This window comes from Haematobia irritans, chromosome 3 (assembly GCF_050003625.1).
Source record: "Haematobia irritans isolate KBUSLIRL chromosome 3, ASM5000362v1, whole genome shotgun sequence".
NCBI lineage: Eukaryota > Metazoa > Arthropoda > Insecta > Diptera > Muscidae > Haematobia > Haematobia irritans.
The window spans coordinates 154,026,787-154,170,965 of NC_134399.1; the positions used below are offsets into that span (position 1 = coordinate 154,026,787).

The window sequence follows — 144,179 nt, forward strand, 5'->3', positions numbered from 1 at the left end:
TAGCAAAAAATTGGCCTCTGTGGTCATATGAGTGTAAATCGGGCGAAAGCTATATATGGGAGCTATATCTAAATCTTAACCGATTTCAACCAAATTTGGCACACATAGCTACAATGCTAATTCTACTCCCTGTGCAAAATTTCAACTAAATCGGAGCAAAAAATTTGCCCCTGTGGTCATTTGAGTGTAAATCGGGCGAAAGCTTTATATGGGAGCTATATCTAAATCTGAACCGATTTCAACCAAATTTGACACGCATAGCTATAATGCTAACTTTACTCCCTGTGCAAAATTTCAACTAAATCGGAGTAAAAAATTGGCCTCTGTGGGCAAATGAGTGTAAATCGGGCTAAAGACATATATGTGAGCTATATCTAAATCTGAACCGATTTGGCTGATATTTTTTTTCGGATGTACGGAATTTGAGGAAGATCGGTTGATATACACGCCAATTATGACCAGATCGGTGAAAAATATATATGGCAGCTATATCTAAATCTGAACCGATTTTTTCCAAAATCAATAGGGATCGTCTTTGAGCCGAAACAGGACCCTATACCAAATTTTAGGACAATCGGACTAAAACTGCCAGCTGTACTTTGCACACAAAAATACACCAACAGACAGACAGACAGACAGACGGACAGACAGACAGACGGACATCGCTAAATCGACTCAGAATTCAATTCTAAGACGATCGGTATACTAAACGATGGGTCTCAGACTTTTCCTTCTTGGCGTTGCATACAAATGCACAAACTTATTATACCCTGTACCACAGTAGCGGTGAAGGGTATAAAAAGGAGGTCCCTTGTCATTTAGCTTAACATGGAATCGGGCAGCACTCAGTGATAAGAGAGAAGTTCCCCAATGTGGTATCACAATGGACTGAATAGTCTAAGTGAGCCTGATACATCGGGCTGCCACCTAACCTAACCTTCCTAGAAACAAGTACACAAAACCCAAATTTAAAAGAGAATTGTGTCTTAAAAGTATTCTTACTTTTATTCTCCTTATCTTTGGCTCGGAATTAATACCAAAATGTTTGAAGTAAAGACAAATTCTTTGGAACCGAAAATCTTTTTTTTTCAGTGTAACTTCGGTGACAGATATTCCCATTTGCTACGGAGAATATCTGTCATCAAATCCACTAGAGATTCTATATAGGTTCAATTAACTAGCTACGATGATGAGTTTTCAAAGCAAACTATTATATTTGATTCATGATGGTGGATATATACTTGCTTTTATTTCTAACCACTGCCAACATTAAGACAGGCTAATATGCCAACCTGTTAATGAACGCGGCTATAACAAAATAAAGTAATACCAATAAACGTAAACAAAAAGCAAACATCAAGAAGTCAGAAACTCGTTATGTACTGCATTGGAAAAGTCTCCAAAAAATTTGTTCGCTCCCTCCAGACTGAGTGTGCGTGTGAGTATCTAAGCATAAAAGTATCTGCAAGCAGTGTTCGTTGAGATAGATAGATAAATTTTGAAGCCAAGACTTGAATGGGGTGCTCATGCAGGCATACAACTATCAAAATAAACCTTAAAGTAGTTCATAAAAAGCTTGTATTATTTGCTCGTTATGTTGTTGTTGCCGTTGTCTCTTCTTGTTCGTTGTGGAATTACCTCAATGCGTCTGACTGTTTGGCGGTCGTTAGAGCGCATGCGCACTTACTATACCATTTAGCATGGTATGACTTTATTTTTAAGCAGCAGCTTACTTTAGTTCTGTTTCGGAGTTAGAAGTGAACGTGCGCGTTTAGTTTAAAACAAAGTACTCGTCCCCTGTATGTGGAAATTTTTGTGTTGTGGATAAGTTTAAAGAAGTATGTCAAAAAAAAAAAAAAAATAAAAATAAATAAAAAAATAATTACAATACAACAAATATGAATAATTAATATTTTCCATGAATATTATACCAAAATATTCATGTTCATTCATTAAATGCTATTGATTTCCCATGAGCAATTGTTATACGTACAAGTTTTTGTGTTGTACCCCATAAAATGAAAAATACCAAAAAAATTGAATAATTAAAATTGTGCAGTGATTGCAAATGTACACATGTGTCTATGTTTTCTTGCACTGCTTTCGTGTTTCTTTTAAGCAGATGTGTTTTGTTTCCTCTTCTGTGTGAATAACTACATTAAATTAAGTGAAATACAATATAAGTTAAAAAATTTTCCTAGTTAAATATTTACAAATACATGTTGTAACATCAGTACATTGAGTAAAAAAAATTAAACCGTATAAACGTACATATGTGACAAAATGGGTTTATATTTCAATGTTAAGGTTTGGAAAATTATAAAAATAAATTCCTCGAAATGTAATGTTTTAATGTTAAATGTAATGTTTGGAATGTACAAAAATTGTTTTTTGTACATAGCAATTTGCATCGGAGTTTTCCGGAAAATGTTATATTGGGTATGAAAAATTACGCAAAGATTTCAATGAATTTTTAAATTCAAAAAAGTTTTTGCAAATTAATTGTGCACAAAAGTTTCCCAAAAAAAAAAAAAGTTTTGGAAAATTCGTGATTTTTAGCTCAGTACGTTTGCCCCAACGATGCTTCCAGCTTTTTAAATCCATCGTAAAACATATTTTCTTGAGAACTAACTTCCGAGAGGCATTGTGAAAGAGTTTTTTTTTACCGCCAAGTGGGGTGGTGGGATCGGGCCAATTATTCGACATAGTGCTGACATGTGACAGTTTACCTTTCTCGGTATAATCGATACCCAACTTGTAAATCCCAGAAAATGTTTCTGATTACCTTTCCAGTTGGGACCTCTTGATTCTTATAATCAAATGCGTGCTACTCGGAAAATTCTCACTGCTGGTCATAAATCACGGTTTCCGAATTTATATCTTAACTTAACTGGGTTATTAATTTCTTATGCCCATATTTAAAATAATTAATTGGCAATTAATTATTATTCGAGCTTTATGGACAAAGAAAATTAAGGAACTTTGATCAACAGTGTTATTGAGAAGAAAACGCAAAATACAAATTTGTACACGCCTGAATGTATATTTCTGTTGGTACATACATATTTTCCGCAGTCGTTAGTACAGATTTGGCTGGGAAAGCTAATTCAATTTGGGTTAATTCTTAATGGAGAAACCATGTAGGAATTAAACCCCTTTAAATCGAATCATTATACCCACCACCATAGAATGGTGATGGGGTATAATAATTTTGTCATTCCGTGTGTAACACATCGAGATATCGATTTCGGACTATATATATATTATAAGTATATATATTCTTGATCAGCGAGAAATTCTAAGACGATATAAGCATGTCCGTCTGTCGGACTGCCCGTCTGCTGTCTGTTGTAATCACGCTACAATCCTGGTGCTATCGTCCTGAAATTTGGCACAGATTCGTTTTTTGTTTGCAAGTTCGAAGATGGGATATATCGGTCCAAGTTTTGATATAGTCCCCATATAAACCGATTTCCCGATTTGGGGTCTTGGGCTTATAAAAACCGTAGTTTTTCTCCAATTTGCCTGAAATTGAAAATCTAGATGTATTTGAGGACCATAAAAAGGTGTGCCGAAAATGGTGCCCATCGGCCCATGTTTTGGTATAACCCCCATATAGACCGATCTCCCGATTTGGCTTCTTGGACGTCTAGAAACTGTATTTTCAATCCGATTTGCCTGAAATTGAAAATCTGGAGGTATTTTAGGACCATAAAGAGGTGTGTCGAAAATGGTCCGTAGCGGTCCATGTTTTGGTATAGACCCCATATAGACCGATATCCCGATTTTGCTTCTTGGGCTTCTAGAAACTGTATTTACTATCCGATTTGCCTGAAATTGAAAATCTATAGGTATTTTGGGACCATAAAGAGGTGTGTCGAAAATGGCTCGTATCGGTCAATGGTTTGGTATAGCCCCCTTATAGACCGATCTCCCGATTTTGCATCTTGGGCGTCTAGAAACTGTATTTTCTATCCGATTTGCCTGAAATTGAAAATCTAGAGGTATTTTAGGACCATAAAGAGGTTTGTTGAAAATGGTCCGTAGCGGTCCATGTTTTGGTATAGCCCCCATATAGACGGATCTCTCGATTTTGCTTCTTGGGCTTCTAGAAACTGTATTTTCAATCGGATTTTCCTGAAATTGGAAATCTATAGGTATTTTAGGACGAAAAATAGGTGTGTCGAAAATGAGGTGTATTGGTCCATGTTTTGGTATAACCCCCATATAGATCGATCTCCCGATTTTAATTCTTGGGCTTCTAGAACCTTATTTTGAATCTGATTTTCCTGAAATTAGAAAGCTAAAGGTATGTTAGGACCATCAACAGGTGAGCCGAATATGGTGTGTATCGGTATATGGTTTGCTAAAGCCCCCATATAGCCCGATCTGCAGATTTTACGTCTTGAGCTTCTAGAAACAGTAGTATTTATACAATTTGCTTGAAATTGAGAAATCTTGAGGTTTTGGAGGACCATAAATTGTGTATCAGTATAGATTTTGATATATCCCCCTTATAAACCCACCCTCCCATTTGGGGTATGAATTCTGTAGGTTTTTCGGAACCACAACTAGGTGTGCTGAATTTTGTGTATCTGTGCATATTTTTGGCATAGCACCCATATAGACTGTTTTCCTGATTTATCTACTTGGGCTTATATAAACCGTGGGTTTTAGCCGAAATTGTAATGGATTTATCGCTCCATTTGGTGAGGCCTCAATAGAGACCGATTTCACTTCTTGAGGGTATAGAAGGCGCACTGATCATGAAAGTTTGTATACCCTCCACCATAGGATGGGTGTATATTAACTTTGTCATTCCGTTTGTAACACATCGAAATATTACTCTAAGACCCCATAAAGTATATATATTCTGGGTCGTGGTGAAATTCTGAGTCGATCTGAAACTTGGCGCAAGTAGTTGTTATTGATGTAGGTCGGATGGTATTGCAAATGGCCCATATCGGTCCACTTTTACGTATAGCCCCCATATAAACGGACCCCCAAATTTGGCTTGCGATTGCTCTAAGAGAAGCAAATTTCATCCGATCCGGCTGAAATTTGGTACATTGTGTTAGTATATGGTCTCTAACAACCATGCAGAAATTGGTCCACATCGGTCCATAATTATATATAGCCCCCATATAAACCAATCCCCCGATTTGCCTTGCGGAGCCTCTAAGTGAAGCAAATTTCATCCGATCTGGCTGCAATTTGGTACATGGTATTGGTATATGTTCTCAAATGATCATGTAAAAATTGGTCCACATCGGTCCATAATTATATAAAACCCCCATATAAACCGATCCCCCGATTTGGCTTGCGGAGCCTCTAAGAAACGAACATTTCATCCGATCCGGCTGAAATTTGGTACATGGTGTTGGTGTATGTTCTCTAATGACCATGCAATAATTGGTCCATATCTGTCCATAATTATATATAGCCCCCATATAAATCGATTCCCAGATTTGTCCTCCGGAGCCTATTGGAGGAGCAAAATTCATCCGATCCGGTTGAAATTTGGAACATGGTGTTAGAATGTGGTCTCTAACAAACACGCAAGAATTGGTCCATATCGGTCCATAATTATATATAGCCCCCATATCTCCGAAGCCTCTTGGAGGAGCAAAATTTATCCGATCCGGTTGAAGTTTGCAACGTGGTGTTAGTATAAGGCCGCTAATATCCATGCCAAAATTGGTCCATATCGGACTATAGTTATATATAGCCGATCCCCATCACACAAAAATTGGTCCATATCGGTTCATATTCATGGTTGCCACTCGAGCCAAAAATCTATTTTTTTTATTTTTTTTTATGGAAAATATTGTCAAAATGTTATTTCTACAGAAAATTTTGTCAAAATTTTATTTCTATGGAACATTTTGTCAAAATTTTATTTCTATAGACAATTTTGTAAAAATTTTATTTCTATAGAAAATTTTGTCAAAATTTTATTTGTATAGAAAATTTTGTAAAAATTTTATTTCTATAGAAAATTTTTTTCCAAATTTTATTTCTATAGAAAAATTTTTCCAAATTTTACTTCTATAGAAAATGTTGTCAAAATTTTATTTCTATGGAAACTTTAAACTTAATTATATACGTATTTAATCGGCCTTTTTTAGTTTAATATATACTACGTATGGATTACCTTGTAATTTAGAAGACGGTGTTAGGAAGTTTTAAGATACCTTGCCATCGGCAAGTGTTACCTCAACCCATGTAATTCGATTGTGGATGACAGTCTTCAGTAGAAGTTTCTACGCAATCCATAGTGGAGGATACATAAGCTTCGGCCTGGCCGAACTTACGGCCGTATATACTTGTTTGAAACTGAAAGTAAAATTTCCTATTCTATAGATTTTAGCTATGAAATCAAGGCGTTACTTTATAATTTCTATATATTATCATTTTATACATTATCAAGTAACCCGCTATATATTATCAAGTAACACGCTACGACGAAGATTTTTCAGCTGTTATATTTGATTGATGGTGGTGGGTATTTAATATTCGGCCTGGCCGAACTTACTGCTGTATATACTTGTTTTATGTTAAAGAAATGTTATCTCGAAATCAACATCAAAAATGTTATGTGAAAAAAAGTCTTGGTGTGTATTTTCCTCAGGTCACGTAGCATAAATTGGTAATTTAATATAATCGAGAGAATAATTACGGCAACGATTAATTTTGCAATGCTCGCAGGTGCTAAAAAATTAGATCAAATTCAACAATCGCATGTGTGGTACATGCGATTTTTGAATTCTAATTTAACATGAAAATTATTTCTCCTCAAATATCTACACTCAATCCATACATAATATGGACTTCAAGTTTTGCAATTATCATGTTTAAAACATCTCCGTATGCTCATATCAATCATAAAACTTGACCAAACGAGTTTCATTTCATTTCGTTCAAAATCCAAGAACATTACACGAATAGTTTTGTGAAGTTAATACAACGAAAACAATTTAAACTTCTACATAGTTGGCAACCCTGACCTACATTAAAAAAAAAAAATTAACTGAAAGGGAAAAACCTACTAAAATCACTATGGAACTTTGTTCATCAACAATTTTATGGTTTAACAACTTTAAGGCAAGGGTTAAAGATTTGTTTTTTTTTTTATAGTAAACCATTTAAGAAGCAAAAACCAAACCAACAACAACAAACTATGTATAATGAGTTACGTAACAAAAGTAGCACAACTTCAAAAATATTCCACCAACAGACGGACACTTAAAGAGTCAATGATTCAGTGCGAGTACTTGAAAAACTTTTAACAATTACTTTCATATTACCAATATATGAGAGTGTGTGTGTGTGCGAGCCCATTGCATTATGATCAAATTCCAAAATAATTTCCCAAGATATTTATATTAAAAATTTGAGCATTTCTGCTTTAGTGGATATATTCCAGCAAAAACTCTCATTTGGTAATCTTGGAGGTAACTTAGTTAAAAAACAAGTAAGGAAAGTCTAAAGTCGGGCGGGGCCGGCTATATTATACCCTGCACCACTTTGTATATCTAAATTTTCGATACCATATCACATCCGTCAAATGTGTTGGGGGGCTATATATAAAGGTTTGTCCCAAATACATACGTTTAAATAAAATTCGATCTGGACAGAATTTAATAGACTTCTACAAAATCTATAGACTCCAAATTTAAGACGGCTAATGTTCTAGGGCGGAACACAATGTTAGTAAAAAACAAGTATATACAGCAGTAAGTTCGGCCGGGCCGTATCTTAAATACCCACCACCATGAACCAAATATTAGGGTTTCCTTTGAAATTTCAGGAGGGCTTGAGGACTTGAGGACACTACAAGAAGATCAATTTAAAGATTTCACCTATGAGGACTATATCAGATTCTGGATTTATAAGAACCATTTTTGTTTGAGGTTTAGAGGAATCATTAACATCTCTTGTAAGTGTGCAAGAAAATTATAAAATAACGTCTTGATTTGAAATCTTAAATCTGTAGAAGTAAAATCTGGAAATTTTACATTGAGTTTCAAGCAATTATCATGATCAGTGCGCCTTCTACACCCTCAAGAAGTGAAGTCGGTCTATATGGAGGCATTACCAAATGGACCGATAAAAACTTAATCCGATACACGTTTTTGTGAGCCTAAAATACCAGAATATTTACAATTTCAGGCATATCAGATAAAAACTACGGTTTCTAGAAACCTAAGGAGTTAAATCGGGAGATCGTTCTTATGGGGGCTATACTAAAATATGGACCGATACTCACAATTTTCGGCAGACCTCTTTGTGACCCGAAAATACCTCTAGATTTCCAATTTCAGGCAAATAGGATAAAAACTTCGGATTCTATAAGCCCAAGAAGTAAAATCGGGAAATCGGTCTATATGGGGGCTATACCAAAATATGGACCGATACTCACCATTTTCGGCACACCTCTTTATGGTCCTAAAATACCTCCAGATTTCCAATTTCAGACAAATTGGATAAAAACTACTGTTTCTATAAGCCCAAGACCCCAAATCGGGAGATCGGTCTATATGGGGGCTATACCAAAATATGGACCGATACTCACAATTTTTGGCACACGTATTTGTGGTCCTACAATACCTCTAGATTTCCAATTTCAGGTAAATTGAATAAAAACTGCGGTTTCTATAAGCCCAAGAAGTAAAATCGGGAGATCGGTCTATATGGGGGCTATACCAAAACGTGGACCGATACTCACCATTTTTGGCACACCTCTTTATGGTCATAAAATACCTCCAGATTTCAAATTTCAGGCAAATTGGATAAAAACTACGATTTCTATAAGCCCAAGACCCCAAATCGGGAGGTCGGTTTATATGGGGACTATATCAAAACCTGGACCGATATAGCCCATCTACGAACTTGACCTGCCTGCAGACAAAAGACAAGCTTGTGCAAAATTTCAGCACGATTGCTTCATTATTGAAGACTGTAGCGTGATTACAACAGACAGACAGACAGACGGACAGACGGACATCGTTATATCGTCTTAGAATTTCTCCCTGATCAAGAATATATATACTTTATGTAGTCGGAAATCGATATTTCGATGTGTTACAAACGGAATGACCCCCGTCACCATTCTATGGTGTTGGGTATAACAAGTAAGGAAAGTCTAAAGTCGGGCGGGGCCGACTATATTATACCCTGCGCCACTTTGTATATCTAATTTTTCGATACCATATCACATCCGTCAAATGTGTTGGGGGCTATATATAAAAGTTTGTCCCAAATACATACATTTAAATAACACTCGATTTGGACAGAATTTGATAGACTTCTACAAAATCTATAGACTCAAAATTTAAGTCGGCTAATACACTAGGGTGGAACACAATGTTAGTAAAAAAATATGGGAAACATTTAAATCTGAAGCAATTTTAAGGAAACTTCGCAAAAGTTTATTTACGATTTATCGCTCGATATATATGTATTACAAGTTTAGGAAAATTAGATTCATTTTTAAAACTTTTCGACTAAGCAGTGGCGATTTTACAAGGAAAATGTTGGTATTTTGACCATTTTTGTCGAAATCAGAAAAACATATATATGGGAGCTATATCTAAATCTGAACCGATTTCAATAAAATTAACCAAAATTGACTCTACTAATTGTACTCCTACCGAAAAATTTCAACCAAAGTGGACTACAACTCTGGCTTCTGGGGCTATATAAGTCCATATCGGTCGAAAGATATATATGGGAGCTATACCTCAGTCTGAACCGATTTTATTCAAATTTGTCACACGTGACTATAGTACTAATTGTTCTCCTTGTGCAAAATTTCAAGCAAATTAGGGTAAGACTGTGGTTTCTGGGGCCATATAAATCCATATCGGGCGAAAGATATATATGGCAGCTAAACCAAATTTTGCACACTTGACTGTACGACCAAGTGTTATAAAATTTCAAGCAAATCAGGGTAAAACTCTGGCTTCTGACCCACCCTGAGCATTATGGCCAAAGACACCATATGTCTATTTCGTCTCCTTCTGGCGCAAGGTATAAAAAAAACCAAACTATGACGGATACTTCGAAGTAAAAAATGTTTTTTTAATTCCAAAAAACTTTAAACCAAAGATGCTAAATCCTCAAAATAAGTCTTAGACTAATTTGAAGCGTTTTTATCTTATATCTAAATATTCAATATTTTATCGAATTTAAGGACGATTTCTTTAAATCAAAAATGTGTTTCTTTGCTCTAAAGAAAATTAGCCTTAGACAAGCGACTTTAACGGAGGGACGCAAATTTCCAAAATTTGTGTCCTAAATTTAATGAAAAAAAACTTTTTTTTGAAGCAAATATTATAAAATTTCTTTTAATTAAAATTTCATTATTTTAAAGAAATTTGTCCTTAATAGTGTGTAAAGTGCGTATCCTAAAATTGAGGTTGTGTAATCTTTAATATCACGTAAATATTTTTTTCAGTGTACCATCCACCATGAATTGCAGAATAAGTACCTATATATGCTTCTTTCGTTCTTTGCCCTTCTAAGAGCGTCCACAACACAGTGGACAGTGGTCCATTATTTGTATAGCTTGTGTCGTTCGGCAGTTAGCGTGATTTCCACAGACTAAATTTTTTAAATATTAAGGACAAATTCCTTTAAAATAATGAAATTTTAATTAAAATAAAGTTTCTAATGTTTGCTTCAATTTTTTTTTCATTAAATTTAGGACACAAATTTTGTAAATTTGCATCCCTCCGTTAAAGTCGAATGTCTTTGAACTAAGGCAAATTTTCCTTAAAGTAAAGAAACAAATTTTTGATTTAAAGAAAGTGTCCTTAAATTAACTGAAATATTGAAACTTTAGATTTAAGATAAAAAAGCTTCAACTAAAGGCTAAGATTTATTTTACGGATTTAGCAGCTTTGGTTTAAAGTTTTTTTTTTTTTTTTTTTTTTTAATTAAGAAAACATTTAGATATGTATCCTAATTTTAATTTTATTTGTCGTAGATTTAAAGGATAGGTCGCTAAAAAATTTCTTTATTTTAAAGAAGCCGTATCTTTGACACGGAATCAATACCAAAATCCTTAAGGGAAGTTCAAAAACTTTGGATCCAAGTAAACTTTTTTTTGAGTGTAACTACGCTCTTACGCTGGAGGGTATAAAAATGACAATCGAAGTAAAATTTTTAGAAATTTTCTGAAAGCGAAATAAAATTTTTACAAAATTTTCTATAGAAATAAAATTTTGACAACATTTTCTATAGAAAAAAATTTTGACAAAATTTTCTATAGAAATAAAATATTTAACAAAAATGTCAACGCGAAAAGCGAACATAGTACTGACCTTTTGCTGAAATAATTTTGTATATTCGGCGTCGGTAAATTATTCATTATACAATCAAAATTAAGTTTACGGAATGAAATACAATTATACAAAAATCTCATTCAAATAAATATGAATATGGTTAAATTGATTCAGAATTTAATTCTAAGACGGTCGGTATACTAAACGACTACTCCTTCGTAGCGTTACATACAAATTCACACATTTTTTTATACCCTGTACCATAGTAGTGGTGAAGGGTATAAAAAACTTTTTGATTTGGTACACACCAAAAAAAAAAAAATATTGTCGTCATGACAATACCACGGTGTGTCAGATAATTTAAGGAACCAAGCAACGGATTCAGAATTTCTATACTTTAAACTGCTTTCTCAAACTTAATTAATCCATTTCAATATATAGCTTTTTACATCCTTATGCATTTTAATTTATGATTTCCTCATTTACTTCTATCTAAAATATGAATTTACCTACCCGTCTGGTGGGTTGCCTCTTTAATAATTCTTTAGATTGTTGTCAATGTGAACTGTGATTCAAGCGTTCCCATCGGCGTCAAGGTAAACGAGATGCTTTATTTATTAACTCTTGTACTGACTGAATTTGGGTTAATACCACATAGAGCTACATGCTAGTAGTCTGTTTGCTGTCTTTACGATAAACATGAAATATCTACCTATCCATCCATCCATTCATCTGTCCGTCCGTCCAAGTATCTGCATATGGTACTTATTTTAACCACCTGACGAATGAAATACTTATTTTGTGCTGATCTTTGTTTTGGGCTTAAATGAAAAATGTAAATAAAAAACTGAGAGAATATGGAAAAACGACGATGAAGAAGTTGTTGCAAAAACCAAATTAAAAACAAACAAGTATAAACGGCCGTAAGTTCGGCCAGGCCGAAGCTTATGTACCCTCCATCATGGATTGCGTAGAAACTTCTTCTAAACACTGCCACCCACAATCGAATTACTTATGTTGCGGTAACGCTTGCCGACGGCAAGGTATCTTAAAACCTCCTAACACCATCTTCTGAATTGTATGTAAGTCCATACGTGGTATATATTAAATCAAAAAAGATCGATCCAATACGTATATAATTCAGTTTGACAAAGTAGACATAAAATTTTGACAAAATTTTCTACAGAAATAAAATTTTAACAAAATTTTCGATAGAAATAAAATTTTCACAAAATTTTCTATAGAAATAAACATTTTCACAAAATTTTCTATAGAAAGAAAATTTTGACAAAAATGTCTACAGAAATAAAATTTTAACAAAATTTTTTATAGAAACAAACTTTTGACAAAATTTTCTATAGAAATAAAATCTTGGTAGATTATTTTTGGCTCGAGTGGCAACCATGATTATGAACCGAATAAAATTTGAACAAAATTTTCTATAGAAATAAAATTTTGACAATGATGAAAATTTTATTATGAACCGAATAAAATTTTAACAAAATTGTCTCTAGAAATAAAATATTGACAAAATTTTCTATAGAAATAAAATTTGTACAAAATTTTCTATAGAAATAAACTTTTGGTAGATTATTTTTGGCTCTAGTGGCAACCATGATTATGAACCGATATGGACCAATTTTTGTGTGATGGGACCAATTTTGGACCAAGAGGCTCCGGGGGTCAAATCTGGAGAACGTTTTATATGGGGGCTATATATAATTATGGACCGATATGAACCAATTTTTGCACGGTTGCTAGAGACCATATACCAATACCATGTACCAAATTTCAGCCGGATCGGATGCAATTTGCTTCTCTTTGAGGCTTCGCAAGCCAAATCTGGAGATCGGTTTATATGGGGGCTATATATAATTAAGGACCGATATGGACCAATTTTTGCATGGTTGTTAGAGACCATATACCAACACCATGTACAAAATTTCAGCCGGAGCGGATGAAATATGTTTCTCTTAGAGGCTCCACAAGCCAAATCTGGGGATCGGTTTATATGGGGGCTATATATAATTATGGACCGATATGGACCAATTTTTGCATGGTTGTAAGAGACCATATACCAACATCATGTACCAAATTTCAGCCGGATCGGATGAAATTTGCTTCTCTTTGAGGCTCCGCAAGCCAAATCTGGGGATCGGTTTATATGGGGGCTATATATAATTATGGACCGATGTCGACCAATTTTTGCATGATTGTTAGAGACCATATACCAACACCATGTACCAAATTTCAGTCGGATCAGATGAAATATGTTTCTCTTAGAGCCTCCACAAGCCAAATCTGGGGATCGGTTTATATGGGGGCTATATATAATTATGGACCGATATGGACCAATTTTTGCATGGTTGTTAGAGACCATATACCAACACCATGTACCAAATTTCAGCCGGATCGGATGAAATATTCTTCTGTTAGAGGCTCCACAAGCCAAATCTGAGGGTCCCTTTATATGGGGGCTATACGTAAAAGTGGACCGATATGGCCCATTTTCAATACCGTCCGACCTACATCGATAACAACTACTTGTGCCAAGTTTCAAGTCGATAGCTTGTTTCGTTCGGAAGTTAGCGTGATTTCAACAGACGGACGGACGGACATGCTTAGATCAACTCAGAATTTCACCACGACCCAGAATATATATACTTTATGGGGTCTTAGAGCAATATTTCGATGTGTTACAAACGGAATGACAAAGTTAATATACCCCCATCCTATGATGGAGGGTATAAAAAAAACAATATCCAAAACAAACATTTCAAATTTTTGTGAAGGTCGTTGTCATGTATGGCAAAAAGGTACATATATGGGTACCACAAAGGTGGTAACAAAATGACGTAGTCTTCTTCATTCAACCATGCTAGTAGGTACACTTTGAATAAAATGTAGAGACTTTTAGAATAGGGGTGGAATCATACTCTAATAAAATTTAGAAACTTATAAAATTTAATTTTTCAATTTGTTACAAAATAATCGTTTAATATTTGCTTAGGTGGACTTGGTTAATTTTTGGAAAATTCTTATTATTGATTCTGTAATATAAAATATACAGAAATATTATATTTTTTAAGCACAGATTCTTTTGTGACGTTCGAAAATGTGCCATATCCGTCCAGGTTTTCATATAATCCCCATACAAATCGATCCCCGGTTTGACTTCTGACTGAAACCATAGTTTTTTTTTTGCCAGATATTGGAGGTCTAACGGTATTTTAGTAACACAAATATAAACGCAGAATATGATGTGTATGGGTGCATCTTTTGGTATGGCCCACATATAGACCGATTTCCTGATTATGTTTTGTGGACTTTTTGGAATCTAATTTTTATTAGTTTTCTTGAAAACAAATATCAAGAGATATTTTAAATCCAAAAATGGGTCTGCCGAATATGGTGTGTATCGGAACCATAGTTGTAGAATTCTACCAATAAAGGTAGATTTTTTGTTGCTTGGTAGATTAGTAGAATTTTTAATGTTTTGGTAGATATTGCAAAACATTCTACTCCAACTAAAAGATACTTAAATTTTTATAGAAATAAACATTTGACAAAATTTTCTATAGAACTAAAATTTTGACAAAATTTTCTATAGAAATAAAACTTTGACAAAATTTTCTATAGAAATAAAATTTTGAAAAAATTTTCTATAGAAATAAACATTTGACAAAATTTTCTATAGAAATAAAATTTTGACAAAATTTTCTATAGAAATAAAATATAGACCAAATTTTTTAAAGAATTAAAATTTTGACAAAAATTTCTGCAGAAACAAAATTTTGATAAAAATTTCTTAGAAATAAAATTTTGACATAGTTTTCTACAGAAATAAAATCCTGACAAAATTTTCTGTAAAAGTAAATTTTTGACAAAATTTTCTATAGAAGTAAAATTATGACAAAATTTTCTATAAAAATAAAATTTTGACAAAATTTTCTATAGAAATAAAATTTTGACAAAATTTTCTATAGAAATAAAATTTTGACAAAGTTTTCTACAGAAATAAAATCTTGACAAATTTTCTGTTAAAGTAAATTTTTGACAAAATTTTCTAGAGAATTAAAATTTTGACAAAATTTTCTATAGAAATATTATTGTGACAAAAAATTCTACAGAAATATAACTTCGACAAAATTTTCTATAGACATAAAATGTTGACAAAATTTTCTATAGAAATAAAATTTTTCCAAAATGTTCTATAGAAAAAAAAATTTGACAAAATTTCCTATCGAAATAAAATTTTGACAACATTTTCAATAGAAATGAAAATTTGACAAAATTTTCTATAGAAATAAAATTTTGAGAAAATTTTACATAGAAATAAGATTTTGAGAAAATTTTCTATAGAAATAAAATTTTGACAAAAATTTTGACACAGTTTTCTGTAGAAGTAAATTTTTGACAAAATTTTCTATATAAGTAAAATATTAACCAAATTTTCTAAAGGATTGAAATTTTGACAAAATTTTCTACAGAAACGAAATAAAATTTTGTCAAAATTTCTATAAAAATAAAATTTTGAGAAAATTTTCTATAGATATAAAAAATTTTCATACCCTCCATAGGATGGAGGGTATATTAACTTTGTCATTCCGTTTGTAACACATCGAAATATTGCTCTAAGACCCCATAAAGTATATATATTCTGGGTAGTGGTGAAATTCTGAGTCGATCTGAGCATGTCCGTCCGTCCGTCCGTCTGTTGAAATCACGCTAACTTCCGAACGAAACAAGCTATCGACTTGAAACTTGGCACAAGTAGTTGTTATTGATGTAGGTCGGATGGTATTGCAAATGGGCCATATCGGTCCACTTTTACGTATAGCCCCCGTATAAACGGACCCCCAAATTTGGCTTGCGAGGCCTCTAAGAGAAGCAAATTTCATCCGATCCGGCTGAAATTTGGTACATGGTGATAGTATATGGTCTCTAACAACCATGCAAAAATTGGTCCACATCGGTCCATAATTATATATAGCCCCCATATAAACCGATCCCCCGATGTGGCTTGCGGGGCCTCTAAGAGAAGCAAATTTCATCCGATCCGGCTGACATTCGGTACATGGTGTTAGTATATGGTCTCTAACAACCATGCAAAAATTGGTCCAGATCGGTCCATAATTATATATAGCCCCCATATAAACCGGAACCCCGATTTGGCTTGCGAAGCTTCTAAGAGAAGCAAATTTCATCCGATCCGGCTGAAATTTGGTACATGGTGTTAGTATGTGGTCTCTAACAACCATGCAAAAATTGGTCCTCATCGGTCTATAATTATATATAGCCCTCATATAAACCGATCCCCCGATTTGGCTTGTGGAGCCTCTAAGAGAAGCAAATTTCATCCGATCCGGCTGAAATTTGGTACATGGTGTTAGTATATGGTCTCTAACAACCATGCAAAAATTGGTCCACATCGGTCCATAATTATATATAGCCCCCATATAAACCGGAACCCCGATTTGGCTTGCGAAGCTTCTAAGAGAAGCAAATTTCATCCGATCCGGCTGAAATTTGGTACATGGTGTTAGTATATGGTCTCTAACAACCATGCAAAAATTGGTCCACATCGGTCCATAATTATATATAGGCCCCATATAAACCGATCCCCAGATTTGGCCTCCGGAGACCCTTGGAAGAGCAAAATTCTTCCCCTTCGGTTGAACTTTGGTACGTGATGTTAGTATATGGTATCCAACATCCATGCAGGAATTGGTTCCTATTAATCCATAATTATATATAGCTCCCATATAAACCGATCCCCAGATTTGACCTCCGGTGCCTTTTGGAGAAGCAAAATTCATCCAATCTGGTTGAAATTTGGTACGTGGTGGTAGTATATGATATTTAACAACCATGCCAACAGTGGTCCATATCAGTTCATAATCATATATAGCCCCCATATAAACCGATCCCGAGATTTGGTTTTGGAGCCTCTTGGAGGAGCAAATTTCATCAAGTGAGTTGAAATTTGGTACATAGTGCTAGTATATGGCCGTTAACAACCATGCCTAACTAGGTCCATATCAGTCTATAGTTATATATAGAGCCTCAGATAAAACGATCACCAATCACACAAAAATTTGTCCATATCAAGTTCATAATTGTATATATCCCCCATAAAAGCGACCCCCATATTTCAATTATGGCTCTCTACGTACCGTGCAAAAAGTCCATATCGATTCGTAATTATTTGTAGACTTAACTATACATAACTTTTTGTCTAATATATACCACGTATGGACTAACTCACAATTTAGAATACGATGTTAGGAAGGTTTAAGATACCACAACCCAAGTAATTCGATTGTGAATGACAGTCTTTCGTAGAAGTTTCTACGCAATCCATGGTGGAGGGTACACAAGATTCGGCCTGGCCGAACTTACGGCCGTATATACTTGTTATTAGTTGTGTTTTCTTTTTTATTTAGTTTTATTCATTTTGAAAACGGATACAAGTATTTACAGGTATTTTAGGCCCAGATTACCCTATGTCGAATTTAGTTTTCATCGACCTACTTTTAAGGCCTTCATATAAAACAATCGGACGATTTCACTTCTTGAGGGCATAGAATGCGCCCTGGTCATCAAAATCGCCGGAAACTAAAATAATAAGTCTAAAACTTACATTTTCTATTTGACCAATAATATATAGCACAAACCTCATTTTGTTGAATATATCTTGGACAAAGTTAAAATATTGTACTTAATTTTTTTTGTGTGTAATTGGATAAAAGTGTATTTCTCTTTATTTCACCTGGTCGTTTACATATAGATTTCGTGATGTGAGCAATAAACTTTGTATTCACTTGTGTCAAATTGCTACATGATGGTGTTTTCCGGCAACAAATTTTAAATGAAAATGATTAACGATGATAAAATTTGATTACACCAAGCACCATTATGACACATAATTTTCATTTTGGCTTAAACTCAATGAATAATACAGTTTAGTCATAGTAGACACTAAAAACAAAACCGTATTTTATTTAATTATTTTTTTATGGCTTAGTTTTTTAGTATGTTGGAAAAATTGCCACAATACTTAATAATTTATTACCCGAAGAAAAACCCTATTTGTTCAAGGTGTAATATTTTGGAAATGTGTCTATAAAAAATAATGAATTTTGACGCCATTTTTATTCGAATTGAATTAGAATCACCCATTGGCTAAAACTGCTATCAGGTATCTGTGTACAAATATATGGTCGCAAAATCGGTACTCAAAACAAGTGACCCGTTTAATATTACTTTAGTTCATCGAAATTATTAGGTTTCAGTTACAATTTCCATAATATGAGAACTTTTTTTTAATTTATTTAGCGAAATGAAACAAAACAAAAATATTTATACATAAATCAAGCACCAAATTTTTACTAAATTTGAATTTCCCACAAAATTGTTGAGAATTTCCCACAAAATTGTTGAGCATTTCTCAAAGCTATGTATATTTCAACAAAACAATACGGTTATCTGGCACTTTAGGCCGAAAGCTTCTAGTTGCTAGTGCCCGTATAAATAATTTTATTATAAGTTTATATAATAAATTAAGTAATAAATAATATATGGCACTTTGTATGCACTGAAAGAAAAGCATACCCGGTTCCAAAGATTTTGTCTTTATACTATTTTATATACATTTATTGAATTTTCATTCTTTTTTCGCGGTATATTAATAAATCTATTCACGTACGAACAAATGCCAATTTAACAAGAAAGGAAAGTCTAAATTCGGGCGGGGCCCCTACACCACTTTGTAGATCTAAATTTCCGATACCATATCACATCCGTCAAATCTGTTGGGGGCTATATATAAAGGTTTGTCCCAAATACATACATTTAAATATCACTCGATCTGGAAGAATTTGATAGACTTCTACAAAATCTGTAGACTCAAAATTTAAGTCGGCTAATGCACTAGGGTGGAACATAATGTTAGTAAAAAAAATATGGGAAACGTTTAAATCTGAAGCAATTTTAAGGAAACTTCGAAAAAGTTTATTTATGATTTATCGCTCGATATATATGTATTAGAAGTTTAAGAAAATTAGAGTCATTTTTACAACTTTTCGACTAAGCAGTGGCGATTTTACAAGGAAAATGTTGGTATTTTGACCATTTTTGTCGAAATCAGAAAAACATATATATGGGAGCTATATCTAAATCTGAACCGATTTCAACCAAATTTGGCACGCATAGCTACAATGCTAATTCTACTCCCTGTGCAAAATTTCAACTAAATCGGAGTTAAAAATTGGCCTCTGTGGTCATATGAGTGTAAATCGGGCGAAAGCTTTATATGGGAGATATATCCAAATCTGAACCGATTTCAAGCAAATTTGGCACGCGTAGTTACAACGCTAATTCTACTCCCTATGCAAAATTTCAACTAAATCGGAGCAAAAAATTGGCCTCTGTGGGCAAATGAGTGTAAATCGGGCGAAAGCTATACATGGGAGCTATATCTAAATCTGAACCGATTTTGCTGATATTTTGCAAGTTTTTCGAGACTCATAAAATATTCGGATGTACGGAATTTGAGGAAGATCGGTTGATATACACGCCAATTATGACCAGATCGGTGAAAAATATATATGGCAGCTATATCTAAATCTGAACCGATTTTTTCCAAAATCAATAGGGATCGTCTTTGAGCCGAAACAGGACCCTATACCAAATTTTAGGACAATCGGACTAAAACTGCGAGCTGTACTTTGCACACAAAAATACATCAACAGACAGGCAGACAGACAGACAGACAGACAGACGGACAGACAGACGGACAGACAGACAGACGGACATCGCTAAATCGACTCAGAATTTAATTCTAAGCCGATCCGTATACTAAAAGGTTGGTCTATGATTACTCCTTCTTGGCGTTACATACAAATGCACAAACTTATTATACCCTGTACCACAGTAGTGGTGAAGGGTATAAAAATTTAAAATTACCCATTAAAAGTATGAAAAAACCAAGTTATAAAAAATTGAATTAAAAGATCTTCCTGCACCCAGAAAAAAGGGGCTCTAATGCCAACTGAACTTTATTTTAGTTCATGAAGATTAGTTGATTTTAGTTAAATTTTGCACAATATGCACCCACAAAAAAGGGGCTCTAATGCCAACTGAACTTTATTTTAGTTCATGAAGATTAGTTGATTTTAGTTAAATTTTGCACAATATTTTTTGCTAACTTTAATGACTTGAACTAAAAATAAGAAAAAAAGTTGTATACAAATATAGCGCACAATTTTACTAAAAAATAAAATAGTTCATATTTTCCTAAAATGGCAGAAGTTTGCTTAAATTGAGTTCATAAGTCTCTCAAATGAGTAAATTTTACTAAAATTGTACCTGTCATGAACTTCGTATAGCGCTAAAGACATTTTAACAATTTTTAAATCCAACTTTTTCTTCCAACATATGAAATTTTTTTAAACAAGAGAAAAAAATAAATTATTTTTAATAAATTTTCTTCAATTTGACAAAAAGTATTAACTTATTTGTAATATGTTGCAATTAGAAAACTATTTTAGTTAAAATTTTGTAAAATAAACCTACATTTTCTTCCACGGTGGGTTCACTTTTTTCTGGGTGTGGGTAGTTAAAATAAAGAACATCATTAGAAGTACATCTTCTGGAAGTGCTTTTAAAGTTGTGTCTTTGGAAGAACTTCCAAATTTTTTTGCTGGGATGTTATAAAGGTTTGTCCCAAATACATACATTTAAATATCACTCGATCTGGACAGAATTTGATAGACTTCTATAAAAACTATAGACTCAAAATTTAAGTCGGCTAATGCACTAGGGTGGAACACAATGTTTGTAAAAAAATATGGGAAACATTTAAATCTGAAGCAATTTTAAGGAAACTTCGCAAAAGTTTATTTATGATTTATCGCTCGATATATATGTATTAGAAGTTTAGGAAAATTAGAGTCATTTTTACAACTTTTTGACTAAGCAGTGGCGATTTTACAAGGAAAATGTTGGTATTAAAACCATTTTTGTCGAAATCGGAAAAACATATATATGGGAGCTATATCTAAATCTGAACCGATTTCAACCAAATTTGGCACGCATTGCAACAATGCTAATTCTACTCCCTGTGCAAAATTTCAACTAAATCGGAGCAAAGAATTGGCCTCTGTTGTCATATGAGTGTAAATCGGGCAAAAGCTAATCTAAATCTGGGAGCTATATCTAAATCTGAACCGATTTCAACCAAATTTTGCACCCATAGCTACAATGCTAATTCTACTCCCTGTGCAAAATTTCAACCAAATTGGGGTAAAACTCTGGCTTCTGGGACCGTATTAGTCCATATCGGTCGAAAGATATATATGGGAGCTATATCTAAATCAAAACCGATTTCAATAAAATTTAACACTTGACTATAGTACCAGTTGTTCTTCTTGTACAAAATTTTAAGCAAATTAGGGTAAAACTCTGGCTACTGGGGCCATATAAGTCCATATCGGCGAAATATATATATGGGAGCTATATCTAAATCTTAACCGATTTCTTCCAAATTCAATAGGGTTCTATTCTGAGCCAAAACACATACTTGTGCCAAATTTGAAGTTGATTGGACTAAAACTGCGACCTAGACTTTGATTACAAAAATGTGTTCACGGACAGACGGACAGACGGACATCGCTATATCGACTCAGGAGCCCACCCTGAGCATTTTTGCCAAAGACACCATGTGTCTATCTTGTCTCCTTCTGGGTGTTGCAAACATATGCACTAACTTATAATACCCTGTTCCACAGTGTGGCGCAGAGTATAAAAATCCTAGTTATAACGGCTACTTCAAAGTTAAAAATGTTTTCTTAATACCAAAAATACTTTAAACCAAAGACGCTAATCCTCAAAATAAATATAAGCCTATATTTGAAGAGTTTTTATCTTAAATCTAATGATTCTCTATTTCAGTTAATTTAAGGGTGAAATCTTTAAATCAAAAATGTGTTTCTTTACTTTAAAGAAAATTTGCCTTATTTCAAAGGCATAACGGGTGGACGTAAAATTCCAAAATTTGTGTCCTAAATTTAATTAAAAATGTTTTGAAGCAAAAGTTATAAAATTTATTTTAATTTAAATTTCATTATTTTAAAGAAATTTGTCCTTAATATTTTGTATATTGCGCGTCCTAAAGTTTAGGTTGCGTAACTTTTAATATCACGTAGGTATTTTTTTCAGTGAGTATGCTCTCTGTGACATCCTTATAAAAGTTGGTTCATATCGGTCCACAATTATATATAGCTCCCATATAAACCGATTATATACACACAAAAAATTATTACCAAAATTTTAACTGAATTCTAAACCATTTTCAATTAAAGATTTTATTGGTTAATTGAAATAAAAATCAATCGCAGACATTAACAGTACCAATTAAACTTTTAATTGGATCAATAATTTTTTTAATTGACGTTGGTGATTGATTCTGAGATTGAAGAAATTTAAATTGAAAGTTAATTGTATCAATTAATTTCGTGATTGAAAACGAAAAATATTTTTCTGTGTAGGTATTTAATCTGTCTTCATATGGACTAGGACAGTTTTGAGACACTTTATCACCATCAAAACCTAACACTGAAAAAAAATATTTTCGTGAAGCCGAAGATTTCTTATTAATAAAATACCAATGCGCTTTAGCATAGAAGACGCAGATCTTTGATATGTTATAAAGTTTTTTTGACCAAATTTCTTATCCTTCCATAAGAAACATTGTTTTGCATTTTCTTCTCAATAGGCTGAAATAAACTCTTCTTTGATAAACTATGACGCAAAAGCTTTGGGTGACTTGTAAAGCATATAACAACAAGTATGAACTTGGCAACATTCGGTAACACCCTGTTATTGTAATTTTTATATTTCTACCGACATTTTTTCTATTCTTCAGTATTATTGTAGTTTTAGTTACTGACATATTATTGGTTCATATCAGAAGTCAGGTTGTATTCATTCATTGCTTCAGCATTGTGCCACTATTCAAAACAATTCAGTAAACTTTTGAGTATTATTTTTTACTTCTTTTCCATAAAAAATAATAATGCATAATAGGTATTGTATTAACACTTACGACAGGTCCACTCAACATTTCAATATATTTCTTAATTGCGAATCAAATTGATTTTAATGGTATTTGTGTGTCAGTAGACAGTACACTCTATTATGTTATCGAAGCAAAAAATTTTTGATTACAAATTCCAGCATCTTTCCGCAAATACATTGTCAGACAAATTTTTTGCTTCAATTATGAAATAAGGCAAAAGTGGGGTTTAATGTGTCAATTTATGTAACTCATGCGTTTATAGTTGAGAGTAGAAGTAACTTAACTGGAGATTATTTTTTTTAATGATCATATAGTTGGGAGCAGTTAGACCGTTGGGACTTTCAAGGGATTACATTCGATTGTTATAAGATTAGACTACTTTGGCCGTTATATACTTATTTTGCTTTTACCGGTGTTGCCAGTATTTTACTGGCTCTTATCCCCAAATTTAAACGCTTTTGTCCCCAACTTAAATAAAAATTCCCCATAAAAATCCGCAATACATTTTTGACAACTTTTTTGAAAATAAATGAAGGAATAGACACCGTAATAATTTAAAAATTGTAAAAATATGCAATTTTTTATGACAGTTTGTAAGTTATAATAATATGAAGATTTCAAAGGACAAAACCAGGAGACGGATGTTAAAAATATCATCCGATACAATCACTCATAAGAATTAATTATGGATATAAAGAGTCATTAAAATTTTTTCTTATGGAAATCGTCTTCTAAATGCTCGAGAATTGAAAATCGGAGTTCGGTAACTATGTGTATATATGAATCAAAATTTTGTTCTAAAGTGAAGAACTAAAATTGAGTTATCGATTAATATGAAGGCGTTGTTGGTCCAATATGAATTGTATTCTATATGTATGGAATATAGTTTCCAAATCAGTGATGTACACAGATGAGGGAAAATCACTTTAACCCGAGTAGTACAAATAATTTCACAATAATAGAGTAAATTATAAATTAGCTCTTGACAACGAAATAAATGCCATGGGATAAAAAGGAGGAATGTTTTTTAAAATTCACCACAAAAATCCCCACATTTTTGGAAATTACACGCTCACAAAAAATCGCTTCTGTAACATATATTCCCAAACATATTTTGCTTCAAGCATGTACATTTTTGGCTATTGCCCAAACATTTATATGTTTGATCTCTTCCAATATATAATATGTTGGAAAGCATATTGTTCTAAACAATATATGTTTGGGTAGTCAATTTCCAAACATTTTGTAGTCTTGCATCCAAATTCAATAATATTGTCTTCCAAAAAACAATATGTTATTATGTGAACATATAATATGTTTGGAAGCATTTTGCACCCAAAAATATTATATGCTTAAAAAAATTCTCCCAAACAATATTGTGCTCAAAATTTTATTTATTTATTTATATATTTACAATCATAATGAATTATGAAAATAAACAGGTAATATAGGTGCTAACAACATAGGTTTTCGACCTGAATGCTCAAAATTTTGTTTCTGCCCAATTGTATATTCCCCCACATCTTTCTCACTTCCACGAGATTTTTTAGTTCTTAGCACCTTTTTCTGTAATACAAACATTGTAGAAGAAATTATTCAATTGTATAATTTTTTTATTTTAATTTTACCTCTTGCCGGACGGGGATTCGAACAGCGGACCACACAGTTTGTAAGGATCAAAGAAGTAGCTGATCATTTGCCCAAGGAAAAATAAAATGTTAATTTTGTAATAACAAGCAACAACCACCAACTTAATTCAATATCGCTCCCTGTTAAATAGCGCTCCAAGCTACTAAACACATATATGTTTATAGGCTATTTCTAAATTAATATATGTTTGCATCCAAGCATATTATATTTACAAACATTTTATGTCCCAAACATAATATGTTCTAACATATTAACATATATGTCCCAAACATGTTATGCTAGTTTATGAACATTATATGCTTGTACTCAAAAATATTGTGTTTAAAAATTTGTTTTCCAAACATATAATGTTTATAGCCAAACATATGAAAAACAGTCTTTTTCATCCGTGTACCCACCAAATCCACAACTCAAAAATTTCGGCCCCATCTACGAAAAAATATCCCCAATTTGGGGAAAAATCCCCAATACTGCAACACTGCCATCTACTATGATCTTCGGATTAGACCCTTCGAAAACGCGCTGAATGAATTTTCGTTGTTATATAATATCGCACATATTATGGCCTACAGTTTTTGGAATATTTTGTGCTAAAAAAATCAACCACACACATTACTATCGGACACGATATTAACTATAACTTTTAAGAACAACGTGGACTACGTTTTCCGAAATTCAAATTATTGATGGAATATTAGTCGATAAAGGTAAAGAAAAAATTAATTATCACAATATTGATTGAATAATTGTGGAAATTGAGTTATAAGATGTAGTTCCTACCTCGCTTGTAAGAAGCAGATCACCAAAAGTGGTTTATTTTCTTTAAATAAAGTTTCTTTAAATCGGCTTGTGTGTGCCCAACAATCTGGTCTATAAAAGGAATTGCTTTACTATATGCGATGCTTGTGCGTTGATGGCGATATGTATTTTTTGTCGACACTGAGAGCAACATGGCGTCAGAACGAAGGGTAAAATTAAAAAATTAAAAAAGTATAAAATCGAACATTTGTACATTGTTTGTTACAGAAAAAAATCTGAGAACTTATAAATTACGTAGAAGTGAGAAATATACGAAGGGCCGATTTTAAATGCTAAGTTAATTATTACCAATGCTAAAAGGGTCATACTGGTTATTATACCTACCACCATAGAATGTATAATAAGTTTGTCATTCCGTTTGTAACACATCGAAATATTGATTTCCGACTATATATATTCTTGATCAGGGAGAAATTCTAAGACGATATAATGATGTCCGCTTGTCTGTCTGGCTGGCTGGCTGTCTGTTGTCATCACGCTACATTCTTAAACAAGTATATACGGCCGTAAGTTCGGCCAGGCCGAATCTTATGTACCCTCCACCATGGATTGCGTAGAAACTTCTACGAAAGACTGTCATTCACAATCGAATCACTTGGTTAAGAATTACTTCTTAACATCGTTTTCTAAATTGTGAGTTAGTCCATACGTGGTCTACAGTCTACAAATAATTACGAATCGATATGGACCTTTTGCACGGTATTTTACGTAGAGAGCCAGAATTGAAATATGGGGGCTATATACAATTATGAACTTGATATGGACCAATTTTTGTGTGATTGGGGATCGATTTAGGCATGGTCGGATGAAATTTGCTCCTCCAAGAGGCTCCAAAACCAAATCTCGGGATCGGTTTATATGGGGGCTCTATATGATTATGGACTGATATGGACCACTTTTGTCATGGTTGTTAAATATCTTATACTACCACCACGTACCAAATTTCAACCAGATCGGATGAATTTTGCTTCTCCAAAAGGCACCGGAGGTCAAATCTGGGGATCGGTTTATATGGGGGCTATATATAATTATGGACTGATATGAACCAATTCCTGCATGGTTGTTGGATACCATATACTAACATCACGTACCAAATTTCAACCGAATGGGAAAAATTTTGCTCTTCCAAGGGGCTCCGGAGGTCAAATCTGGGGATCGGTTTATATGGGGCCTATATAATTATGGACCGAAATATCGACCAATTTTTGCATGGGAGTTTGAGGCCATATATTAACACCACGTACCAAATTCCAACCGAATCGGGTGAATTTTGCTCTTCCAAGGGGCTCCGAAGGTCAAATCTTTGGATCGGTTTATATGGGGGCTATACATACTTATGGACCGATGTGGACCAATTTTTGCATGGTCATTAGAGACCATGTACTAACAACATGTACCAAATTTCAACCGGATCGGATGAAATTTGCTTCTCTTAGAGGCTCCGCAAGCGAAATCGGGGGATCGGTTTATATGGGGGCTATATATAATTATGGACCGATGTGGACCAATTTTCGCATAGTTGTTAGAGACCATATACTAACACTATGTACTAAATTTCAGCCGCATCGGATGAAATTTGCTTCTCATAGAGGATCTGGAAGCCAAATTTGGGGGTCCGTTTATATGGGGGCTATACGTAAAAGTGGACCGATATGGCCCATTTGCAATACCAACCGACCTACATCAATAACAACTACTTGTACCAAGTTTCAAGTCGATAGCTTGTTTCGTTCGGAAGTTAGCGTGATTTCAACAGACGGACGGACGGACGGACGGACGGACATGCTCAGATCGACTCAGAATTTCACCACGACCCAGAATATATACTTTATGGGGTCTTAGAGCAATATTTCGATGTGTTACTTATTATTTACGTAGAAGTGAGAAATATACGAAGGACCGATTTTAAATGCTAAATTAATTATTACCAATGCTAAAGGAAGCTATCGTGCTGCAATGGTTAGCATGCCCGCTTTCCATACACAAGATCGTGGGTTCGATTCCTGCTTCGACCGAACACCAACATGTTTTTCAGCGGTGGATTATCCCACCTCAGTAATGTTGGTGACATTTCTGCAATGTGGAACTCCGTTCGGACTCGGTTATAAAAAGGAGGTTCTTTGTCATTGAGCTTAACATGGCATCGGGCTGCAGTCAGTGATAAGAGAGAAGTTCACCAATGTGGTATCACAATGGACTGAATAACTGTTAGTCTAAGTGAGTCTGATACATCGCGCTGCCACCTAACCTAACCTAACCTACCAATGCTAAAACCGTCATACAGGTTATTTTTCAGTAAATATTGGCACAAATATATACTCAAGCAGATAATTTGCATTGAATTCGTTGGATTCAGTTTTCCTTCATTAGAAAAAGTTTGGGGAAAACCGCAAATCTCAATTTAAAATTTTATGAATTTACTAACAGGTTGGCTAATAAATAAGTCCCCGGTCTAACAACACAAAAACACATTTTTTTTGTAAAAATTCGTTTTTATTATTCAACATAGTTCCCTTCAAGAGCGATACAACGATTATAACGACCTTCCAATTTTTTGATACCATTTTGGTAGTACTCCTTCGGTTTTGCCTCAAAATACGTTAGGCCTCAGTTACGGCGATGACCTCTTCATTGCAGCCAAATTTTTTCCCTGCGAGCATCCTTTTGAGGTCTGAGAACAAGAAAAATTCGCTGGGGCCAGATCTGGAGAATACGGTGGGTGGGGAAGCAATTCGAAGCCCAATTCATGAATTTTTGCCATCGTTCTCAATGACTTGTAGCACGTTGCGTTGTCTTGGTGGAACAACACTTTTGTCTTCTTCATATGGGGCCGTTTTGCCGCGATTTCGACCTTCAAACGCTTCAATAACGCCATATAAGAGTCACTGTTGATGGTTTTTCCCTTCTCAAGATAGTCGATAAAAATTATTCCATGCGCATCCCAAAAAACAGAGGCCATTACTTTGTCAGCGGACTTTTGAGTCTTTTCACGCTTATATTTACAAACATTTTATGTCCCAAAAATAATATGTTCTAACATATTAACATATATGTCCCAAACATGTTATGCTAGTTTATGAACATTATATGCTTGCACTTAAAAATATTGTGTTAAAAAATTAGAGTTCCAAACATATAATTTTTACACCCAAATATATGAAAAACAGTCTTATTATACATTACGCTAAAAATTTCTTTTTCAACACTTTTCATAAAGCAAATAACAGTTGAAATCTAGTTAAATTGCTTGTTTGAATATTATCTCATCAAAAATGCATTTCCGAGTGAATATGTTCTTTTTGGATCCGGAAGTGGTACAAAATGTGAATCTCAAAATTGACGAATTTAACATGGGCTTGTCATAGGACGGCAGTGTTGACAGGTGATTTTTGATTCCTCCCCCCAAATTCGAAGAAAAAACCCTAAATTGGTCTAAACTTTTTCAAAAACCCCCCAAAAATTTAAGAATGTAAATAGTACAAAAAGGGATTCCAAATTTCGTGAAAAATCCTTAAAATTAAATTTAACACAAATATATATACTGAAAGAAGAGTTTACTTTGCCTATATTTAGGAGCTTGGGTTGACTTCCCGCATCTTTCTTTCTTTTAATTCATGCCAGAATTGTTACGAATTTGGTTGAGAATTGCTCCACTATATAAGGTCTAAGATATTTTTTACCCCCAAAAATCACCACAAATAAATGTTACCCCTAAAAATCGCCATAAAACGTTAAAAACCCCTACAACGTGATAATAACCCTAAATTTTTGCTGGGACATAAAGTCTTAGCTTAGTCAGCCCCATATATAATACCGTGTACAGACCTAAAAAATATATTAATAACGTAAATAGGTCCCCTTCAGTAGTAAAAAAAAACCTGTCAAATGATGTCAAAGATAACTAAATTTGTTTAAAAATATCTACAATCCATATTTACAAAAATGTTAAAAATCTTTATACCCTCAAAATATCAGACATTTTCATTCAAAACAAAAAAAAAAAAATACAATGACACCTACACATCAACAATCACCTGTCAATTTCAATTTCGAATTTTGGTCGAAGCCTTTGTCAATTAACCGGTCTACCACGACATCAGCAACCCTAAACCAATTACAAAAACCTTCGGAAACTTACTACAAAACAATGTGCGACAATTATTATCTGCTTTAAATGTTGCTGATATAGGACGGACAAACTGCGTTACTATTCACCAGCGTTGCCAGAATTGTTTCACCAAAAACCGCTAGATTTGTCCAAAAAACTAGCCAAAAAAAGCTAAAAAATGTAAAAAAATAGCTAGAAAAAAAGCTAAATTTTTTTGTATCAAAAGTCACATTTTTGATTGAAATTTATCAAACATAAAGGCTTTGTTTCACTTAAAACGCATATTATTTTAATTGTATTCATTCATTATTTCCATTTCTGTGAGACTGTAAGAAAATGTAAGTCATGTTAGCTATGTTTGCATTTACATTTTGATTACTATCACAAATTTTTACTGGAAGTCCTTCGTTTATATTTCCTAGTAAAAACATTTTTCCCAGTAAACTTGCAATTATCAGCTGGTTAATCATCAACAACAATTGCATTAGAAAATATCAATATATTTCGTTTTAACTGAATTAATGATAAATTCTCCTAACTTCTCCTAATATTACCCAAGAGAATAAAACCCATTCTAACTGTCTTGCACGTTTATACTGAATAAATCCATTCCATTAATAAATAGCAGATTTGTTTTGATCCTATCACAACGAATTTTTTTATTGATTTTTTTTTTGGTTTTAAAAAAAAATAATACCTTATTCAAAACTTTATTATTATTATTAAATTATTTCTATGTTCGATTCCAAAGATTTTGTACACTAATGATTTTGGTATTGATTCCGAGTCAAATTTGAATTTATTCGTTTTTTCAGCTTTTTCTTCATGAGCTATCACATTGCTTTAAAACGTGCTAACGACAACTTAAAGTTCCAAATTCAGACTCGACTTTAAGTAGAAATTATTCAATGTATACGATTTTAAAATAAAATGTTGAAACCCCTCTTCTATTTTTGAACGCAATTTGGTTTGTGGTCAAGATACAAAAACCCCACAAATTTAAAGACTATTTCATTAATTTTGAGAATTTTTTGGAATTGACCCTAGCCTTCTTTCATGAAAAGATACCCATTTTTAAGTTGAATCACTTAACTATAAGGACAAAACGACTTTATCGCCTTTTGGACAAGGGAAACAGTTTATATAAGAGAAATTCACAAATGCTATTATAACCAAAATTCGCGTTTATATTTTAAGGACATGAAATCTTTGGCCTCCAACAATATTTTATCAGTGTACAAAGCAATTCACATCTACTATTTTAATTTAGAAATATCATAATAACTTTAGAATATTATAATAACATAAAAAGATAAACGAGTCAAATGCTAATATTCCTAATAATTTACTGACAGTTTATATAAGGATGGTAATAGTAGATTTATTGTTTACGATAACTTTTATGAATACGAGGAAAAAACTTTACAACAAGGTGTATTTGCTGCAAAAATGCCCGCATAATGGCTGGAATAATTATTAATGTTTCAATTGAGCTTTGAAATATGTGGAAAACCTTATTCTGGCAGCAAGGCTTAGGTTAAAGCGAAGTTTTATCCATACTTCAATAGGAACATGCCGAAAATAAAAAAGCCAAAAATAGCTAACAGGGTCATGAAAAAAAGCCAGAAAAAAAGCTAAAAGCTAAATGCATTTTTTCCCCGCTAAACGTCTTCAAAAAAAAGCCAAATCTAGCGGGAAAAAAGCTAAATTGGCAACGCTGCTATTCACATGCAATCGCTTTGATTGTCGTATGCTTCGTATTTGGTGAAAAAGAAATTCAAAATTGGTCATTTGCCTGTCAGCACGCATATTCATCACCCATGTTACATCGTTGGTATGTCATTCATTCGCTTTGGACTTAAAGAAATTTCAATGCATTGTACTTTGAGTACAAAACAATTTCAATACTAACATTGTGGGTTTTGAATAAATGTATGGGTCGGGTGCCAACGATGATTGTAAATTGGAAATTTTGAAAATACTCATTATTGTAAAAAATGTATAACATCCAAAAGCCAACAATACAATATCCAAAGAAATGAGTAAGCACACTGACAAAAAATATTGTAGTGAGGTCAAAGATTTCATGTCTTTAAAATACGAATGCAAATATTGCTTAGCATAGAAGACGCATTTCTCTAATATAACGTTTTTTTCCTTGTCCAAAAGTCGATAAACTTTTTAATGAACTCGTATTGCCCTTGCAATTAAGTGATTTCACTTAAAAATGGGTATCATAACATGAAAAAACAATGTTTGGGCTAAGGTCAACTTGACTTTAATAATTCAGAAAAAGTCTTTAAATTTAATGAAATTGTCTTTAAATTTGTTGTCTTTTTGCATCTTGACTACAAAGCAAAAAATCGTTTTTCAACACTTTATATTAAATAGCTTTTTTTATTCGAAACATAGCAACATTTCTACTGGAAGTCGAGTCTGAATTTGGAAAATAAAGTTGTCGTTAACTCGTTTTTAAAGGACTTTGATAGCATATGAAGAAACAAGTATATACGGCGTAAGTTCGGCCAGGCCGAAGCATATGCACCCTCCACCATGGATAGCGTAGAAACTTCTACTGAAGACTGTCATCCACAATCGAATTACTTGGGTTGCGGTAACACTTGCCGATGGCAAGGTATCTTGAAACTTCTACTGGAGACTGTCATCCACAATCGAATTACTTGGGTTGCGGTAACACTTGCCGATGCAAGGTATCTTAAAACTTCCTAACACAGTAATATATACCACATAGTCCATACGTGGTATATATTAAACTAAAAAAGGCAGATTAAATACGTATATAATTAAGTTTAAAGTTTCTATAGAAATAAAATTTTGACAAAATAAAATTTTGACAACATTTTCTATAGAAATAAAATTTGGAAAAAATTTCTATAGAAATAAAATTTGGAAAAAATTTTCTATAGAAATAAAATTTTGACAAAATTTTCTATAGAAATAACATTTTGACAAAATTTTCTATAGAAATAAAATTTAAAAAAAAATTCTATAGACATAAAATTTTGACAAAATTTTCTATAGAAATAAAATTTTGGTAGATTATTTTTGGCTCGAGTAATAACCATGATTATGAACCGAATAAAATTTTAACAAAATTTTCTATAGAAATAAAATTTTGACAAAATTTTCTATAGAAATAAAATTTTCTGTAGAAATAAAATTTTGAAAAAATTTTCTATAGAAATAAAATTTTAGTAGATTATTTTTGGCTCGAGTGGCAACCATGATTATGAACCGATATGGACCAATTTTTGTGTGATTGGGGATCGGCTGTATATAACTATAGACCGATATGGACCAATTTTGGTATGGTTATTAGAGGCCTTATACTAACACCACGTTGCAAATTTCAACCGGATCGGATGAATTTTGCTCCTCCAAGAGGCTCCGGAGGACAAATCAGGGGATCGATTTATATGGGGGCTATATATATTTATAGACCGATACGGACCAATTCTTGCATGGTTGTTCGAGACCATAAACTAACACCACGTACCAAATTTCAAACGTATCGGTTGAATTTTGCTCCTCTAAGAGGCTCCGGAGGTCAAATCTGGGGATCGGCTTATATGGTGGCTATATATAATTATGGACCGATATGGACCAATTTTGGCATGGTTGTTAGAGACAATATACTAACACCACGTACCAAATTTCAATCGGATCGGATAACTTTTGCTCATCTAAGAGGCTCCACAAGTCAAATCTGGGGATCGGTTTATATGGGGGCTATATACTAACACCATGTACAAAATTTCAGACGGATCGGATGAAATTGGCTTCTCTTAGAGGCTCCGCAAGCCAAATCGGTGGATCGGTTTATATGGGGGCTTTATATCATTATAGACCGATATGAACCAATTTTTGGATGGTTGTTAGAGACCATATACTTACACATGTACCAAATTTCAGCCGGATCGGATGAAATTTGCTTCTCTTATAGCAATCGCAAGCCAAATTTGGGGGTCCGTTTATATGGGGCTATACGTAAAAGTGGATCGATATGGCCCATTTGCAATACCATCCGACCTACATCAATAACAACTACTTGTGCCAAGTTTCAAGTCGATAGCTTGTTTCGTTCGGAAGTTAGCGTGATTTCAATAGACGGACGGACACGCTCAGAACGACTCAGAATTTCACCACGACCCAGAATATATATACTTTATGGTGTCTTAGAGCAATGTTTCGATGTGTTACAAACGGAATGACAAAGTTAATATACCCCCATCCTATGGTGGAGGGTATAAAAAAGCTGAAAAAGCGAAAAATTAAAATTTGCTTCCTATAAGCAAGTACACAAAACCCAAATTTAAAATAGAATTATATCATAAAAGTATCCATATTTACTTGTATTCTCCGCTTCTTTGGCTCCGAATCAATACCAAAATTTTTAAAGTAAAGACAAAATCTTTGGAACCGGGCATGCTTGTCGAAATGTTTGTCTGTCCAGGGATTCCATACACTGAAAAAAAATGTTTACGTGATATTAAACATTACGCAACATACATTTTAGGATGTACAATTTACAAAAATATTAAGGACAAATTTCTTTAGATTTTTATACCCTCCACCATTGGATGGGTGGTATATTAACTTTGTCATTCCGTTTGTAACACATCGAAATATTGCTCTCAGACCCCATAAAGTATATATATTCTGGGTCGTGGTGAAATTCTGAGTCGATCTGAGCATGTGCGTCTGTCCGTCCGTCTGTTGAAATCACGCTAACTTCCGAACGAAACAAGCTATCGACTTGAAACTTTGAACAAGTAGTTGTTATTGATGTAGGTCGGATGGTATTGGAAATGGGCCATATCGGTCCACTTTTACGTATAGCCCCCATATAAACCGATCCCCAAATTTGGCTTGCGAGGCCTCTAAGAGAAGCAAATTTCATCCGATCCGCCTGAAATTTGGTAAATGGTGTTAGTATATGGTCTCTAACAAGCATGCAAAAATTGGGTGACATCGGTCCATAATTATATATAGCCCCATATAAACCGATCCCCCGATTTGGCTTGTGGATCCACTAAGAGAAGCAAATTTCATCCGATCCGGCTGAAATTTGGTACATGGTGTTAGTATATGGTCTCTAACAACAATGCAAAAATTGGTCCACATCGGTCCATAATTATATATAGCCCCCAAATAAACCGTTCCCCCGATTTGGCTTGTGGATCCTCTAAGAGAAGCAAATTTCATCCGATCCGGCTGAAATTTGGTACATGGTGTTAGTATATGGTCTCTAACAACCATGCAAAAATTGATCGAAATTTGTCCATAATTATATATAGCCCCATATAAACCGATCACCAGATTTGACCTCCCGAGCCTCTTGGAAGACCGCAATTCATTCGATTCAGTTGAAATTAGGTACGTGGTGTTAATATATGGCCTCAAACTCCCATGCAAAAATTGGTCGATATCGGTCCATAATTATATATAGGCCCCATATAAACCGATCGCCAGATTTGACCTCCGGAGCCTCTTGGAAGAGCAAAATTCTTCCCATTCGGTTGAAATTTGGTACGTGATGTTAGTATATGGTATCCAAGAACCACGCAGGAATTGGGTCATATCAGTCCATAATTATGTATAGCTCCCATATTAACCGATCCCCAGATTTGACTTCCGGTGCCTTTTGGAGAAGAAAAATTCATCCGATGTGGTTGAAATTTGGTACGTGGTGGTAGTATATGATATTTAACAACCATGCCAAAAGTGGTCCATATCAGTCCATAATCATATATAGCCCCCATATAACCGATCCCAAGATTTGGTTTTGGAGCCTCTTGGAGGAGCAAATTTCATCCAAGTCAGTTGAAATTTGGTACATTGTATATGGCCGTTAACAATCATGCCTAACTAGGTCCATATCGGTCTATAGTTATATATAGCCCTCAGATAAATCGATCCCCAATCACACAAAAATTGGTCCATATCAAGTTCATAATTGTATATAGCCCCCATATAAGCGACCCCCATATTTCAATTCTGGCTCTCTACGTAACATACCGTGCAAAAAGTCCATATCGATTCGTAATTATTTGTAGACTTAACTATACACAACTTTTTTGTCTAATATATACCACGTATGGACTAACTCACAATTTAGAAAACGATGTTAGGAAGGTTTAAGATACCACAACCCAAGTAATTCGATTGTGAATGACAGTCTTTCGTAGAAGTTTCTACGCAATCCATGGTGGAGGGTACATAAGATTCGGCCTGGCCGAACTTACGGCCACATATATACTTGTTTTTTGTTAAATTCACGACACAAATCTTGCGTACCTCCGTTATAACCGTAAGTCTATAAGCTACGGTAAATTTTCCTTGAAGTAAACACAATTTCGATTTAAAGAAATCGTCCTTAAATTAACGGAAATATTAAATCTTTAGAGTTAAGACAAAAACGCTTCAAATGTAGGCTAAGGCTTATTTTGAGGATTTAGCATTTAATTTAAAGTTTTTTTGGAATAAAGAAAACAATTGTTGCTTCGAAGTAAGCTTTATAATTTGGATAATTAAAAATAATAAATAAGGCTATTATGACAAAAATCAGGCAATGCATATATACACTGAAAAAAGCATACTCGGTTTCAAAGATTTTGTCTTTACTTTAAAAAAATTGGTATTGATTCCGAGCCAAAGAAGCGGAGAATACAAGTAAGGATACTTTTAAGACACAATTCACTTTTAAATTTAAGTTTTGTGTACTTGCTTCTAGGAAGCAAATTTTAATTTTTCGCTTTCTCAGCTTTTTTTCTTCATATGCTATGAAAGTCCTTTAAAAAAGAGTTAACTGCAACTTTTTTTCCAAATTAGGACTCGACTTCCAGTAGAAATTATGCTATGTTTGAAGTAAAAAACTTCTTTAAAATAAAGTTATGAAAAAAATGTCCTATATTTGAACGATTTTTTGCTTTGTAGTCAAGATGCAAAAAGACAACAAATTTAAAGACAATTTCATTAAATTTAAAGAATTTTTCTGAATTATTAAAGTCAAGTTGACCTTAGCCTATAAATTTTTTCTTTCATGTTAAGACACCCATTTTTAAGTCAAATCACTTAATTATAAGGACAATACGACTTCATTGAAAAGTTTATCGACTTTTGGACAAGGAAAATAACTTTATTTTAGGGAGATGCGTCTCCTATGCTAAGCAAAGTTTGTATTCGTATTTTAAAGACATGAAATCTTTGACCTCACGAAAATATTTTTTTCAGTGTATGGGAGCAATATTTAAATCTGAACCTATTTTGACCAAATTTGACATGCATAGTTAAAATAATAATTCCCGCTATCTCTGCAAAATTTCACATAAATGGGAGAATAACTTTGGCCTCCTCGGGCGAAAGATATATATTTCTAAAGTTGAAGCGATATCAAATTTGGCACATTTAATAATACTACTAAACGTACTCCTTGTGCAAAATTTAAAGCAAATCAGGGCCAAAGTCTGGCTTTTGAGGCCATATGAGTGCAAATCGGACAAAAAATATATATGGGAGCTCCATCTAAATCTGAACCGATTTTAACCAAATTTGACACATTTAATTATGCTATTAATTGTATTCCTTTTGCAAAATTTGAAGCAAATTAGGGCAAAAATCTGGCTTTTGAGACCATATAGTCCAAATCGGACGGAAGATATGTATGGGAGCTATATCTAAATTTGGCTGATATTTTGCATATTTTACACTGAAAAAACAGTGAACCCACCAGGAAGAAAACTTTCGGTTAATTTTAGAAAATTTTGAATATTTGTAGAAAATTTTAACTAAACAGTATTACAAACGTTGGCATCACGCCGATGTCATAAAAATAAGTAAATATTTTTCGACAAATACAAGAAAATTTATGAGACATAACTACGTTTTTTCACTTGTTAAAGAAAATTTTGGAGTTTGAAGAAAAAACTTGGAGTTCAAAATTGCAAGAATGTCTTTAGTGACATACGAAGTTCACGATGGACGCATTTTTGGACGCATTTACAAATTTAAAGAAATTCTGAACTATTTTGTGGAAGACACGAATTTAGTTAATCTTTATGCTTCATTTGAGTAAATTTTTTTCCTCGGGTTTAGTTAATTTAAATAACGTACACAAAAAAGTATTAGAGTAAAGAAAACTTTCTCCAAACATAATATTTCTATGAACTAAAATAAAGTTAAATTGGCTTTAGTGAAATAGAGAGTTCACTTTTTTTTTGAGTGTACGAGAGCCCTACAACATTTGGCTGTGCGAAATTTTAAGAGAATACGTTGATAAATACGTCAATTATGACCAGAATCACCTAGAATATATACCCAGCAAAAAAATTTGGAAGCTCTTCCAAAAGCACAACTTTAAAGGCACTTCCAAAAGATGCACTCCCAATGATGTTCTTTATTTTAACTAGCCAGGAAGTTCTTTTAATTCAATTTTTTATGACGTGTTTTTTTTATACATTTAATGAATAATTTTAACTTTTTTATTTCAAATAGGTTAAAAACAGAGTAAGAATTCATAAAATGTTACAAATCATTTAAATTTTGTCGACAAAAATGCTAAATCCAGTCTGAAAAAATTGTGAACTTTTGAAAATATTTGAGATCAAACGTTTCCGACAAGCGTTAGAATCCATTAAAAATTATAAAAAAATATAAAAATTATTTATTTGACAAAACATCACAGAATTTTTTAATTTACATCCAAAACATTGAATTCGGATCACACCTAAAGAAGTGATGCAAATTCAGTGTAACGGCTGTTGAAATGGAGGACTTGCGACCTATGACAAGCCCATGTTAAATTCATCGCTTCTGCGCCAATTTTGCACCACTTCCGGATCCAAAAAGAACATTTTCATTACTTTTTTTGGCGACGCTTTTTTTGCTGGGTATGGCAGCTATATCGAAATGAGTACCGATTTTTCAATAGCGATTGTCTTTGAGCCAAAGCAACACACAAAATTACATATACAGACAGACAGACGGACATCGCTAAATTGACTCAGAATTTAATTCTAAGAAGATCGATATACTAAACGATGGGTCTCAGACTTTTCCTTCTTGGCGTTATGTTACATACAAATGCACAAACTGTACCACAGTAGTAGTACAGGGTATAATAAAAACGCCATCCACTGGTATTGTCAATATAGTTAGAATTTTTAAAACCGAGGAAACCAGACCTTAAAGAGCGGTTTTTGATCACTCTACTCAAGAAATTGTCCCAAGCATATTTTGATAAAATCTGGTTGATGTTAAAATACCTGTACCGAAAACTGATAAAGTTTTTAATGTGATTTATTATGGGCAACATAATAAATCACATTAAAGATATTCCCATCAAACTTTGTCTAAATGCCCAATACGAATGTGGCCCACAAAATATAACACAAAAATATATTCACACGTACGTAGTCATACGCTTATAAAAGCAAAATTTAAATGCTTCTTAGACGTCATAATACTCGTCTTCAAATGTATGACGTATACGTTGCTGGCATTGTGAGTGATTGTCTTTTGGCCAAAAAACAATAGGAATGTTTTGAAGTATTTAAGGCACTTTAAGCCATGATGTTTTGTTTTGCTCTGGTGCTTCTTTGGTATGTTACGGATCGTAGTCAATCCCATTTGACTTTGAAACGCTTAAAGAAATTTACATTTCTTGGTTAAATGAATGCACGTCCAGTATACTTTTGATGGTGTTGATGATATTTTTCAAGATTGAATTTTTTTGATTTTTATTATAAATTTTTATGCCATCTGTCCGTCCATTTGTGATTTGCGGTGACCGTGTAAAAAATGTTGGGTGTGCGTGTTCTTTTTTTGTGTGTTTGTCGATTTTATTCACTGTTAAGGTTAAATGCCCAAATTAAAACTCTATTTGGGTTTATTAACATTTTGTATGTTGTGGAGGGCAAGGTTATATTTATACAAATGGAATTATAATTAAAATCAAAAAACCAGTGAATCAGTTTTTTTTTTTGGTTTGTGGGTGATCTTATGTATTTTAGCTAATTTGCAAAAATTGATTTATGGATATAGGAAACAAATTTGTGAATGAAAATATGTTACTGTGTGGGAGTATTATAGGGATGCAATAATTTTTGACTAATTTTTGCTGAATATATCCTAAAGGTACCATCAAAAAAAGAGAATCTAACAAAGATTTCTAGGCACTTAGTTGAGAATTGATATTGAATCTTCGGATTAAAAATAAAAAGACTCAAATATAGGCTAAGACTTATTTTGAATACTTTGCATCTTTAGTTTAATGTTTTTTTTTCAGTTAATTAATCCTCTAATGCCCAAGCCCGCCTTTAGGCGGTCTTTATTTAATAAGAAATCTTTTAGTAAAACACACAAAATGGGTAAAATAAAAAGAAAAAGCATATACTGAATTTTACCGTATAAATTTTTCTTGTTTAGTTTTCTTGCTTTCGTGTCCTTAACATTGAAAATTTAATCAGCAGGCAAAAAAAAATGGTGCATTAGAGGGTTAAGCATCTGTTATAAATAAGATTTTTAAACTGACTTATAATATTTTGCCATTTTCCGTAAGTTTCATCTAACATCGTTACGTTCCATACTTATATAAACTGATCCCCTAATTTGAATTTTCGAGCCTCCTAGGCTCCAGTTGAAGTTCGGTATCTAATATGCTAACACTGAAAAAATATTGTCGTGAGGCTAAATATTGCATGTCCTTAAAATACGAATGCGGATTTTGAATTTGGAAATTTAAATTGTCGTTAACACGTTTTTACAGGTCTTTGAAAACATATGAAGAAAACAGTAACCTTACACTAATAGAAAAAATTGCGTTTCACAATCGTGAACGGACGTTGTCAAAATGAAACGGAAAAGTTCACAGAAAATCAAAACGGAATGTTCACGATTTCTTCCACGGGCGTTCACGATTTCATGAACGGCATTCGTTTTTCTTTGGTCGTGAAATGTCTTAAAATAATCGTTAGACGTTGTTATGTCAACTCCGCCGTTGGTGCAATGTGCTAAGGCGACTGTTAACGTGTATCGTGCAGGCAACACAGGTTCGAGTCACGGTAGGGGAAATCTTTTTTTAATTTTGTTTATAAATTCGTAACCATTACGTTTTCAGATCATGAACGCTGGTTGTTGTTTTGAAAACTTATGGTGTCATTTTTACGTTGTCAGATTGTCCCCATCTGTTCTCAGTTTGACAACACATGTGTGTTGATTCACTTTCATGAACGGATCGTTTCAAAATGACCACACCGTTCATGATTTTTTCTATGGGTGTACATCAATTCTCCGCTTCTTTAGCTTGGAATCAATACGAAAATCATTAGTGTAAAGACAAAATCTTTGGAACCGAGCATACTTTTTTTCGGTGTAATTATAAATAAATGGATCCTCAGTATTGATCCCATGAGCCTCATGGGCTGCAGTTTGTATTCGATTAGCGATTGAAATGAGAATCAGAAAGTCAACATTTAGAAAATTTTAAACTTTCGAATAGTCGACTTTCGACTATTTGTCATTTGCAAGTATTGACCAAGTTTTGACTTTTTTACCCAATTTGAAAAAAAATTGATTTTTCGTCCGTGACTCTAACATGGACTCAGGCTATAGCCAGCCAGACAGACTGGTTTCATTATATAGTCCTAGAATTTCACCCTGATCAAGAATGGTTATACGAGGCCTGCTTTTTATATATCGCGAATAGAAAACAAATATTAATAATTCAATATCGCTTTATTGTTCTTTATTGTTTTAACCAATTGTCGCAGCAATTTTGAGGTATCTCCAAAATATGCATTCTGAACGCATCAACCTCTTCTTCCGGTGTCGAAAAAAGTTGGCTCCTCATTTTATTTCTACGTACGGGAATACAAGGAAGTAATTCGAGCCAAGTCAGGACTATAGGGCGGATGGCCCATCAAATCGATGTCGTGACTGCTACAAAATGCAATTGTTTGGTGAAGTGTGATCCGTCTCCGGCAGTTGGTTTTCCTGATTTCTTGAAAGACAACTGGCAAACAAATAGATTTGTACCACTCACTGTTCTGCGATGTTGTAGTGGTAAGATTGTGACATGTACGCGATCAGTGTTTCGAAGTGCTTTATTTGTTAGTTTTGACTCATTTAGAAACATTTCTAAAATTTTCTATAAAATTAAAATTTTGACAAAATTTTCTATAAAAATAACATTTTGACAAAATTTTCTATAGGACAAAAATTGACAAAATCTTCTATGGAATTAAAATTTCGGCAAAATTTTCTATGGAAATAAAATTTTGACAATATTTTTTAAAGAAATATAATTTTGACAAAGTCTTCTATAGAAATAAAAACTTGACAAAATTTTCTATAGAAATAAAATGTTGACAAAATTTTATATAGAAATAAAATTTTGACAAACTTTTCTACGAAATAAAATGCCGACAAAATTTTGATAGAAATAAAATTTTAACAAAATGTTCTATAGAAATAAAACTTTAACAAATTTTTCTATAGAAAAAAAATTTTAACAAAACTTTCTATAGAAATAAAATTTAGACAAAAGTTTGGATGCAAATAAAATTTTAACAAAATGTTCTGTAGAAATAAAATTTTAACAAAATTTTCTATAGAAAAAAAATTTTGAAACAAATTACTATAGACATAAAACTTTGACAAAATTTTCTATAGTAGTAAAATTTTAACAAAATTTTCTAAAGAAATAAAACTTTGACAAATATTTCTATAGAAATAAAATTTTGAAAAATTTTTATATAGAAATAACACTTTGTCAAAAGTTTAGATAGAAATAAAATGTTGACAAAATTTCCTACGAAATAAAATGTTGATAAAATTTTCTATAGAAATAAAATCTTAACAAAATATTTTATAGAAATAAAATTTCGACAAAATTTTCTATGGAAATCAAATTTTCACAAAATGTTCTAAATAAATAAGATTTGACAAAATTTTCTATATAAATAAATAGAAATAAAACTTTGACAAAATTGTCTATAGAAATAAAATTTTGACAAAATTTTCGATAGAAATAAAATGTTGACAAAATTTCGATAGAAATAAAATTTTGACAAAATTTTCTACGAAATAAAATGCTGACAAAATTTCGATAGAAATAAAATTTTAACAAAATGTTCTATAGAAACACCCACCACCGTGGTGCAATGGTTAGCATGCCCGCCTTGCATATACAAGGTCGTGGGTTCGATTCCTGCTACGACCGAACACCAAAAAGTTTTTCAGCGGAGGATTATCCCACCTCAGTAATGCTGGTGACATTTCTAAGAGAGAAGTTCACCACTGTGGTATCACAATGGACTGAATAGTCTAAGTGAGCCTGATACATCGGGCTGCCACATAACCTAACCTAACCTTCTATAGAAATAAAACTTTAACAAATTTTTCTATAGAAATAAAATTTTAACAAAACTTTCTATAGAAATACAATTTTGACAAAAGTTTGGATGCAAATAAAATTTTAACAAAATGTTCTGTAGAAATAAAATTTTAACACAATTTTCTACAGAAAATTTTTTTTTTTTTTGAAAAAAATCTCTATACACATAAAACTTTGACAAAATTTGGTTAAAGTGGCAGCCCGATTAAGATTCAGGCTCACTTAGACAATTCAGTCAATTTTGATACCACATAAATTGTAATAAAATTTTAACAAAATTATCTATAGAAATAAAATTTTGACAAATATTTCTATAGTAATAAAGTTTTGAAAAAAATTTATATAGAAATAAATTTTGTCAAAAGTTTAGATAGAAATAAAATGTTGACAAAATTTCCTACGAAATAAAATGTTGATAAAATTTTCTATAGAAATAAAATTTTAACAAAATATTTTATAGAAATAAAATTTCGACAAAATTTTCACAAAATGTTCTATATAAATAAATAGAAATAAAACAATAAAACAAAATTTTCAATAGAAATAAAACTTTGACAAAATTTTCTATAGAAATACAATTTTGACAAAATTTTCGATAGAAATAAAATGTTGACAAAATTTTCGATAGAAATAAAATTTTAACAAAATTTTCTATAGAAATAAAAGAAATTTTAACAGATTTTTTAATAAAAATAAAATTTTAGAAAAACCTCTATAGAAATAAAATTTTGACAAAATTTTCTATAGAAATAAAATGTTTACAAAAATTTCTATACAAATAAGACTTTGACAAAGTTTTCTATAGAAATAAAATTTTGGCAAAATTTTCGATAGAAACAAAATGTTGACACAATTTTCTATAGAAATAAAATTTGAGCATTTATTTCTATAGAAAATTTTGTTAAAATTTTATTTCTATAGAAAATTTTGTCAAAATTGTATTTCTATACAAAAGTGTGTCATAATTTTATTTCTATAGAAAATTTTGTCAAAATGTTATTTTTATAGAAAATTTTATCAAAATTTTATTATACCCTGCGCCACACTGTAATCAAAGTCTTGGTCGCAGTTTTAGTCCAATCAACCTCAAATTTGGCACAAGTATGTGTTTTGGCTCAGAATAGATCCCTATTGATTTTGGAAGAAATCGGCCAAGTTTTGGATATAGGTCCCATATATATATTTCGCCCGATATGGACTTATATGGCCCCAGAAGCCAGAGTTTTACACTCATTTGCTTAACATTTTGCACAAGAAGAACAATTAGTACTAGAGTTAAGTGTGCCAAATTTTATTGAAATCGGTTCAGATTTAGATATAGCTCACATATATAGCTTTCGCCCGATTTACACTCATATGACCACAGAGGCCAATTTTTTGCTCCAATTTAGTTGAAATTTTGCACAGGGAGTAGAATTAGCATTGTAGCTATGCGTACCAAATTTGGTTGAAAGCGGTTCAGATTTAGATATATCTCCCATACATAGCTTTCGCCCGATATGGACTTATATGGCCCCAGAAGCCAGATTTTTCGCCGAATTTGGTAGCAATTTTGCACTATGAGTACAATTAGTAGTATAGTCAAGTGTGAAAAATTTGATTGAAATCGGTTCAGATTTAGATATAGGTCCCATATATATCTTTCGCCCGATATGGACTAATATGGTTCCAAAAGGCAGATTTTTTCCTAATTTGGTTGAAATTTTGCACAGGGAGTAGATTTAGCATTATAGCTATGCGTGCCAAATTTGGTTGAAATCGATTCAGATTTAGATATAGCTCCCATATATATCTTTCGCCCTATATGGACTTATATGGACCCAGAAGCCAGAGTTTTATCCCGATTAGCTTGAAATTTTGCACAAGGAGTACAATTGGTAGTATAGTCGTGTGTGTCAAATTTGATTGAAATCGGTTAGATATAGCTTCCATATATATTTTTCGCCCGATATGGACTTATATGGCCCCAGAAGCCAGAATTTTGGCCCAATTTGGTTGAAATTTTGCACTAGGAGTACAATTAGTAATATAGTCATGTGTGCCAAATTTGAATGAAATCGGTTCAGATTTAGATATAGCTCCCATATATATGTTTTTCTGATTTCGACAAAAATGGTCAAAATACCAACATTTTCCTTGTGAAATCGCCACTGCTTAGTCGAAAAGTTGTAAAAATGACTCTAATTTTCCTAAACTTCTAATACATATATATCGAGCGAGAAATCATAAATTAATTTGTGCGAAGTTTCCTTAAAATTGCTTCAGATTTAAATGTTTCCCATATTTTTGTTTTACTAAAATTGTGTTCCACCCTAGTGCATTAGCCAACTTAAATTTTGAGTCTATAGATTTTGTAAAAGTCTATCAAATTCTGTCCAAATCGAGTGCTATTTAAATGTATGCATTTGGGACAAACCTTTGTATATAGCACCCAACACATTTGACGGATGTGATATGGTATCGAAAATTTAGATCTACAAAGTGGTGCAGGGTATAATATAGTCGGCCCCGTCCGACTTTAGACTTTCCTTACTTGTTTTTACTAACATTGTGTTCCACCCTAGTGCATTAGCCGACTTAAATTTTGAGTCTATAGATTTTGTAGAAGTCTATCAAATTCTTCCAGATCGAGTGATATTTAAATGTATGTATTTGGGACAAACCTTTATATATAGCTCCCAACACATTTGACGGATGTGGTATGGTATCGGGTATTTAGATCTAGAAAGTGGTGCAGGGTATAATATAGTCGGCCCCGCCCGACTTTAGACTTTCCTTACTTGTTTTGAGATGAATCTTTTAAGTTGCTATAAAAAACACAAAAAGCGCTCGTATGTCGAATCGTTCTGAGTACGCATAACCTCAAAAATGTCTGCTGACAGTTGGCAGATTGCAACACTAGGGTTGCTCACTCCCACCAAATAAAAGGCATTTATGCGGTCGAAAATCGATTCTTTAATGAAAAACCGATCCGTAACTGAAATGGTAATCGACATAGAGGTGTAACATAAAAAAAACCAAAACACCACTAAAAAGTCGAGAAGACGAAAGTTGACTTTTTCAAATTTTAAACATACTCAAATGTTGAAAAGTATACTTTTTGATTTTCTTTACAATCTTTAATAAAGTCGTCCCACTTAACTCTTTTCGAATTCTTTGCATTACATCTGTAATGGTCCTTCGAAGTTTGAAGGAAAATTTGGAGTTGACAATTGCAAAAATATTTTAAGTACCGTACGAAGTTCATGATGGGCGTATTAGTAGTAAAATTTACAATTTTTAAGAAATTCTGAACTATTTTATAGGACACACGAATATAGTAAATCTTTATGCTTCATTTGTGTAATAATTCCCTGAACTATAATGGAATTAAATTAGCTTTAGTACCCTATAGGGTTCTCTTTTTTTGAGTGTATGCCTGATAAGATACATGGAAAGTTTCCTAACGCAAATCGCATTTTAATTTTATTTTTAATTTTAGCAAAAATCAACTAGACTCAACCATAGACCAAAAATAATTCTCATTCCATTGGCTTCAAAAGTCAACAAACCCTTTATTTAATTTACGATAAGGTCATTAGACGGAAAATATTTCAAGCATTTGCCACCCATCATGCTCCCCATTTCATGGAAAATGTTTTGGCAAGAACATAACCACACGCTGATGTTATACATGGTGTAATTATTATGTATTTGAGTTAATAAATTTTAAGCTTCTTCAACATTGGCTAAATTAAATATTTACCTGTGAAAATCCCATCACATCTTCAGCTACCAACATTTCCTTTGCCCTAGCTGTCTAGATACACCTGTGAATAGCTTAGTAGTATTGCATAGCTTTCCCCCAGCTTACAATGATGTAAGGGTCTCCTGAATTTGATTTCATTCCCTTATGCTACCTTTTTCTAGCTGAGGGTTTCTTTGTTCCCATTGATATTTATTAAATTGTTAATATTAACCTTATTATACTCAAGACATAGGGTAGGTGGAAGGAAAATGAGAGACAAGTACATTATGTTTCCAGTACGTGATCTGTCGTTAGGGATAATAATTCATAAACGTTCAAGATTTTAAGTTAATAGACGTTGGGTATGAAGAAAATTTTATCAAATAAGTTGGGAAAAAGGTAAAAACGAAATTTATGAAGAGAGCATGAGAGGGGTTTCAAAGGGGTGCAAATTGCCATATCTATAATGAAAGAAGGTGTTAATTTAGCTTCCATATACATATGCTAGCCTTTTTTTTACACAGAAACATTAAATATCCCAAATTTAATTTAAAATACCTTATGATGGGACTCAAATGGCACAATAGAATTAGGTTTTTGCTGTAAATATTATAAAGAATAATAATAATTATGATAAAAGTTATATGATTAGTTAAGTGGCTGTACATTTTGCATTTAATTATATATACAGGGTGGCTGATATCTATTGTAACCAACTTCAGGTTGCTATCATTTTAACGCCGCTCGACCTGCAGCTGATAGATTTGCTCCAGTGATAGGCCAGATTTGTTCAAAATCAACTACAGAAAACTTGCTCGTTAGCTGAACATAACGTGAGAATGAGAATCTTATAACTTCACTGTACACAACTTTTTGTCTAATATATACCACGTATGGACTAACTCACTGTACATAACTTTTTGTCTAATATATACCACGTATGGACTAACTCATAATTTAGAAAACGATGTTAAGAAGGTTTAAGGTACCATAACCCAAGTAATTCGATTGTGGATGACAGTCTTTCGTAGAAGTTTCTACGCAATCCATGGTGGAGGGTACATAAGATTCGGCCTGGCCGAACTTACGGCCGTATATACTTGTTTTTTTTTACGTTGTCTTCAAAAGTTAGTCCAAAAGGCGTCTATGTTAAATAAAAATCAAAGCTCACCTATATAAGCCTATTTAGAGGAATCTATAAAAAAATTATGGAACGATATGAACCATTTTCCACGTGATAATTAGAGGGTCAAAATTCTCGAAAAGGCTTCCGAAAACAACTCTTTGGTTCGGTTTATATGAGGGCTATATATATTTAAGAACCCATATGAACCAATTTTTGTACGATTGTAAAGGGGAATATACTTCCATGTGGTACCAAGTTACAACAGCATTGGATGAAATTTACTCCTTCGAGACTCTAATTTGACCGCTATTCATGTCATTGAATTTTCATTTTCTCATTAGCTAAAATTTTTTCGACATTTTCGATTATTACCCATTCGCTATGACAAAAGGAAAGTTTGATATTCCCATTGAAAAGATTTAATTGATACCATTCACTCATCCACAAAATAAAAATTAAAACCTACAAAAGGAAATATTCAACTAAATACAAAAGATTCTCTGAATAAGAAATCGACTAAGAAATTAGCTAATAACAACTCTACCATTGAACTGAAAGTAGCAATCCTTTGATTGTTATTTGAAAATTGCAATGACCAGAGGAGTGAAAACTAAAAGAAGTCACAGCACAGACAAAAAAAGTTTTGCCTCCAAACTTCAAGACAAAGTAAAATAGGACGGCACAAAAATGTAGCTATAAAATATTCAAACTCATCTCTTCTTACATTGCTCGAAATACACCCACTAAATAGTAAGAAGCAAGCGCTTCCTTTCTTCTCTTATCATAGTGGCCGCATGAAGGCAAAGTTCGATTGCAGTTTTATAAAGATTTTTTTTCTCGTCGTTATTTTTTGTACGATACTTTGAAAATTATAATGAAACCAAAGGCAATGAAGCGAATGTAGCCAAAGTTTTTTTGTGGCGTAGGTGAAATACCCGTTGATAGTTAGTTCGAATAGCCAGCCCATTCGAAGCTAATATGCCCTTTAATGTGGATATGAATTACTATGATTACCCCTTGGAAATGAAGCGCTACAGGACCAGTCCCAGGGGTATATGGACCTGACCCAGTTCTCCAGCCTTATATACTCGGGAGCAACAGACAGAAGGACATCAGGAAATCGTCTTAAATTTCCATCCTCATCATGAACATTAATACTTTGTATGTTTCGAAATCTTTATCTCGAAGTGTTACCAATGAGATGACAAAGTCTCTCTACTACCATTTTATGGTAGAGTGTTTAAAACGATAGCCATTTTCGAAGACGAAACGATCTCCTTCCGCACAAAGGAATACAAAAAGAGGATTGCCAAAATAAACACTAAAAACTTGTTAGACAACATCAAAGCAGCCAAAAACCCAACATTGCCAATGGAATACCGATGAAAAGGACATTCACAAGGCAAATACTAATAAAAAGTCAAAGTGCAGTAGAGCAATGTTGTTGTTGTGGTTGTGGTTGGTGGTGCATTTGTGGCCACCAAGTGTTATACGCCATTAGGGTATAATTAAAATTCTCGGGTACTCTATCACAAAAAAAAAAAAACAAGTATATACGGCCGTAAGTTCGGCCAGGCCGAATCTTATGTACCCTTTACCATGAATTGCATAGAAACTTTTACTAAAGACTGTCATCCACAATCGAATTACTTGGATTGCGGTAACACGTGCCGATGGCAAGGTATCGTATCTTAACACCGTGTTCTCAATTGTAAGTTAGTCAATACGGGGTATATATTAGAGGTCTGCATCGAATAACTTTTCACTGCATGTATGCAATTCGCTGTCGAATATAGTACATACTCTGTCTTTCTCTCAGAGCGCAAGTAGTGAAGTGAAGAGAACACTTGCTTGTCAAATACCACCAAGTACTTATCCGAAACAATATGTGTTCCGAAAAAAAGGAACAATAAAAATGTAAGTACTTGAGAAAAAGTACAACATGGATTCTCTTCACTTCACGTGGTACCACAAGTATTTCTCAGTATGTGCGAAGCAAAACTTTCCATTATTATTAATCATAGATATGTATGTACATCACATATTTCATATATTTATGTATGTCACACACTTACCTTAACGTTTGCCCCTCTTTATAACAAACCAAAACATATATTATGGAGACTAACTGTTTTTTTGTATTTCTGAAACTGCATGTGGTACATGTAGTACTCTATGAAGTTTTGTTCTCGCAACATACTCGACGTGATCACTCTGAGTACACTTCAATAAGAGAGAAAGAGGAATATGTGTTTGTTGGTAGTGAAGTCATCAGAGTAGCAACAAGAAGTTACTCGTGGCTTTTGGTGTTCATCAAAATGTGTACCAATTGTTTTGCGAATCTCTCAAATAGATGTACTCATGTAGCAAGTACACGTGTACTCTGCATTTACAAATAGAATTGTGCAGACCTCTAGTATATATTAAACAAAACAAGACCTATTAAATACGTAAATAATTCAGTTTGACAAAATTTTCTATAGAAATAAAATTTTGACTAAATTTTCTATAGAAATAAAATTTTGACAAAATTTTCTATAGCAATAAAATTTTACAAAATTTTCTATTGAAATAAAATTTTGACAAAATTTTCTATAGAAATAAAATCTTGACACAATTTAGTATAGTAATAAAATTTTGAGATAATTTTCTATAGAAATAAAATCTTGACAAAATTTTGTATGGTAATAAAATTTTGACAACATTTTGTATGGTAATAAAATTTTGACAAAATTTTCTAAAGTAATAAAATTTTGGCAAAATTTTCTATAGTAATAAAATTTTGACAAAATTTTGTATGGTAATAACATTTTGACAAAATTTTCTAAAGTAATAAAATTTTGACAAAATTTTCTATAGTAATAAAATTTTGACAAAATTTTGTATAGAAATAAAATTTGGTAGATTATTTTTGGGGATCGGCTATAACTATAGACCGATATGGGCCAATTTTGGCATGGTTGTTACCGGCCATATACTAGCGCAATGTACTAAATTTCACCACGAACTAAATTTCAACTGGGTCGGATGAATTTTGCTCCCCCAATAGATCCGGAGGTAAAATCTGGGGATCGGTTTAAATGGGGGCTATATATAATTAAGAGCGGTATCGACGAATTTTTGCATGATTATTAGAGACCATATACTAACACCACGTACTAAATTTCAACCGGATCGGGTTAATTTTGCTCTTCCAAGGGGCTCCGGAGGTCAAATCTGGTGATCGGTTTATATGGGGGCTACATATAATTATGGACCGATATGGGCCAATTGCCGCATGGTTGTCAGAGATCATATACAAACACCACGTACCAAATTTCAACCGCATCGGATGAATTTTGCTCATCAATGAGGCTTTGGAGGTCAAATCTGGGGATCGGTTTATATGAGGGCTATATATAATTATGGACCGATGTGAACCAATTTTTACGTGGTTGTTAGAGATCATATACCAAAACTATGTACCAAATTTCAGCCGGATAGGATGAATTTTGCTTCTCTTTGAGGCTGCGCAAACCAAATCTGGGGATCGGTTTATATGGGGGTTATATATAATTATGGACCGATGAGGACCAATTTTTACATGGTTGTTAGAGACCATATATCAAACCCATGTACCAAATTTCAGCCAGATAGGGTGAAATTTGCTTCTCTTTGAGGCTCCGTAAACCAAATTTGGAGATCAGTTTATATGGGGGCTAAATATAGTTATGAAACGATGTGGACCAATTTTTGCATGGTTATTAGAGACCATATACCTAAACACTGTACCAAATTTCAGCCGGATAGGGAGAAATTTGCTTCTCTTTGAGGCTCAGCAAAACCAAATCTGGGGATCGGTTTATATGGGAGCTATATATAGTTATGAAACGATGTGGACCAATTTTTGCATGGTTATTAGAGACCATATACTAACATCATGTACCAAATTTCAGCCGGATCGGATGAAATTAGCTTTTCTTAGAGACTACGCAAGCCAAATCTGGGGATCGGTTTATATGGGGGCTACATATATATATGGACAGATTTGAACCATGGTTGTGAGAGACCATATACTAACACCATGTACCAAATTTCAACCGGATCGGATGAATTTTGCTCCTCCAAGTGTCTGCGCAAGCCATATCTGAGCGTCGGTTTATATGGGGGCTTTAAGTAAAAGTGGTCCGCTATGGCCCATTTGCAATACCATCCGACCTACATCAATAACAACTACTTGTGCCAAGTTTCAAGTCGATAGCTTGTTTCGTTCGGAAGTTAGCATGATTTCAACAGACGGACGGACATGCTTAGATCGACTCAGAATTTCAACACGACCCAGAATATATATACTTTATGGGGTCTTGGTGGAATATTTCGATGTGTTACAAACGGAATGACAAAGTTAATATACCCCCCATCCTATGGTGGAGGGTATAAAAACTAACGCAACTATCCCCGCACAATCATGTGGAATGCGGCAGCAAAAATTATAAGGTATCGGTACATGGGGCCTTATTGAAACCTTTACCACATTGGTGAACTTCTCTCTTATCACTGAGTGCTGATCGATTCCAAGTTATGCTCAATGACAAGGGACCTCCATTTTATAGGCGAGTCCGAACGGCGTTCCACATTGCAGTGAAACCACTTAGAGAAGCTTTGTAACCCTTAGAGACCATATACTTACACCATGTACCAAATTTCAGCCGGATCGGATGAAATTTACTTTTCTTAGTGGCTCCGCAAGCCAAATCTGGAGATCGGTTTATATGGGGCCTATATACGAATATGGGCCAATTTTTGCATAGTTGTTAGAGACCATATAATAACACAACATAGAAAATTTCTGCCGAATCGGATGAAATTCGCTACTCCAAGAGGCTCCAAAACAAAATCTGGGGATCGGTTTATATGGGGGCTATATACGATTATGGACCAATTTTAGACAATTTTTGCATGTTTGTTAGAGACCACATACTAACACCACGTACCAAATTTAAGATGGATCGAACGAAATTTGCTCCGCAAAGAGGCCCCAAAATAAAATCTGGCGATCGGTTTATATGGGGGCTATATGTGATTATGGACCAATATGGGCCAATTTTTGCATAGTTGTTAGAGACCATATACTGACATCGATATATAGTTGTACCTATAGTTAGGTTAGGTTATGTGGCAGCCCGATGTATCAGGATCACTTAGACTATTCAGTCCATTGTGATACTACATTGGTGAACTTCTCTCCTAACACTGCGTCCTGCCCGAATTCATGTTAAGCTCAATGACAAGGGACCTCCTTTTTATAGCCGAGTCCGAACGACGTTCCACATTGCAGTGAAACCACTTAGAGAAGCTTTGAAACCCTCAGAAATGCCACCAGCATTACTGAGGTGGGATAATCCATCGCTGAAAAACTTTTTGGTGTTCGGTCGAAGCAGGAATCGAACCCACGAGCTTGTGTATGCAAGGCGGGCATGCTAACCATTGCACAACGGTAGCTCCCATCGTGGATCATTAAATAAACGGCGATGCTACGTATTAATATAGGTAAAACTGGAAATATTCCAATTTATATTAATGTCTATAGACTTGTTCCGTAAAAACAAGATTGTTGACTGAAGATGGCTATTTTGCACGCCAAATAATACAACAGATACCAGGAAACTCCAGTTGAACTACACAACTTTAGAAACTTATGAAACAAACTCAGAACATAATAATACCCTGTTCCACAGTGTGGCGCAGGGTATAAAAATATTTTGGTCTGATGTTAATTGTTCATACCAGCAAGCATGGAATCTGAAAGGATGGTCATTAAATATCGGCTGGTGTGACCATCGATAGTTTTACAGTTTTAACTTATTGGTGGATTTTATCACGGCGTTTTTTTAGGTTATGGACGAACATACAATGTTTATGGGCGAACAAAACATTTTTCTTTCTGCTGTGGCTTATTTCTCTTCAAGTGGTGTCACCCATAGCATTATTGGCACTGACGAAAGAGTTGCATGTATTGTGTACTTTAATTTCTCCAACCGAATTTTAATAAAATTTTGATCTAAAGTTCAATAAAATAGAATAAATTTTAAATTCAGAAATTCGATTATTTCGACCAGGTTTTTCGCCTTCAATGAAAATTAAAAAAAGTCAGTATTAAAATGGGCCACTCGTGAAGTTAACAAACCAAAACAAAATCCGGAGAACTCATTTAAAGAGTAGGGCCTGAGGAAGTCCTCTTACCGGCACAAAAAATGAAGCACAACATTGTCATCTTTCTTTGAGGAATTCATGGGAAATATTCTATTTCAACTACATAAAAACACTATGTTTCCTGTCAAATTAGAAGGAATATGGAAATATTAACTACTTACTTCGAATCCCTATAGCCATGATGTGGATCTAGTAGTCAGGGCAAAATTAGAGAAATGCACGGAGAAATGGACGAAAAAGAATCGTCTTGGGGTAAATCCTGCAATGACAGAACTAGTCTGCAAAGAACGCAAAATTCCCACCGTTAAGCCCATATACTTAGGGGGTATTGAAATTCCCTTTGATGGGTGTGCAAAATACCTTGGGGTTATTTCGATCAGAAAACTAAACTTTAAGCTTAATATTGAAGAAAGGGCGAGAAAAGTCACGGTAGTTTTGTACTCGTGCAAAAAGGCAATGGAAAAACAACCGATAATTGTGCATTGTGCAAATATGGACCCATTTAAATTTAAACCGCACACTAGATATGCAAGTGTTCTCTAGACGTCAGATATCACTTCTGATATATGCTATAATGGGTCGCTGCCTGACAGGCGAGTTTGCAAAAACTCTTGAAGTTTAGATTTTACACAATTAACTTCGTAGCCTTCTAAATTTCAAGTAAATCAAATTTCCCTGCAAATTTTAAGCAAATCTGGGCCCTCTTTATAAAAAATTCCCAACTTCAATCCGCCTAATAATATGAGTTTGGGAGTAATATTTGTAATGCGATGAGATTGCTTCTTGGGTCTGCTTAAGTTTTGGTTACTTAAGGAAAAATTTCTTGATGATTGCGGAAGTCATTGAGGTAGTGCTTCTGGTGGTGGTCATCAAAGTGTTTGTGTTGGCTATCTTTTACCATATACTGGTCAATTTTTTCAAATTTTCCTGATGTAGTTTAAATGTTTTTTGCTTTTTTTAATGTGAGAAAACAAAACCCCAAACAAGAACGAATGGCTTATGGTGATATATTTTGGAAAACCTATTACATTCATGGGACGAAATTGTTCACTTATATGTACTTTTACATTGGTGTCATTAAAACAAGAATCAAAGTGGAATGTTTGAAGAGTTTTACAAATAAAGGTGTTGAAAATTTTCAATTTTTTTAAATTGATCTTATGAGAGAAGAAATAAAGAAGACAGAATGAATTAGTTGTATGGATCGGAAATGATTGGGGTTTCTATGACATTGCTTTCACCGTTCGCAGCAATTGGGTCCCTGTTACTCAAAAACGTGCAAACTTTTGCGGAAGGGTTTAGTTGTGAGGCATTTCAAAATGCAGATGGTGAAAGAATTGAAGCCGAACGACCTACCGCAAGTAGATTTTTTGATGAATGGACACTTTGAAGGATGACCGAAAATCCACTTTTATATCGAAAATTGTGTTCAGCGATGAAACTCAATAATTGTCTTAGGGACGCAGAGAAGGCAAATAATCACCTCAAACTTTTTCCAAGAGCAAAATGTTATTTTCGAGTGGGAATCGTAGAAATTTTTTTCCGCATAAATGTGGTTTAGATCGTAAGATTTTCAGCCTTTAGAATATGGGGCTAAGTTAAATTTCATGTGGATATAGACAAGCCCGCTTCAATTGAAGCATTGGATATATGGTACATTTTTTTACTGTTTGGCAGATTGGTAGAATTCTTGATGATTTTGCAGAATATTCCTCCCTAACTAAGAGAAATAAAAAAATTGAAAAAATTTTATATAGAAATAAAATGCAAAATATAGAAAAAATTTCAACATTTGTATACAATTTTGACAAAATTTTCTATAGAAGTAAAATTTTGACGAAATAAAATTCTATAGAAATAAAATTCTGACAAAATTTTCTGTAGAAATCTAAAATTGAAAAAAAAAATCAATAGAAATAAAATGTTGACAAAGTTTTCCATAGAAAAAATTTTTGACAACGTTTTCTCTAGAAATAAAATTTTAACAAAATTTTCTATAGAATTAAAATTTTTACAATATGTGCTATAGAAACTAAATTTTGCCAACATTTTTTTATGAAAATCAAAAAATTGTAAAAATTTTTTCTATAGAAATAAAATTTTGACAAAGTTTTCCATAGAAAAAAAAATTTTGACAAAATTTTTTCTAGAAATAAAATTTTAACAAAATTTTCTATAGAAACAAAATTTTGCCAAAATTTTCTATTGAAATAAAATGTTAACAACATTTTCTATAGATTTAAAATTTTGACTAAATTTTCGATAGAAAAAAAATTGACATAATTTTCGATAGAAAAAAATTTTGACAAAATTTTCGATAGGAAGAAATGTGACAAAATTATCTGTAGAAATAAAATTTTGTCAAAATTAATTTTTGTAAAATTATCTATACAACTAAAATTTTGACAAAATTTTCTATAGAAAAAAAATTTTCACAAAATTTTCGATAGAAAAAAGGATGATATAAGTTTCGATAGAAAAAAAATTTGACAAAGTTTTCTATAGAAATAAAATTTTAACAAAATTTTCTATATAAATAAAATTTTGAAAAATTTTCGATAGAAAAAAAGTTGATATAAGTTTTGATAGAAAAAAATTTTGACAAAATTTTCCATAGAAAAAAAAATTGACAAAATTTTTTCTAGAAATAAAATTTTAACACAATTTTCTATAGAAATAAAATTTTGCCAAAATTTTCTATTGAAATAAAATGTTGACAACATTTTCTGTAGATTTAAAATTTTGACAAAATTTTCGATAGAAAAAAAAAATTTACATAATTTTCGATAGAAAAAAATTTTGACAAAATTTTCGATAGAAAAAACTGTGACAAAATTATCTGTAGAAATCAAATTTTGTCAAAATTAATTTTTGTAAAATTATCTATACAACTAAAATTCTGACAAAATTTTCTATAGAAAAAAATTTTCACAAAATTTTCTATAGAAATAAAATTTTGAAAAACAATTCTATAGAAATAGAATTTTAACAAAATTTTCTATAGAAATACATTTGTGCGAAATTTTTCTACAGAAATAAAATTTTGACATCATTTTCTTTAGAATTAAAACTTTGACACAATTTTCTAAAGAAATAAAAAAGTGGGAACATTTTCTATAGAAATAAAATTTTAAGAAAATTTTCTATAGAAATCTTGAGAAAATTTTTAATAATTTTTTTTTAATAAAATCCATCAAAATAACGTTTTAAAAAAATGTTTCTATAGAAATAAAATTTTGACAAAATTTTCTATTGAAAAAAAATTTTGACAAAAATTTTCTATAGAAATAAAATTTTGACAAAATTTTCTATAGAAATAAAATTTTGACAAAATTTTCTATAGAAATAAAATTTTGACAAAATTTTATATACAAATAAAATTTTCACAAAATTTTCGATAGACAAAAAAAGATGATATAAGTTTCGATAGAAAAAAATTTTGACAAAGTTTTCTATAGAAATAAAATTTTAAGAAAATTTTCTATATAAATAAAATTTTGAAAAATTTTCGATAGAAAAAAAGAAAAAAAGGATATAAGTTTCGATAGAAAAAAATGTTGACAAAATTTTCTATAGAAATAAAATTTTGTTGTTTTTTTATTTCAGCTTAAAACCATGCATTGACTAAACTAAAGCACGCTCAAAATAAATCCAGCCAACTGTACTCAAATCGATGATTTGATGGTGGCAAAGCAAAAGAGAAATGTTTGTATGAATTTATTTCAAATGTGGTTCACCTTGGCTTTATTGAACTGCATGAATTTATTCTGATAATTGGTTGGTAGTTTTGCTGCAAGTAGAGGATACTGATGAGGAATTCCGAAACGTGCGTTCATTCAACTATCTTGCAGTCTACACCCTCAAAAAAAATCGCTTCTGTAACATATACTCCCAAACATATTTTGTTTCAAGCATATACATTTTTGGGTATTACCCAAACATTTATATGTTTGATTTCTTCCAATATATAATATGTTTGAAAGCATATTGGTCTAAACAATATAATATGTTTGGGTAGTCTAAGTTCCAAACATTTTGTATTTTTCCATCCAAATACAATAATGTTGTCTTCCAAAAAACTATATGTTCTTATGTGAACATATAATATGTTTGGAAACATTTTGAACCCAAAAATATTATATGCTTAAAAGAATTTTCTCCCAAAGAAGATTGTGCTCAAATTTTTTTCTGCCTAATTGTATATTCCCTCACATTTTTCTCACTTTTTCTGTAATACAAACATTTTAGAAGAAATTATTATATTTTATAATTTTTTTTTAATTTTACCTTTTGCCGGACGGGGATTCGAACAGCGGACCACACAGTTTGTAAGCCAGCACACTAACCACTGGCCTACATAGCTGTTATGGTCATCAAGAGATAATTATGGTTATAAGTTATATTTATATAGCATAGCTTGCGGCGCCCACGAGCCGACGCAAACATAACATTGTTTAACAACATAACATTGTTAAACATACATTTGTTGGCAGCGTGGAGCAGTGGTTGGTCGTCCGCCTTGCGTAACAGGGGACCTGGGTTCGATCCCTGCTTCGACCAACACTATTTTTTTTTAATATATTTTTTAACATATATTCCAGATACGTTCGGAAGTTTCCGAAAAGGTGTTCAGCATTACATACTATTATATTAAATTTTTACTACGAAATTGTAAAGTGTGTTTTATAAAAGACTTAAAGTCAGAAAAGAAAATTGCTTGATATAAACGAAATGGACTGAGTTCAAATCAAATATTATTTTTTTTATTGCAACAATAAAAATAGTGTAACAAATAAAGGTTTTTGTATACAAGTTTAAAATTTTCGAAGAAATTCAAAAACTCTTACAAAAGAAGAACGTGAAGTCGAGTATATATAAATAATTTGCCATCGAATCCTAAGGTTAACGATAACCATTCAAAAGCACATTATATTTAAATTCTAAACAGTAATTTTAAAACAGCACATAAATTTTCTCTCCGAATACTCATTTTAATATTTTACTTAAGCATATACAATTTTTGGCGAAGTCTTATATCACAACATATATATTTTTACTCATAATATGTAAATTTATACTTGTTTATATTCACATATCACACATAGTATTTTTCCTATATATAATGAAATTTTCTTTGTGTATATATATATATTTGTAATGCGCCAATTGGTTACTTTTATTATTTTGCTTCCAGCTTACACTTTGTCTCTCTTTGTAAACACATATATGTTTATGGGCTATTTCTAAATTAATATATGTTTGCATCCAAGCATATTATATTTAGAAACATTTTATGTCCCAAACATAATATGTTCTAACATATTAACATATATGTCCCAAACATATTATGCTAGTTTATGAACATCATATGTTTGCACTCAAAAATATTGTGTTTAAAAATTTGAGTTCCAAACATATAATGTTTATACCCAAACATATGTCTTTTTCGTCCATGTATAGGGCTTTGCCCAAATAAATTTGACAAACATTCTTTTCCTCTGCTGGTTAAGCTACACTTGTAGTTTAGTCAATGCATGGTTTTAAGCTGAAATAAAAAAAAAACAAGTATATACGGCCGCAAGTTCGGCCAGGCCGAATCTTATGTACCCACCACCATGGATTGCGTAGAAACTTCTACGAAAGACTGTCATCCACAATCGAATTACTTGGGTTGTGGTATCTTAAAACTTCTTATTCCTGCATGGTTGTTGGATACCATATACTAACATCACGTACCAAATTTCAACCGAATGGGAAGTATTTTGCTCTTCCAAGGGGCTCTGGAGGTCAAATCTGGGGATCGGTTTATATGGGGCCTATATATAATTATGGACCGATATCGACCAATTTTTGCATGGGAGTTTGAGGCCATATATTAACACCACGTACCAAATTTCAACTGAATCAGATGAATTTTGGTCTTCCAAGAGGTTCCGGAGGTCAAATATGGTGATCGGTTTATATGGGGGCTATATATAATTATGGACCGATGTGGACCAATTTTTGCATGGTTGTTCGAGACCATATTCTAACACCATGCACCAAATTTCAGCCGGATCGGATGAAATTTGCTTCTCTTAGAGGCCTCGCAAGCCAAATCGGGGGATCGGTTTATATGGGGGCTATATATAATTATGGACCGATGTGGACCAATTTTTGCATGGTTGTTAGAGACCATATACTGACACCATGTACCAAATTTCAGCCGGATCGGATGAAATTTGCTTCTCTTAGGGGCCTCGCAAGCCAAATCGGGGGATCGGTTTATATGGGGGCTATATATAATTATGGACCGATGTGGACCAATTTTTGCATGGTTGTTAGAGACCATATACTAACATCACGTACCAAATTTCAGCCGGATCGGATGAAATTTGCTTCTCTTAGAGGCCTCGCAAGCCAAATCGGAGGATCGGTTTATATGGGGGCTATATATAATTATGGACCGATGTGGACCAATTTTTGCATGGTTGTTAGAGACCATATAGTAACACCATGTACCAAATTTCAGCCGGATCGGATGAAATTTGCTTCTCTTAGAGGCCTCGCAAGCCAAATCGGGGGATCGGTTTATATGGGGGCTATATATAATTATGGACCGATGTGGACCAATTTTTGCATGGTCATTAGATACCATATACTAACACCATGTACCAAATTTCAGCCGGATCGGATGAAATTTGCTTCTCTTAGGGGCCTCGCAAACCAAATCGGGGGATCGGTTTATATGGGGGCTATATATAATTATGGACCGATGTGGACCAATTTTTGCATGGTTATTAGAGACTATATACTAACACCATGTACCAAAATTCAGCCGGATCGAATGAAATTTGCTGCTCTTAGAGGCCTCGCAAGCCAAATTTTGGGGTACGTTTATATGGGGGCTATACGTAAAAGTGGACCGATATGGCCCATTTGCAATACCATCCGACCTACATCAATAACAACTACTTGTACCAAGTTTCAAGTCGATAGCTTGTTTCGTTCGGAAGTTAGCGTGATTTCAACAGACGGACGGACGGACGGACATGCTCAGATCGACTCAGAATTTCACCACGACCCAGAATATATATACTTTATGGGGTCTTAGAGCAATATTTCGATGTGTTACAAACGGAATGACAAAGTTAATATACCCCCCATCCTATGATGGTGGGTATAAAAAAACAACAACAATGCTTAAAGAACAAAACCAACAATAACAAAACAAAACGAATGAAATAAAATTTAACCAAATTTTCTATAGAAATAAAATTTTAACAAAATTTTCTATAGAAATGCATTTGTGCGAAATGTTTCTATAGAAATAAAATTTTGACATAATTTTCTTTAGAATTTAAATTTTAACATAATTTCCTAAAGAAATCAAATATTGGGAACATTTTCTATAGAAATAAAAATTTGAGAAAATTTCCTATAGAAGTCTTTAAAAAATTTCTTATAGAAAGAAATGTTTAATAAAATCTATGAAAATAACATTTTGAAAAAAAAAATGTCTATAGAAATAAAATTTTGACAACAATTTCTCTAGAAAAGGCAGTTTTCTTAACAAACAAAATTTTAGCCAATTTTTCTATAAAAAAAAAACTTAAAATTTTAATTTTTGTTTTATGCCATACTATCAAAGTTTCCCTTTTTATGACTTTTTTGGAGGAGTAATAGCCTTTTCATGTTTATGCAATCTAAAAATATATAAAACTTCGAGATATTTACAATTAAAGGGATAAACAAAAATAATAAATAAATTTCGAAAATAAAATAATAAAACATTTCCTTTCAAGAAACATTCTTGTTATCACAACAAACAAAAAAATTATCAAACAAGGGAAAAATAATATTTTTATATTTGGTGGTTTTATTTTGCAAATTTTTCTTTAAATTTCGGTACATTATTTTTGGCTCGAGTGACATCCGTGATTGGAATATTATATACCGGCCGAAATGTTGTAAAGAGTACGTCAAAATTGGACAAAATTTATGGATAGTTTAAGGCGCAGTCGCTGCCAAAATATCATGAAATAATCTTCAAGCATTAAGATTAAGTTGTTTTTTTAGGCTGGAATCTTCTTTATAATTTTTAAAAATAAACTAAATACTAATAATTTTATTTTGCAATAAACAAAAGTTAATTTTAGCATACCTTTAAGCACATATATTTTTATGTAGCTGCTCATTTTCATATTAATTAAGAAAATTGGTATAAATATTAGAACCATTGGCTGGTTCTGCTTGTTTACAAAATTCCATACACACTAATAAGGTATATTTCGCAAAAGTACTGAAAATCAATTTTAATTAACGAAATTATTCTCACCTACACATCGAATGGCTAGTATGTGTTTTGAATTCTATATGAATGCACTAGCTAATAACATATATACAAATAATATATAATCTGGCTAAATACTTCTTGCCATAGCTGTTACATAGACTGACAACTCTGTAACAGACACTCCATCACATTATGCCTCCAGGATATACAGCGGCAGCACCAACCATAGTCGAATCTGACACAGAAAACTAAACCCATTCAGGTCAGCCCTGACATTAAAATGTACTCAGATTAGTATACACGAATAGCCTGATAAAATACCTAATATTTAAGTTAACATAACCCCATGATATCAAATTCTATATAGGGTAGTGGTAATTATGCCTTTGGCCTTATGCATTTACACACACACACAGTCACACACGCGCAGGACCAACGATACGTTTACAATCACCGCCAACGCATATGTATGCAAATACCACAATATCCTGCAGTAATATATTTCAATTGAATGGAAACATGTGCGTGTCATGAATGTGTGTGTGTGTGCGAAATAGAACGACTAAGAGCGGCTAATAACACTGAGTCCTTTGTAAGGATAATGTTTGTTTTACCAACGGCTTGGCACTGTTAGTATGTGTAACCTCATGTGGGTGTAGATAGTGTTCCCTATAATTTTTCCGGGGCTGAATCCCCATTGTAAAGGTGGCAACAGCTGGAGTTTGTGTTTGATGGCCACAGTAGGTGCTATTATGGTACGGCACTGTTAGTAGGAGAATTCATTTAGCAAATCATTTAAATTACGATAAAATGCAATGCAATCCTTTTGAACTGAATGAATTCAATGTAGTGCCTATTCGCAAACACACACACACACTCATGCGCTCAATCAAATATAAGGAGGTACATTGTTGTAATGATGGGATCGTTAGAACAAGAGTGCGAAACCAGATATTACGGGGATTCTGTAGGGTCGATTGTGACCCTAAACTATACACAAACAATTTCCACAAAAATATTTCCAATTAAAATTTTAATTGAATTTACTAAATAATAGTATCAACGATTTTTATACCCTCCACCATAGGATGGGGGTATATTAACTTTGTCATTCCGTTTGTAACACATCGAAATATTGCTCTAAGACCCCATAAAGTATATATATTCTGGATCGTGGTGAAATTCTGAGTCGATCTGAGCATGTCCGTCCGTCCGTCCGTCTGTTGAAATCACGCTAACTTCCGAACGAAACAAGCTATCGACTTGAAACTTGGCACAAGTAGTTGTTATTGATGTAGGTCGGATGTTATTGCAAATGGGCCATATCGGTCCAATTTTACGTATAGCCCCCATATAAACGGACCCCCAAATTTGGCTTGCGATTGCTCTAAGAGCAGCGAATTTCATCCGATCCGGCTGAAATTTGGTACATGGTGTAATTATATGGTCTACAACAACCATGCAAAAATTGGTCCATATCGGTCCACTTTTACGTATAGCCCCCATATATACGGACCCCCAAATTTGGCTTGCGATCTCTCTAAGAGAAGCAAATTTCATCCGATCCGCCTAAAATTTGGTACATGGTGTTTGTATATGGTCTCTAACAACCGTGCAAAAATTGGTCCATATCGGTCCATAATTACATATAGCCCCCATATAAACCGGTCCCCCGATTTGGCTTGCGGAGCCTCTAAGAGAACCAAATTTCATCCGATCCGGCTTAAATTTGGTACATGGTATTGGTATATGTTCTCTAATGACCATGCAAAAATTAGTCTACATCGGTCCATAATTATATATAGCTCCCATATAAACCGATCCCCCGATTTGGCTTGCGGAGCCTCTAAAAAACGAAAATTTCTACCGATCCGGCTGAAATTTGGTACATGACCATGCAAAAATTGGTCCATATCGGTCCATAATTATATATAGCCCCCATATAAATCGATTCCCAGATTTGTCCTCCGGAGCCTCTTGGAGGAGCAAAATTCATCCGATCCGGTTGAAATTTGGAACATGGTGTTAGAATGTCGTCTCTAACAAACACGCAAGAATTGGTCCATATCGGTCCATAATTATATATAGCCCCCATATAAACCGTTCCCCAGATTTGATCTCCGGAGAAATTTGCAACGTGGTGTTAGTCTATAGTTATATATAGCCGATCCCCAATCACACACAAATTGGTCCATATCGGTTCATATTCATGGTTGCCACTCGAGCCAAAAATAATCTACCAAAATTTTATTTTTATGGAAAATAACTTTTTTTATTTCTATAGAAAATTTTGTCAAAATTTTATTTCTATAGAAAATTTTTTCTAAATTTTATATCTATAGAAAATTTTGTACAAATTTTATTTCTACAGAAAATTTTGTAAAAATTTTATTTCTATAGAAAATTTTGTCAAAATTTTATTTTTATAGAAAATTTTGTCAAAATTTTATTTCTATAGAAAATTTTTTCCAAATTTTATTTCTATAGAAAATTTTTCCCAAATTTTACTTCTATAGAAAATGGTGTCAAAATTTTATTTTGTCAAAATTTTATTTCTATAGAAACTTTAAACTTAATTATATACGTGTTTAATCGGCCTTTTTTAGTTTAATATATACAACGTATGGACTACCTTGTAATTTAGAAGACGGTCTTAGGAAGTTTTAAGATACCTTGCCATCGGCAAGTGTTACCGCAACCCAAGTAATTCGATTGTGGATGACAGTCTTCAGTAGAAGTTTCTACGCAATCCATGGTGGAGGGTACATAAGCTTCGGCCTGGCCGAACATACGTCAGTATATACTTGTTTAAATTGACTTTGGTGATTGATACTATCATTTCTGGGATTTTAGACGTTTCAATTAAAAATTAATTGGATCTATTAATTTCGCGATTGAATCCAATTTTTTTTTGTGCACCCTAATGAATTAGTAAACATAAGTTTTTGTCGAGTATCAGGTAGACAACTATCATTGAGTCTACTATTAATATACAGGAAATCGCTGTAGCGGGGGCTAATGTAGACGAATTTGTGAAAATCGGGTCATATACTCGTAGTTATGTAACAGTTATATTTAAGTCTGAATAAGATAAGCTAATACATCTAAATTTTAAATTTGAGTAACATTGGTTAATACATAAGATTATTATGTCCATATGTGTGAAAACCGGGCGATACTTATATGTGGGAGCTATATCTAAATCGAATGTACCTCTCGTACCTCGAATGTACTTCTCTTAACCTTGTGCAGCTCCATGAGGATATCAGCCTGGTCAACCGCACCCAGGCCATTATTATGAGAGCAACAACAGCAGGTCGTAAGCTTTATGTTTTGGGACCATGCAAGTTGTTTACCACTGCGGTGTGGATTTCGATCAAATCAGGCCTTCAATATTCGAATCATTCGAATCGTTTTGGATCATTGATGAGATGCAATTGCGGTTGCCACCCGTGCCATAGATAACTTATAAAAATTGTAAGAAAATTTTACCAAAAATCTACGAAATTAAAAAAAATCTTATTATATTATATTGACCAACGAAAATCGAATTATTTAATAATATTGAATTTATAAAAATTATTTTCCTAATTTTAGTTCCCTTGTCATTGAGCTTAACATGGAATCGGGAAGCACTCAGTGATAAGAGAGAAGTTCACCAATGTGAACTTACGTGAGCCTGATAAATCGGGCTGCCACCTAGCCTAACCTATTTCTACACTCAAAAAAAAAAGTTTACTTGGATCCAAAGCTTTTGACCATCCCTTAGGGATTTTGGTATTGATTCCGAGCCAAAGATGCGGCTTCTTTAAAATAAAGACTTTGTTAAAAAAATTAAACCAAAGATGCTAAATCCTCAAAATAAGCATATATTTGAACAGTTTTTATTATACCCTAAACCACATAGTGGTCAGGGTATAATAAGTTTGATCGGCAAAAAAAATTTGCCTACCAGAAATATTGATTTTAGACCCCATAAAATATATACCGATCGACTCAGAATCACCTCCTGAGTCGATCTAGCGCTTGGTGTCCGTCCGTCCGTCTGTCCATGTATTTGTTGTTCACAGGATTTCGGTCGCAATTATTAACCGATTTGGATGAAATTTAGTACAGGGTGTTTTTTGGACACAAGGACGCTATTGAATTTGGAAGAAATCGGATCAAATTTAGATATAGCTCCCATATATATGTATCGCCCGATTTCGACAAATGGAATCACGTTGCGCTCTTTTACAAACCGATCGTCATCAAATTTTGCACATAGTAAACTTTTTCATCACCCTTTAAGTCTGCAAAATTTCATCGAAATCGGTTCAGATTTAGATATAGCTCCCATATATATGTATCGTTCGATTTTCCCAAATTTGGCCATAAAAACTTTATTTATTAAGCGATCTTACTCAAACTTGGCTTACTCTAATCTTTTATGGTACTGACAATATGTGCCAAAAATAATCGAAATCGATTCAGATTTAGATATAGAATAGCTCCCATATATATGTATCGCCCGATTTGGCCGTAAAACCCTTATTTATCAACCGATAGTACTCAAAGTTGGCTAAATATAATCTTCTATACCTCTAACTGTATGTGCGCAATTTCATCGAAATCGGTTCAGATTTAGATATAGCTCCCATATATATGTATCGCCCGATTTGGTCAAATTTGGCCGTAAAACCCTTATTTATAAACCGATCGTACTCAAAGTTGGCTAAATGTAATCTTCTGTAGCTCTAACTGTATGTGCGAAATTTCATCGAAATCGGTTCAGATTTAGATATAGCTCCCTTATATATGTATCGCCCCTTATTTATCAAAAGATCGTAACCAAGGTTCGCTACATGTAATCTTCAATAGCACTAACTGTATGTGCAAAATTTCATCGAAATCAGTTCAAATTTAGATATAGCTCCCATATATATGTATCGCCCGATTTGGAAAAATTTGCGCCTAATAACCTTATTTATTAACTGATCGTACTCAAATTTTACACAAAGTGACCTTCTGTGGTATCAATCATACCTGCAAAATATTATACAAATTGGTTCAGATTTAGATATAGGTCCCATATATATGCATCGCTCGATTTTGTCATATTTGGTCATAATACTCTTATTTATTAATCTATGTTATTCAAATTTCAAATTTTGATGTACCAACTGATCGTATTTAGACTTACATGTAGCTCTTACATAAATCTATTGCCCTATTTGCAGAAATTTGAATTTATTACACACAACTAATTGACCGATTTCCTCTTTTTATTTAATAATGGACTCAATATTAGTGGCATACTAACTCTTTTGGTGCAAAATAAACTATAGTTCCTAATATTAGACATTTCTGCTCATATTGTGACAAGACACCCATAAACATGTACCTCCTTTACTTTAAGGAACATTTCCTAAATCCAACCTAAAATTTAGTTTGCATAATTTTTAATATCACGAAAATATTTTCTTCAGTGTAAACAAAATTTTGTTAAAATTGTATTTCTACAAAAAATTTTTGAAAATTTTATTTCTATAGAAAATTTTTTTAAATTTGTATTTCTATACAAAAATTTTTGTAAAAATTTTATTTCTATATAAAATTGTAGTAACTACTTATATATTTTGACAAAATCTACAAAAAACGTCAAGAATTCTACCAAACGGTAAAAAATCTATAATTTTTGGTAGAATTCTGCCAACTGTGGCAACTGTGGATGCAACACTGTCAGTACGGCAAACAATTGTACGACAAATAAAAGATTTTTCAGTTCAGGATGATCCTTCACCTGAAATTTGTTGCTTGTATATTTTTTTTTTTTTTGAGATTGACAGATATAACAATATGATAACATTTAATTTTACCTAATCTACATACATTTCTCAAACTTATTACACTAGACCTCAAAATACCAGTCTGACGAACAATCAATGAGATGGAGTTCAATGAATGAATGTGAGTTCGCATTTCTGCATTTAATTAATACGCATACATCTGTAATATTGAATTTCACATACAATCGCAAATACACAACATCAAATACATTTACATGCTAATAATGGGGTTGTATGTGTATTACCATAGAATTTAGTTTATTTAGAAAATGCAACAACAAAGCAATAACATCAACAACATTAAAATGCCAATCATTTCAATACGAAATTTTTATAAACAAATGCAACAGATTTGCCGATTTACTTACTTCAATATTGGTTGGCCTGGTAACTGCACCAGACCACCACTATCAATGATTGACGATGTAACAGTGGGCTAAGGGGCAAATAATTGATTTTGTGTAAAAGGATACTATTGATGGGGTGGGTTGCTAGTATAGGAGATTTTGGGATTTTACGGAACTGTAGCTATTTTTATTGCAAATTCCTGTGAGTGTGTGTGTGTGTATAAGCCTCAATCATGGTATGCTGTTAATTAAAAAATAATTTCAATTTGTAAGCATTGTATGTATTTTTGTTTGTGTTCTGCGCAATCTGATTCGCTTTTTGATTTGATTTCTATGGAAATTAAAATGTAGACGTTTTAATTGTATGTCCTTTTTTTCAAATTTTTAATTATAAATTAATCTAAATGTAAATAAATACATTATTAGTCCAAAGCAGGAAAACTTTCAAATATGGTATTAAAACAAAAATTCGAATATTTTCCGATGTAAATATTTCATATCACGTACAGTGTGGCCGATATGTAATGCAACATAACATATTAATTTTTTACTTACCAGCAAAAAAAGCCCGCCAAAAAAGTAGTGAACAAGTTTTTGATCCGGAAAAATTGGCGCAGAAACGAAGAATTTAACATGGTCTCCTCATATGACGGACGCCCACCATTTCAACCGTCGTTGCACTAAATTTGAATCACTTCTTAAGATGTATACCGTGTTTTGTATGTGAATTAAAAATTTTTGTAATATTTTGCCAAATTAATAATTTTTATATTTTTTTTTGTGATTTTTAATGCAATCTAATGCTTGTTTGAAACGTTTGACCTAAAATATTTCAAAAAATTTGCAAATTTTTCCCAGAATGAATTTAGCACTTTTTTCGACAAAATTTATATAATTTCTATCACTTGATTAATACATACTCTGTTTTTAACCTATTTGAAACAAAAAAATTAATTTTAACTTTAAATTATTTTAACTCATTAAAAATATAAAAAAGCGAGTTATAACAAGTATATACGGCCGTAAGTTCGGCCAGGCCGAATCTTATGTACCCTCCACCATGGATTGCGTAGGAACTTCTACTAAAGGCTGTCATCCACAATCGAATTACTTGGGTTGCGATAACACTTGCCGATGGCAAGGTATCGTAAAATTTTTTAACACTGTCTTCTAAATTGTAAGTTAGTCCATAAGGGGTATATATTAAACAAAAAAAAGGCCGATTAAGTACGTATATAATTCAGTTTGACAAAATTTTCTATAGAAATAAAATTTTGACAAAATTTTCTATAGAAATAAAAACTTGACAAAATTTTCTATAGAAATAAAATGTTGACAAAATTTTCTATGGAAGTAAAATGTTGACAAAATTTTCTATAGCAATAAAATTTTGACAAAATTTTCTATAGAAATAAAATGTTGACAAAATTTTCTATAGAAATAAAATGTTGACAAAATTTTCTATAGAAATAAAATGTTGACAAAATGTTCTATAGAAATAAAATGTTGACAAAATTGTCTATAGAAATAAAATGTTGACAAAATTTTCTACAGAAATAAATTTTTTACAAAATTTTCTATAGAAATAAAATTTTGACAAAATTTTCTATGGTAATAAAATGTTGACAAACATTGCTATAGAAATAAACTTTTTACAAAACTTTCTATAGAAATGAAATTTTGACAAAACTTTCTATAGTAATAAAATTTGACAATTTTTACATGGCTGTTAGAGGCCATATACTAACGAAATGTACCAAATTTCAACCGCATCGGATGACTTTTGCTCCTCCAAGAGGCTCCGGAGGTTAAATCTGGGGATCGGTTTATATGGGAGCTATATATAATTATGGACCGATATGGACCAATTTTTGCATGCTTGTTAGAGACCGTATACTTACATCAGGTACCCAATTTCAAACGGATCGGATGAATTTTGCCCCTCCCAGAGGCTCCGGAGGTCAAATCTGGGGATCGGTTTATATGGGAGCTATATATAATTATGGACCGATATGGACCAGTTTTTGCATGGTTGTTAGAGACCATATACTAACACCGCGTACTAAATTTCAATTGGATCGGATGAATTTTGCTCATCCAAGAGGCTCCAGAGTTCAAATCTGGGGATCGGTTTATATGGGAGCTATATATAATTATGGACCGATATGGACCAATTTTTGCATGCTTGTTAGAGACCGTATACTAACATCAGGTACCCAATTTCAAACGGATCGCATGAATTTTGCCCCTCCAAGAGGCTCCGGAGGTCAAATCTGGGGATCGGTTTATATGCGAGCTATATATAATTATGGACCGATATGGACCAGTTTTTGCATGGTTGTTGGAGACCATATACTAACACCACGTACCAAATTTCAATCGGGTAGGATGAAGTTTGCTCCTCCAAGATGCTCCGGAGGTCAAATCTGGGGATCGGTTTATATGGGAGCTATATATATTTATGGACCGATATGGACCAATTTTTGCACGGTTGTTAGAGACCGCATACTAACATCAGGTACCAAATTTCAACCGGATCGGATGAATTTTGCCCCTCCAAGAGGCTCCGGAGGTCAAATCTGGGAATCGGTTTATATGGGGGCTATATATAATTATGGACCGATATGGACCAATTTTTGCATGGTTGTTAGAGACCGTATACTTAGACCACGTACCAAATTTCAACCGGATCGGATGAATTTTGCTGCTCCGGAAGGCTCCGCAAGCCAAATTTGGGGATCGGTTTATATGGGGGCTATACGTAAACGTGGGCCGATATGGCCCATTTTCAATACCATCCGACCTACATCAATAACAACTACTTGTGCCAAGTTTCAAGTCGATAGCTAGTTTCGTTCGGAAGTTAGCGTGATTTCCACAGACGGACGGACAGCCGGACAGACGGACAGACGGACGGACGGACGGACATGCTTAGATCGACTCAGAATTTCACCACGACCCAGAATATATATACTTTATGGGGTCTTAGAGCAATATTTCGATGTGTTACAAACGGAATGACAAAGTTAATATACCCCCATCCTATGGTGGAGGGTATAAAAAATTGTATTAAACAGTGTAATTAAAATAGAGAACATCTTTGAGGGGACATTTTTGGAAGTGCTTTTAAAGTTGTGCCTTTGCAACAACTTCCAAAATTTTTTGCTGGGTTTTTCAAAGACAAAAACAAGTAAGTAAAGTAGAAAGTCGAATTAGTAAACATAAGTATTTGTGGGGGTAACATTGATGTAGGTATGGGAGATAAACCGCTTTTGCATATTTAATAAATTAAGGATATATATAAATAATTAAGGGCTATATGTTTATGGGCGCTTAATCTGACTATAGCTGATAGTCAGTGTTGCCAGGGAAAATGTTCGATTTACCCTACAAGGACAAAAAAAATGTTCCCTACTTTTCCATACATTCCCAAACAATTTTCCCTACAATATTTTTCGTTAAATTTAAACAAATTTTACAAAACAAAAATGGTTCTAAGTATTTTATTATCTTAAAACATGAATACTCAACGTATATAAACTTAGAATATAAATTTGTATTACCACCACGCTTGGCACAGTTGGTAGAATTCTACCCAAAATAGTAATTTTTTATTATTAAATCTCTATAAAAATAAAATTTTGGAAAAAGTTTCTATAAACAAATTTTTGTGAGAAATTTTTCTATAGAAATAAAATTTTGACAATAAATTCCAAAGAAATAAAATATTGAGAAAAAATTCCATAGAAATAAAATTTTGAGAAAATTTTTTATAGAAATAATATTTTGAAAAAAAAAAAAATTGTACACTGATAAAAATATTGTCGTGTGGTCAAAGATGTCATGTCTTTAAAATACGAATGCAAATTTTGCTTAGCATAGAAGACGCATTTCTCTAGTATAAAGTTTTTTTCCTTGACCAAAGGTCGATAAACTTTTCAATGAAGTCGTATTGTCCTTATAATTAAGCGATTTGATTTAAAAATGGATATCATAACATGAAAGAAAAAATGTTTGGGCTAAGGTCAACTTGACTTTAATAATTTAGAAAAAATCTTTAAATTTAATGAAATTGTCTTTAAATTTGTTGTCTTTTTGCATCTTGACTATAAAGCAAAAAATCGTTCAAATATAGGACATGTTTTTCAACATTTTATTTTAAAGACGTTTTTTACTTGAAACACAGCAAAATTTCTACTAGAAGTCGAGTCTAAATTTAGAAAATACAGTCGTCGTTAACTTGGACTTTTGATAGCATATGAAAAAAAAGCTGAAAAAGCGAAAAATTAAAATTTGCTTCCTAGAAGCAACTACACAAAACCCGATTTTAAAAGAAAATTGTGTCTTAAAAGTGTCCTTACTTGTATTCTCCGCTTCTTTGGCTCGGAATCAATACCAAATTTTTTAAAGTAAAGACAAAATCATTGGAACCGGGTATGCTTTTTTTCAGTGTATAGAAATGCAATTTTGACAAAATTTTCTATAGAAATAAAATGTTGACAAAATTTTCTACAGGAATAAAGTTTTGACAAAAATTTCTATAGAAATATTTGTTTGGTAGATTTGTGCTTATGTAAGAGCTACAAGTACGTATAAATACGATCAGCTAGTACATCAAAAATTTAAATTTGAGTAACATTGGTTAATAAACAAGAGTATTATGGCCAAATTTGGGAATATCGAGCGATGCATATATGTTATATGGAAGCTATATGTAAATCTGAACCAATTTGCATAATATTTTGCGGGTTTGATTAATACCACAAAAGGTTACCTTGTGCAAGATTTGAGTAAGATCAGTTAAGAAATGAGGCCTGTATGGTCAAAAATAAGGTTATTAGGGCGATACATATATGAGAGCTATATCTACATCTGAACCGATTTCGATGAAATTGTGCACATATAGAGGACTCTATCTAGCCAACTTTGAGTAAGATCTGTTAACAAATAAGGGTTCTATGGCCAAATTTGGGAATATCGGGCTATACATATATATGGGAGCTATATTTAAATCTGAACAGATTTCGATGATTTTTTGCACATATAGTTAGTGCTATAGAAGATTACATTTAGCCAACATTGAGTAAGATCGGTCGATAAATAACGGTTTTATGGCCAAATTTAGAAAAATCGGGCGGTACATATATATAGGAGCTATAGCTAAATCTGAACAGATTTCGTTGATTTTTTGCACATGTAGTTTGTGCTGTAGAAGATTACATTTAGCCAACATTGAGTAAGATTGGTTGATAAATAAGGGTTTTGTGGCCAAATTTGGGAAAATCGGGTGATACATATATATGAGAGCTATATCTAAATATGAACCGATTTGGATAAAATTTTCCAGACTTGAAGGGCGATGAAAAATACAACTTTTTTTCCAAATTTGGTGACGATCTGTTTGAAAATTTGCAACGTGACCCCATTTATCGAAATCGGGCGATACATATATATGGGAGCTATATCTAAATTTGATCCGATTTCTTCTAAATTCAATAGCGTTCGTCCTTGTGCCCAAAAAACTCCCTGTACAAATTTCATCAAAATCGGTTAATAATTGCGACCGGAATCCTGTGAACAAGAAATACATGGACAGACGGACGGACACCAAGCGCTAGATTGACTCAGGAGATGATTCTGAGTCGATCGGTATATATTTTATGGGGCCTAAAATCAATATTTCTATTGATTTTTAGCACATTTTTTGGCAGATCAAACTTATTATACTCTGACCACTATGTGGTTTAGGGTATAAAAAAAAGGCTGAAATAACATCTAATATTAGATTCAGTTAAGATTTGTTAGAAATCATAATGCTTTTGTTTAAGTTTGAAAACAATAAAATGAAATGTCGCTAAAATAAATCTGTCCGATATCAGACGAGCGGTTTAGATGTAATAGCAACTCAGCAAAAAAGTGTCACCAAAAAGGTAGTGATAATGTTCTTTATGGATCCGGAAGTGGTGAAAAATTGGCGCAGAAGCGATGAATTTAATATGGGCTTGTCATAGGACGGATGTCCACCATTTCAAAAGCCGTTGCACTGAATTTGCATCACTTCGTAAGGTGTGATTCGAATTCAGTGTTTTGGATGTGGATTAAATACTTTTGTCATATTTTGCCAAATAAATATTTTTTTACAATTTTTAATGCATTCTAATGCTTGTCTGAAACGTTTGACCCTAAATATTTTCAAAAATTCGCAATTTATCTAGAATTGTTTTAGCATTTTTTTTTTGGTTTTTCAACAACGTTTAAATCAGTTGTACCTTCTTATTAATTCTTAATCTGTTTTTAAATTATTTAAAACAAACAAAGTTAAAATAACCCATTAAAAGTATAAAAATTGCGAGTTATAAAAAAATGAATTAAAATAACTTCCTGTGTAGTTAAAATAAAGAACAGCTTTTGGAAGGATATTTTTGAAAGTGCTTTTAAAATTGTGCCTTTAGTACAACTTACAAATTTTAGTGCTGGGAATTTGGTTGCAATACATATCAATCACCCTGTAATTATTAGATACTCCAATGAAATTTGTTGGAATATATCGCAAAGTGTTTAATGTCTATCATTCGAAATGATATCAGTTATAATTTTTTAATTAGAAATGGAACAAATGTAATTATTGTATTTATTATCAGAATTTAATTTTAAAATGTGTGAAAATTTATACAAATGTAATTATTGTATTTATTATCAGAATTTAATTTTAAAATGTGTGAAAATGTATACCTGCAAAATGGAAAGTTTCAATTAAATGTAAAATACTTATTAATATTAATAATCATAATTTGTTTACCATTTGTAGGTTTTAGGCACTAGATAATGATAGTAACGATTACATTCGTTGTAGTTTAGGTGATGCAATAAGGCACACTGACAAAAACATTATCTTTGGGCCAAAGATTTCATGTCCTTATATAACGAAAGCTTAGAATATAAGACACATTTGTCTATATATCATTTTTTCCTTGTCCAAACGTCGATAAAAACGCCATTAAAATAAAGTAATAACAAACGTATCTGATTTTTCAACTCTTTTAGCTTTCTAATCAAGATACAAAAAGTCTACGAATTTAAAGACGACTTCATTAATTTTCAAGAAATTATCAGAATTATTAAAGGCAAGGTTACCTTAGTCAAACAAAATTTTCTTTCATGTTAGGATACCCAATTTTTAATTGAATCACTGAAACCATAAAGATAAAACTGTTTTACTGAAAAGTTTGTCTACGTTTGGACAAGGAAAAAAATTAAAATTTTGACAAAATTTTAGATAGACATAAAATTTTGACAAAATTTTCTATAGAAATAAAATTTTGACAAAATTTTCTACGGAAATAAAGTTTTGACTACATTAAAAAAATTTTTTTAAATTTTTTTTTTAAAGAAATAAAATTTTTAAAAAAATTTTTTATAGAAATAAAATTTTAATACAATTTTCTACAGAAATAAAATTTTGACAAAATTTTCTATAGAAATAAAATTAAATAATATTCTATATTATTTAAACAAAACAAGTATATACGGCCGTAAGTTCGACCAGGCCGAATCTTATGTACCCTCCACCATGGATTGCGTAGAAACTTCTACGAAAGACTGTCATCCACAATCGAATTAATTGGGTTGTGGTATCTTAAAACTTCTTAACATCGTTTTGTAAATTGTGAGTTAGTCCATACGTGGTATATACTTGACAAAAAAAGGTGTGTATAGGTAAGTTTACAAATAATTACGAATCGATATGGACTTTTGCACGGTACGTAGAGAGCCAGAATTGAAATATGGGGTCGCTTATATGTGGGCTATATACAATTATGAACTTGATATGGACCAATTTTTGTGTGATTGGGGATCTATTTATCTGAGGGCTATATATAACTATAGACCGATATGGACCTAGTTAGGCATGGTTGTTAACGGGCATATACTAGCACAATGTACCAAATTTCAATTGACTCGAATGAAATTTGCTCCTCCAAGAGGCTCCAAAACCAAATCTCGTGATCTGTTTATATGGGGGCTATACATGATTATGGACTGATGTAGAGCACTTTTGGCATTGTTGTTAAATATCATATACTACCACCACGTACCAAATTTCAACCAGATCGGATGAATTTTGCTTCTCCAAAAGACACCAGAGGTCAAATCTGGGGGTCGGTTTATATGGGAGCTATATATACTTATGGACTGATATTAACCAATTCCTGCATGGTTGTTGGATACCATATACTAACATCACGTACCAAATTTCAACCGAATCGGATGAATTTTGCTCTTCCAAGGGGCTCCAGAGGTCAAATCTGGGGATCGGTTTATATGGGGCCTATATATAATTATGTACCGATTTTGACCAATTTTTGCATGGGTGTTTGAGGCCAAATATTAAAACTACGTACCAAATTTTAACTGAATCAGATGTATTTTGGTCTTCCAAGAGGCTCCGGAGGTCAAATCTGGTGATCGGTTTATATGGGGGCTATATATAATTATGGACCGATGTGGACCAATTTTAGCATGGTTGTTAGAGACCATAAACCAACACCGTGTACCAAATTTCAGCTGGATCGGATGAAATTTGTTTCTCTTAGAGGCTCGGCAAGCCAAATCGGGGGATCGGTTTATATGGGGCACGGCTGTTAGCGGCCATATCCTTCCACAACGTACGAAATTTCAACCGAATCGGATGAAATGTATTCCTCCAAGAGGCTCCGGAGTTCAAATCTGGGAATCGGTTTATATGGAAGCTATATATAATTATGGACCGATATGAAGCAATTTTTGCACGATTGTTAGATACCTTACACCACGTACCAAATTTCAACCGATGTGGACCAATTTTTGCATGAATGTTAGAGACCATATACTAACACCACGTACCAAATTTCAGCCGGAGCGGATGAAATTTGCTTCTCTTAGAGGATGGGCAATCCAAATTTGGGGGTCCGTTTATATGGGGGCTATACGTAAAAGTGGACAGATATGGCCCATTTGCAATCCCATCCGACCTACATCAATAACAACTACTTGTGCCAAGTTTCAAGTCGATAGCTTGTTTCGTTTCGCTCAGATCGACTCAGAATTTCACCACGACCCAGAATATATATACTTTATGGGTTCTTAGAGCAATATTTCGATGTGTTACAAACGGAATGACAAAGTTAATATACCCCCATCCTATGGTGGAGGGTATAACAAGTTGCTCACAGGCAACTTTAGGGTCGAAAGGGTTAAGTTTGGTAGATTTTTGGTAAAATTTTGTTCAAATTTGGTAGATTTTTTTTTTTTTAGCACGAGTGGCAGCCGTCGTTCTAAGACCAATACATCAATACCTTATAAATGGAAAGAAAATGTTGTAGAAGACAGTTGAATAGCCCAGCAAAATACCTCTCTATTTATTCAAATTACTATTTTTGAATTTGTTGCCCATCACAGTTTTTCAATCATTCCTATTATTCCTAATAGAAATCGTAACGCTTCATTAAAGATTCTAATTACAATCAGCAAAGAAATTAACTTTTCAAGGGTGATTAATCAATTTTCATGGCATGCCAAAGTGATGTGAATAAATTCTTTTCACATCATATGTGTAAGTAGTGTGTAAATATTTTAAGTGTCGTGGAATTAATTGCCATTGCATACTCTTACCACTATGGGAACAGATTTCCATTAAATTCTCAAGTTATGTAATCATTTTAGAAGCGTAAACATTCACTCCACTGCACAATTAAAATCCGTTTAGTTTCAACGCTCATATAAAGATATTATTAAAAAATTTATGTATACCACAACCGTTGCTTTGTAAGCACGTCAAGAATCCTCTATCCATTTTTTTTACACTTCCGATGCACAGAAGACATATCACCACCATATCTTCAAATAAAATATTTATTGAAGCTGAAAATGTTGTCAAAAAATGTCTGATATTTTAGTAAAATTAACAAGTTATTCAGAAAAGAAATTGATTGAAAGTTTTTATCTTTGTAATTAATATAAAAAAACTAGTCCCAAGCAACATTTTCGAATTAAAATTGTAATCGAAAATTATATAAAAAGAACTATATCATATACTTAATCGTATACATACACTGAAAAAAATATTGTCGTGAGACAAAAGATTTCATGTCCTTAAAATACGAATGCGTTTTTTGCTTAGCATAGAAGACGCATTTGTCTGAAATAAAGATTTTTTCTTTGTCCGAAAGACGATGAACTTTTCTTTAAAGTCGTTTTTCCTTATAATTGTGTGATTCAAATTAAAAATGGGTTTCTTAAAATGAAAGAAAATTCTGTTTGACAAAGGTCAACTTTGTGAAAAATTCTTCAAAATTAAAGAAATTGTCTTTAAATTTGTTGTCTTTTTGCATCTTTACAACAAAGCAAAAAAGGGTTTAAAAAGAGGAGACGTTTTTATACACTTTATTTTAAAAAGGATTTTTACTAGAGACATATAATAATTTCTACTTGAAGTCGGGTCTGAATTTGAAAATGTAAGTTGTCGTTAACACGTTTTTAAAGGACTATAATTGTATAATTGTAATTACATGAAGAAAAAAAGATAAAATAAAATTTGCTTCCTATAATCAAGTACGCAAAACTTAAATTTAAAAGACAATTCTGTCTTAGAAGTATCCTTACTTCAATTCTCCACTTCTTTGGCTCGGAATCAATGCCAAAATCATTAGTGTAAAGACAAAATGTTTGGAATCGGACAGCTTTTTTTCTGTGTACGAGGTTTGCCATTTATATTTCGGAATAAGAGAACAACAAGTATATTCCGTAAGTTCGGCCAGGCCGAATCTTATGTACCCTTCACCATGGATTGCGTAGAAACTTCTACTACATACTGAGTTATCTTACAACTTCTTAACATCATCTTCTAAATTGTCAATTAGTCCATATATACCGATCTTGATCGGTATATATAGGCGAGTCTATAAATAATTACGAACCGACATGAACTGTTGCGTGCTAATTAGTGAGAAGTGAAATATGTTATAGGGGGTCGCTTTATATGGCGGCTATATACAATTATGAACTGATATGGACAAATTTTTGTTTGATAGGGGGTCGGTTTATCTGGGGGCTATATATATAACTATAGACCGATATGGAACAATTTTGGCATGGTTGTTAGCGGCCATATCCTTCTACAACGTACCAAATTTTAACCAAATCGGATGAAATTTATGCCTCCAAGAGGCTCCGGACGTCAAATCTGGGAATCGGTTTATGCGGATGCTAACAGGTTGGCTGATAAGTCCCCGGTCTGACACATAGATGGCGTCGCTAGTATTAAATGCATATTATTTTTGTATAGTACCAACCTTCACATGATTCGTGTCAAAATTTGACGTCCGTAAGTCAATTAGTTTGTGAGATAGAGCGTCTTTTGTGAAGCAACTTTTGTTATTGTGAATATAATGGAAAAAAAAGGAATTTCGTGTATTGATAAAATACTGTTTGCTGAAGGGAAAAAAACCGGTGCAAGCAAACTTGGCAAAAACTTGGCTTGATAATGGGTTTCCGGACTCTGCCCCAGGGAAATCAAAAATAATTGATTGGTATGCAAAATTCAAGCGTGGTGAAATGAGCACGGAGGACGGTGAACGCAGTGGACGCCCGAAAGAGGTGGTTACCGAAAAACATCAAAAAAAATCCACAAAATGATTTTTAATGACCGTAAAATGAAGTTGATCCAGATAGCAGAGGCCTTAAAGATATCAAAGGAACGTGTTGGTCATATCATTCATCAATATTTGGATATGCGGAAGCTCTATGCAAATTGGTTGCCGCGCGAGCTCACATTTGACCAAAAACAACAATGTGTTGATGATTCTGAGCGGTGTTTGCAGCTGTTAACTCGTAATACACCCGATTTTTTCCGTCGATATGTGACAATGGATGAAACATGGCTCCATCACTACACTCCTGAGTCCAATCGACAGTCGACTGAGTGGACAGCGACCGGTGAACCGTCTCCGAAGCGTGGAAAGACTCAAAAGTCCGCTGGTAAAGTAATGGCCTCTGTTTTTTGGGATGCACATGGAATAATTTTTATCGATTATCTTGAGAAGGGAAAAACCATCAACAGTGACTATTATATGGCATTATTGGAGCGTTTGAAGGTCAAAATCGCGTTAAAACTGCCCCGTATGAAGAAGTAAAAAGTGTTGTTCTTCCAAGACAACGCACCGTGCCACAAGTCATTGAGAACGATGGCAAAAATTCATGAATTGGGCTTCGAATTGCTTCCCCACCCACCGTATTCACCAGATCTGGCCCCCAGCGACTTTTCTTGTTCTCAGACCTCAAAAGGATGCTCACAGGGAAAAAATTTGGCTGCAATGAAGAGGTTATCGCCGAAACTGAGGCCTATTTTGAGGCAAAACCGAAGGAGTACTACCAAAATGGTATCAAAAAATTGGAAGGTCGTTGTAATCGTTGTATCGCTCTTGAAGGGAACTATGTTGAATAATAAAAAGGAATTTCGACAAAAAAATGTGTTTTTCGTTGTTAGACTTATCAGCCAACCTGTTATATATAATTATGAAGCAATTTTTGCACGGTTGCTGGATACCATATACTTACACCACGTACCAAATTTAAACACGATCGAATGAAATTTGCTCCTCTAAGAGGCTCCGGAGGTCAAATCTGGGATCGGTGTATATGGGGGCTATATATATTTATGGACCGATTTAGACCAATTTTTGCATGGATGTTAGAGGCCATATATAAATACCACGTACCGGATTTCATGAAATAAGATGAAATTTGCTCCTCCAAGAGGATCTGCAAGCAAAATCTGGGGAACGGTTTATATGGGGGCTATATATATTTTTGGTCCTATATGGACCAATTTTAACGTGAATATTAGAAACCATATACTAACACCATGTACCAAATTTCAACCGGATCGGAGGAAATTTGGTTCTCCTAGAGCCTCCGCAAGCCAAATCGGGGGGGTCCGTTTATATGGGGGCTATACGTAAAAGTGAACCGTTATGGCCCATTTGCAATACCATCCGACCTACATAAGTAACAACTACTTGTGCCAAGTTTCAAGTGGATAGCCTGTTTCGTTCGGAAGTTAGCGTGATTTCCACCGACGGACGGACGGACATCTCTACATCGACTCAGAATTTCACCGCAACCCAGAATATATATACTTTATGGGGTCTTAGACCAATATTTCGATGTGTTAAAAACGGAATGACAAAGTTAATACACCTATGGTGGAGGGTATAAAAATCATCGAATATTGTTTTATTCCTTTTCAAATTATTCCCCATTAAAATCCATACACATTTGCATTCGTTTGAACCAATTGTCGATACACTTTTGCCACTCTGATTGAAATATAGCTTCTTCTGGTGTTGAAAAACGTACGGGAATAAAAAGAAATCATTAGGTTCCAAGTCGGGACTATACGGTGGTATTCTGAGTACTTAAAAATGTTTAAGACGATGTGTGAGAACTCGCATTGTCGTGGTGAGGAGTTATCCGTCTTTGGCGGTTGGTACCAATCAGAATTAACTGTTCTGCGTTGTTCTAGTGGTACGATTGAGGCATGTCCACTTTTTCCGAGACACAGGTATAGATTTGCCTGAAGTACTTCGTGCACGAGCAACTGGATCCACAATCGAATTATACTTGTCGATGACAATGTATCTTAAATCTTCTTGACATTATATTCTCTATTATAACTTAGACTATATGGAGTATATTTCGTTCTCGATCGGATTATATGAAGGAGTCTATTAATGGTTATGAACCGATATGGACCAATTTAGGCATGGTTGGTAGAGGGCATATTCTAAGTAAACTCTGGGGATTGGTTTATATGGGCACTGAAATTTAAATAAAATCCATGCCAAATTATGAAATGGCAAAAATAAATTTATTTGGTAGATAATTTCTTGTCATTTAACATTTAAATATAATTTCGGGCATATGGCCATCAGGACTATTTTGCACAAAGGTCATTCTGGATGTCTAATTTTCGTCCACCTTTTGAAATATTTGAGGGCATATCTCAGCAATGACACGTTGAATTTAAAGTTCCAAAACGTCAATCATTGCTGGTTTATCCACGTAAACCAATGACTTAAGGTATCCCTACAAAAACTAATCGAGTGGTGACAAATCACACGAACGCGGAGACAAATTCACAAGATTTGGAAGCGTTCTGTGTTCTGGAGTTAACATATTCATGGTGATTTGTCAAAGACTACTGCTTAGTGACGTCACGTTAAACTGGCAAAGCAGCTGTCAGACAAAAAAAAAAATCTCATAAATTTCCCAGTTGTCGGTGGAGACAAAATCCATGCACTCAGTGAATATCATTAACTAAGTACATGGATTTTGTCTCGACCGAAATTTGCATATTTTTATTTTTTTAAACAAATATATGTAATTGACTAAATAATTATTTAATTAATTTTTAAATGAAATTAAAATTTTATATTTATTAATATTTATATATTTATTGCCTTGTTTACAGAATCGAGGAAGGATGAAGTTTATTCTATTTTCTATCTTACTTGCCATCAGTATCTCTCAATCATTGCATTTGGAAACAAATGACAATATCATGGAATTGGAGAAGGACAATATCAATACGCCGTTTGATGATACACCAAAACATCGAACGAAACGAGGCATATGGGATATCTTTCAAAAAATGGTCATAACAAAAAATTTAATTGTTGATGTAAGTACAACTGAATTGAAGAAGTATTTTAGGTGAGAAAACATGCCAACAAATATTATTTTGCCATTTTTCAATAAAATTTTTAATCGGATTATTTTATAAATAAAAATAAAAATTCCTCAACTAGAAAACGAAATTTTCGACAAATAAAGATAACGATTTTCTTTTCTAAACCATCATTTTTCGGTGGGGGAAATAAGTATAAATGCTGTCTTTTTGTTATTCTCTACCGGAATAAATGATGAGGACAAATGAAAAAATGTTAGCCTGCAGGCTGATTTTATGCCCAATCTAAATATTCTGCATACACAACAAAAAAATTCTACAATTATTTTCGTCAACACAATTCAAATTTTATTTAAAGTTTAGCTAAAAGTTTACTTGGATTCAAAGATTTTGACCTTCCCTTAAGGATTTTGGTATTGATTCAGAGCCAAAGATGCGGCTTCTTAAAAATAAAGAAATTTTTAGCGACCCATCTGGCTTTAAATCTAGGACCAATAAAATTAAAATTAGGATACAGATCTCATTTATCAAATTTTCATTCCCTTTTTGCGGTTTATAAATAAAGGTACTCACGTACAAACAAATGCCAGTTTAAAAATCCAAATTATAACGGAAACTTCAAAGTAACAAATGTTTTCTTAATTCCAAAACAACTTTAAACGCTAAATCCCCAAAATAAATCTTAACCTATATTTGATGCGTTTTTATCTAAAATCTAAAGTTTAAATATTTCAGTTAATTTAATGACAATTTCTTTAAATCAAAAATGTGTTTCTTTACTTTAAGAAAAATTTGCCTTAGTTTAAAGACATACAACTTTAACGAAGGGACGCAAATTTACAAAATTTTGTGTCCTAAATTTAATAAAAAAAAATGAAACAAAGATTATAAACTTTATTTTAATTAAAATTTCATTATTTTAAAGAAATTTGTCCTTAATAGTGTGTAAATTGCTAATCCTAATTTTAAGGTTGCGTAATCTTTAATACCACGTACATATTTTTTCAGTGTAAGCTCTAAAAGAATATTATAAGACTGAGTAGCTTTTATTGTTGTTTTTATGACTTTCCAAATTTTTAATTAGAACTTTTAGGAAAATAATCGACCGAAGTCGGTTTTTTATATCGACTTCGGCCAGCTCTGCAATCTACACAAGCCTAGCTATACTTTTATCGCAGGCTAAATCTAATTTTTCCTTCAGGGAAATATCATACATTTTGGGAAACCTTATGGAAATTACATACCCGAATTATTCTTCCCAAATTGAACCATTTCCACAAACCATTGTTCATTATTAAAATTCTTTTATTTTCTTTTTAAGATTTTTTTTCTTAATTTTTGTTAATAATGTATTTTTATTATTTATTAACTTTGTCATTCCGTTTGTAAAACATCTAAATATTGCTCTAAGACCCCATAAAGTATATATATTCTGGGTCGTGGTGAAATTCTGAGTCGATCTGAGCATGCCCGTCCGTCCGTCTGTTGAAATCACGCTGGGCCATATCGGTCCACTTTTACGTATAGCCCCCATATAAACGGACCCCCAAATTTGGCTTGCGATCGCTCTAAGAGAAACAAATTTCATCCGATCCGGCTGAAATTTGGTACATAGTGTTAGTATATGGTCTCTAACAACCGTGCAAAAATTGGTCCATATCGGTCCATAATTACATATAGCCCCCATATAAACCGATCTCCCCCGATTTGGCTTGCGGAGCCCCTAAGAGAAGCAAATTTCATCCGATCCGGCTGAAATTTGGTGCATGATGTTGGTATATGGTCTCTAACAACCATGCGAAAATTGGTCCACATCGGTCCATAATTATATATAGCCCCCATATAAACCCTTCTCCAGATTTGACCTCCGGAGCCTCTTGGAGGAGCAACATTCATCCGATCCGGTTCAAATGTGGAACGTGCTGTTTGTATATGGTCTCTAACATCCATGCAAAAATTGGCCCACGTAGGTTCATAATTATATATAGCCCCCATATAAACCGATCCCCAAATTTGGCTTGCGGAGCCTCTTGGAGGAGCAAAATTCATCCGATCCGGATCAAATGTGGAACGTGGTGCTTGTATATGGTCTCTAACATCCATGCAAAAATTAGTCCACATAGGTTCATAATTATATATAGCCCCATATAAACCGATCCCCAGATTTGGCTTGCGGAGCTTCTAAGAGAAGCAAATTTCGTCCAATCCGGTTGAAATTTGGAAGATGGTGTTAGTATATGGTCTCTAACAACCATGTCAGAATTGGTCCATATCGGTCCATAATTATATATAGCCTCCATATTAAACGTTCTCCAGATTTGACCTCCGGAGCCTCTTGGAGGAGCAAAATTCATCCGATCCGGTTCCGCCGCTAAAAACCATGCCAAAATTGGAACATATCGGTCTATAGTTATATATAGCCGATCCCCAATCCCACAAAAATTGGTCCATATCGGTTCATAATCATAGTTGCCACTCAAGCCAAAAATAATCTACCAAAATTTTATTTTTATAGAAAATTTTGTCAAAATTTTATTGCTATAGAAAATTTGGTCAAAATTTTATTTCTATAGGAAATTTTGTTAAAATTGTATTGCTACAGAAAATTTTGTCAAAATTTTATTTCTATAGAAAATTTTGTTAAAATTTTATTTCTATAGATAATTTTGTTAAAATTTCATTTCTATAGAACATTTTGTCAAAACTTTATTTCTATAGAAAATTTTGTCAAAATTTTATTTCTATAGAAAATTTTGTCAAAAGTTTATTTCTATAGAAAAATTTGTGAAAATTATGTTTCTATAGAAAATGTTGTTTAAATTTCATTTCTATAGAAAATTTTGTGAAAATTTAATTTAGAAAAGTTTGTCAAACTGTATTGTATACGTATTTAATCACGTATGGACTTACTTATAATTTAGAAGACGGTGTTAGGAGGTTTTAAGATACATTGTCATCGGCAAGCGTTACCGCAACCAAAGTAATTCGATTGTGGATGACAGTCTCCAGTAGAAGTTGCTACGCAATCCATGGTGGGGGGAACATAAACTTATTAAAAATTTGTTTATTTTTTTTTTTTTTTGATATTTTTTTAAAGATTTTTTTAATAATGTATTTTTTGTTTTGTTTTATTGTTTTAGCAATATACAGATACCAGAGATACGCTAAATGATGTATTCAATATGTTCAATAGCCAGTTTGCGGATCCTGCCGATTCAAGGTCTACACAACAAAAAACAACTACTGAAGCTCCGGTTTGTACAACGTAGAAAATATTTTCAAATATGTTAGGGCTCCTTAATTGAAAAAGCCGAGTCTGAGATAAGATTTAGTTTATTAATTTTAATTCTCGTGAAGCCTTTCATTTTCATATCATTAATTTCAATCAATAATCAAAAAGCCCAAATTGATCTATACAATTATAAAGTTCACTAATTTTTAACACTATACTTAATAATACATAAACACAATGACATCTTATTAACTAATAATTCATTTTTATTCCAAATACGTAAAACTAACAACTGAAGCGAATGTGGATGTGATAGCATTTAAGGTATGGTTTACTATTATATAATTTTTCAAATTAACTGTAACATGATGTTACGAAATTGATTACAAGTCAGTGCAAAATATCTTCTCTCGTAAGGAACGTATTCCACAGTTGTATAGCGCGGATACGGACAACGGTCGCATTTGTAGAACCTGCAGTGACTATGTTCGGGCTGAATTTTGAATTTTGAAGATAAATAAGTTAGTCTATTTACTTAATACTTAACGATCCTTTACATGAGGAGAAGCATATAAGTTTCACTAGATTCTCCAAACAACATACTATAAACTGATAGACATATGAACTTATATGGTCACTCTGACGAAGGCTATATTCAAACCAAATTATTCTGTGGAAACACAATTTCAATCAGCCACGACTACCAATACAATCTCTTGAGTAGACCTCTAAGCCATGTAATATATGCGATAATATCATAGACAATTTTTCGTACATCAGGTGGAAGAGATACACCAGTATTGTAGAGTAAAAACAATCGTGTCTGTTCTGGTACACACATGTACAAGTTACGTATGGTGTCACACTTAAAAGGTGTTCTGGCCAACACTATACACCGTCATAGACCTGAAAAATGTACACGAACATTTCTTTTGTGTAGGCTTAGTGTACAGCCATCGTATGCAAAGTTGGAAGTTTTTATAACAAATAAATAACAGATTCTGAAACTTTAATGTGTTTTTTATAAATATTTGCAAATTTTATTGGGAAAGTCACTTATATATGTCAGAAACCACGCTTTTAAAAATCCATCTAAAATTTGAACCGAAATTTACTCTGATTGATGTATAAATTTTGGGATTGTTTTAATCAGCTGATTTTGCAGTGTGTTCGAAAGTATAATGTTGCCATAATTTTTAAAAGTTAACACAAAAAAGTTTTAAGCAAATTATCTTTGATTTTTGTGAATACTATCCGCTTTCTTAAACAAATCAAAGGTCTTTTTTAAAATATAAGGTAATTAAATTTTAACTTTTACAAAATCAATCGGCTAAGAAAAGTGAATTTTACCAAATTTATTGCATGAAAAATATGGCATCTTCAATTCTGCAAAGTGTTCTTGGTGCACAAATCACTGAGCAAATTAAAAAAAAAACTAACGCCGCCAATATCTTTCTGCACATGGAGGCCGCCACGATAGAAAATTTGTTTGCAATATTATTGTAAATATTTAAGCAATACAAATGAGAAAAACCTTAACAGAATAGTTAATTATGCCCACTATAATTAAATTTCCTTTAATGTATGGATGTTAAAAACTGTTTGACCAAAACCAAAATAAAAACTTCTCCGCCGTCAAAAACAAAAACGAGAACGACACGGCGATCGTTTGTTCATGAGTAACATTGAGGAGATAGAAAAAAAAAAACAAATAAAAACAGATTTGAAGCATCACGCAATTGTCTCCTTTTTCTTGATAAATTGCTCTTGTCCTTACAATATTCACTGCTAACAAAAATCCGGCAGGCATTTTATGGCTTTGAGTTACGCACTTACTTTTAATTTTTTATGTTTATACCGGCAAAATATGTTTTGTTTATAATTTCTGTCTGCAAATAATATGGCTTGCAGAAAAAATCAGCTGTCACATTTGTCGATTAAAAGCCCGAAAAAAGTTTCACACGTGTGACTCAGAACAACTAACTTTGTGTGTGGTGTGTCGAAAGTGTATAGTGTGGTGCACAATGCGGTGTGACCCAGAACAGACATGAATATTTTCGATACTAATCTATTTATGTGTACTTCAAACTTGAGATGGTTATCAATGTAAAACCCTAAGACCCCCAATGATGCTACATTGTCAATAACCAAATTATTCACCGAGAACAGCTATGACGAGTCCGTTGATCCAAAAAAACATGGACCGCGACTGTGATACATTGAAATCAATAAAGTCTGCTCGACATCAGTCCACTATAGCTGCCAAATATCTATTACCGCTATCCTTAAAAGTTTGATCGTCTGTGCGGATGTTGTGGGCAAACAATTGCAGATCGTCTGCTTGCAAGTACCCCCTCGTAACAGTCAGGACGTCAACTAAATCATTCACATAATACGAAATGAATATAGAAGCCATAATTGAGCCTTTCGGCACTCCCCGGAATAACTGATGCTCCTTAAAGTCAACTCCATTATGGCCTTCTTCCTCCAAGAAAATATTTGACTAAACGATATGCTGATGAGGAGAATCCACATACTTCATATAACTTATTAATCAAAACGTTATGACTAAATCAGTCAAAAGACTTAAGTCCAAGCTCAATAACGGTACGGTCCTCTTTTCATCTACCGACCTTCTTAATTGGATGTAGTTAATAGTGTATTGAAGTGTAAACAAGGTTCCTTATCATTGGGAAGACTGCTTTCAAAATCCTCAACGGTATTTCACCGCAACCACATGCGTCAGATTTAATGCAACACAACACATTTCAAACTTCGTCTAAACGTTTCTAAATTCAAAACAGCCATCATCTCTGCCGGTAATAGATTCAAAAACTAATTTTGGTTGACCATTTAATTGCTGTAAGACAAATGAGTCATTACAATCATTGACATATAGATCAGCTGAACTTTGATAATTTTGAACATACCCCTTTTTAACTCATTCCACTCCACTGCCTTCGATGATGTAAAAAAAAGAAACTACTGTAGTGGGCAGCCTTTCTTTAAAATTAATTCACTCCATATAACAGGTTGGCTGATAAGTTCCCGGGAGAATACGGTGGGTGGGGAAACAATTCGAAGCCCAATTCATTAATTTTTGCCATCGCTCTCAACGACTTGTGGCACGGTGCGTTGTCTTGGTGGAACAAAACTTTTTTCTTCTTCATATGGGGCCGTTTTGCCACGATTTCGACCTTCAAACGTTCCAATAACGCCATATAATAGTCACTGTTGTTGGTTTTTCCCTTCTCAAGATAATCGATAAAAATTATTCCATGCGCATCCCAAAAAACAGATGCCATTACTTTGCCGGCGGACTTTTGAGTCTTTCCACGCTTCGGAGACGGTTCACCGGTCGCTGTCCACTCAGCCGACTGTCGATTGGACTCAGGAGTGTAGTGATGGAGCCATATTTCATCCATTGTCACATATCGACGGAAAAACTCGGGTGTATTACGAGTTAACAGCTGCAAACACCGCTCAGAATCATCAACACGTTGTTGTTTTTGGTCAAATGTGAACTCGCGCGGCACCCATTTTGCACAGAGCTTCCGCATATCCAAATATTGATGAATAATAGGACCAACACGTTCCCTTGATATCTTTAAGGCCTTTGCTATCTCGATCAACTTCATTTTACGGTCATTCAAAATCATTTTGTGAATTTTTTTGATGTTTTCGTCGGTAACCACCTCTTTCGGGCGTCCACTGCGTTCACCGTCCTCCGTGCTCATTTCACCACGCTTGAATTTTGCATACCAATCAATTATTGTTGATTTCCCTGGGCAGGGTCCGGAAACTCATTATCAAGCCAAGTATTTGCTTCCACCTTTTCTTTCCTTCAGAAAACAGTATTTTATCAAAAAACGAAATTCCTTTTTTTCCATTTTTTTCACAATAACAAAAGTTGCTTCACAAAAGACGCTCTATCTCACAAACTAATTGACTTACGGACGTCAAATTTTGACACGAATCATTTGAAGGTTGGTACCATATAAAAATAATATGCATTTAATACTAGCGACGCCATCGATGTGTCAAACCGGGGACCTATCAGCCAACCTGTTATGAGATCTTAAGCCATTGAAATATAAAATATGACTAAGGACGATTTCATTAAGTTTTTTTTTAAGACAAAAACACAAAACCAAATTTTAACTGATTGCTCCATTTGAGGCGCAGTCTCGGTCAACATTTGCATAAAGTAAACTTCACAACATTAAATTATAAATGTACCGTACTGTGAATTCTGATAAAGATTTCATGCATTTTTCTGAATTTGATTTTTATACCCTCCACCATAGGATGGGGGTATAGTAACTTTGTCATTCCGTTTGTAACACATCGAAATATTGCTCTAAGATTCCATAAAGTATATATATTCTGGGTCGTGGTGAAATTCTGAGTCGATCTGAGCATGTCCGTCCGTCTGTTGAAATCACGCTTACTTCCGAACGAAACAAGCTATCGACTTGAAATTTGGCACAAGTAGTTGTTATTGATGTAGGTCAGATGGTATTGTAAATGGGCCATATCGGTCTACTTTTACGTATATCCCCCATATAAACGGACCCCCCAATTTGATCATCTGATCATTTGCGGATCATCTACGAGAAGCAAATTTCATCCGAAATTTGGTAAATGGTGTTGGTATATGGTCTCTAACAACCACGCAAAAATTGGTCCACATTGGTCCATAATTATATATAGCCCCCATATAAACCGATCCCCCGATTTGGCTTGCGGAGCCTATAAGAGAAGCAAATTTCATCCGATCCGGCCGAAATTTGGTAAATAGTGTTGGTATATGGTCTCTAACAACCATCAAAAAATTGGTTCACATTGGTCCATAATTATATATAGCCCCCATATAAACCGATCCCCCGATTTGGCTTGCAGAGCCTCTAAGAGAAGCAAATTTCATCCGATACGGCTGAAATTGGTCTCTAACAAGAATGGTCTCTAACAAGAATGCAAAAATTGGTCCACTTCGATCCATAATTATATATAGCCCCCATATAAACCGATCCCCAGATTGGGCTTGCGGATCAACTAAGAGATGAAAATTTCATCCGATCCGGCCGAAATTTGGTACATGGTGTTAGTATATGGTCTCTAACAACCATGCAAAAATTGGTCCACATCGGTCCTTAATTATATATAGTCCCCATATAAACCGATCCCCAGATTTGGCTTGCGGATCAACTAAGAGAAGCAAATTTCATGCGATCGGGCTGAAATTTGGTACATGGTGTAAGTATATGGTCTCTAATAACTATGTAAAAATTGGTCCACACCGGCCAATAATTATATATAGCACCCATATAAACCGATCCCCCGATTTGGCTTGCAGAGCCTCTGAGAGAAGTAAATTTCATCCGATCCGGCTGAAATTTGGTACATGGTGTTAGTATATGGTCTCTAATGACCATGCAAAAATTGCATGGTCATCGGTCAATAATTATATATAGTCCCCATATAAACCCATCACAAGATTTGATCTCCGGAGCCTCTTGGAAGACCAAAATTCATCTGATTCAGTTCGAATTTGGTACGTGGTGTTAATATATGGCCTCAAACACCCATGCAAAAATTGGTCGAAATCGGTCCATAATTATATATATAGCACCCATATAAACCGATCCCCAGATTTGTCCATGTCAACAATTTCGCCCGAGTCAGTGGAAATTTGGTACATTGTGCTAGTATATGGCCGTTAACAACCATGCCTAACTAGGACCATATCGGTCTATAGTTATATATAGCCCTCAGATAAATCGATTCCCAATCACACAAAATTGTATATAGCCCCTATATAAGCGACCCCCACATTTCACTTCTGGCTCTCTACTTACCGAGCAAAAGTCCATATCGATTCGTAATTATTTGTAGACTTACCTATACATATCTTTTTTGTCTAATATAGACTAACTCACAATTTAGAAAACGATGTTAAGAAGTATTAAGATACCACAAGCCAAGTAATTCGATTGTGGATGACAGTCTTTCGTAGAAGTTTCTACGCAATCCATGGTGGAGGGTAAATAAAATTCGGTCTGGCCGAACTTATGGTCGTATATACTTGTTTTTTTTATACCCACCACCATAGAATGGTGACGGGGGTATAATAAGTTTATCATTTCGTTTGTAACTGTAGGGTCGCTTGTAGCACTTGGATTCATTTTGTTACACTTTCATGTAATTCGAATAATTTGGTTATAATATTGGTTTTATGATTTCATAAATAAAGCTTGGATTTGAATAGTACTTAAAACTTAGTCTACGATATGGTAGACGCAGGTTGAAGGTAGTGTTACAGAATGAGATAAATGTAAATTAAGTATATTTTCGGGGAAATAAAGTAAAATAAAATAAAATAAAATAAAATAAAATAAAATAAAAAAATAGTATCCTAAAATGAGTTTTTGCCAGGATCCGAACCTGGGCGTGTGTGACCATAGTCGAAGGTGTTGTCCACTGGGCTATCGAAAGCTTGAAGGACGACTTGACTATTTTCATTGTGATTCCCTCTATTGATAACGCTAGAATTGCTAGCTTGATTTATTGATCGCGTTTCTTGAATATGTTTTTCTTTTTTTTGGGTTTGTGAGTGTTCATGCCATTTTCGAAATAGCAGGAATTTTCCAACATTTTTTTTGGAAAAATCCAGCCTACTAACGCTGGCTTTCCATTGCGTTCTCTTGCTATAAATAGGAGTTCTTTTGCCCAAATTCTCAGTTTATCTCGTCAATTGTTCAATTTGAAATCGGACAGCGCCGCGAACATTTAAACTTTTTGTATCCTGAACTAAAAATTTGTCTTTTCATTTTGTAAGTATGAAAATAAAAGAATTGACTGTGCTTTGTTCTTTGGATTGAAAACTTGTATGTTATTAATTAGGACGAGATAAATTGGATTTGGACGAAATTTCTTCTATTTGTGGTCATTCCTTGGTTTTTTGGATTTTTCCCAGAGGATATTCGGTGGCATTTCTCCTGTATTTTGGCCTCCAATAGTCATTTCACCCGCCTGTGATTTGGGCCAGGACAAAATTATCCTGATTTTACCGGGTTTACCATTTTTCCATACCAGGAGCGCAGGAAAACCATAAGCTGTTTTATTTCGCTAAAAGGTAATATACATGTATTGGTTTCGTCCCATCCAAGCATCGATGCTTATTTTTGGAAACCTTGTTTGTGTTTTAGGCATCCTATTTTTTGAATTTTCCTTGGGCATATCCGACTTGGAAGCACTCTGCATGGGTACGGGCAACCCTCAGCGAAAAACCCGCAACATTTTCCGAATTGACCCCTATATGATCTTTATTATTTTCTCCTGAGGATACCATAGATTTTTTGGCTGGTCCAGATCGAACCACGAATATTGTGGAGTGATTGTGTGAAAAGAAAAGTGTTCGCTACAGTTTTTATAGTTTTTGCTGTCCGGTTTAAAGTAAAACAAAGACATTAAATTTGAATTGAATCCGGAAAAGTTCTTAGTTTAAAAGTAGTTAGTTTTTAATTTTTTTTAGTTAAAGTTTTGTAAATATGCAGATATCGTGTTGTTAAATCGTTTCGGTTTCGTATGTATGCGAGTGAAAATCGGTCGTAAATTGATTATTTAAATCAACCAAAAACCACAAAGACAATTAAATACAATTATATTTCAACATTTACGACACCAACAACACCAATATAAACCAAATTCAAAAATTTAGTGATTTACCGGATATCCCATGAAGGATCCTTCATCGTTGGAACCAATAAGTAGTAAGTCATTTATTTCCTTTTCCTATACTTATTCCCGGCATTACCAACCATCAAAACACTGGTTTTAGTTTTGCAACAAAAATCATTATTTTGCAAAGTCACCAAGAAGGGGAATTTTCTCCTAATATTGATGTTTGGTGTGTAGGTGAATATCTTTTTACATGTAACCACGATCAAAAGTCACCCCAATGCTGACATAGTTAGTTTGGCAAAGAACAAAAAATCCGTTGATAGCCCAGTGAGAGCACTCACGACTTCCAACCATAAGGTTGGGGGATCGAGCCCGCTTTCGGTCATTTAATTTTTTTTTATTTTCAATTTCCTTATTTTTAATTTCCTCTTGGTTTTATTTTTTTTTATTATGTTTTTTTTGTTAATTAATAAAATTAATACTTTTTTGTTATTTTTATAAAATCAAATATTATTTATTATTGACTTTTATGATGGTGTGGTGAATATATATTTTAGTGTAATTAAAAACAGTATTTGCCACTCATTATAATTGTGCATTTGGCCAACCACCCATAAGTCATTAGTTAGCCTAGTGGTAAGACTCGCGGCTTGCAATCGTGAGGTCGTAGGTTCGAGCCCGGTTTGGGTGATGTGATTTTTTTCCTTTTGTGCAAAGAACGCATTTTTATCTTATTAAAAATTGTTTTATATGATTTTTAAAGTAAAAATAGCAGTGATTGATATAAGATCTCGATAATGGTGACAAAGTTTTGATTTTGATTATATGTAAAGTGTATCTTGTATTGTTGTTGTTGTATGGACGTATAAAGCCACACTATCGAATCCCGGCTCAGTTGAGTGAAAATTAATTTTCTTTAATTTTCGGATTTTCTCGTTTTTTTATGATTCGAAAATTTAAAAGAACGCGTATCTTGAAAATTGAGATTCAATATCTTGATCCTAAGCCCTAGTGTGTGAGAGAGGGTTTTGCTATCGAATCCTATCGGGTTGGAAAAAAAAATAATTTTATATTTTGCTTAAACTTGATTTTTTCGTTTTTTTATTATTTTAAATTTCGGAAGACCTAAAAATTAGTAAAAGTAAAAGTTAAAAATTAATTTAAATCTGGTTTTGGTTTAATTTACTTTTTTTTCGTTATTAAAAATGATTTCGGTTTATCTTTGAATATTATTGGACTTTTCGCGGTACAAATATATTTAACCACTCATATACATATACATATTTATATATATACCGTGATATCCGAACTGGATATATTCTTTTTCAGCTATTTTGTTTCTGTAATTACTCGTGAAATAACCGATCTCTGCATATCAATAGTGTATTATTCTTTTTTTATTTGCTTTGTATTTGCATTTTTTTGGGATAAAATAGAATATTGGGAATATATTGATTAGTGTTAAGGAAATTTTGTATTGGTATAATTCAGTTTTTTTTTTTAATTTCGTTTCGTATTAAATGCTTTTGGATTATTTCGAAATATTAATTGAATTCCTTTGCAAGTTGCCTTGATTTTAAGATGAAATGTTTTCTATGAATTATTCGGTTGAATAAATAATTATGGAGCACTAAATATATATTTTTTTGATTTCCTAACTGGGAGATGGGTTGAAGGTTGTTTGGGACCATGTATAAATTCATTGCATACGGCTCATGGTCAAGGTTGGGAGGGGTAATATCAGATGTCAACATCCACACATCTGCTTAGCATCGAGTTTTCTTAATTTTTTCCCGATTCTTTCTATCCTATCCATCTTATTTTATCGCACGCATATTTTAAGTAATAGTTATTCTGTGGTTTTTTTGGCACATACTGAACCTGGTAGTTAAGTTTGAACCCCACCGATAGCCGACGAGCAGAGGCCGGATACCAGATGCGTGCCACTACATATTGGTTCAGAGCAGACTTGCCACTATTAGGAATTCCTAGAACGTTGTATGCTACAGATAATTTATTATTTATGGCGCCCAACAAGTGTGGCCAACACAGTTTTAAATTTTTTTAATTATTTTTTTCCATCTTTGAATAATTCAAAATATTTCGTTTGGCTTCACCTAGATTTTTTTTCCTTTCATTCTATTTTTCTTTTTAACTATTTTTTTCACCATTTGTATAGGAGTGATAGATTGTCGTAATTTTTGGCTTGTAACTTTTTAGGGTTTGTGCCCAAACCGATCTAATATATCTTATACTCTATATTTTTGTGTTATAGATCTTTTCATTGACGAATTCTGGAATAGTTGTTATTGGATTATATATGGCTAATGGCAAACCGTCTTCGTTTGTGATAACATTTATAGTACCCTCATCGTTTTTGGTTTTCTGTTTTTTAAAAGAGCTAGTTTTCAGGATTTTTGTTATTGGATACATTAAGCTAGTAGCAAACCGTTTACGTAGTTTTAGGAAACATGATTCTCTTCTAATACTTTTCTAAGCAAGACAGGAAATTACTTAATTGGATTTATTTTTTTCAATTTAGTACCGTCTATGGCTTTTCTTTTAATTTTCTTCTATTTTTAAGGAATTTTCGATGCAAAATAATTCTCAACCCATCACCAGTGATGGATTTCAAATTTTATGATATTGTTCAGTTTTTTTCTGTCGAGTATCTACCGTATTTATTTCACCACTCACTGCTAATGTTAGTTATTATTATTAGGTGTTTATAAGAATTTTGTTGGGATTTTAATTTTTTTTTGTGGAATTTGAAATTTGAAATTTAGGTTATTTTGTAGTTATATTTTGTTCCGGATTTATTTTTTTTTAAGGTTTTATTTTGTTTCTTTTGGGAATGTCGCAAGATACGGAAAATTTGTCATTGCCTACTGGATCTGAATGTCCACTTTGTAATCATTTGATTACTAGTCCACTTTATGGCATTGCTTCATCTTGTTCACATACTTTTCACAAGTCGTGTCTTGCTAAATATATTAAGAAAAATAAAAATTGCCCTTCCTGTGGTGTGATAATAACTGTAGCTAACCAACCTTCGCCTATGATGACTCGTCTTCAATCGCAGAGAGCTTTAGATTTCGATACCAGTCGTGTAGGTTTACAGGCTGCTGGCGAAACTTCACCGTCGTCACAAAATCAGGGTCAAGAGAGATCTGTTGTCCAGGAAACATTAGGCGTGGGGGACACTCAGTCTCCGGTGATGAATCGTACAGTTGATCAGGATAATATTCGTAGCATGATTTCTGCTGCAGTCAATGCTCAACAGGAAGAGATGATGAACCGAATTACAGAACAATTAGCTAGAATGATTGATTCAAGCATTCAGTCCAGTTTAAGTCGATTTAATCAACCCCCTCACACAAATCAAATTTCGTCACCTGTAGCGTCGAATTCTCGGCCTATTAATACTTCTCCAGCAGATCCTTTGTCAGTTCAAACTTTGGAACAATTGTTAGGAATACCGAATGATACGAACCGGTCGTCAAATTTGCCAGCTCGAAATCTGGCCGGCTCAAATGTTTCTAATACCCCGAGTTTAGCTTCGTCTATTCGGCCTGATAAAGTTGGTCACATTATTAGTAACTGGAAACTCAAGTTTTCTGGTGACCGAAATGGGATGTCTATTGAAAATTTTCTCTATAGAGTAGAGGCTTTGACTAGGGAAACCCTTGGAGGAAATTTCGAATTGCTTTGTCAACATATTTCTACATTATTTGAGGCAAAGGCTAGCGAGTGGTACTGGAGATACCACAAATCTGTCTCAACTATTCGTTGGTCTAGTTTATGTTCGGCTTTGAAAACCCAATATAAAGACTCTCGTACTGATGTTGATTGGACAGAGCTGATTCGGGATAGGAAGCAAATGTCGAATGAGAATTTCGATTCGTTCTACGAGGCCATTGTCAATATTAGTGACAGGTTGTCTCAGCCTTTAGACGAGAAGGTTCTTATCGAAATTCTTAGGCGAAATCTTTTACCGGAAATTCAGCATGAGATACTCAACGTTCGGATTGATTCCATAGCGCATTTGAGGGATATATGCTGTCGTAGAGAATTTTTTTTGCAGGATATTAGGAAGAGACATTTTCCATCAAAACCGACAAATTTTCGTAAGAACGTTCATGAATTATTGGCAGATTCAGATGATTCTTTAGAGGATTATGATGAGATATCCGCTATTTCATTAGTTTGTTGGAATTGCCGTAAGAGTGGCCACCGTTACCAGGATTGTCTGGAAGATCGGTCTATATTTTGCTTTGGATGTGGTGCTCCAAATATTTATAAACCTAATTGTTCCACCTGTAATCCAAAAAACGGCCAGCCCAGTGCGCTGAAAAGTGCACGCAAACTGACGAAATCATCGAGCACGAACACCGATTAAAATCTTTTTATGTTGAAGATCCAATTATACGACCGAATACTGGAACTGATTTTCCGATTTCTATTTCCCCAGTAAAAATTTTAAAACCAATTATATCGACAAATTCTATTTTAACTGATGCTAATAATCAAGTTAATAGCGATTATGTTTCTTCTGATTTGACCAATTTTAATCGATTTTCACCTAAAAGGGGTGAAGTTGGGAAACATCCACCGACTTACTTTAAGCCTTTCCATGTACGTTTAGCTGAGTATGAGGCTAAACGGGCTGAGATTTTTAACAGTTCACCACTCACTAAAAAGCAATCTCGTTCTACGGAGCGTATGCGTGATTTCTGGAATGTTATTAAACATACGCGTAGGGAACTTCTGTCTGTTGGTTCTGATAAACACGATGATGTTAGGCCATATGCTCCTGTTGTACTTTTTGGTAGGACTATTAGTGGTTTATTGGACACGGGTGCAACTGTAAGCTGTTTGGGATCTGATGCTGCTAAAGAATTTTTGGATTCTAAACGGGTTTTTAGGAGATTTAGGACGTTTGTTCATACCGCAGATGGTAAGGGTATTACTGTTCTGGGCAAAGTGGATACTGATATTGAATTTAAAGGGGTTTCGAAAGCTATTTCCCTTTATATTGTACCGGATTTGTCTCAAAATCTATATTTAGGTATGGATTTCTGGAAAATGTTTAATTTATTGCCGCCCGATTTACTATCTTCTTTAGTTTTGCGACCTAGTCCAAATCAGGTTTCTGAGATTTCTATTCAACAGCCATTGTCAGATTTAGATAAACGTCGTTTACAGGCTGTGGTTGATATGATACCATCGTTTGCGAGGCAAGGACTTGGTCGTACCTCTGTTATTTCTCACACGATTGATGTAGGTAATGCTACGCCGATCAAGCAACGCCATTTTCCCGTTTCGCCTGCTATGGAGAAACTAATTTATGACGAGATTGATCGGATGCTAGCAATGGACATCATAGAGGAGTCAGATAGCGCGTGGTCTTCTCCCATGGTTCTAGTACGCAAGCCGGGGAAAGTTCGACTCTGTTTGGACAGCCGGAAAGTAAATTCAGTTACCGTCAAGGATGCTTATCCTTTGCCCAATATTGACGGCATTTTGAGTCGACTTCCTCGTGCTGAGTACATAACGAGCTTGGACCTTAAAGACGCCTTCTGGCAAATTCCTCTTAACAAATCGTCGAAAGATAAGACAGCATTTACCGTTCCTGGCCGCCCCTTGTATCAATTTAAAGTTATGCCTTTTGGCTTATGCAATGCTCCTCAGACCATGTCACGGCTGATGGACAAGGTGGTACCGGCGAATTTGCGAACGGAGGTGTTTGTCTATCTGGACGATTTGTTGATAGTATCCGATTCTTTCGATCGTCATTTAGAGGTTTTGCTAATTATCTCGCAACAGATCAAAAGTGCAGGGTTGACAATTAATATTGAAAAGTCGAAATTTTGTGTTCCTGAAGTTCGTTATCTTGGTCACCTTATTGGTCATGGGGTTATTCAGACAGATCCAGAGAAAGTTTCAGAGATTGTTGATTTCCCGACACCTCGGTCTGTTAAGCAACTCAGACGATTTTTGGGTATGTCCGGTTGGTACCGAAAGTTTATCAGGAATTACGCGTCGGTTACTAGTCCTTTAACGGATTTACAAAAGGCTAACAGGAAATTTGTATGGAATGAAGAAGCTCAAAAAGCTTTTGAAGAATTAAAGTCCATAATGTCAACCGCTCCAGTGCTGCATAGTCCAGATTTTTCGCAACCATTTTATATTCATTGCGATGCTAGCAGTACTGGTATAGGAGGCGTTTTGGTGCAAAAATCAGCGGAGGGTGATGAAGTTCCTATTGCCTTTATGTCAAAGAAACTGAACCAAGCCCAACGCAAATATACAGTCACCGAACAGGAATGTTTAGCTGCTGTGCTAAGCATAAAAAAATTTAGAGCTTATGTGGAAGGACATGAGTTTACTATAGTGACCGATCACGCTTCACTGAAGTGGCTCATGTCCCAAACAGATCTCAATTCAAGGTTGGCACGATGGGCATTAAAGCTTCAAGGGTTTAAGTTTAAGATTGAACACCGTAAAGGTTCGAGAAATATAGTTCCTGATGCACTTTCGCGTACTAACTGTGAGGATTTGTCCGAACTCGAGATATTCGAATTGTCCGATGTAGACAGGACTGGAGCTTTCGTGGATTTGAATTCCGAACATTTCAAAAGCCAACAATATTTGGATTTACTAGAAAGAGTTGGTAAGACAATTGACAAGACGCCAGATTTAAAGATAGTCGATGGCTTTCTTTACAGACGGACAGAACACTGCACCGGAGATCAATTGCGAGATGATTTCGCTTGGAAACTATGGGTTCCCAAAGAGTTAGTTTTGGAGCTTCTTAGGAAGGCACATGATAGTCCACTTTCGTCCCACTGCGGTATAAACAAGACCTTGGAGAGGATTCGTCGTTTTTATTTTTGGCCTAATCTGGTGAACGATGTTCGCGAGTACATTAACTCGTGTGAGATTTGCCAGAGTACGAAACATCCCAATTTTACTATGCGACCACCCATGGGAAAGACTAGCGAGACATTCAGATTTTTCCAAAAATTATACGTTGATTTCCTCGGTCCTTACCCACGTTCCAAGGCAGGGAATATTGGAATTTTTATTGTTGTCGATCATTTCAGTAAATTTTGTTTTCTGAAGCCTGTGAAGAAGTTCACTGCGGATGTTGTCGTTAAATATATGGAGCAAGAACTGTTTCACACTTTTGGTACCCCCGAAACTGTTGTATCCGACAACGGGTCACAATTTAAATCTTCTCAGTTTGCGAAGTTAATGGGAACGTATGGTGTCAATCATGTTTGTACTGCGGTGCATTCGCCCCAAGCTAATGCTTCGGAGAGAGTGAATCGTTCAGTACTAGCTGCGATTAGATCCTACCTTAAGCACGACCATAGCTCTTGGGATGAATACCTTAGCAGCATCAGTTGTTCTCTGCGATCTTCGTTTCACACATCCATTGGTAGCTCACCATATTATATGGCTTTTGGTCAGAATATGATCACAAATGGTAAGACATACTCCCTTTTGCGAAGGCTTGAAATGCTAGAGGATCGTGGTGTTCGCTATGATAGGGATGATACTTTGGATATTGTTAGAAAGAATGCCTCTAGGAATATGGCAAAAAGGCAGGAGCAAAACGAGAGGCAGTATAACTTGCGTTCCAGAGTGGTGAATTACGTAGAAGGTCAGGAGGTATATAGGAGGAATTTCAAACAAAGCAACTTTGAAAAGGGGTATAATGCAAAATTGGCTCCACCTTTCCTGAAGGCCAGAATAAGGAAGAAAATTGGCAACGTTTACTATGAGTTAGAAGACTTGAACGGTCGTGCAATTGGTATTTATCATGCAAAAGATATAAGGCAATAGTTTTAATTTTGGATTCATTTGATCCCTCTTGCTACAAGCGGGATCAGCTTTGTGTCTCCTCCGGATCCCCAAACCTGATTTTAGCGGGGGGGAATTGTAGGGTCGCTTGTAGCACTTGGATTCATTTTGTTACACTTTCATGTAATTCGAATAATTTGGTTATAATATTGGTTTTATGATTTCATAAATAAAGCTTGGATTTGAATAGTACTTAAAACTTAGTCTACGATATGGTAGACGCAGGTTGAAGGTAGTGTTACAGAATGAGATAAATGTAAATTAAGTATATTTTCGGGGAAATAAAGTAAAATAAAATAAAATAAAATAAAATAAAATAAAATAAAAAAATAGTATCCTAAAATGAGTTTTTGCCAGGATCCGAACCTGGGCGTGTGTGACCATAGTCGAAGGTGTTGTCCACTGGGCTATCGAAAGCTTGAAGGACGACTTGACTATTTTCATTGTGATTCCCTCTATTGATAACGCTAGAATTGCTAGCTTGATTTATTGATCGCGTTTCTTGAATATGTTTTTCTTTTTTTTGGGTTTGTGAGTGTTCATGCCATTTTCGAAATAGCAGGAATTTTCCAACATTTTTTTTGGAAAAATCCAGCCTACTAACGCTGGCTTTCCATTGCGTTCTCTTGCTATAAATAGGAGTTCTTTTGCCCAAATTCTCAGTTTATCTCGTCAATTGTTCAATTTGAAATCGGACAGCGCCGCGAACATTTAAACTTTTTGTATCCTGAACTAAAAATTTGTCTTTTCATTTTGTAAGTATGAAAATAAAAGAATTGACTGTGCTTTGTTCTTTGGATTGAAAACTTGTATGTTATTAATTAGGACGAGATAAATTGGATTTGGACGAAATTTCTTCTATTTGTGGTCATTCCTTGGTTTTTTGGATTTTTCCCAGAGGATATTCGGTGGCATTTCTCCTGTATTTTGGCCTCCAATAGTCATTTCACCCGCCTGTGATTTGGGCCAGGACAAAATTATCCTGATTTTACCGGGTTTACCATTTTTCCATACCAGGAGCGCAGGAAAACCATAAGCTGTTTTATTTCGCTAAAAGGTAATATACATGTATTGGTTTCGTCCCATCCAAGCATCGATGCTTATTTTTGGAAACCTTGTTTGTGTTTTAGGCATCCTATTTTTTGAATTTTCCTTGGGCATATCCGACTTGGAAGCACTCTGCATGGGTACGGGCAACCCTCAGCGAAAAACCCGCAACATTTTCCGAATTGACCCCTATATGATCTTTATTATTTTCTCCTGAGGATACCATAGATTTTTTGGCTGGTCCAGATCGAACCACGAATATTGTGGAGTGATTGTGTGAAAAGAAAAGTGTTCGCTACAGTTTTTATAGTTTTTGCTGTCCGGTTTAAAGTAAAACAAAGACATTAAATTTGAATTGAATCCGGAAAAGTTCTTAGTTTAAAAGTAGTTAGTTTTTAATTTTTTTTAGTTAAAGTTTTGTAAATATGCAGATATCGTGTTGTTAAATCGTTTCGGTTTCGTATGTATGCGAGTGAAAATCGGTCGTAAATTGATTATTTAAATCAACCAAAAACCACAAAGACAATTAAATACAATTATATTTCAACATTTACGACACCAACAACACCAATATAAACCAAATTCAAAAATTTAGTGATTTACCGGATATCCCATGAAGGATCCTTCATCGTTGGAACCAATAAGTAGTAAGTCATTTATTTCCTTTTCCTATACTTATTCCCGGCATTACCAACCATCAAAACACTGGTTTTAGTTTTGCAACAAAAATCATTATTTTGCAAAGTCACCAAGAAGGGGAATTTTCTCCTAATATTGATGTTTGGTGTGTAGGTGAATATCTTTTTACATGTAACCACGATCAAAAGTCACCCCAATGCTGACATAGTTAGTTTGGCAAAGAACAAAAAATCCGTTGATAGCCCAGTGAGAGCACTCACGACTTCCAACCATAAGGTTGGGGGATCGAGCCCGCTTTCGGTCATTTAATTTTTTTTTATTTTCAATTTCCTTATTTTTAATTTCCTCTTGGTTTTATTTTTTTTTATTATGTTTTTTTTGTTAATTAATAAAATTAATACTTTTTTGTTATTTTTATAAAATCAAATATTATTTATTATTGACTTTTATGATGGTGTGGTGAATATATATTTTAGTGTAATTAAAAACAGTATTTGCCACTCATTATAATTGTGCATTTGGCCAACCACCCATAAGTCATTAGTTAGCCTAGTGGTAAGACTCGCGGCTTGCAATCGTGAGGTCGTAGGTTCGAGCCCGGTTTGGGTGATGTGATTTTTTTCCTTTTGTGCAAAGAACGCATTTTTATCTTATTAAAAATTGTTTTATATGATTTTTAAAGTAAAAATAGCAGTGATTGATATAAGATCTCGATAATGGTGACAAAGTTTTGATTTTGATTATATGTAAAGTGTATCTTGTATTGTTGTTGTTGTATGGACGTATAAAGCCACACTATCGAATCCCGGCTCAGTTGAGTGAAAATTAATTTTCTTTAATTTTCGGATTTTCTCGTTTTTTTATGATTCGAAAATTTAAAAGAACGCGTATCTTGAAAATTGAGATTCAATATCTTGATCCTAAGCCCTAGTGTGTGAGAGAGGGTTTTGCTATCGAATCCTATCGGGTTGGAAAAAAAAATAATTTTATATTTTGCTTAAACTTGATTTTTTCGTTTTTTTATTATTTTAAATTTCGGAAGACCTAAAAATTAGTAAAAGTAAAAGTTAAAAATTAATTTAAATCTGGTTTTGGTTTAATTTACTTTTTTTTCGTTATTAAAAATGATTTCGGTTTATCTTTGAATATTATTGGACTTTTCGCGGTACAAATATATTTAACCACTCATATACATATACATATTTATATATATACCGTGATATCCGAACTGGATATATTCTTTTTCAGCTATTTTGTTTCTGTAATTACTCGTGAAATAACCGATCTCTGCATATCAATAGTGTATTATTCTTTTTTTATTTGCTTTGTATTTGCATTTTTTTGGGATAAAATAGAATATTGGGAATATATTGATTAGTGTTAAGGAAATTTTGTATTGGTATAATTCAGTTTTTTTTTTTAATTTCGTTTCGTATTAAATGCTTTTGGATTATTTCGAAATATTAATTGAATTCCTTTGCAAGTTGCCTTGATTTTAAGATGAAATGTTTTCTATGAATTATTCGGTTGAATAAATAATTATGGAGCACTAAATATATATTTTTTTGATTTCCTAACTGGGAGATGGGTTGAAGGTTGTTTGGGACCATGTATAAATTCATTGCATACGGCTCATGGTCAAGGTTGGGAGGGGTAATATCAGATGTCAACATCCACACATCTGCTTAGCATCGAGTTTTCTTAATTTTTTCCCGATTCTTTCTATCCTATCCATCTTATTTTATCGCACGCATATTTTAAGTAATAGTTATTCTGTGGTTTTTTTGGCACATACTGAACCTGGTAGTTAAGTTTGAACCCCACCGATAGCCGACGAGCAGAGGCCGGATACCAGATGCGTGCCACTACATATTGGTTCAGAGCAGACTTGCCACTATTAGGAATTCCTAGAACGTTGTATGCTACATAACACATCGAAATATCGATTTCCGATTGTATAAAGTATATATATTCTTGATCAGGGAGAAATTCTAAGACGATATAACGATGTCCGTCTGCCTGTCTGTTGTAATTACGCTACAGTCTTCAATAATGAAGCAATCGTGCTGAAAGTTTGCACAAACTCGTCTTTTGTCTGCAGGCAGGTCAAGTTCGAAGATGGGCTATATCGGTCCCGGTTTTGATATAGTCCCCATATAAACCGACTTCCCTTGGGCTTATAGAAATCGTAGTTTTTATCCAATTTGCCTGAAATTTGAAATCTAGAGGTATTTTAGGACCATAAAGAGGTGTGCCAAAAATGGTGAATATCGGTCCATGTTTTGGTATAGCCCCCATATAGACCGATATCCCGATTTTTCTTCTTGGGCTTATAGAAACCGCAGCTTTTATTCAATTTACCATAAATTGGAAATCTTGAGGTGTTGTAGAACCACAAATACGTGTGCCAAAAATCTTGAGTATCGGTCCATATTTTAGTATAGCCCCCTATAGATCTCCCGATTTTACTTCTTGGCCTTATAGAAACCGCTGATTTTATTCAATTTATCTGAAATTGAAAATCTAGAGATATTGTAGGACCACAAATACGTGTACCAAAAATTGTGAGTATCGGTCCATGTTTTGGTATGGTCCCCATATAAAACGAGCTCCCGATTTGGGATCTTGGGCTTATAGAAACCTTAATTTTTATCCAATTTGTCTGAGATTGGAAATCTAGAGGTATTTTAGGACCATAAAGAAGTGTGCCGAAATGGTGAGTATCGGTCCATATTTTGGTATAGCCCCCATAAGAACGATCTCCCGATTTAACTCCTTGGGTTTCTAGAAACCGTAGTTTTTATTTGATTTGCCTGGAATTGTAAATATTCTGGTATTTTAGGCTCACATAAACGTGTATCGGATTAAGTTTTTATCGGTCCATTATGTAATGCCTCCATATAGACCGACTTCACTTCTTGAGGGTGTAGAAGGCGCACTGATCATGAAAATTGCTTGAAACTCAATGTAAAATTTCCAGATTTTACTTCTACAGATTTAAGATTTCAAATCAAGACGTTATTTTATAATTTTCTTGCACACTTACAAGAGATGTTAATGATTCCTCTAAAACTCAAACAAAAATGGTTCTTATAAATCCAGAATCTGATAAAGTCCTCATAGGTGAAATCTAGTGGAAAAGGTTAGGAAGGTTTTGTGGCAGCCGGATGTATCAGACTCTACGACTATTCAGTCCATTGTGATACCACTGTGGTGAACTTCTCTCTTATCACTGAGTGCTGCAGAATTCCATGTTAAGCTCAATGATAAGGGACCTCCTTTTTATAGCTGAGTCCGAACGGCGTTCCACATTGCAGTGAAACCACTTAGAGAAGCTTTGAAACAATCAGAAATGTCATCAGCATTACTGAGGTGGGATAATCCACCACTGAAAAACTTTTTGGTGTTCGGTCGAAGCAGGAATCGAACCCACAACCTTGTGTCTGCAAGGCGGGCATGCTAACCATGCTAGTGGACAAGAACAATTACATGTGGAACTTCATACAAGTTGACAATCCTAAAACATGCATCAGGTGGCTCATATTATTTCATCAATTATTTTAGATTGTATTTTCCCGATTTGTTCATTTTTTCTTATTCAACAGAAATCCAGCACTGAAGATCCCAATGATAGTTCGGAAATCAAAACAACTACAGAACCTTTTAGAATATCACGTTACGATTTTGGACGTATTCTTGGGCGTAATTTCCGAGGACTTCGTCGACTGGCTCACATTGAAATTCAAGATGCACTCAACGTAAGTTGCTGTTTTCAGTACAAAAAAAAAAACTGTTTTCACTTACCTGGCTATTTTAATTCCATTTACAGGCCACACAATACAATTTAGCCGACTATAAAGCTGAGGCTAGTAAACAGTTCGCCAATAGTTTAGCAGCTGAAAAGAAGAAACAAATAAAAGCATTTGTAAAGGGTTGATACATTGTATACAGAAATTTTATTTAAATAAGTTTTAGATAATTTGTAATTAAATTCTTTTTTCTACTTAATTTTAATATACATTATATTGTACAGAAAAAAGTTTTTAGAATTGATTTCAGAATCAATTCTTTGAATTATAACTACAATAAGTGTTACACGCAATTGTAATTTTATTATTTCAAAATTCAAAGAATTGATTCTCTACATTGTATTATAGTAGATGAGTTGAAATACAACTTTGAGAACATTTTCTATAGAAATAAAATTTTAAGAAAATTTTCTATAGAAATAAAATTTTGAAAAAATTTGTATAGAAATATAAAATTAAATTCTTGTTTTCTATTGATTTTTAAGATATATATTATATTGTACAGAAAAAAAGTTTAAATGATTTCAGAATCAATTCTTTGAATTATAAGTACAATAAGTGTTACAAGCTATTATAGTTTTATTATTTCAAAATTCAAAGAATTGATTCTCTACATTGTATTATTGTAGATGAGTTGTTAGAATTATAATAATTTTTAAAGCATTTCGCAATTGAGAGTAATTCGAATTTATTTTATATCAATGGCAAATGACTTCCAAAGACCTTATTTTCATCTTCGAATTATCACATTAAACTAAAATATATTCACCACTGATTTTAGCCCTCGCCGACGATTTTACAAAATTTTCTAAATACACAGAAAAAAAATATAACCAATATATTGCCAATGCATACCCAGAGAAGGAATATGATCACCTCAAACATGTTTTAAGAGAAAATGTTATTTTTGGGTGGTGACCATGTAACATGGTTTTCGCAGCCATGGTATTTTATCGGAAATCATGTATCTGATTTCGGCAGTAGGTTATATTTGACGAGAAAATAACATTTTAGTGACAAACATGTTACATGGTCACCATACAAAAATAGCTTTTGCTCTTAAAACAAGTTTGAGGTGATCATATTCCTTCTCTGTGTGCAAATATTGATTGGAGTTCAACGTAATGAATTAAAAAATTAACTTTTCAACCAATTAAAAAATTAAATCTATGAAGAATGTGCTTAGAATTTTTTTTACTATTTTAATTAAAATATAGTTATGTGGGGCACCATACCATTTTAATTACATAAAAAAATATTTCCAATTAAAAATATAACTACCCAGCAAAAAAAGCATCGCCAAAAAAGTAGAGAAAATGTTCTTTTTGGATCCGGAAGTGGTGCAAAATTGGCGCAGAAGCATAGGACGGATGTCCACCATTTCAAATGCCGTTGCACTGAATGTGCAGCACTTCTTAAGGTGTGATCCGAATTTAGTGTTTTGGATGTAAATGAAAAAAATTTGCAATAATTTGTCAAATAAATGTTTTTTTATAAATTTTTATAATTTTTAAAGCATTGTACAGCTTGTCTGAAACGTTTGACATCAAATATTTTCAAAAATTGGCCATTTTTATACCCTGCGCCACACTGTGGAACAGGGTATTATAAGTTAGTGCATATGTTTGTAACACCCAGAAGGAGACGAGATAGACACATGGTGTCTTTGGCAAAAATGCTCAGGGTGGATTCCTGAGCCGATATAGCCATGTCCGTCTGTCCGTTTGTCCGTCTGTCCGTGAACACATTTTTGTAATCAAAGTCTAGGTCGCAGTTTTAGTCCAATCGACTTCAAATTTGGCACAAGTATGTGTTTTGGATCAGAACAGAACCCTATTGATTTTGGAAGAAATCGGTTCAGATTTAGATATAGCTCCCATATATATATTTCGCCCGATATGGACTTATATGGCCCCAGAAGCCAGAGTTTTACCCCAATTTGGTTGAAATTTTGCACTAAGAGTACAATTAGAAGTGTAGTCAAGTGTGCCAAATTTTATTGAAATCGGTTCAGATTTGGATATAGCTCCCATATATATCGTTCGCCCGATTTACACTCATATGACCACAGTGGCCAATATTTTACTCCGATTTAATTGAAATTTTGCACAGGGAGTAGAATTAGCATTGTAGCTATGCGTGCCAAATTTGGTTGAAATCGGTTCAGATTTAGATATAGCTCCCAAATATAACTTTCGCCCGGTTTACACTCATATGGCCACAGAGGCCAATTTTGTGCTCCGATTTAGTTGAAATTTTGCACAAGGAGTAGAATTAGCATTGTAGCTATGCTTGCCAAATTTGTTTGAAATCGGTTCAGATTTAGATATAGCACCCATATATATCGTTCGCCCGATTTACACTCATATGACCACAGAGACAAATTTTTAACTCGGATTTAGTTGAAATTTTGCACAGGGAGTAGAATTAGCATTGTAGCTATGCGTGCCAAATTTGGTTGAAATCGGTTCAAAGTTAGATATAGCTCCCATATATATGTTTTTCTGATTTCGAAAAAAATGGTGAAAATACCAACATTTTCCTTGTAAAATCGCCACTGCTTAGTCGAAAAGTTGTAAAAATGACTGTAATTTTTCTAAACTCCTAATACATATATATCGAGCGATAAATCATAAATAAACTTTTGCGAAGTTTCTATAAAATTGCTTTAGATTTAAATGTTTCCATATTTTTATACCCACCACCATAGAATGGTGACGGGGGTATAATAAGTTTGTCATTCCGTTTGTAACGCATCGAAATATCGATTTCCGACTATATAAAGTATATATATTCTTGATCAGGGAGAAATTCTAAGACGATATAACGATGTCCGTCTGTCTGTCTGTTGTAATCACGCTACAGTCTTCAATAATGAAGCAATCGCGCTGAAATTTTGCACAAACTCGTCTTTTGTCTGCAGGCAGGTCAAGTTCGAAGATGGGCTATATCGGTACAGGTTTTGATATAGTCCCCATATAAACCGACCTCCCGATTTGGGGTCTTGGGCTTATAGAAATCGTAGTTTTTATCCAATTTGCCTGAAATTAGAAATGTAGAGGTATTTTATGACCATAAAGGGGTGTGCCAAAAATGGTGAGTATCGGTCCATGTTTTGGTATAGCCCCCATATAGACCGATCTCCCGATTTTACTTCTTGGGCTTATAGAAACCGCAGTTTTTATTCAATTTACCTGAAATTGGAAATCTAGAGGTATTGTAAGACCACAAATACGTGTGCCAAAAATTGTGAGTATCGGACAATATTTTGGTATAGCCCCATATAGACCGATCTCCCGATTTTACTTCTTGGGCTTATAGAAACCGCAGTTTTTATTCAATTTACCTGAAATTGGAAATCTAGAAGTATTGTAGGACCACAAATACGTATGCCAAAAATTGTGAGTATCGGTCCATGTTTTGGTATGGTCCCCATATAAAAGGACCTCCCGATTTGGGGTCTTGGGCTTATAGAAACCGTAGTTTTTATCCTATTTGCCTGAAATTGGAAATTTAGTGGTATTTTAGGACCATAAAGAGGTATGCCGAACATGGTGAGTATCGGTCCATATTTTGGTATAGCCCCCATATAGACCGATCTCCCGATTTTACTTCTTGGGCTTATAGAAACCGCAGTTTTTATTCAATTTACCTGAAATTGGAAATCTAGAGGTATTGTAGGACCACAAATACGTGTGCCAAAAATTGTGAGTATCGGTCCATGTTTTGGTGTGGTCCCCATATAAAACGACCTCCCGATTTGGGGTCTTGGGCTTATAGAATCCGTAGTTTAAATACAATTTGTCTGAAATTGGAAATTTATAGGTATTTGAGGACCATAAAGGGGTGTGCCAAAAATGGTGAGTATCGGTCCATGTTTTGGTATAGCCCCCATATAGACCGATATCCCGATTTTACTTCTTGGGTTTCTAGAATCCGTAGTGTTTATGCGATTTGCCTGAAATTGTAAATATTATTTTAGGCTCCCAAAAACGTGTATCGGATTAAGTTTTTATCGGTCCTTTTGGTAATGCCTCCATATAGACCGACTTCATTTCTTGAGGGTATAGAAGGCGCACTGATCATGAAAATTGCTTGAAATTCAATGTAAAATTTTCAGATTTCAGATACTTCTCGGGTGAAAATCTACAGATTTAAGATTTCAAAGCAAGACGTTATTTTATAATTTTCTTGCACACTTACAAGAGATGTTAATGATTCCTCTAAAACTCAAACCAAAATGGTTCTTATAAATCCAGAATCTGATATAGTCCTCATAGGTGAAATCTTTAAATTTATCTTCGGGAAGTGTCCTCAATCCCTCCTGAAATTTCAAAGGAAACCCTAATATTTGGTTCATGGTGGTGGGTATTTAAGATTCGGCCCGGCCGAACTTAGTGCTGTATATACTTGTTTTTACTAACATTGTGTTCCAACCTAGTGCATTAGCCGACTTAAATTTTGAGTCTATAGATTTTGTAGAAGTCTACCAATTCTGTCCGGATCGAGTGATATTTAAATGTATGTATTTGAGACAAACCTTTATATATATCCCCCAACACATTTGACGGATGCGATATGGTATCGAAAATTTAGATCTACAAAGTGGTGCAGGGTATAAAATAGTCGGCCCCGCCCGACTTTAGACTTTCCTTACTTGTTTAAGAATGGGTTTTGTATTTTTTTTTTTTCGAAAAAATTTTAATAATTTGTACCATTATATTAATCCTTACTCTGTTTAAACCTATTTGAAACAGAAAAACTTAAAATTTCCCTTCAAAAATAGGAATAAAGCGTTAAATTTTGAGTTAAAAATGAATTAAAAGAGCTTCCTGAATAGTTAAAATAAAGAACATCTTTGGCAGAACATTTTTGCAAGTGCTTTTAAAGTTGTGCCTTTAGAAGCACTTCCAATTTTTTTACTGGGTAGTTTTTTTCTTGGAAATAAATTTGCAACTACATTGGTTTATCAATTGTTAACTCCAATCAAAGAAAAAAATGGAAAATTCAAAAGAAACTATAAACTCTTATAATATTACAAAAAATCAATTTAATATAAACGTAAAATAATTATAAATAAATAACTAACACAGTAAATAATTGATGGACCTAAATAAAAATTAATTAAGTTTTGCGAAAAGGATCAAATACATTTTTAATGGTACCAATTAAAAAATTAATTTAAAGTTTTGTGATTGAAGCAAATTAAATTGAAAAATTATTTCTATCAATTAATTTCGTGACTGAATGAGAAAAAAAGTTTTCCTGTATACACACAAAAAAAAAATTGTTGTCCTCAATCACGAAATTAATTGATCCAATTAATGTTTAATTATCTTCAATCAGAGAAATAATATTAATAAACAAATAATTGAATTACAATTAAAAAATTAATTGATCCAAATAATTTTTGTGATTGATTTTGGTTTCAATTAAAAATATTTGTTGAATCAATTAAATTTGTAATTAACTATTTTTTAAAACTCAATTAAGACTTTAATTAGAAAAAATTTCGTGAAATTTTTTTCTGTGTATGTATTAGATGACTGAATCGACACAATGTATATTGATGTTTTTGATTAAGGCTGGTAATAAATTCACATTTCTCTAGTGAAAATCAAAATTTTTCACAATTACTTTTCATCACCATATTTTTAAGGAATCAAATTAATGTTTTTTCCTATTCCTTCCAAGGTATGTTTTGAATTAGAATTATCATAATGGACTAGAACCTTAGACCGACCGACGTCTATTAGATTAAGTACGAATAACTTGTTTTATATTTTTGTAAATAATTGTAAAATTTTATGATAAAATTGATGTGGGTATGCGCTTATATTATATCGCCACTATTTTTAATTATTGCTGTGATAAGCTCTAGTTCCCTATAGTGTAAAATAAATTTATTTTGGAAATTACAAATTAAAAGATAAAAAATATTAGTAAATCTTAAAATGTTATTCTTTGAACTGTTGTTATGTAGTAAATATGTATGTAATTTGTAATGCAATCAATTGGAAATAAATAAAAACCTATATAATTCAACCAAAAATCTTTTAATTTTTTTATGTTATACCCTCCACCATAGGATGAATGCTATATTAACTTTGTCATTCCGTTTATAACAAATCGAAATAATGCTCTAAGACCCCATAAAGTATATATATTCTGGGTCATGGTGAAATTCTGAGTCGATCTAAGCATGTCCGTCCGTCTGTTGAAATCACGCTAACTTCCGAACGAAACAAGCTATCGACTTGAAACTTGGCATAAGTAGTTTTTATTGATGTAGGTCAGATGGTATTGCAATTGGGCCATATCGGACCACTTTTACGTATAGCCCCCATATAAACCGACACTCAGATTTGATTTGCGGAGCCTCTTGGAAAAGCAAATTTCATCCGATTTGGCTGAAATTTGGTACATGGTGTTAGTATATGGTCTCTAACGACCATGCAAAAATTGGTCCACATCGGTCCATAATTATATATAGACTCCAAATAAACCGATCTCCCGATTTGGGTTGCGAGGCCTCTAAGAGAAGCAAATTCCACCCGATCCGCCTGAAATTTGGTACATGGTGTAAGTATATGGTCTCTAACAACCATGCAAAAATTGGTCCACATCGGTCCATAATTATATATAGCCCCCATATAAACCGATCCCCCGATTTGGCTTGCGAGGCCTCTAAGAGAAGCAAATTTCATCCGATTTGGTACATGGTGTTATTATATGGTCTCTAACAACCATGCAAAAATTGGTCCACATCGGTCCATAATTATATATTGCCGCCATATAAACCAATCACCAGATTTCACCTCCGGAGCCTCTTGGAAGACCAAAATTCATCTGATTCAGTTGAAATTTGGTACGTGGTGTTAATATATGGCCTCAAACTCCCATGAAAAAATTGGTCCACATCGGTTTATAATTATATATAGCCCCCATATAAACCGATCCCCAGATTTGACCTCCGGAGCCCCTTGGAAGAGCAAAATTCTTCCCATTCGGTTGAAATTTGGTACGTGGTGTTTTTATATGGTATCTAACAACCATGCAAAAGTTGGTCCATATCGGTCCATAATTATATATAGCCCCCATATAAACCGATCCCCCGATTTAACCCCCGGTGCCTTTCGGAGAAGCAAAATTCATCCGATCTGGTTGAAATTTGGTACGTGGTGGTAGTATATGAAATTTAACAACCATGCCAAAAGTGGTCCATATCAGTCCATAATCATATATAGCCCCCATATAAACCGATCCCGAGATTTGGTTTTGGAGCCACTTGGAGGAGCAAATTTCATCCGAGTCAGTTGAAATTTGGTACATTGTGCTAGTATATGGCAGTTAACAATCATGCCTAACTAGGTCCATATCGGTCTATAGTTATATATAGCCCTCAGATAAATAGATCCCCAATCACACAAAAATTGGTCCATATCAAGATCATAATTGTATATAGACCACATATAAGCGACCCCCATATTTCAATTCTGGCTTTCTACGTACTGTGCAAAAGTCCATATCGATTCGTAATTATTTGTAGACTTACCTACACATAACTTTTTTGTCATATATATACCAAGTATGGACTAACTGACAATTTAGAAAACGATTTAAGATACCACAACCCAAGTAATTCGATTGTGGATGACAGTCTTTCGTAGAAGTTTCTACGCAATCCATGGTGGAGGGTACATAAGATTCGGCCTGGCCGAACTTACGGCCGTATATACTTGTTTAGAAATAAAATGTTGACAATATTTGAGAAAATTTTCTATAGAAATAAAATTTATAAAATCTATAGAACTAAAACTTTGTTAAAAATTTATATAGAAATATAATTTTGAGAACATTTTCTATAGAAATAATATGTTGGGAATTTTCTATAGAAATAAAATTTTGAGAAAATTTTCTACAGAAATAAAATGTTGACGAAATGTTCTATAGAAATAAAATTTTAGCAAACTTTTCTATAGAAATAAAATTTTGATAAAATTTTCTATAGAAATAAAATTATAAAATCTATAGAAATAAAATGTTGACGAAATTTTCGATAGAAATAAAATTTTAACAAAATTTTCTAAAGAAATACAATTTTGACAAAATTTTCTAAAGAAATAAAATTGTGACAAAACTTTCTATAGAAAAAAAATTTTACAAATTTTTCTATAGAAATAAAATAAAAACATTTGGTATAGAAATAAAATGTTGACAAGATTTTCTAAAGAAATTACATCCATAGAAGTGAATAAATAAAATTTTGAAAAAAACATCTATAGAAATACAATTTTGAGAAAATTTTCTTTAGAAATAAAATTTTGAGAAAAATTTTTATAGAAATTACAATTTCAGAAAGTTTTCTATAGGAATATAATTTTGAGAAAATTTTGTACAGAAATACAATTTTGATAAAATTTTCTATAAAAATAAAATTTTGAGAAAATTTTATATAGAAATAAAATTTTGAAAAAATTTTATATAGAAATAAAAATTTGAGAATATTTTCTATAGAAATAAAACTTTGAGAAATTTCTGTACAAAAATAAAATGTTGACGAAATGTTCTATAAAACTAAAATTTTGACAAAATTTTCTATAGAAATAAAATTATAAAATCTATAGAAATAAAATTTTCTATGGAAATACAATTTTGAGAAAATTTTCTACAAAAAAAAAGACGAAATTTTCTATTAAAATATAATATTAAAAAAATTTCAAAAGAAAAGAAATTGTGACAAAATTTTCTATAGAAATAAAATTGTGATAAAATTTTTAATAGAAATAAAATTTTGGCAAAAAAGTCCATTGTGAATAAGCTCTTCCTTTTTTTGGAAGAAGTAAGTTTATCTAAAATTATTATATCATAATACAAAATTTAATAATAAAATATTTGCATTGGAAGGGAAGACATTTTTTCATTAACGACCAAAATTTGATCAAAAACTTCAAGATAAGTTTTTTTTTTTTAATTTGGTAGATTTTTGGTAAAATTTCTAAAATTTTTGGTTGATTATTTTTGGCACGAGTGGCAACCGTGTGATTAATACGATTTTATTTCTGGCAGGCTGTAAACCGAATATGTCTAAGGGTAAGGATCTTTTGCTTACAAAAATGCCTCAATATACTACATAAAATACTATTGTTATGGTTCCAGACATAACATATTCAGGGGGTACACCATGATGAAGATGAAGAAGATGAAGAGACTAACGTTGCGAACGTGTATCCAAACTGTGTTATGAATATGTAGTGTGTAGGGATAGGACTCGTAATGTTGTGGTATGCCTTGTGTATTTATTTTATAATACTAAAATTATAGTAAATATAAAATTAGTATAATAAATAAGGAAAGCACTGCCAACTGAGGCCATCATCTTAATATGGCTTGCATATATTTTAACAATACGTAGCGAATGTCAAATGAGACTCCAGGCTGATAGCATATGAAAGGGATTGGACAGGGTGATTGCCCATATTAGTGTACTTCAGTCAAAAATTCTTTACAAATATCTACCCAAATAAATATACGACTACCTCTGTTAGAAGTTGAAATTGTTATGAACTAAAATGAAGAAATAATGAATATAATTCATAAATTTGTTATTATTGTTTTTTTTTTATACCCTGCGCCACACTGTGGAACAGGGTATTATAAGTTAGTGCATATTTTTGCAACACCCAGAAGGAGACGAGATAGACACATGGTGTCTTTGGCACAAATGCTCAGGGTGGGCTCCTGAGTCGATATGGATCGATACGGACATGACTCCGTCTGTCCGTCTGTCCGTGAACACATTTTTGTAATCAAAGTCTAGATCGCAGTTTTAGTCCAATCGACTTCAAATTTGGCACAAGTATGTGTTTTGGCTCAGAACCCTATTGATTTTGAAAGAAATCGGTTCAGATTTAGATATAGCTCCCATATATATATATATATATATATATATATATATATATATATATATATATATATATATATATATATATATATATATATATATATATATATATATATATATATATATATATATATATATATATATCGCCCGATATGGACTTATCTGGCCCCAGAAGCCAGAGTTTTACTCTAATTTGCTTAAAATTTTGCACAAGAAGAACAATTAGTACTATAGTCAAGTGTGCAAATTTTATTGAAATCGGTTCAGATTTAGATATAGCTCCCATGTATATCTATTGCCCGATATGGACTAATACGGTCCCAGAAGCCAGAGTTTTACCCCATTTTGGTTGAAATTTTGCAGTAGGAGTACAATTAGTAGTGAAGTCAAGTGTGCCAAATTTTATTGAAATCGGTTCAGATTTAGATATAGTTCCCATATATATCGTTCGGCCGATTTACACTCATATGACCACAGTGGCCAATCTTTTACTCCGTTTTAATTGAAATTTTGCACAGGGAGTAGAATTAGAATTGTAGCTATGCGTGCCAAATTTGGTCAGACTTAGATATATCTCCCATATGTAGCTTTCGCCCGATTTACACTCATATGACCTCAGAGACCAATTTTTAACTCCGATTTAGTTGAAATTTTGCACAGGGAGTAGAATTAGCATTGTTGCTATGCGTGCCACATTTGGTTGAAATCGGTTCAATTTTAGATACAACTCCCATATATATGTTTTTCCGATTTCGACAGAAATGGTCAAAATACCAACATTTTCCTTGTAAAATCGCCACTGCTTAGTCGAAAAGTTGTGAAAATGACTCTAATTTTCCTAAACTTCTAATACATATATATCGAGCGATAAATCATAAATAAACTTTTGCGAAGTTTCCTTAAAATTGCTTCAGATTTAAATGTTTTCAATATTTTTTTTACTAACATTGTGTTCCACCCTAGTGCATTAGCCGACTTAAATTTTAAGTCTATAGATTTTGTAGAAGTCAGCGTTGCCAATTTAGCTTTTGTCCCGCTAGATTTGGCTTTTTTTGAAGACGTTTAGCGGGAAAAAATGCATTTAGCTTTTAGCTTTTTTTCTGGCTTTTTTCATGACCCTTTTAGCTATTTTTGGCTTTTTTATTTCGACATGTTTCTATTGAAATATCGATAAATCGGCGTTTTTATCTAAGCCTTGCTGCAAGTATAAGGGTTTCCACATATTTCAAAGCTCAGTTGAAACATTAATAATGAGTCCAGCCATTATGCGGGCATTTTTGTAGCAAATACACTTTGTTGTAAAGTTTTTTCATTATATACATAAAAGTTATCGTAAACTTTAAATCTACTACTAACATACAAATTTGTTAGATAAACTGTCAGTAAATTATTGGGAATATTATCATTTGACTCGTTTATCCTTTTTATGTTATTATAATATTATAAAGTTATTACGATATTACTAAATTAAAATAGTAGATGTGAATAACTTTGTGCACTGAAAAAATATTGTCGTCTCCTTAAAATACGAACGCGAATTTTGGTTTAATAACATTTGTGAATTTCTTTTATATAAACTGTTTTCCTTGTCCAAAAGAAGATAAAGTCGTTTTGTCCTTATAATTAAGTGATTCAACTTAAAAATGGGTATGTTTTCATGAAAGAAGGAAGAATTAATGAAATAGCCTTTAAATGTGAGGAGTTTTTGCATCTTAACCACAAACCAAAAAACATCTTCTATTTTTGAACACTATGTTCAAAAATAGAAGATGTTTTTCAACACTTTATTTTAAAAACGTATATATACAATAATTTCTACTTGAAGTCGAGTCTGAATTTGGAAATTTAAGTTGGCGTTAGCACGTTTTTAAAGCACTTTGATAGCTCATGAAGAAAAGGAAAATGTTTTTACTGGGAAATGTAAACTATAGGTATTTTCTACAATTTAAATAAAAGTAATGTATTTCGAATTTTTCACAATTTCAAAACCAAACTAAAATTTTATTTAAAAAAATGACAAATCATTTTTTTACCAAATACAAAGCATGTTTCGATCATTTAATATTTGAAATAACAAGTAAATAAAATAGAGGTGTTGGGAAGGTAGCTCCCACAAAACGAAGGACTTCCAGTAAAAAATTTGTGATTGTAATCAAAATGTATCGAATACGCAAACAGAGCTAATATGCCTTAGATATTGTTACAGTCTCACAGAAGTGGAATTAAAATGAAAACAATATGCATTGTAAGTGAAATAAAGCCTTTAAGTTTGTTAAATTTCAATCAAAAATGTGACTTTTGATACAAAAAAATTTAGCTTTTTTTCTAGCTATTTTTTATCATTTTTTAGCTTTTTTTAGCTATTTTTTTGGGCAAATCTAGCGGTTTTTGGTGAAACAATTCTGGCAACGCTGGTAGAAGTCTATTAAATTCTGTCCAGATCGAGTGATATGTATGTATTTGGGACAAACCTTTATATATAGCCCTCAACACATTTGACGGATGTGATATGGTATCGAAAATTTAGATCTACAAAGTGGTGCAGGGTATAATATAGTCGGTCCCGCCCGACTTTAGACTTTCCTTACTTGTTTTTTTACAAATTAAGTCCCAAAAATAATGGGGATATATTTCATTTTGCGTGTTAGGGGTATAAATTGATAAAATATTTTGGAGATTTATTCCATAATGAAATAGGTTCCCAATTTTGGGAACTTATTTCATTTTTCATTTTTGGGACTTATTTCACGTGGACTTTTTTAAGGAAGTTGACGTTAACTTTCACAAATAACTTCAAAACACTATCATTTGAACCGATTGTCTTCAGATATAGGTATTTCATCAGAACGACGCTCTACAACACACTCGGCAAAAACTAGGAGAGTTTGGTTGGTAGAAATTCGCCGTAGATATATTTTAGTGCAATAATGTTGTCTTCAATTTTTCGCCTTGAAACCAGAGTTTTATATCGATGGAATAATTTCTGTCAAATGATGGTCGATCAATATGGCACATGTTAAGATAGATAATGGAAAAATATATTGGCCTCTACTTCTAAGTAAAACTGCCTTTAATGTTCCAGTCAATTGGGTTGCGATCGATTCTATAAAATTGCATGTCATAAATGTAATGATTCATATAATGAACCTTAAATCGTTAAAGGAATTTAATGTTTAAAATTCTATATTTAATTTTTTTTTATTTCTTCTGAATATTTTTGTAACTATTTAAGATTTATATTATTTTTATTTTTAGCAAGCCTGTAAGAGTCAGTGCCCATAGTCATAAATAAATACATAAAGTTCTATATATATATGAAACAGAGTTAAAATTTTATTAGAAATATTAAAGGCATTGTCGACTTCCCAATAAATAGCAGGTTGGCAGATAAGTCCCCGGTCTGTCACATAGATGGCGTCGCTAGTATTAAATGCATATTATTTTTATATAGTACCAACATTCAAATGATTCGTGTCAAAATTTGACGTCTGTTAAGTCAATTATGTTTGTGAGATAGAGCGTCTTTTGTGAAGCAACTTTTGTTATTGTGAAAAAAAATGGAAAGAAAGGAATTTCGTGTTTTGATAAAATACTGTTTTCTGAAGGGAAAACAAACTGTGGAAGCAAAAACTTGGCTTGATAATGAGTTTTCGAACTCTGCCCCAGGGAAATCAACAATAATTGATTGGTATGCAGAATTCAAGCGTGGTGGGCACGGAGGACGGTGAACGCAGTCGACGCTCGAAAGAGGTGGTTACCGACGAAAACATCAAAAAATCCACAAAATGATTTTGAATGACCGTAAAATGAAGTTGATCGAGATAGCAGAGGCCTTAAAGATATCAAAGGAATGTGTTGGTCATATCATTCATCAATATTTGGATATGCGGAAGCTCTGTGCAAAATGGGTGCCGCGCGAGCTCACATTTGATCAAAAACAACAATGTGTTGATGATTCTTAGCGGTGTTTGCAGCTGTTAACTCGTAATACACCCGAGTTTTTCGGTCGATATGTGACAATGGATAAAACATGGCTCCATCACTACACTCCTGAGTCCAATCAACTGTCGGCTGAGTGGACAGCGACCGGTGAACCGTCTCAAAATAATGACCTCTGTTTTTTGGGATGCGCATGGAATAATTTTTATCGATTATCTTAAGAAGGGAAAAACCATCAACAGTGACTATTATATGGCGTTATTGGAGCGTTTGAAGGTCGAAATCGCGGCAAAACGGCCCCATATGAAGAAGAAAAAAGTGTTGTTCCAGCAAGACAACGCACCGCGCCACAAGTCATTGAGAACGATGTCAAAAATTCATGAATTGGGCTTCGAATTGCTTCCCCACCCACCGTATTCTCCAGATCTGGCCCCAGCGACTTTTTCTTGTTCTCAGACCTCAAAAGGATGCTCGCAGGAAAAAAATTTGGCTGCAATGAAAAGGTGATCGCCGAAACTGAGGCCTATTTTGAGGCAAAACCGAAGGAGTACTACCAAAATGGTATCAAAAAATTGGAAGGTCATTATAATCGTTATATCGCTCTTGAAGGGAACTATGTTGAATAATAAAAACGAATTTTGACAATAAAATGTGTTTTTCTTTGTTAGACCGGGGACTTATCAGCCAATCTGTTAAATATAATCGTAACGGTAATAATGTTTTTGTTTTGTCATTTCACATATACAGTTGCTTCCATTCAAAACTTTTGACTTCAAAAGACCCCTTTTGATAGCTAATTCAAGTCCAATGCAAATTGCATCATATTACGAAGTTTGATTTGTCATAATTTTATTGGGAAACTTTTTTCCATCCGCTTTACGCTAAGAGGAAACGATAAAAAGAACAAGAAGGAAAAAAATATCAACAAAACAAATATAAAACTTAAATGTAAAACCAAACAAATACAAGACAAACGAAACAGAAATATAACAAAAAGATGTAAAAACCAAACGCTCCATTCTTTTTCCGTTGATTCCTTGTGAAAAAAAAAACTATTTTTTTTAAGCTAAAAGTATAAAACGAATCTCACTGGGGAAGTTAAAACGAAAAGTTTTTTCCCGGATTTTTTTCATCCCTGATTTCTTCAACAAAAAAAAAAAAGAACCACTAAAAGTGTCATAATTCGATGCCCACGAGACGTCTATATCTTTGCGAATGAGAATTAGTTCAAAAGTTTTGGCCAAAGCCACAGCATCATCCCCCAAAGAGGATGAAGTTAAAGCCATAGCAGTGGCAACAGCAACAGGAAAAGGAATAAATATTTTAAAACCATAGGACTTGCATTCCAACACCGCAATACCGGCACCAGTTTCAGGAACACATTATGGCCAGCAGGAGAAGTGGTGTCATTTTTAAGCATTAACTTCTAGTTTGAGGATATGACAGTAACATTCACATAGCTAAACTTCCGCACACACACATTCACAAGTTCCATGCACGTTCATTGGCCCTTTTTGGTGGGGACTTCGATTTCGTTTGTTCAAATGTTTACACAAAGTGCAAAACTTTACAATAACAGAAAGAATTCATTCCTAGATCGTCGATGTCAACTCGAGGCTTGACTGATAAGCTTGATACCAAATTGAAATTTACTTCAATTCCAAAGCATATGCACAGGTTGGCACCCAACATATGGACAGGTTGGCACCCAACATCAGTATGTTTCCGCTATGTGACTTTCATTGCAATTAAGAACTTTTTGAAGACAGTTTTATGGCTCTGATACTTTTAAACATTGAATGCCACTTTCTTTTCACATGTGACACTTCTAAAAGTCGTATCTTAGAGTCTAATTCGTGGTTATCTTCTTGAGAGTTGAGTATTGTAAATTTATGTCATATAACCTACAATCTAGGTTAGGTTAGGTTAAGGTGGCAGCCCGATTAAGTATCAGGCTCACTTAGACTATTCAGTCCATTGTGATACCACATCAACTAAAAGTACCTATTTTAGTTCTTCAATCTAGGTGGTCAAATTTTCGTTGATAGTATAAGCTAGAGTTCAAGCACTACTCCTCGTAAGTGTAGTGGTGAATTTTTGAACTCACAAACAACTCAGCTCAACGGCTTAATATGTCTGAATAGTACCTATTAATCAAGGTTTTACATACCCTAGGCCAAATGCTCTTGAGGCACTTGTCCAGGACTCATAGAGTTAAACGCAGCGTTTTTTGAAGCTAGAAATATCTAAATCCTAAACCAACATCTTTATCACATGAGTGGAAAAAGTAAGTAGCAAGATAAGAATCACAGTCGATAGTGTCAAGCAAGCTACCCCTATATACACTAACGGCCATTTTCATGTCGCTCCGTTAGGCTTTAACTGCCAGTTAACAGAAAGTAAATTGCAAATATAATCTCTCCGGTTAACTTTAACTGAAAATTTTCGAAATTTTTAAGTTCCTAACTGGCCTATGGAATAAAGGGTGATTTGTTAAGAGCTTGATAACTTTTTTTTAAAAAAAACGCATAAAATTTGCAAAATCTCATCGGTTCTTTATTTGAAACGTTAGATTGGTCCATGACATTTACTTTTTGAAGATAATTTCATTTAAATGTTGACCGCGGCTGCGTCTTAGGTGGTCCATTCCGAAAGTCCAATTTTGGGCAACTTTTTCGAGCATTTCGGCCGGAATAGCCCGAATTTCTTCGGAAATGTTGTCTTCCAAAGCTGGAATAGTTGCTGGCTTATTTCTGTAGACTTTAGACTTGACGTAGCCCCACAAAAAATAGTCTAAAGGCGTCAAATCGCATGATCTTGGTGGCCAACTTACCGGTCCATTTCTTGAGATGAATTGTTCTCCGAAGTTTTCCCTCAAAATGGCCATAGAATCGCGAGCTGTGTGGCATGTAGCGCCATCTTGTTGAAACCACATGTCAACCAAGTTCAGTTCTTCCATTTTTGGCAACAAAAAGTTTGTTAGCATCGAACGATAGCGATCGCCATTCACCGTAACGTTGCGTCCAACAGCATCTTTGAAAAAATACGGTCCAATGATTCCACCAGCGTACAAACCACACCAAACAGTGCATTTTTCGGGATGCATGGGCAGTTCTTGAACGGCTTCTGGTTGCTCTTCACTCCAAATGCGGCAATTTTGCTTATTTACGTAGCCATTCAACCAGAAATGAGCCTCATCGCTGAACAAAATTTGTCGATAAAAAAGCGGATTTTCTGCCAACTTTTCTAGGGCCAATTCACTGAAAATTCGACGTTGTGGCAGATCGTAAGTCTATTCATGATGAAATGTCAAAGCATACTGAGCATCTTTCTCTTTGACACCATGTCTGAAATCCCACGTGATCTGTCAAATACTAATGCATGAAAATCCTAACCTCAAAAGAATCACCCTTTATAAAGGCAGGATGACAGCTTCGTCTATAATACGGTTTAAAAGTTGGTTAGTTAACGGAAAACTAACGGAGCTTTATGAAAATGGGGGTAAATAGCATAAATCGCCGTTATAAATAACAAGATTCCTCCTCCTCCATGTAGTTCACATGACTGTGACCTCACAGTCCAGAGTACAAGTACAAATAATATCATGGGAAACCAACATCAACGCAACCAACTGAATAGAAGAGATATACATCATACCGGGACAACGAACCTCATAACGGCTTCTTGTTGGAAGTATCTACTATGAGTTAATGCTTCATATGGCCTGAAATGTGCTATATATACATAACCTCAAATTCCGACCTATCACAGTGATGATAGTCTTGGAGATAGATATCATCATTCCAAATGAAAAATGATGACTTTTCTATGAAGATAAAGTTTAACCCTCCGATGAGTGAGAAGGTTGCCTTTTCAAACTGAAATTACTCCTACTTCGAAATTACTCCACTACAACCCGCCCAAAGTTACTCTGTATTCCAAGAGTATTTTGTTGCGCATTTTTGGAAAAAAAATCAAGCCGATCGGATCATTAACTCCTAAAGTAATGATCCGATCGGCTTGATTTTTTGATTGAGGTTTTAGTGAGAATAGTACGCGGACGTGTGAATAGGTCCGTATGGACTTTGTACTGAATTTCACTAATAAATGCATGTTTTTGGGCATCATTATAATTTTTTTATTGTTTCAACACATAATTTACTTGTTCTGAACACAAATACCTAAACTCAAAGACATTAGGGATGATGATAAAAACAAAAAATTCTAAGAAGAAAAATACACATTCGAATTTCGAAGAACAAAAATACACACATACTTTTTTTTTAGTCGTCATTGAGAGAGCTTGAGAGAGATTGAGAAGGAGTGGATTGAGGAGAGTGACAGTGAAAGAGTTTGACGCCTTTCTGGCTATTCTTTTGTATGCTGGACTCACAAGATCAAACCATGAACCAGCTATGGGATTATTGGACGCGACGCGTTGCCTAATATACAAAGCTGAGTTGTCGTACGATCGTTTCATGTGTATGAAGCAATTTATTCGATTCGACAATGGAAACACTCGACAACAGCGACTCATCAACAGCAAAACTGCGGCTATTGACGACATTTGGGAAATGTTGCAACATAACTTGGCAGCAGCTTACACTCCTCATGAAGCATTAACAGTTGGTGAGCAGTTGTTCCCTTACAGAGGCCGCACCCGCTTCACACAATATATTCCGTCAAAGCCAGCAAAGTATGGTTTGAAAGTATGGTGGTTATGCGACTCACAGAGTTATTATCCTGTGAACGGAATGATGTATTCTGGAAAACTGCCAAACCAACAACGGGAGATAAACCAAGGGCAGAACGTAGTGCTGGATCTTGTGGAAAAATATTTAGATGCTGGCCGTACTATATACGCGGATAATTTCTTTACCACTCTTGACTTGGCGCGTATTTTCATTCATTCATTCCACAGGAGTTCAAGAGGAAGCCGAAGCGCACCATCAATAGTACATTATTTGCGTTCAACGAGGGGGATATATCGTTATGCTAATACGTTCCGAAAAAAATAAAGTGGTGAACGTGCTCTCCACAATGCACCACACCTGCCTCGTTGACGAGCAAACCGAGAAGCGGAAGCCCTATGCCATGTTAGATTACAACAGCTACAAAAGAAGCCTATAAAAAGGAGTGACAGACGGCGGTCGTTCTTGTTACTGCTAACGATACAATTGGCCACACCAAATATCGAAGAACGTGCCCTGAACAACCATATAACCTCATATCCAAGGATACGATGGAAGCATTCTATGTCAGGGTAAGAAAAACATCTTCAAATTCAAGAATAGAATATATATTTATTTGTTTTTTATTTTTCTTTTCATTTCAGGTATTACCAAGACCAAGATGGAAGGCAATGTACCGTCGTTTGCGGCTAGGTCAAGTAGACCGTCATGTAGGCTTTGCCGTTCTGAGTACGGGCGGCAGCGGAAAACGCAGGCATACTGCTTCGGCTGCAGGCAACGCTGTTTGCGGAGAACATAACACACTTTTACATCGCTGCAACGCTTGCGCACAGGGCAGGGGACAAGAAGTACACGCTCACCAACAATAATTTTTAAATTTTTGTATAATAGTCTTAAGAAAAATTAAACAAAAAAAATTAAAAAAATTGAAAAAAATATTTTTGTATGTAGAATTTAGTTATAAACAATAAAAACAAACAATCAAAAAAAAATTATATGAAAAAAAAAAACATGATTTACAAAAAAGGTCCGTAGGGACCTTTTCACACGGCCGTGAAGTTCAGAACTGTCACTCATCGGAGGGTTAACAGATAGAAGGGATAATATCTGGACAGAAAATCTTGCCGATTCTTGGGTTCAGAGTCACTCCCAGGAGACGGCTATTGCAAGCACCTGCAGGTTGTGGACGATTCCGGGTTTCTAAACCCCCTAACTTAAGCAAAACTTTGGAATTTCGTTTGTGTCCCAAGCCGTGTAGTCGTAACCGATAGGAAAGGAGAGCATTCCGAGTTAACGGAACATACCCCGGTATGTTCATAATGTCCGGCAGCACAATCAACTGATTGGACGTTACAACAATCCCCCTTACGGCCCCTGATCGGAAGTATCCATAGTCAGCTCTGAATATATGCTCCTGAAGGACTGAAATGTATTATACCTTGCACCTTGTCATGAATTCCGATAACAGTCATAAGTGTCTTGGAGACAGAGTCCTCATTCCCGAGGAGGAAATTAGAATTAATTATGTTTTATTTTAGAAGCGCTTACGTACACGGACGAAAAATACTGTTTTTCATATGTTTGTGTGTAAAAATTATATGTTTGGAACTCAAATATATTAACACAATATTTTTAAGTGTAAGCATATAAGGTTCAGAAACTAGCATAACATGTTTGGGACGTATATGTTAATATGTTAGAACATATTATGTTTGGTACATAAAATGTTTATAAATATAATATGCTTAGATGCAAACATATATTAATTTGGGAATAGCCTATAAATATATATGTGTTTAGAAAGAGAGACCTAGAGAGTATTCTGAAAGTAAAACAATGGAAGTAACCAATTGGCGCCTTAAAAATATATCCAAACAAAGAAAATTTCATTAAAATTTTTTACTACCAGTGTATGCCCTAAGGTGAAGCATAATATGTTTGAACAACACAAACGATATTTTGTTTGGACCAATCCTGAATATATATATGCTTGAAGCAAAATGTGTTTGGGGTATATGTTAAAGAAGCGATTTTTTTTGAGGGTATAGAAGGAGTTTGACAAAAACACCAATTACATATTCAGCACCGATTTGAAGAAAAATCATCGGGGATATCAGGGACGAAACAAGAGTACTGGAGTTAAGTGACCACCACCGCATTACAGAATAGCTTTTGGTAAAAAATATAAAGGGAAACTGGCAACGCACAGTGATACAACAACCCCCACAACGGCTTCTTGTCGCAAGCACCTACAGTCATCTATGATTTCGTGTTTCAAACAGCCTGAAAAGTGCAATTCCGACCTATCACAGTGATGATTGGATGACTTGGAGACAGATTCAATCATTCCAAAGTAGATAACTGTAACATATTCAGTACCGGTGGGAGGAAAATCTTCAGGTATATCTTTATTACAGCATGCAAATGATAGGGTTTCTCTAGTAGTGTCATGGGAATTCGGTGGCATAACCACCTGAAGGTGGCAGCCCGATGTATCAGGCTCACTTACACTATTCAGTCCACTGTGATACCACATTGGTGAACTTCTCTCTTATCACTGAGTGCTGCCCGATTCCATGTTAAGCTCAATGACAAGGGACCTCCTTTTTATAGCCGAGTCCGAACGACGTTCCACATTGCAGTGAAACAACTTAGAGAAGCTTTGAAACACTCAGAAATGTCACCAGCATTACTGAGGTGGGATAATCCCCCGCTGAAAAACTTTTTGGTGTTCGGTCGAAGCAGGAATCGAACCCACGACCTTGTGTATGAAAGACGGGCATGGTAACCATTGCACCACGGTGGCTCCCCTCCTCTCCAACTATGAAATGCTTCAAATGTTACCTTGATAAAGGCAGAAGGCAAATGTTGAGCGAGGTCGATGAAATCGTGAAGATCTAGGGTGACTGTGACCTTCGTAAGTACACAAGTCAATCGGAGAACGCGGGTCAACGGGATCGTGAAGATCTAGTGTGTCTAGGAGCCACCGTGGTGCAATGGTTAGCAGGCCCGCCTTGCATACACAAGGTCGTGGGTTCGATTCCTGCTTCGACCGAACACCAAAAAATTTTTCAGCGGTGGATTATCCCACCTCAGTAATGCTGGTGACATTTCTGAGGTTTTCAAAGCTTCTCTAAGTGGTTTCACTGCAATGTGGAACGCCGTTCGGACTCGGCTATAAAAAGGAGGTCCCTTGTCATTGAGCTTAACATGGAATCGGGCAGCACTCAGTGATAAGAGAGAAGTTCACCAATGTGGTATCACAATGGACTGAATAGTCTAAGTGAGTCTGATACATCGGGCTGCCACATAACATAACCTAACCTAGTTTCAGAATGTCTCCGAGGACACCGACCCACTTGTAACACTGTAGACAAAACTGTTGCGGTCATAGCGGCCACTGACCGGAGGTATTCAAAGTCAGCTCTGAGTTCGTCCTTCAGATGGCCTGGCCACGAATTCAAACCGATCATAGTCATGAGTGTCTTGGAGACAGATTCCGTCATTCCCATGGAGTTCATTTGAATTAACTATGCACTTGTACTATGTCTACGGAGGAAGAGTTTTGGCAAACATCTCACTGAAATCTTTAGCGCCGGATGGAGGAAAACTTCCAGAGATATCTTACCAAGACAAATGATGCTTTCAGGCTGGTTGTACTTTACCTGACATTTCTATGAAGTTGAAGTTTAAGAAATAGAAGGAATGATGACAGTTAATCTGTTTGATCCTTATATCCGGGTTCTCCGAGGAGATCAACTACTAACGTGCAACAACGTGGAGGAAGCTGTTGCACGCATTTGCAGAAATCTAATCTTAAAGTTGATAATAACCATGATTCCGGGCATCTAAAAGCCCTAACTGAAGAATAACATCTAAATAACTGTTGTGTCAAAATTTCGAATAACGATTTTCCAGACACTCGCAGACCACCAGTTAACATTTTGTGCCATCATATTAACAGCCCCCTATGCTCATCCAGACTATAAAGGCAGAGGGCTTTAGTTCAACAGTTCAATAATAACTGGCCCGCATGGTCCAGCTAGGAGGAGCCTAATGACCCCGAATTCCTGATCCATATCTTGGTAGTATGCACGATCACTCTTGCAATTATGGGCATCTTGAAAATTGGGGAAAATATTCCAGTACTTAAACCAGGCCGATTTGACGTTTTTGGTTTTTGTTTGTGTAAATAACGTTGCTATGGTTCTGTTTGGTTTATAAGCAAGCTTAACGTCTCGGTTGTTTATTATCTGTTGTAGATGATTGTTGTTGGTGAGTTTTGGAACATATGGAACACTGATGAATTTTGAGTTGCCAGATGATTCGTTTATTTTCTTTTTTGGGGAATAGTGTTTTGCCTTTTCAATTAAATTGTTTATTAAATGTTGAGGGTAACCATTATTTTTCAGGATATTTTTGATTTTGTTTATGTTTTTTGTGATAAATTTTTGATGGCTTATGGATAAAACTTTTGTTATTAAATTGTTTATTGTGTTAATTTTTTGACTCATTGGTTGATTCGAATGATAGTTAATTAAGCGACCTGAAGCAATAGTTTTTGTATACCAGTCCGTGATAATTTTTCCATTTTCTCGTTGTATCCTAATATCTAAATATGGTATGGATCCATTTTCTTCCCTTTCTATTGTGAATTTTAGTTTATTGTGGTAGCTGTTGAATTTTTCTAATATTCTGTCTTCATCTTTTCTTTTTATTATTGCAAAAAGGTCGTCTACGTATTTTGTTATCAATTTAATTTCTATCCCGTCGTTTTTAAGATCGTTAAGCGTAGATTCCAAGAGCGTATCAAGTACGATATCGGCGATAGTTGGGGATAAAGGATTCCCCATTGGCATTCCATATGTTTGCCTGTAATATTTGTCTCCATAAATAAAGTAATTATTATCATTTAGAAAAAATTAGAGAAGTTTCAAAAATGATGTTTTTGGAATTGTAGTCAAATTTTGTAAGGAATTCCACCGTGTCATTATAGGTTTCCATTTTCCTCTTAATTCCGTAATAACCCTCGTTGGTGTCACCGTTGTCAATCGTTTGCACCAAAGGAATAAATACTATTCGTTTGGCTTATGGAAGTGCTGCAGCAGGAGACATTAAATCTCAAAGCAAAAGTTTTCTTTTGTCATTCTCATCTTAGTTTTGACTTGAGGTTTCAGAAGTTGTATTGTTTCTTGGCTGCGATGGAAATGCCAAGGCAGAGAATGCGTTGATCCCAAACCTTGGTTGTTGCATTGAACCCACCAGAAAGGATGATAGTTTCCAATACCACATCTGCAATTTGATATTTTCACTTCCTTCTTTAGTGCAGGAAATTGAACCAGCATAGACAGGGAATACCACTCTCTGTTTGCTGTGGTAATAATTTCTAGAGAAAACTCTTAAGTTTGCGTATATTTATTTTAGCTTTCAATTATGGTCTATATAAAACACAAGAAAAAGTTCAATCTGATTTGCTGGTTTTGTGTTAAAAAGTCTGTCGGACATTATTATTCTTAAGTTTTGCTAAATATAATATTTATTTGACCGTCGAGGGGGATCGAAACTGATAAGAAATTCATTGTCAGTTGTATGTAGCAGGTGACGTGAACAAAATATTAATATTTGAACGTTTTTCTAGCTATTGAAGAATATTATGAACGTGCTAACTTTAACCACATTGCAATTGCAATTTTTGCCAAAAACTGTGCATTTTGTAGATCCATATTTTCTATAGCATATCAAATTCGTCAAATGTCTTCGGTGTTATATATAAGGTTTATGTTTTCATATACATATATTTAAATCTGACCCGATCTGGACAAAATTTGCTAGAGTTCTACAAAATGTATAGACTTTAAATTAATGTCGGCTATTGCCTTGGGGTGGAACGCAAGTAAGGAAAGTCTAAAGTCGGGCGGGGCCGACTATATTATACCCTTCACCACTTTGTAGATCTAAATTTTCGATACCATATCACATCCGTCAAATATGTTTGGGGCTATATATAAAGGTTTGTCCCAAATACATACATTTAAATATCACTCGATCTGGACAGAATTTGATAGACTTCTACAAAATCTATAAACTCAAAATTTATGTCGGCTAATGCAATAGGGTGGAATACAATGTTAGTAAAAAACAAGTAAGTAAGTAAGATATATATGGAAGCTAAATCTGAACCGATTTGGATAATACTTTGCAAGTTTATCGATACTCATAAAATATTCGGATGTACGGAATTTGAAGAACATCGGTTGATAAACACGCCAATTATAACCAGATCGGGGATAAATATATATGACAGCTATATCTAAATCTGAACCGATTTTTTCCAAAATCAATAGCGATCGTCTTTGTTCCCCAAAACGACCCTGTGCCAAATTTGAGGGCGATCGGACTTAAACTGCGACCTGAACTTTGCGCACAAAAATACATGAACAAACAGACAGACAGACGGACGGACAGACAGACGGACATCGCTAAATCGACTCAGAATTTAATTCTAAGACGATCGGTATACTAAACGATGGGTCTCAGACTTTTCCTTCTTGGCGTTACATACAAATGCACAAACTTATTATACCCTGTACCACAGTAGTGGTGAAGGGTATAAATATGAGAAACATTTAAATCTGAAGCAATTTTAAGGAAACTTCGCAAAAGTTTATTTATGATTTATCGCTCGATATATATGTATTAGAAGTTTAGGAAAATTAGAGTCATTTTTACAACTTTTCGACTAAGCAGTGGCGATTTTTCAAGGAAAATGTTGGTATTTTGACCCTTTTTTGTCGAAATCAGAAAAACATATATATGGGATCTATATCTAAATCTGAACCGATTTCAACCAAATTTAGCATGCATAGCTACAATGGTAATTCTACTCCCAGTGCGAAATTTCAATGCTAATTCTACTCCCTGTGCAAAATTTCAATTAAATCGGAGTAAAAGATTGGCCACTGTGGTCATATGAGTGTAAATCGGGCGAACGATATATATGGGAGCAATATCTAAATCTGAACCGATTTCAATAAATTATTATAAATAAATTTGGCACACTTGACTACACTACTAATTGTACTCCTAGTGCAAAATTTCAACCGAATTGGGGTAAAACTCTGGCTTCTGGGACCATATTAGTCCATATCGGGCGAAAGATATATATGGGAGCTATATCTAAATCTGAACCGATTTCTATAAAATTTGGCACACTTGAGTATAGTCCTAATTGTTCTTCTTGTGCAAAATTTTAAGCAAAGATATATATGGGAGCTATATCTAAATCCGAACCGATTTCTTCCAAAATCAATAGGGTTCTATTCTGACCCAAAACAGAAACTTGTGCAAAATTTGAAGTCGATCGGACTAAAACTGCGACCTGGAATTTTATCACAAAAATGTGTTCACAGACAGACGGACCTGGCTAGATCGACTCAGGGACCCACCCTGAGCAATATTTCCAAATACACCATATGTCTATCTCGTCTCCTTCTGGGTGTTGCAAACATATGAACTAACTTATAATACCCTGTTCCACAATGTATACAAATATCGAAAATAATCGCAAAATATTCGAACTTCTCTATAAATCATGATACATTTATTTCTTGCATCCTAAAAATATGCTATGAAATAATGTGTTTATCGCCGATCATAGGGTTACTAAGATTTATAATATCTAGGTTATTGATCAGCCACTTGCAGTGTTGCCACATTTAAGATTTTTTGTTGGTTGAATATGATAGGATTTTTACTGAAAAAATATGAACAAAATATTTTCAATTAATAAGTTAATTGAAGCTAATAGTGTGTTTAATAAACAAACTCAACTAGAGAATCAATTTAAATAATTTAGGAAAATTATTGACATTTTACTAAAATAAAATATATGAAATTATAACTACACGAAATATTAATCAAAGGTTTAAAAAATTTAATGGAATTGATTATTACTCGTATACCCTAAACCACATAGTGGTCAGGGTATAATAACTTTGATCTGCCAAAAAAATGTTCCTACCAGAAATATTGATTCTAGACCCCATAAATATATTCCGATCGCGCTTGGTGTCCGTCCGTCCGTCCAAGTATTTGGTGTCCGCAGGACAATTATTGACCGATTTTGATGAAATTTTGTACGTGGCGTTTTTTTTTTTTTTTGGTACAAGGACGAATGCTATTGAATTTGGAAAAAATCGGATCAAATTTAGATATAGCTCCCATATATATGTATCGCCCTATTTCGATAAATGGGGTCAGATTGCGTTCATTTACTAACCGATCCGCGTCAAATTTTATACAAAGTAATCCAATAGACCACTCTTTAAGTATGCCAAATTTCATCGAAATTGGTTCAGATTTATAGCTCCCACATATATGTATCGCCCGATTTTCCCAAATTTGGCCATAAGTTCCTTATTTATCAAAGTTGGCCAAATCTAATTTTCTAAATCGGTCCAGATTTAGCTATAGCTCCCATATGTATGTATCGCCCGATTTTCGAAAAGTTGATCTTAATAGCCTAATTTATTAACCGATCTTACTGAAATTTGGCACACAGTAACCTTCTGAGATATCTACCAAACATGGACGGGCGGACACAAAGGGCTAGATCGACTCAAGAGGAAATTTTCAGTCGATCGGTATATTCCATATTTTATGGGGTTTCTAAGCCTATTCGAATGGAATTAAGAGCAAAAATGATTAATTTTCTCCACCGACCTTTTGATTCCTAATGTTTTTATACCCTCCACCATAGGATGGGGGATATATTAACTTTGTCATTCCGTTTGTAACACATCAAAATATAGCTCTAAGACCCCATAAAGTATATATATTCTGGGTCATGGTGAAATTCTGAGTCGATCTAAGCATGTTCGTCCGTCCGTCTGTTGAAATCACGGTAACTTCCGAACAAAACCAGCTATCGACTTCAAACTTGGCACAAGTAGTTGTTATTGATGTAGGTCGGATGGTATTGCAAATGGGCCATATCGGTCCACTTTTACGTATAGCCCCCATATAAACGGACCCCCGATACGGTTGAAAATTGGTACGTGGTGTTAGTATATGGTCTCTAACAACCATGCAAAAATTGGTCCATATTGGTCTATAATTTATATAGCCCCCATATAAACCGATCCCCATATTTGACCTCCCGAGTCTCTTGCAGGAGCAAAATTTATCCGATCCGGTTGAAATTTGGTACGTGGTGTTAGTGTATGGTCCTAACAACCATGCAAAAATTGGTCCATATCGGTCTATAATTATATATAGCCCCCATATAAACTGATCCCCAGATTTGACCTCCCGAGTCTCTTGCAGGAGCAAAATTTATCCGATCCGGTTGAAATTTGGTACGTGGTGTTAGTATGTGGTCTCTAACAAACACGATATGAACATATCGGTCTATAATTATATATAGCCCCCATATAAACATTTCTCCAGATTTGATCTCCGGAGTCTCTTTTGAAGAAGCAAAATTCATCAGATCCGGTTGAAATTTGCAACGTGGTGTTAGTATGTGGCCGCTAATAACCATGCCAAATTTGGTCCAAATCGGTCTATAGTTATAAATAGCCGATCCCCAATCACACAAAAATTGGCCCATATCGGTTCATAATCACTCGAGCCAAAAATAATCCACCATAATTTTATTTCTATAGAAAATTTTGTCAAAATTTTATTTCTATAGAAAATTTTTTCAAAATGTTATTCCTATAGAAAATTTTGTCAAACTTTATTTCTATAGAAAATTTTTTCAAAACTTTATTTCTAAGAAAATTTTTTCAAAATGTTATTCCTATAGAAAATTTTGGCAAAATTTTATTTCTATAGAAAATGTTGTCAAAATTTTAATTCTGAAGAGAATGTTGTCAAAATTTTAATTCATTGAAAATTTTGTCGAAATTTTATTTCTATAGAAAATTTTGTTAACATTTTATTTCTATAGAAAAATTTGTTAAAATCTTATTTCTGTAGAAAATTTTGTCCAAATTTTACTTCTATAGAAAATGTTGTAAAAATTTTATTTTGTCAACATTTTATTTCTATAGAAACTTTTATCAACATTTTATTTCTATACAAAATTTTGTCAAACTTAATTATATACGTATGTAATCGGTCTTGTTTAGTTTAATATATACACGTACACTGTTAAAAAAATATGTTTTTCATATGTTCCGATATAAACAAAATGTGTTTCGGGCACGATTTTAAACCACAATATATTTAAGTGCGAACATGTAATGTTCCTAAACTAACACTAAATGTTTGGGACATCTATATTAATATGTTAGAATATATTATGTTTGGGGCATGAATGTTTCATAAAAATAATATGTGTGAATGTAAACATATATAAATTAACAAATTTCGAGTAAACATATATATGTTGTGATATTTTATTCAGAGAGCGACAAAAAGAGAGTATAGAGAAAGAAATAGAGATGGAAACCGGGAGGGTTGACGAAAGATATCAACAGAACAAAGCGAGAGAATGAAAAAAGAACAATTTCTGTGAAACCGCTTGTATGTTGTTTCGGAAAACTGTTTTATGATAAGACTAAATATTTGATATGCTTAAGTCTAAATATTATTTAATTTGAATAAAGAGAATAGACATTCGAAACCAAGAGAATAGACATTTGAAAAACAAACTGCATATGTTTTCGCCTTGAGAGCAGCATTTTATGCATGTGTGAACATGTGTTTTGTTTATCATTTTGGCATTATGGGCACAATTTTTCGTTAAAATAAATCAGGGGTCTTCGTAAAAATAACGAAAGGGCACTATACTCTTTTTAGAGTTGGGACAGTAAAATGAAATAAGGAGGAAATAGTGAAAAATTACACAGTAAAATGTAAAAAAACAAACTTTAGTTCCTCTTTATTAAAAAGTAGTCCACGAGGAGTTGACGGACACCATCAAATATAAAAGCGGGCATTAAGTTCGAGTTTTACAGCTAAAACAATTTAAAAAGTTTATTTTCTTTAAAATGAATTATTAAAGAAAAATAAAAGGAATTTTAGAGCGATGGTGTTAAATGCTAGTAAAAAACTGTTCACTCCTAAATAAATTTAAATTTAAAATTATGTATAAATGTTTATACTCGACTCCACATTCTTCTTTTGTTAGTTTTTGAATTCCTTCCAAATTTTAAAGTTTAGTACAAAAACAGTTTTTTATTAAAAAATTGTTATTTTTGCAATAAAAAATAATATTTTATCCAAAAATCAGTCAATTTCGTTTATATTAAGCACTGTTACTGACTATAAATCTTTAATAACATACATTTCGAAGTTTCATTTAAAAAAATTTAATATAGTATAAATATAAATGTGTAAATTAAAAAAAAAAACAAAAAAAACAAAAAAAAATGTTCTGTCGGAGCAGGGATTGAACCCACGACCCTTTGTATGCAAGGCAGACATGCTAACCACTGCTCCACGTGGCAAACAAATGTATGTTTCTGTTAAATAATGTTATGTTTGCATGGGCTCGTGGGCGCTGCAAACTATGCTATATAAATGTAACTTAAAACGATAATTATCTACTGGTGACTATAACAGCTACGTAGCCCAGTGGATAGTGTGTTGGCTTACAAACTGTATGGTCCTCGGTTCGATTCTCCGTGCAGGCGAAAGGTAAAATTTAAAAAATTTATAAAAGTGAATAATTTCTTCAACATTGTTTGTATTACAGAAAAAGGTGCCAATAACTAAAAAATTTCGTGGAAGTGAAAATTACGAGTATGTTAGGGAATGAGCACAATCGTGTTTGGGAAAAATTCTTCCAAGCATATAATATTTTTGGCTCAAAATGCTTCCAAACATATAATATGTTCACATAAAATAAACATATTAATGTTTCGGCAGTATGCAATAATATATGTGCTTCCTGCAAAATATGTTTGGAACATATGTTAAAGAAGCGATTTTTTTGAGGGTGTATGGACTACCTTGCAATTTAGAAGACGGTGTTAGGAAGTTTTAAGATACCTTGCCATCGGCAAGTGTTACCGCAACCCAAGTAATTCGATTGTGGATGACAGTCTTCAGTAGAAGTTTCTACGCAATACGCAATGGTGGAGGGTACATAAGCTTCGGCCTGGCCGAACTTGCGGCCGTATATACTTGTTTAATCATGAAATTTCAATTGGAGGAGAGAAAACGTTTATCTTTGTTAGTAATAATATGAACTGATATTTCTATTTGAAAGTAATTGCCGTAACATTTGTACACGAAATTAGAGGCATTCCCAACAACGCTTTTGTCAAGATTGTCTTCAATGTGATTGAACTTTAAACTAACTGAGATGATTTTTCAGAAATTCAATACGATCATTAAGAAAATAAAATTGTAAGAAGGGCGTTTGTTCAACTGTTAATGATAATATATTCGAATATTAAAACTATAGTTGTAATATTAACCCTCTAATGGCCAATCCCGCCTTTAGAAGGGCTTCATTAAATCAGGAAGCTTTTAGTAAAACACACCTTAAGGCAACAAATATGGGTAAAATAAGAAGAAAACTTTGATAAAACTGTTCAAGGGCTTTGCATCATTTAGTGAATTTTACCGTATAAATTTTTCTTGTTTAGTTTTCTTGCTTTTGTATCGTTAGCATTGAATATTTAATCAGGTGGCAAAAAAAAAATTGGGGCATTAGAGGTAATAATTACTTGACGTGTCGGCTACCCTGTTAGTAGCACATCTTAAAATATTTTATTAAACACTCTGAAGAGCACAAATTCGGTTGGGTTGATGTATGGTAATCACACTCAAAAAAAGTGAACTCTCTATTTCACTAAAGCCAATTTAACTTTATTTTAGTTCATAGAATTATTATGTTTGGAGAAAGTTTTCTTTACTCTAATAATTTTTTGTGTACGTTAGTTAAATTAACTAAACCCAAGGAAAAAAATATACTCAAATGAAGCATAAAGATTAACTAAATTCGTATCTTACACAAAATAGTTCAGAATTTCTTTAAATTTGTAAATTTTACCAAAAATACGTCCATCATGAACTTCGTATGATATTCTTGCAATTTTGAACTCCAAGTTTTTCCTTCAAACTACAAAATTTTCTTTAACAGTTGATAAAACTTAGTTATGTCTAATAAATTTTCTTGAATTTGTCAAAAAATATTTACTTATTTTTATGACATCGGCGTGATGCCAACGTTTGTAATACTGTTTAGTTAAAATTTTCTACAAATATTTTCTAAAATTAACCGAAAGTTTTCTTCCTGGTGGGTTCACTGTTTTTCAGTGCATATCGTCAAATTGAGTTCCACATAAAATCTCTATTTCATATTTGGAATTGGATCTAGTGTGAACTAATGCATCTCATGAAATACTAATCAGTTTCAACTGCTCTTCAATTATCAATTGTTTAGTTTATTAACAGGTCATAATTGTTGAAGTATTCTATATCAGTGATGTACAATCCATAGGTTAATAGGTTATCAAAATTGTTCAAATGAAAGCCAATGTGTATTATCAAATTTCTATGTATTATTACTCTTAATATTAACATTAATACATAGTGTGGAACTGCACAAATTACACACTATTTATTTACTGTAAAAAACGGATTATTTTAGATAAAAAAATAAGTTAGGTTGTTGCAATAGAGAGTTGTTTATTGTTCTATATGCTAAAAAAAATTGCAATTTTGTTTTCGTGTTAAAAAATTGTTTAGAAAAAAATAGTAGTCTTTTTTTTTGGTAAATGTTGAAGTCTTTTGCTGGCTTTAAAAGAAATTTGACCGTTTAACCCATTAGCATATTTTGGCAGCAAACATTTAATTTATTACAATCATTGTGTGCGTAAAAGTTTTAAAAGTTCTATATATAATAAACAATTTATTTGAGGAATATTTGGAACATATATTAACAATTTTTAAAAGCTATTAGCTTGTTTAAAATTTGTGTACACCGCCCTTTTTTTTTTTTTTTGTTGTAGACTTAAATAAATTTTTGCTACCGAAAATTTCGCTAGAGGTGCATATTTGTAGACGTGCTAGAAAGAAAAAAAAAACAAGTATATATGGCCGTAAGTTCGGCCAGGCCGTAAGTTCGGCCAGGCCGAATCTAATGTACCCTCCACCATGGACAGCGTAGAAACTTCTGCGAAAGACTGTCATCCACAATCGAATTACTTGGGTTGTGGTACTTAAATTGTCTTCTAAATTGTGAGTTAGTCCATACGTGGTATATATTAGACAAAAAAGGTATGTGTAGGTAAGTCTACAAATAATTACGAATCGATATGGACTTTTGCACGGTACGTAGGGAGCCAGAATTGAAATATGGGGGCCGCTTATATGGGGCCAATATACAATTATGAACTTGATATGGACCAATTTTTGTGTGATTGGGGATCGGTTTATCCTAGGGCTATATATAACTATAGACCGATATGGACCTAGTTAGGCATGGTTGTTAACGGCCACACAATTTACCACATTTCAACTGACTCGGATGAAATTTGCTTCTCCAAGATGCTCCAAAGCCTAATCTAGGGATCGGTTTATATGGGGGCTATATATGATTATGGACTGACATGGATCACTTTTGGCATGGCTGTTAAATATCATATACTACCACCACTTACCAAATTTCAACCAGATCGGATGAATTTTGCTTCTCCAAAAGGCACCAGAGGTCAAATCTGGGGATCGGTTTATGTGGGGGCGATATATAATTATGGACCGATTTCGACCAATTTTTGCATGGGGTTTTGAGGCCATATATTAACACCACGTACCAAATATCAACTGAATCAGATGAATTTTGGTCTTCCAAGAGGCTCCGGAGGTCAAATCTGGTGATCGGTTTATATGGGGGCTATATATAATTATGGACCGATGTGAACCAATTTTTGCAAGGTCATTAGAGACCATATACTAACAGCATGTACCAAATTTCAGCAGGATCGGATGAAATTTGCTTCTCTTAGAGGCTCCGCAAGCCAAATCGGGGGATCGGTTTATATGGGGGCTATATATAATTATTGACCGATGTGGACCAATTTTTGCATAGTTATTAGAGACCATATACTAACACAATATAGCAAGTTTCAGCCGGCTCGGATGAAATTTGCTTCTCCAAGAGGCTCCGAAAGCCAAATCGGGGGATCGGTTTATATGGGGGCTATATATAATTATGAACCGATGTGGACCAATTTTTGCGTGTTTATTAGAGACCATATACTAACCCCATGTACCAAATTTCAGCCGAATCGGATGAAACTTGCTTCTCTTAGAGGGTCTGCAAGCCAAATTTGGGGTCCGTTTATATGGGGGCTATACGTAAAAGTGGACCGATATGGCCCAATTGCAATACCATCCGACCTACATCAATAACAACTACTTGTGCCAAGTTTCAAGTCGATAGCTTGTTTCGTTCGGAAGTTAGCGTGATTTCAACAGACGGACGGACGGACATGCTATATCTGACCACTTTTACGTATAGCCCCCATATAAACCGACGCTCAGATTTGGCTTGCGGAGCCTCTTGGAGGAGCAAAATTCATCCGATCCTGTTGAAATTTGGTACATGGTGTTAGTACATGGTCTCTAACAACCATGCAAAAATTGGTCCAAATCGGTCCATAATTATATATAGCCCCCATATAGACCGATTCCCAGATTTGGCTTGCGGAGCCTCTAAGAGAAGTAAATTTCATCCGATCCGGCTGAAATTTGGTACATGGTGTTAGTATATGTTTTGGTACGTGGTGTTAGTATATGGTCCCTAACCAGTATTGCCAGGTTGGTGGTTTCCCCCCAAATTTAGGGGATTTTTAGGGGTATCATTTTTTGGGGGGATTTTTGGGGGTAAAAAATTATTTTAGACCCTATAAAGTGGAGCAATTCTCAACAAAATTTAGAACAATTCTGGCATGAATTTTGAAAAAAAAAAAAAATGAGGGAAGTCAACCCATGTTCTTAAATACAAGCAAGAATGTTAAGCAATGACATTCTGTTTTAAACGCATCTGTTGAAGGGGCATTTTTAATATTTGATACAATTAAAAACAAATTAAGATAATGGTATTGTAACATTAAATTATTGGTCTCATAATTTCACACCTACAATTTTGGCGAATAATGTACATATTTACTGAACTTTAATTTTTGTTTATTTTTTATTTCTATTAATTATATTTTATAAGCCGTTGTTTTAATTAATTTGATTTGAACGATTTATACATTGAATTATATTTTTTTGTCTGCTCTTTATATTGATATACATTTTATTATTATACCCATAGAAAAATTACTTTCCTCAGGAACGAAATCTTAGACAAATAAACCCGAATTTGTGGATAGTGGTATAATGACGTTATCTACTGATTTTTATTTACTTCAAAAGAAATTTTGTTCTTCAGAAAAGAAAAATCTTTCAGTATATATATTTGTGTTAAATTTAATTTGTAAAGTGTATCACTGCAGGATTTTTTAACGAAATTTGGGACACCTTTTTGGCTTATTAACATTCTTAATTTTTTTGGGGGTTTTTGAAAAATGTCTAGACCAATTTTGGAGTTTTTTTCTTAAGATTTGGGGGGAAGTATCCAAAATCAACTGGCAACACTGTCCCTAACAACCATGCAAAAATTGGTCCATACCGGTCTTAATTATATATAACCCCCATTTAAACCCATCCCCAGATTTGACCTCCGGAGCTATTGGAGGAGCAACATTCATCCGAACTGGTTGAAATTTGGTACATTGCGCTAGTATATGGCCGCTAACAACCATGCCAAAATTGGTCCATATCGGTCTATCCTATTTTTAAACTCTTTTTTTACTTTGTTGTCAACATGCAAAAAGACAACAAATATAAAGACAATTTTATTAAATTTGAAGAATTTTTCACAATTATTAAAGATAAGTTGACCTTAAATAGTCAAACGAAATGTTCTCTCATTTTAAGATACCCAATTTTAATTTGAATCACTTAATTATAAGGAAAAAACGACTTTATAGGAAAGTTCATCGTCTTTCGGACAAGGCAAGAAACTTTATATTAGAGAAATGCGTCTTCTATGCTAAGCAAAAAATGCATTCGTACAATTAAAAAACATGAAATCTTTGACCTCACGGCAATAATTTTTTCAGTGTACACAAAATAGTTGTTTATAGTACCCTGCAAGTATTCAGAATTTTCTTAAAATCAGTTCAGATTTAGATATATCTCTCATATACGAGTATATGCATATGTAGCTATACACTCACAAACAATTGCCAGTTTTAAAATTCAAATTATAACAGATTCCTCAAAATAAGTCTTAGTCTGTATTTGAAGCGTTTTTATCTTAAATCTAAAGATTCAATATTTTAGTTAATTTAAGAACGATTTTTTTAAATCAAAAATGGTTTTCTTTACAAAAATTTGAGTTAGTTCAAAGACTTATAACGGAGGAACGTAAATTCCTAAATTTGTGTCTTAAATTTAATAAAAACAAAATTGAAACAAAGATTTAAAACTTTCTTTTAAGGAAAATTTCATTGTTTTAAAGAAATTTGTGCCTAATATTGTGTAAATTGCGCATACTAAAATTTAGGTTTTATAATCTTATCTACCACATAAATACTTTTTTAAGTGTACAGAATTTAGACACTTAGACAAAAATTTAGGTCTCCCTTCCTAAGTAGCTACAATTTACTGCAGACCCGAAATGAACCAAATTTGAAACATTCTACCTACTGTGTCAATTTAAAAACACGGAAAAAATGCATACCTTTCGATTTAATTGTTATAATAACCTTTCAAA

General features: G+C 33.6%; 1 protein-coding gene and 2 long non-coding RNA genes across 3 annotated transcripts; all 3 read left to right on the forward strand.

Moving 5' to 3' along the window:
- Nucleotides 1–1,750: 1,750 nt before the first annotated feature.
- On the forward strand, nucleotides 1,751–107,994 carry LOC142228073 (uncharacterized). Its single transcript, XM_075298378.1, has 5 exons — nucleotides 1,751–1,838; nucleotides 83,363–83,572; nucleotides 86,719–86,832; nucleotides 107,654–107,806; nucleotides 107,878–107,994. The coding sequence occupies exons 2-5, from the start codon at nucleotides 83,375–83,377 to the stop codon at nucleotides 107,983–107,985; spliced, it is 573 nt and encodes a 190-aa protein (XP_075154493.1). The 5' UTR covers nucleotides 1,751–1,838; nucleotides 83,363–83,374; the 3' UTR covers nucleotides 107,986–107,994.
- On the forward strand, nucleotides 93,568–94,132 carry LOC142228078 (uncharacterized). Its single transcript, XR_012720061.1, has 3 exons — nucleotides 93,568–93,643; nucleotides 93,714–93,945; nucleotides 94,019–94,132. It is a non-coding gene; the product is annotated as an uncharacterized LOC142228078 (long non-coding RNA).
- LOC142228079 (uncharacterized) lies at nucleotides 103,042–103,606 on the forward strand. The gene is made up of 3 exons (XR_012720062.1): nucleotides 103,042–103,117; nucleotides 103,188–103,419; nucleotides 103,493–103,606. It is a non-coding gene; the product is annotated as an uncharacterized LOC142228079 (long non-coding RNA).
- Nucleotides 107,995–144,179: the final 36,185 nt, after the last annotated feature.

Bases quoted from the DNA above. Each gene is read 5' to 3' on its own strand.
- LOC142228073 (XM_075298378.1), top strand. From the start codon at position 83,375: ATGAAGTTTATTCTATTTTCTATCTTACTTGCCATCAGTATCTCTCAA. The intron at 83,573-86,718 runs GTAAGTACAACT...TTATTGTTTTAG, and splicing joins CAAAAAATTTAATTGTTGAT to CAATATACAGATACCAGAGA. The intron at 107,807-107,877 runs GTAAGTTGCTGT...TTCCATTTACAG, and splicing joins AAATTCAAGATGCACTCAAC to GCCACACAATACAATTTAGC.